At 46.3% G+C, this 144179-nt stretch overlaps 2 protein-coding genes and 1 pseudogene across 2 annotated transcripts; 2 read left to right on the top strand and 1 right to left on the bottom strand.

Annotated features, from left to right (window-relative positions):
• The first annotated feature begins 27688 nt into the window (after positions 1–27688).
• Positions 27689–32227, top strand: LOC103627103 (probable protein phosphatase 2C 26). Its single transcript, XM_020538141.1, is given in 5 exon segments — positions 27689–27723; positions 28121–28346; positions 28550–28945; positions 28947–29585; positions 29937–32227. Coding segments are annotated over 5 exon segments (1425 nt in total). The 3' UTR covers positions 30066–32227.
• A 13638-nt stretch (positions 32228–45865) lies between these two features.
• Positions 45866–47319, top strand: LOC109939805 (3-ketoacyl-CoA thiolase 1, peroxisomal-like; annotated as a pseudogene).
• A 3905-nt stretch (positions 47320–51224) lies between these two features.
• Positions 51225–102953, bottom strand: LOC103628598 (serine/arginine-rich splicing factor SR30). Its single transcript, XM_008648769.2, has 9 exons — positions 102826–102953; positions 91042–91123; positions 90728–90829; positions 90556–90661; positions 90429–90475; positions 90308–90365; positions 52614–52681; positions 51432–51472; positions 51225–51351 (listed from the first exon to the last, which is right to left on the bottom strand). Exons 1-9 carry the CDS (start codon positions 102951–102953, stop codon positions 51225–51227), a joined length of 759 nt encoding a protein of 252 aa, XP_008646991.2.
• Positions 102954–144179: the final 41226 nt, after the last annotated feature.

Below are 144179 nucleotides of genomic sequence, written 5' to 3'. Positions count from 1 at the left end.
AGGAGAAGCGCAGAGTGATTGGCGAAGAGATCCACAAGCTAATGGCAGCAGGGTTCATCAAAGAGGTATTCCATCCCGAATGGCTTGCCAACCCTGTGCTTGTGAGGAAGAAAGGGGGGAAATGGCGGATGTGTGTAGACTACACTGGTCTCAACAAAGCATGTCCGAAGGTTCCCTACCCTCTGCCTCGCATCGATCAAATCGTGGATTCCACCGCTGGGTGCGAAACCCTGTCCTTCCTCGATGCCTACTCAGGGTATCACCAGATCCAGATGAAGGAGTCCGACCAGCTTGCGACTTCCTTCATCACGCCGTTCGGCATGTACTGCTACGTCACCATGCCGTTCGGTTTGAGGAATGCGGGCGCGACGTACTAGCGGTGCATGAACCATGTGTTCGGCGAACACATCGGTCGCACAGTCGAGGCCTACGTCGATGACATCGTAGTCAAGACAAGGAAGGCTTCCGACCTCCTCTCCGACCTTGAAGTGACATTCCGATGTCTCAAGGCGAAAGGAGTCAAGCTCAATCCTGAGAAGTGTGTCTTCGGGGTGCCCCGAGGCATGCTCCTAGGGTTCATCGTCTCCGAGCGAGGCATCGAAGCCAACCCGGAGAAGATCGCGGCCATCACCAGCATGGGACCCATCAAGGACTTAAAAGGTGTACAGAGGGTCATGGGATGCCTCGCGGCCCTGAGCCGCTTCATCTCGCGCCTCGGCGAAAGAGGTCTGCCTCTGTACCGCCTCTTAAGGAAGGCCAAGTGTTTCGCTTGGACCCCTGAGGCTGAGGAAGCCCTCGGCAACCTGAAGGCGCTCCTTACAAAGGCGCCTGTCTTGGTGCCCCCGGCGGATGGAGAAGCCCTCTTGGTCTACGTCGCCGCGACCACTCAGGTGGTTAGCGCCGCGATCGTGGTCGAGAGGCAAGAGGAAGGGCATGCATTGCCCGTTCAGAGGCCGGTTTACTTCGTCAGCGACCCCCCACTTTTGCCCAGACCAACGGGCGGAAGGGGCGGGCAGCCATGCAGGCGGCATGCAACCGCGCCAGGTGGATACGCTTCTCCGACTTCTGACACGCCAGCTTGGAAGCCCAGGCCCACGCGTCAAGCAATCGGCGCGCCAGTTGCTGCATGCAAGCAACCGCACCGCCACTCGTGCCACCGTCGCGCCTCTTCGGTTGCGGAGCCTATGCCGCGACTCGAGGCGACCCAGCAGCGCCAGCCTGGCGCGTCGGTCAAAGCGACCGAAAGTGGGCCGGCAGTAATGGCGGTGGCAGGCGGGCGGGCGCAGCAGTCACGTCGTCAGCCAGGCTCACGTCTCATCCTGGGACAACAAGAGAGCCTCCTCTCACGGCGTGAAGACGGTGCACCCGTGACCCGTTCCTCGAACGGATCGCGCACGCGCAACGGCCGCCCCGCCAACTACACGCCCCGTCGCATTAACTCTGCGGCGGGACACGCGGCGCCTCTGGCGGGAGAAGCGCGCGACGCTTCGCCTTCGCCGTAATAACCGCGTCAAAAAGAGGTACGCCACGTCGTTCGATTTCGTATCCTTTTCCTTTTTCCTCTTTCTCTATCTCTTGCAACAGGGACCGGGAAAGGGGGATACCCCGAAAAGGACCCTTCTCCGCGAAGGAACCGGGCTCCGAGCCCCCCCCTACTGATCAGGGGTTCGAAGACTGGCCCTCCGAAGGGTTCAACAGTCGCCTCAGATCGCGTGGGCCCGACACCCACTACTGGTCAGGGGTTCGAAGGCCAGCCCCCCGAAGGGTTCCATGGCCGCCTCAGGCTACTCGGGCTCCGCGCCCATTACTGATCAGGGGTTCGAAGGCTGGCCCCTGAAGGGTTCACAGTCGCCTCAGACACCGAGCGAGGGATGACCAGGGGTACGTTCGATACACAACCGAGGCTCGGGCTGCGCTCCCGAGGTACCCTAGGACATTTCCGAGACCAGCGGGAACGATCTTGTAACGGAATCCCATCGGAGGGAGGCATCGAGCCCTCGGACCCCGTCGCCAGGGGACCGGGTCCGGCAAATCACCCGTAGGTACTTTTGGGCGTGCCTCTGGGCCCCTAGCCGACCCCCAACGAACGGGGCACGGACGTCCACTCGGATTACCCGCTTGCAGCTCACCGGAGACACCATGTTCGGTGCCCATCGAGGGTAACATGGCGCACTCCCCCCCTCCTCCTTGCGGAAAGGCGACGTAGGGGCGTATGTAAAGAGCCGAGTCTGTCCCTGATCGTCCTCTCGCCCTGTGCAGAGGCTCGGGGGCTGCTCTCGCAAAAACCGGCTCCGGCCGAACCGTTGACAGCGTCAACATACCAGCCCGAGTGCTTGGGCCCCGACCGTGCACCCGGGCTACGGCCAGTTCGCATGAGGGAACGACCAGACCAGCCGAAGCGTTACGCAAGGTATTAAGACCTCGAAGGAGTGTAACCACTCCTCCGAGGCCTCGGGGGCTACACCCGGCGGGTGCGCTCGCGCGCACCCACCGGAACGAAATGCAACCGAGAAAGGCTGGTCCCCTTGCAAAAAAGTGCGACGAAAGCCTCCAAGCGAGTGCTAACACTCCCTTCGAGGCTCGGGGGCTACTGTCGGGGACCATAATTAGGGGTACCCTCAAGACGCCTAATTCTCAGCTGGTAACCCCCATCAGCATAAAGCTGCAAAGGCCTGATGGGTACGATTAAGTCAGGGATCGGTCCACACGAGTGACTCGATCACGCTTCACCCGAGCCTAGCCTCGGCCAAGGGCAGCCGACCTCGAGAGACTTCCGTCTTGCCCGAGGCCCCCCTTTTTACGGCGGACACATCACCGGCTCGCCCGAGGCCTTGGCTTCGCTCAGAAGTAACCCTGACTAAATCGCCACACCGACTGACCAAGTTGCAGGAGCATTTAACGCAAAGGTGGCCTGACACCTTTATCCTGACACGCCCCCCCCGGCAGAGCCGAAGTGACCGCCGTCACTCCACCGCTCCACTGACCAGTCTGACAGAAGGACAGCGCCGCCTGCGCCACTCCGACTGCAGTGCCACTCGACAGAGTGAGTCTGACAGGCAGTCGGGCCCTGCCAAAGGCGCCATGGGAAACTCCGCTCCGCCCGACCCCAGGGCTCGGACTCGGGCTAAGACCCGGAAGACGGCGAACTCCGCTCCGCCCGACCCCAGGGCTCGGACTCGGGCTAAGACCCGGAAGACGGCGAACTCCGCTCCGCCCGACCCCAGGGCTCAGACTCGGGCTAAAACCCGGAAGACGGCGAACTCCGCTCCGCCCGACCCCAGGGCTCGGACTCGGGCTAAGACCCGGAAGACGGCGAACTCCGCTCCGCCCGACCCCAGGGCTCGGACTCGGGCTAAGACCCGGAAGACGGCGAACTCCGCTCCGCCCGACCCCAGGGCTCGGACTCGGGCTAAGACCCGGAAGACGGCGAATCTCCGCCTCGCCCGACCCCAGGGCTCGGACTCCGCCCTGGCCTCGGCCAAACGATCTCCGCCTCGCCCGACCCGGGGGCTCGGGCTCGGCCTCGGCAACGGAAGGCAAACTCGACCTCGACTTCGGAGGAGCCCCCACGTCGCCCTGCTTAGGGCACAGGTCCGCCACGTCAACAGGAAGCGCCATCACCAACCTACCCCGAGCCGACTTGGGACACGAAGGACAAGACCGGCGTCCCATCTGGCCAGCTCCGCCGGATGGGCAATGATGGCGCCCCCCAAGCTCTATGACGACGGCGGCTCTTAGCTCTCTTACGGCAGCAGAGCGACGTCAGCAAGGACTCGACCGCTCCAACAGCTGTCCCTCCGCCAGGCTCCGTCGCTCCTCCGACAGCCACGACATCACGCCAGCAAGGTGCCAAGACCTCTCCGGCTGCCACATTGGCATGTACCCAGGGCGCTAGCTCTCTCTCTCTCCGCTAGACATGTAGCACTCTGCTACCCCCCATTGTACACCTGGATCCTCTCCTTACGACTATAAAAGGAAGGACCAGGGCCTTCTTAGAGAAGGTTGGCCGCGCGGGACCGAGGACGGGACAGGCGCTCTCTTGGGGCCGCTCGCTTCCCTCACCCGCGTGGACGCTTGTAACCCCCCTACTGCAAGCGCACCTGACCTGGGCGCGGGACGAACACGAAGTCCGTGGGACTTCCACCTCTCTCACGCTCGACTCCGGCCACCTCGCCTCTCCCCCCTTCGCGCTCGCCCACGCGCTCGACCCATCTGGGCTGGGGCACGCAGCACACTCACTCGTCGGCTTAGGGACCCCCTGTCTCGAAACGCCGACAAATAGGCCTCGCCTAGGGGTAGACCTTCAGTTTGTGCTCGGCCAGTTCTCTCGGGACTCCTGGCATATCCGCAGGTTGCCATGCGAATACGTCTCGGTTATCTTGCAGAAACTGGATGAGCGCGCTTTCCTATTTGTTGTCCAGGCTGGAGCTGATGATGGCGGTCTTGTGTTCATCAGCGAACCCGAGGTTGATCCTTTTAGTTTCTTCAGTCGGCCGCATAGAAGTCACGGCTTGAGCTTCATTCGCAGGCACTGCGAGGTCTTCCTCAGGCTTAGAGTTTGCCTGCACAGAAGAAGTCACCGATGGTTTGGTGGTGAGGGCCGCCTGGATGGCCACTCGGAAACATTCTGTGGCGCCTTGGAAGTCAGCGCGCACAGTTATGATCCCTTGCGGTCCTGGCATCTTCAATATCATGTATGTGTAATGTGGAATGACCATGAACTTCGCCAATCTAGGCCTCCCGATGATGGCGTTGTACCTGCAGTCGAAGTTTGCCACTTTGTCGGCGTTTCGAACCCGGGGGGTCCCTGGACCGACGAGTAAATTATCGCCGCGTGCCCCAGCCAAGATGGGTCGGCGCGAGACGGAGCACGAAGGGGGAAGAAGCCGGAGGGAGACGGGCGTGAGAGGTGGAATCCCGCGGCCTTCGTGTTTGTCCCGCGTCCTGGTCGGGTGCGCTTGCAGTAGGGGGTTACAAGCGTCCACGCGGGAGGGAGCGAGCGGCCTCACGCGAGCGCCGTCCCGTCCTTCTCCGCGCGGCCAACCTTCTATAAGAGGGCCCTAGTCCTTCCTTTTATAGGCGTAAGGAAAGGATCCAGATGTACAATGGGGGGTGTAGCAGTGTGCTAACGTGTCTAGCGGAGGAGAGCTAGCGCCCTAAGTACATGCCATCGTGGCAGCCGGAGAGGTTTTGGCACCCAGTTCGTGTGGTGTCGTGGCCGTCGGAGGAGCGCTGGAGCCTGACGGAAGGACAACTGTCGGGGCTGTCGAGTCCTTGCTGACGTCCTCTTGCTTCCATAAGGGGGCTGAGAGCCGCCGTCGTCATAGAGCATGCGAGGCGCCATCATTGCTCGTATAGTGGAGCGAGCCAGATGGGACGCCGGTCTTGTTCCCCGTAGCCTGAGTCAGCTTGGGGCAGGGTAATGATGGTGCCTCCTGTTGACGTGGTCGGTCCGTGCCCTGGGTTGGGCGAGGTGGAGGCTCCTCCGAGGTCGAGGTCGAGTCTGTCTTCCAAGGCCGAGGTCGAGTCCGAGCCCCTGGGTCGGGCGAGGTGGAGACCGTCGGCTGATACTAGGGCTGAGTCCGAGCCCTGGGGTCGGGCGAAGCGGAGTTCGTCGTCCTTCGGGGCTGAGCCCGAGTCCGAGCCCTGGGGTCGGGCGAAGCGGAGTTCGTCGTCTTCCGGGTTGAGCCCGAGTCCGAGCCCTGGGGTCGGGCGGAGCGGAGTTCGTCGTCTTCCAGGGCTGAGCCCGAGTCCGAGCCCTGGGGTCGGGCAGAGCGGAGTTCGTCGTCTTCCGGGGCTGAGCCCGAGTCCGAGCCCTGGGGTCAGGCGAAGCGGAGTTCGTCGTCTTCCGGGGCTGAGCCCGAGTCCGAGCCCTGGGGTCGGGCGAAGCGGAGTTCGTCGTCTTCCGGGGCTGAGCCCGAGTCTGAGCCCTGGGGTCGAGCGAAGCGGAGTTCGTTGTCTTCTGGGGCTGAGCCCGAGTCCGAGCCCTGGGGTCGGGCGAAGCGGAGTTCGTCGTCTTCCAGGGCTGAGCCCGAGTCTGAGCCCTGGGGTCGGGCGAAGCGGAGTTTCCCATAGCGCCTGGGGCCGGGCTTGGCTGCCGTCAGCCTCACTCTGTCGTGTGGCACAGCAGTCGGAGCGGCGCAGGCGGCGCTGTCCTCTTGTCAGACTGGTCAGTGGAGCGGCGAAGTGACTACGGTCACTTCGGCTCTGTCAACTGGAGGACGCGCGTCAAGATAAAGGTGTCAGGCCACCTTTGCATTAAATGCCCCTACGATTCGGTCGGTTGGCGTGGCGATTTGGCCAAGGTTGCTTCTTGGTGAAGACTGGGCCTCGGGCGAGCCGAAGGTGTGTCCGTTGCTGGAGGGGGTCCTCGGGCGAGACGTAGATCCTCCAGGGTCGGCTGCCCTTGCCCGAGGCTGGGCTCGGGCGAGGCGTGATCGCGTCCCTCGAATGGACCGATCCTTGACTTAATCGCACTCATCAGGCCTTTGCAGCTTTGTGCTGATGGGGGTTACCAGCTGAGATTTAGGAGCCTTGAGGGTACCCCTAATTATGGTCCCCGACAGTAGCCCCCGAGCCTCAAAGGGAGTGTTAATACTCGCTTGGAGGCTTTTGTCGCACTTTTTTGCAAGGGGACCAGCCTTTCCTGGTTGCATTTTGTTCCGGTGGGTGCGCGCGAGCGCACCCGCCGGGTGTAGCCCCCGAGGCCTCGGAGGAGTGGTTTGACTCCTTCGAGGTCTTAGTGCGTTTCGCAACACTTCGGCTGGTCTGGTTGTTCCCTCATGCGAGCTGGCCGTAGCCCGGGTGTACGGTCGGGTCCCAAGTTCTCGAGCTGGTATGTTGACGCTGTCAACGGTTTGGCCGGAGCCGGGTTTGCGAGGGCAGCCCCCGAGCCTCTGCACAGGGCGAGAGGACGGTCAAGGACAGACTCGACTTTTTTACATATGCCCCTGCGTCGCCTTTCCGCAAGGAGGAGGGGGGGAAAGCGCCATGTTGCCCTTGGAGGGCGCCGAACATGGTGTCTCCAGCGAGCTGTTGACGGGTAATCTGAGTGGACGCCCGTGCCCCATTTGTTAGGGGTCGGCTAGAGGCCCGGAGGCGCGCTCCAAAAGTACCTGCGGGTGATCTGCCGGACCCGGTCCCCTTTTGACGGGGTCCGAGGGCTCGATGCCTCCCTCTGATGGGATTCCGTTACAAGATCGTTCTCGCTGGTCTCGGAAATGTCCTAGGGTACCTCGGGAGCGTAGCCCGAGCCTTGGTTATGTATCGAACGTACCCAGGGTCATCCCTCGCTCTGTGTCTGAGGCGGCTGTGAACCCTTCGAGGGCCAGCCTACGAACCCCTGATCAGTAGTGGGCACGGAGCCCGAGTGGCCTGAGGCGGCCGTTGAACCCTTCCGAGGGGCCGGCCTTCGAACCTCTGACCAGTAGTGGGTGCAGAGCCCAAGCGCTCTGAGGCGGCTGTTGAACCCCTCCGAGGGGCCAGCCTTCGAACCTCTGATCAGTAGGGAGGCTCGGGGCCTGTTTCCTTCACAGAGAAGGATCCTTTTCGGGGTATCCCCTTTCCCGGTCCCTATTGTAAGAGAGAGAAAGAGGAAAAGGATACGAAATCGAATGACGTGGCGTACCTTTTTTGACGCGGTCATTATGGCGAAGGCGAAGCGTCGCTCGCTTCTCCTGCCAGAGGTGCCGCCTGTCCCGCCGCGGAGTTAATGCGACGGGGCGGGTGGTTCGCGGGGCAGCCGTTGCGCGTGCGCGAGCCATTCGAGGAACGGAACACGGGCGCGTCGTCTTCACGCCATGAGAGAGGGTTCTCCTGCTGTCCCACGAGGTGACGTGAGCTTGGCTGACGACGTGACCGCCGCTTCTGCCCGCCTGCCACCGCCATTACTGCCGGCCCATTTTTGGCCGCATCGATCGTCGCGCCTTCTCCCATGGCCGACTGGCCCATGATCGATGCGCCTGGCTGGCACTGTCGTGTCACGCGCAGGGTTGCCTCGAGTCGCGGTACTGGTTCCGCAGTCGAGGAGGCACGGTAGTGGTGCGAGTGGCGGTGCAGTTGCTCGCACGTAGCAACCGGCGCGCCGGTTGCATGACGTGTGGGCCTGGGCCTCCATGCTGGGCGCGTTGGAGTCGAAGGGGTGCGCCCACCTGGCGCGGTTGCCTGCCGACTGCATGGTTGTCCGCCCTTTCACCCGCCGGTCTGGGCGAAAGTGGAGGATGCTCGTAACCGCTGGGCAGTTGCATGCACCGCGCGCGGCGGTTTGGCTTCTTCTGCCCTGGGCCAGCTTGCCTGACGCGTGGGACCCAGCCCCCGCGCCATAGGGGGAGGACCTTGGAGCGTGTTGGAGAAGACTCAGCCCACGACGGCTGGGGACGCAAGTAGGGAGAGTTGCCTTTAAAAGGAGGGTGACCCCCTTGAAAGGCGACCATGTCTTCGCGCTCCCTTATGCATCGTGCCTTTCCACCTTCCGAGCCCCCGGATGGGGAACTCCCGCAATCCTTCCGCCTTGTCGTTGGAGGAACGCAACTTCGTGGAAGTTGGTACCTTTCAGCCATCGTTCGGCTTCAAGGATTTTCATCACGCGGCCCGGCCGCATCCCCTCGCCGGTGGTCACCCAAGACGGTGACCACCAGCCCCTAGATGGGGAGAAGCAAGCCGGGCTGCGGCCCCCGCCCCTCCCTTAGTTTCAAGGATGTTTATCATCCTTGCTGGGGCGGAGAGCGAGGCGAGCCGGGGCTCTACCTCCCGCATGGGTCGGCTGGCCACCTCCCCTTCCAGCTTCTGGGGGTGGAAACCATCCTCCAGCTCTGTGGAGGAGGCGTCCTCCAGCTATGCCGGGGAAGGCGAACTATTGCTGCCTAGCTAGGATGCAACATTCCATCCTCTTCCTCGCTTTCGTGGCGAGGACGGGAGCGAGAACCTGCCGGTGCGCTTTGGAGCGGCCCACGTTCGCCGGTGCGGCGTTGGTGAAGAGGCGGACGCCGCACGGCTCTTTGGCTTTGATGTCTGGTTTGTGTCCCTTGAGCGGGGACGCGAACGAGAGCCTTCCGGTGGCCGCGTCCGTCCTGGGACCATAGCTGCTGCTGCAGAGGTCGCTGGCGAGTCGCCCGGAACTTGTCGCCCCGCAGGCTCCCTGGTGTGGAGGTTGTTCATACCCGTGGGGACGGAACCGGAGTTCCGTTTGTGATGGCACCTTGAATGTCAGTCTCTTGTTCATTGTGGCCGTCGAGGCCTGAACATGTATGTATTTTTGGCGCAGAGCCGTGTTTTTTCCTCATTTCGAGCACTAAGACTCGCCTGTCGGCTATCTGAACCACTTCACCAAGCGTGAGTTGCCTCGTGCAAAGGTGACGAGTGAGGTATCCGTATCCCGGAGGCGTAGGAGTCCCTCGGCTCGGTCGACCTTGCTGTCCGAGGCTTCTCTTGCTTAGTCAAATGAACCCTCGGCTGCTCTTCGATGAGTCGAAGCCGAAGGTAGCGGTCTGAACGCGGACAGAGGCTGAGTTGGCTTGAAAAGAAGACTTGGTCGGCCAGAGCCTGGTCGGGTCGTCCACTGGCGGGACCGACGCCGGAGTTGAATTGCCGAGGCCACAAACCGAGCCGATGTCCTCGGGGGACAGCTGGCTGAGGCTTTGAGGTGACCGGCCGAGCTGTCTGCTCGAGCCGGATTCCTGGAGAAGACCCTGGCGGCGATGGCCCGGGCATGGTGCTGATGTCGTCCTTCGGGGTGGAGATCCTCCGACCGCGTCGCCGTCCGAGGCTAGGTCGGACCTCGCCGAAGGTGTAGTTAACGCCGAGGGTGCTGCTGCTCCCTTCAATTGTCAAGATCCGAGCCTGCAGGATCGGATTATCTTGTAGTGTGTGTTTTCTGCGGCCGCTGAGGCCCAAACACACCATCGTCGTGTTGTAAAGTTGCGTTTCTTTTCCCCTTGTTTCGAGTATCTGGACTTATTTGTCGGTAACAGAATTGTTTGTGCGAGCGAGAGTTACTTTTCACAGAAGGTGATGAGTGAGGTATCCGTATCCCGGAGGCGTAGGAATCCCTCGGCTCGGTCGGCCTTGCCGCTTACGAGCACTCTTACTCGTCCATAGGGTTCTGTCACCGACGTAGTCGAGAAGGCCCGAAGAATCGTTTCGGCAGAGGAGCTTTCGAGCGTGAAGACTTGTTCGGTCCGCGGAATCACCTATCCAAGCGCGAGTTACTTATCGCAGAAGGTGATGAGTGAGGTATCCGTATCCCGGAGGCGTAGGAGTCCCTCGGCTCGGTTAGCCTTGGCTGCTTACGTGTACTCCGTCGTTTTCAGGATCCACTTTCGAAATAGTCGGAAAGCACGAAAGACACTCTGGCAGAAAAGATCTTTTTCCGAGGAAAATTTTGACGCAGAGGGGGTTCCCCCCTTTTAGCCCCCGAGGGAGGGTCGGGCTTTGCCGAGGCAAGGCTGACCCTTCCTTGATGACTAAATTTTGCGTGTAAATGAGGCGTATGAACGACTTGAAAGCATCTTAAGGGTAGAAGCGACGTAGCTGTTGGATGTTCCAAGCGTTGCTGTAGACCTTGCCTTGACTGTTGGCCAGCTTGTACGTTCCGGGCTTCAGAACTTTGGCGATGACGAACGACCCTTCCCAGGGAGGCGTGAGCTTGTGCCGCCCTCGGGCGTCCTGTCGCAGCCGAAGCACCAGGTCGCCCACCTGGAGGTCTCGGGACCGAAGCCCTCGGGCGTGGTAGCGTCGCAGGGACTGCTGGTACCGCGCCGAGTGTAGTAAGGCCATGTCTCGAGCCTCTTCCAGCTGGTCCAGTGAGTCTTCTCGATTAGCTTGATTGCTTTGGTCGGCGTAGGCCCTCGTCCTCGGGGAACCATATTCTAAGTCTGTGGGCAAGACGGCCTCGGCCCCATAGACTAGAAAAAACAGTGTGAAGCCCGTGGCTCGGCTCGGCGTTGTCCTCAGACTCCATACCACCGAGGGGAGTTCCTTCATCCATCGCTTGTTGAACTTGTTGAGGTCGTTGTAGATCCGAGGCTTGAGTCCTTGCAGAATCATGCTGTTGGCACGTTCTACCTGCCCATTCGTCATGGGATGAGCCACGGCGGCCCAGTCCACCCGGATGTGGTGATCCTCGCAGAAGTCCAGGAACTTTCTGCCGGTGAACTGGGTGCCATTGTCGGTGATGATGGAGTTCGGGACCCCAAAGCGATGGATGATGTTGGTGAAGAATGCCACCGCCTGTTCGGACCTGATGCTGTTTAGGGGTCGGACCTCGATCCACTTGGAGAATTTGTCGATGGCGACCAACAGGTGCGTGTAGCCCCCGGGTGCCTTCTGCAAGGGGCCGACTAGGTCCAGACCCCACACAGCAAACGACCATGTGATGGGTATGGTCTGCAGGGCCTGAGCGGGCAGGTGGGTCTGCCTTGCGTAGAATTGACACCCTTCGCAGGTGCGGACAATTCTAGTGGCGTCGGCCACCGCCGTCGGCCAGTAGAAACCTTATCGGAAGGCGTTTCCAACAAGGGCTTGAGGTGCTGCGTGATGGCCGCAAGCCCCCGAGTGTATCTTGTAGGAGCTCCTGACCTTCGGCGATGGAAATGCATCGCTGGAGGATGCTCGAGGGGCTGCGGTGGTAGAGTTCCTTCCCATCTCCCAGCAAGACGAACGACTTGGCGCGCCGCGCCAACCGCCGAGCTTCGGCTTGGTCGAGGGGTAGCTCTCCTCGGCGGAGATATTGCAGGTACAGGGTCTGTCAGTTTCGATCAGGCGTGACCCCGCTCCGCTCCTCCTCGATGCGCAGTGCCTCACCTTCGGGGGCCGAGGGTACCTTGGGCCGAGCCGAGGGTGCCTCGGGTTGAGCCGAGGGTGCCTCGGGCCGAGCCGAGGGTGCCTCGGACTGAGCTGAGGGTGCCTCGGGCTGGACCGAGGCCTTCTCAGGCTCGGGCGAGTCGTCGGTCTTGACGGAGGGTTGGTGCAGGTCTCGGGAGAAGACGTCTGGGGGAACCATTGTTCGCCCCGAGGCTATTTTAGCCAGTTCGTCCACAGTCTCGTTGTAGCGTCGGGCGATGTGGTTGAGCTCGAGCCCGTAGAACTTGTCTTCCAGGCGCCGAACCTCATCGCAGTAGGCTTCCATCTTCGGGTCGCGACAGTGGGAGTTCTTCATGACTTGGTCGATGACGAGTTGCGAGTCACCGCGAGCGTCGAGGCGTCGGACCCCTAGCTCGATGGCGATGCGCAACCCGTTGACCAGAGCCTCATACTCGGCCACATTGTTGGATGCCAGGAAATGGAGGCGTAGCACATAGCGTAGGTGCTTCCCGAGGGGTGAGATGAAGAGCAGGCCTGCGCCTGCTCCTGTCTTCGTCAGCGACCCGTCGAAGAACATGGTCCAGAGTTCCGGTTGGATCGGAGCTGTTGGGAGCTGGGTGTCGACCCATTCAGCAACGAAGTCCGCCAAGACCTGGGACTTGATGGCCTTCCGAGGGGCGAACGAGATCGTTTCGCCCATGATTTCCACCGCCCACTTTGCAATTCTACCCGAGGCCTCTCGGCACTGGATGATCTCCCCCAGGGGGAAGGATGACACCACAGTTACCGGATGAGACTCGAAGTAGTGTCGCAACTTCCGCCGCGTTAGGATCACCGCGTACAACAGCTTCTGAATTTGTGGGTAGCGGATCTTGGTCTCGGACAGTACCTCACTGATGAAGTAGACTGGCCTTTGGACGGGCAATGCATGCCCCTCTTCTCGTCTCTCGACCACAATCGCGGCGCTAACCACCTGAGTGGTCGCGGTGACGTAGATCAAGAGGGCTTCTCCGGCAGCGGAGGGCACCAAGATGGGCGCGTTCGTGAGGAGCGCCTTCAGGTTCCCGAGGGCTTCCTCGGCCTCAGAGGTCCAAGTGAAGCACTCGGCCTTCCTTAAGAGGCGGTACAGAGGCAGGCCTCTTTCGCCGAGGCGTGAGATGAAACGGCTCAGAGCCGCGAGACATCCCGTGACTCTCTGTACGCCTTTCAAGTCCTTGATGGGCCCCATGCTGGTGATGGCCGCGATCTTCTCCGGGTTGGCCTCGATGCCCCGCTCGGAGACGATGAACCCCAAGAGCGTGCCTCGGGGAACCCCGAAGACACACTTCTCGGGATTGAGCTTCACGCCTTTCGCCTTGAGACATCGGAATGTCACTTCAAGGTCGGAAAGGAGGTCGGAGGCTTTCCTCGTCTTGACTACGATGTCATCGACATAGGCCTCGACCGTTCGGCCAATGTGTTCGCCGAACACATGGTTCATGCACCGTTGGTACGTAGCACCCGCATTCCTCAAACCGAACGGCATGGTGACATAGCAGTACATGCCGAAGGGTGTGATGAAAGAAGTCGCGAGCTGGTCGGACCCTTTCATCCTTATTTGGTGATACCCCGAGTAGGCATCGAGGAAAGACAGGGTTTCGCACCCAGCAGTGGAATCCACGATTTGATCGATGCGAGGCAGAGGGTAGGGAACTTTCGGACATGCTTTGTTTAGACCAGTGTAGTCTACACACATCCACCATTTCCCTCCTTTCTTTCTCACAAGCACAGGGTTGGCAAGCCATTCAGGATGGAATACCTCTTTGATGAACCCTGCCGCCATTAGCTTGTGGATCTCCTCGCCTATGGCTCTGCGCTTTTCTTCGTCGAATCGGCGCAGAGGCTGCTTCACGGGTCGGGCTCCAGCTCGGATATCCAGCGAGTGCTCAGCGACATCCCTCGGTATGTCGGGCATGTCCGAGGGACTCCACGCGAAAACGTCGGTGTTCGCATGGAGAAAGTCGACGAGCACTGCTTCCTATTTGGGATCGAGCTCGGAGCCGATCCGGATTTGCTTGGAGGCGTCGTTGCTGGGGTCGAGAGGGACAGATTTAACCGTCTCTGCTGGCTCGAAGTTGCCGGCGTGGCGCTTCACGTCTGGCACCTCCTTAGAGAGGCTCTCTAGGTCGGCGATGAGGGCCTCGGATTCGGCGAGGGCCTCAGCGTACTCCACGCACTCCACGTCGCATTCGTACGCGTGTCGGTACGTGGGGCCGACGGTGATGACCCCGTTGGGGCCCGACATCTTGAGCTTGAGGTAGGTGTAGTTGGGGACGGCCATGAACTTTGCGTAGCATGGCCTCCCCAGTACTGCGTGGTAGGTTCCTCGGAACCCGACCACCTCGAACGTGAGGGTCTCCCTTCGGAAGTTGGAGGGCGTCCCAAAGCAGACGGGAAGATCGAGTTGTCCGAGGGGCTGGACGCGCTTCCCGGGGATGATCCCGTGGAAAGGCGCAGCGCCTGCCTGGACCGAGGACAGATCAACACGCAGGAGCCCGAGGGTCTCGGCGTAGATGATGTTGAGGCTGCTGCCTCCGTCCATGAGGACCTTGGTGAGCCTGACGTCGCCGATGACGGGGTCGACAACGAGCGGGTATTTTCCCGGGCTCGGCACGCGGTCGGGGTGGTCGGCTTGGTCGAAGGTGATGGGCTTGTCGGACCAGTCTAGGTAAACTGGCACCGCCACCTTTACCGAACAGACCTCCCGGCGCTCTTTCTTGCGGTGCCGAGCTGAGGCGTTCGCCACTTGCCCACCGTAGATCATGAAGCAGTCGCGGACCTCGGGGAACTCTCCTGCCTGGTGATCTTCCTTCTTATCGTCGTCGCGAGCCCTGCCACCCTCTGCGGCGGCCCGGCCCTGTGAAACTGGCGCCGAAGCATGGCGCACTCCTCAAGGGTGTGCTTGACGGGCCCCTGATGATAGGGGCACGGCTCCTTGAGCATCTTGTCGAAGAGGTTGGCACCTCCGAGAGGTTTCTGAGGGTTCTTGTACTAGGCGGCGGTGACAAGGTCCGCGTCGGCGGCGTCGCATTTCGCTTGCGACTTCTTCTTGCCTTTCTTCTTGGCGCCGCGCTGAGTTGACGCCTCGAGGACATCTTCCGGTGGGCGGCCCTGGGGCTGCTTGTCCTTCCGGAAGATAGCCTCAACCGCCTCCTGGCCAGAGGCGAGCTTGGTGGCGATGTCCATCAGCTCGCTCGCCCTGGTGGGGGTCTTGCGACCTAGCTTACTCACCAGGTCGCGGCAGGTGGTGCCGGCGAGGAACGCGCCGATGACATCCGAATCGGTGATGTTGGGCAGCTCGGTGCGCTGCTTCGAGAATCGCCGGATGTAGTCCCGGAGAGACTCTCCCGGCTGCTGGCGGCAACTTCGGAGATCCCAGGAGTTTCCAGGGTGCACATACGTGCCCTGGAAATTGTCGGCGAAGGCTTGGACCAGGTCGTCCCAGTTGGAGATCTGCCCCTGAGGCAGGTGCTCCAACCAAGCCCAAGCGGTATCGGAGAGGAACAGGGGGAGGTTGCGGATGATGAGGTTGTCATCGTCCGTTCCACCCAGTTGGCAGGCCAGCCGGTAGTCCGCGAGCCACAGTTCCGGTCTCATCTCCCCCGAGTACTTTGTGATAGTAGTCGGGGTTTAGAACCGGGTCGGGAACGGCGCCCGTCGTATGGCGCGGCTGAAAGCCTGCGAACCGGGTGGTTCAGGCGAGGGGCCCCGATCCTCCCCGCTGTCGTAGCGTCCCCCACACCTGGGGTGGTAGCCTCGGCGCACCCTCTCGTCGAGGTGGGCCCGACGGTTGCGGCGATGGTGCTCGTTGCCGAGGCGACTCGGGGCCGCATGCGCTGTGTTGCGCGTGCGCCCGGTGTGGACCGAGGCTTCCCGCATGAATCGGGAAGTCACAGCGCGATGTTCCGAGGGGTACCCCTGCCTTCGGGAGGCGGAGCTTTCGGCCCGTCGGACCGCGGCGTCCTCCAGGAGATTCTTGAGCTCTCCCTGGATACGCCGCCCCTCGGTGGTTGATGGCTCCGGCATCGCGCGGAGAAGCATTGCCGCTGCAGCCAGGTTCTGGCCGACCCCACTTAAAACCGGGGGCAGCCTTGCCCTGACATCGTCGGTGATGCGGTGCTGGATACCCTGGGGTAGATGACACAGTTCTCCGGTCGGAGGTTGGCCCGCCCATTCCTGCCCGATGTCCCGGCGGATCGGCTCAAGTGTTCCTGCTCCCTCGTCGAGCCTGGCCTGCATCTCGCGGATTTGCTCGAGCTGTGGGTCATGACCCCCCGCCGGGACGGGGACCACAGTTAGCTCCCGAAGGATGTCAACGTGAGGCACAGGCCTAGGGAGATCTCCATTCTCCGGCATACCAAGATGGTTGCCTTCGTTGGGACCCCCTAGATCGACGTGGAAACATTCACGACTTGGGCCGCAGTCCTCGTCGCCGAGGCTGCGGCTACTGTCGGAACAGTCGGAAAGGCAGTAGTCGCACGCGGTCATAAAGTCCCGCATGGCACGAGGGTTACCAAGTCCGGAGAAATCCCAACAGAAGTCGGGCTCGTCTTCTTCCTCGGACCCCGAGGGCCCGTAGGTCGAGGCGGCCGTCAGCCGGTCCCAGGGTGACCGCATACGATACCCCAGAGGGTTTGGACTCGCCTCTACGAGAGCGTCCACCAAAGCGAAGTCGCTTGGTGGGTCGAGGCTGAATCCAAAAGGCGTGAAATGGGAATCGGTTGGTACCTCTTGGTCGACAGGCGGTGACGAAGTCACGTCAGGAGCTGACTGCACCGTCATCTCAGGTACGAGGGTGACGCCCAGCAAGTCCTTCGCGAGCGTGCTGGCGTCGTCCGTTTGCTTGGGGTTGGCGTGTTGCGGGGGGACGGCGCTCGTCTTCGTCTCAGACGCGAGGTCGATGCCCGACGTGCCCCCCGTTGGGGCGCCGGCGCCGTCGACTTGCTCGACAGCCGACGAGGTGCCGCCTCCTGCTTGGCCTTGGTTGCCCCGCCTCCTCCTCCGTCGGCGGGGGAGGGGATGGGGCGAACTCGAATGTTGTTCTTCCACCACGCGGGGAAGACGTCGTCGATTCCGCCGCCGGCGGGCGGGTTGTCGGCCGCCATTGTCGCTGTCGCGCGGCGGGGGAAGGAGTATCATGTCGTAGCTGCCGTCAAGGGACATGAACTCAAGACTCCCGAAACGGAGCACCATCCCAGGCTGGAAAGGTTGCTGGAGACTGCCCATCTGGAGCTTGACGAGAAGCTATTCGTCAACACGCAGCAGGCCCCTACCTGGCGCGCCAACTGTCGGCGTTTCGAACCCGGGGGGTCCCTGGACCGACGAGTAAATTATCGCCGCGTGCCCCAGCCCAGATGGGTCGGCGCGAGACGGAGCGCGAAGGGGGGAAGAAGCCGGAGGGAGACGGGCGTGAGAGGTGGAATCCTGCGGCCTTCGTGTTTGTCCCACGCCCTGGTCGGGTGCGCTTGCAGTAGGGGGTTACAAGAGTCCACGCGGGAGGGAGCGAGCGGCCTCACGCGAGCGCCATCCCGTCCTTCTCCGCGCGGCCAACCTTCTGTAAGAGGGCCCTGGTCCTTCCTTTTATAGGCGTAAGGAAAGGATCCAGGTGTACAATGGGGGTGTAGCAGTGTGCTAACGTGTCTAGCGGAGGAGAGCTAGCGCCCTAAGTACATGCCATCGTGGCAGCCAGAGAGGTTTTGGCACCCGGTTCGTGTGGTGTCGTGGCCGTCGGAGGAGCGCTGGAGCCTGACGGAAGGACAACTGTCGGGGCTGTCGAGTCCTTGCTGACGTCCTCTTGCTTCCGTAAGGGGGCTGAGAGCCGCCGTCGTCATAGAGCGTGCGGGGCGCCATCATTGCTCGTATAGTGGAGCGAGCCAGATGGGACGCCGGTCTTGTTCCCCGTAGCCTGAGTCAGCTTGGGGCAGGGTAATGATGGCGCCTCCTGTTGATGTGGTCGATCCGTGCCCTGGGTTGGGCGAGTTGGAGGCTCCTCTGAGGTCGAGGTCGAGTCTGTCTTCCAAGGCCGAGGTCGAGTCCGAGCCCCTGGGTCGGGCGAGGTGGAGACCGTCGGCTGATACCAGGGCTGAGTCCGAGCCCTGGGGTCGGGCGAAGCGGAGTTCGTCGTCCTTCGGGGCTGAGCCCGAGTCCGAGCCTTGGGGTCGGGCGGAGCGGAGTTCGTTGTCTTTCGGGGCTGAGCCCGAGTCCGAGCCCTGGGGTCGGGCGGAGCGGAGTTCGTCGTCTTCAGGGGCTGAGCCCGAGTCCGAGCCCTGGGGTCGGGCGGAGCGGAGTTCGTCGTCTTCCGGGGCTGAGCCCGAGTCGGAGCCCTGGGGTCGGGCGAAGCGGAGTTCGTCGTCTTCCGGGGCTGAGCCCGAGTCCGAGCCCTGGGGTCGGGCGAAGCGGAGTTCGTCGTCTTCCAGGGCTGAGCCCGAGTCCGAGCCCTGGGGTCGGGCGAAGTGGAGTTCGTCGTCTTCCGGGGCTGAGCCCGAGTCCGAGCCCTGGGGTCGGGCGAAGCGGAGTTTCCCATAGCGCCTGGGGCCGGGCTTGGCTGCCGTCAGCCTCACTCTATCGTGTGGCACAGCAGTCGGAGCGGCGCTGTCCTCTTGTCAGACTGGTCAATGGAGCGGCGAAGTGACTACGGTCACTTCGGCTCTGTCAACTGGAGGACGCGCATCAGGATAAATGTGTCAGGCCACCTTTGCATTAAATGCCCCTGCGATTTGGTCGGTTGGCGTGTCAATTTGGCCAAGGTTGCTTCTTGGTGAAGACTGGGCCTCGGGCGAGCTGAAGGTGTGTCCGTTGCTGGAGGGGGTCCTCGGTCGAGACGTAGATCCTCCGGGGTCGGCTGCGCTTGCCCGAGGCTGGGCTCGGGCGAGGCGTGATCGCGTCCCTCGAATGGACTGATCCTTGACTTAATCGCACCCATCAGGCCTTTGCAGCTTTGTGCTGAGGGGGGTTACCAGCTGAGATTTAGGAGCCTTGAGGGTACCCCTAATTATGGTCCCCGACACACTTCGAACCTTAGGAACTCGGTTCTGTAGTTCTCTGGGGTTCTGAAGGTGACCGGCATGTAGATGTGGCCCAGCAGGTATTCTCCTTCAGTCGGCACGATGCCGAAGAAGGGAGTATCTGTCTCGTGGAGCTCTTTGAGGTGAACTCCCAAGCCTTGGAGTGTCCGGGGGAAGGTGACGTTGATGCTGCTCCCCCCGTCCACTAATACCTTCTTCACCCTGCTCTCTCGGATCACCGGATCGACGAGGAGCGGGTATTTGCCTGGGTGGTCGAAGTTGAGCCACTGATCTGCCCGGGTGAAGGTGATCGGGTGCTCCGACCATCGGTACCGAGCGGGAGGACCGGTGGTCGCCACCAGTATTTAGCGATCGTTGAGCTTTTGTTGTCTTCTGTTCTCCTGCGATCTGTGTCCGCCGAAGATGACGTTGACCTCTCTGTCGACGCGCGGGAAGGCTCCACCTCCTCCCTCCTCCTGTTGATGGGGTTGTCACGGTTCTCCTGGTCCTCCCCGATATTCTCGGAGGTTGTTGGAGGAGACTTCCTCCTTGGCGGATCTGCGATGCGATGTACAGTTCCTTCCTCATCCGCTACAGATGAGATAGTTCCGAAGCAGAACACGGATCCAGGGCGGAGGATGATCTTGTGATGGAAGGTGACGGCCATTGAGCTAGCTTAGATTGGCGACACACCCCCTACCTGGCGCGCCAGCTGTCGGTGTTTTGGGTCCGACCGCACACCCGGGGTTGCCCCTCAAGGTGTTTTTTAGGAGTAGGACGATGTCACCGACTGTAGCTCGATGATTCGTGCAGGGCGCACGAGAAACTGTGAACAATGATGTACAGGTTCGGGCCGTTTAGAGATGCGTAACACCCTACGTCCTGGCGGGAATGTTTTATGTGGCAGATTACAAGGGAACTCTCTAGTGTAATGAACGTAGAGAGTTGAGGTGGATGGCTGAGTAGTGAGATCGATCGTTTGAAGGGGTGCCCCCTAGGCCTTATATATTCGACCGTGGGGCATTACATGCGGATATGATAATAGTATGCGCCTAAATGATAGTGAACCAATTGAGCCTATCTCCCTATAGTTCCGCCGACCCATCCTCGCGTGGTTCCGTCGCACAGGGTTCCAGCGCGAGAAGATCGGGTCACTGTTGTGATTACTTGCTCGAAGTCATCGGGCCGTCTGGGCTCGCACTGATCCGGCCTTACGTCAATCTGCTTCACTGGTCGTTCCTCCCCAGGCCCACGAAGGGATGACCTTACGATTTATTGGGCCCTTGGCCTTTCGTGAGGTCTTTTATCCTTCCAGTGGACCCGAGGGATATCTGTCCCCCACAACATTTTTCTAATTAAATTCGTTTAAGTTCTCAAATATGCATTTTATCCTAGCCAGATAGCTATATGACCCTTGAATACTTGCCGCGGCAACCTCGCTGCAACTAGCTATATGACCCTTGAATCCTTGCCGCGGCAACCTCGCTGCAACTTCCATTGCAAGGTCTGGTGCGACTTTCCAATTCTCTGACGTCCCGTTTGTATCATTAAAATTGAACATTCTAACAATAATAATTTAGCATATATCAATTAAGCTAATTCGGTTTTATGCAAAATATATTTATATACTATTATTAGTAAGATATCAGAGATATTTATGTGCTATATTTTTACTATAGTGAGTAGTGTCATATAAGTTACATAGTAGAAACACATTTTACTAATACATAAAATTATTTTTATCTCTCATCCCATGAATTTAAGATAAACTTATATCTAAATTTTGAAAGTGTTGGAATATCAAATTCCAAACTAAATATGTTATTTTATTAAGTGAATTCTAATTTCTCTAAAATGAAAGGATCCAAACGCCTCGTGAGACAAAATATATACATTACACTCAACATCCTCAAGAAATTCATTAACCTCACTCGGTTGCTTCACAACCGTTGCATACCAAGCTGTGAAAGCATAGCCCCATTGGAGTGGCACATTTTTCTCAAAAATTCATCCGTTTGGTTCATATATTTGTAGCGTAATGGATAAGTGATAACGTTAAACTATATTCGTTTAAATCTAATCGTAATCAGATATCACACTAGTAATTGATACCGGTCTATTTAAACTTATTATCGTTGGTACTCGAGTATAAATCATTACTGTTGTACGTTACATTTCTTCGTAAACCAACCGTTACCCAAGTTGACTTGCCCTTCAACTGCTTCCATGAGAATGCAAGGAAAGAGTACTTCCTTCCTACCACACAAGTGGAATCCCTTTGTCATGCATAACTGTTCATACGTGCCTTTAAACTGTTGTCTTGTGCCCGAACAATTTTGACACTGAGTTTTGCACTATCGGTACCACATCCACATGGAAGTTCGATGCACTCAAGTTCAGGAGCTGCATACCTTCATCCATAGAAGTTATCCTCGCAAGAACCGGTCTGCCAGTCGAAGATAGTGACGAATAACGCGGTTCGAGCGCTCCACTTGTGGTGGCATACAGTATCTTGCCTTGCTCCTGATGCTAAGATGTAGTAGTTTGGGATTCTTCCCAATCCTGTCCTGCGCATTTTTTTAGCCTCCAGCATACATCAAACACTTCAGAACATTCTTGTAACAATTCTGTCAATCCAACCACATTCACATGCTCCTCTTCTCTCTTGAGCAAACAGATGAAGTTGGGCATGAGCTCATTCATTACTATTGCTCCCTTGTGCACCAGACTAGGCATTTAAAAAATTCTTAAGCATGGCAGAGCAAAACATTGAGGAATCCAAATAACCTGTCTTAAAACGTACTCAAAGAATAAGCTACAGGTTCCATTCATAGATGTCATACATGACCATTTTCATGTTCGTACATCAAACAAAAGTTCTCGCACTGGTAAGGCAACAACTAACAAGTCAAATGGGGGCAACCACGGCACATAGACCGCTGTGTATATAAAGATGACAGTTCTCAACCCCGGTTTTTCCCCAGCAATCTCAGCTTGTTGGCTCTCTCTTCTTCCTCCTCCATTTTCTTTCTGCGCAACGCTTCCTCTCTTTGCCTTTGTATCCTTTCCAGCTCCAAATATCGTTCCAACTCTTTCTGCTGCTGCTCAAGAGCTTCCTTTCTTTGTGCTTCCTCCACTTTACGCCTGTTCTCTTCGAGCATTCTATCCAACTCCTCCCTCTCTCTTCTTTCTTGCTCCTGTGAAGTTTGATTCAAATACATTTGATTTGAGTGGAGCCATTGAATACTTGCATGATTCTTTGAATAAGATATGTGTTTACAGTTCCTAAACACACGACAAAATGAAAGGATAAAATCACCTTCAAAGCTAAAACTCTAAGGGGCAACCACTATATATATATACACATTAACGCATTGAAAACTACACCCTTGTGTTGAAGCAGAAAACATGTCAAGTTGACGACCCTGAATCACTAACAGTTTGATTATAACTAGTAAAACAACCTGTTGCGCCAAGCAAAAAAAACGTTCCTCAGACTCCAGAGTACCTTCTATCGGTTAGGACCAAGGTTAATATATCAAAGCTAGATATTCCATTATCAACACCTTACTAGTAGCTCTCTCCATTGAAAAAAACTAATACTGTTCTTATGAACAATAATCAGCTACAGGAAGCATACGGATACATAGAACTTACTGCTTTCTGCCTGGCCTCATAAAGGGCCACTGCTTTCTCTTTTTGTAGCTGAGCGTCAACCTCATCAAATAACTTTCTAATACCCTCCTCAATTCGGTGTTCTATGTCACGTTTCACCTCTTCAGATTTCAGACGTTCCTCGACATTTTTTCTTATAGCTTCTTCGACCCTTCTAGCAAGCTCCTCTTCCAGTAACTTAAATTCAGCTTCCTTTTGACGCCTGAAATTCAATACCAAATTATACAGTGGGGCTTAAATACAAAGGGACTGATTGGTACCTAGTAAAGTAAATATCGCCATTTGCATACACCAACAGCATAATGCTACTACATGAACTGACTTCATATAGCATTGCGCCAACCAAGCAATTCCAAAACAAATGTGAAACGATATTGCTAACTGAAACAAGCAAATGTACTATTTGATGCTGGATAAGTAGATCTATTAAACTGGTCACGATATGTGGAGAGACTATTTGTGAACCAAGTTCTCAAGACGTGGCCGCCATAAGGAGGCCTCTTTTTTGATGTACTGGTCCGCTAGGACCTCTCTGTTTTTCTTCTTAACATAATGACATGCAGTTCTCCTGCGTTTTCGAGAGAAAAAAAGGTTGGATGGCGATAACATGATGGAAAACGGTCATATGTGTGGTTGCGGGTTTTAGGGTTTAGGATTCTCCTGTGTTTTAAAAATGCACAATCTAATCAGTTCAACTACTTAATCAGTCAGTTGGACTCTAAAGAAGTGTAGGCCCAACAACAGCAGGGAGAGGCTTGCGTTATAACAATACTAATTATTATTACAATTTTTTTCTAGAACGCTTAAGACTGCGTTATAACGGGTACGTATAAGATTAGAGATCTTAGGAATCAAGTAAGCCTCTCTATATAAGGAGAGATGTAAGGATCAAGTAAAGAATTGTCGCAGCTGCCACCTCTTCTTGATTGGCAAGATCACACTGCATGGATTAGGACATCTAGATCAAGGTTTGTGACACGGCCTGTGAAGGAAACTAACATTTCACCATACGACAAAAGGGCAAGATAGTAAATGACATTGGTCGCAGTTAGACCTTAGTAAACAACTCTCTAGCGAGCAACAAGGCTCTCCAGCCAAGTTGGGAGAAACAACATACAAAACATAACGATTATAATGTTCCCAAATCATCCAGAATCCAAGGATGATGATGTAGTAAGCCCATTTTTTTGCCTGACCATAAAATCTTGCTTCTACTCTTGCCACCCAATTGTCAAAACAGACATCCTCTTGCTACAGAGAAAGAGCTTGAAGACCAAATTTCTGTTGCAGGTTAAACAAGAAATCCTGAGCAAAGACACAAGACGTAAGCAAGTGCTTGATATTCTCCATTCCTGATCACAGTGAGAGCAGTGTTAGGATGTGGGAGGCCACACCATGGTTTTAAAGTCGGCTAGTCGACTGACCACCGATAAGGTGACTAATCGCGATTAGTCGTCAATTTACTCGATTAGTCGACTCCTAGTCGTCCACCTATAACAGGACCCTATGTATATATATATATAATATATAATATAGCTGTAGCACGACAGCAGTACACTATAGCTGTCTAGCAGGACAGCAGTACAAGCAATCAAAATCAAGGATGTTTCCACTAAAAGTAAAAGGTAAAGATCACTTACCTTGGATTATACAGCAAAGCAGCAGTGCAGCACATTGATTTCAAGTTTTGAACTCCAGGAATTATTAGAACTGATAAGATTAAAATGATAACTGATAAAATGCAGGTCATAAGATGATAACTGATAAGATTAAAATAAGATAAATTGCAATATTGTTTTGCAGGACAGCAAGACACTAGAACTAGATTAAATAAATGCTAAACTGCTAATCAAGCATTTCATCAGCTAGTTCAAAGCCTGTTCCATCTTCAGTTGGATCTTCAGTGGATGCAACAGCAAGTTCTTCTCCTTGTTCTTGCATTTCTTCATCAGAATCAGATTCACCAAACTGTGGAGGACAAGCAACACGCTTCCTTGTTCTAGTGTATGTTTTGTTAACAGCTGCTTTGAAATTTGCCCCATTGTCTGTAACAACTTGCACGACATTTTCCTTGCCAACCTGATTTATGTGCTGCTCCAACAGATCTGCCAGCATGTTTGCATTTGCTACCTCACTTGAAGCGTCCACTGAATCAAGGAAAAAGGTCCCCGCTGGACTATTAGCAAGGAAATTGATGATATGACGATGGTTTGTAGAGGTCCACCCATCAGACATGATTGAGCAACCATACTCCTTCCAAGAATCTTCATGTTTCTTCCTGAGTTCAGCTGTCCTTCCAACAGCCCTATCAAGCAATTTGCCCCTGCAATCATGGTATGTTGGTGACCTATAACCAGGACCGTACTGACCAATAGACTCAAGCATGATTTCCCAACTTCTTGAATTAATGACATTGAATGGTATCCCATTCTCAATTAAGAAGTCAGCCACATGATCATCAACAATCTGTTTTGACTCCTTGTCCTTCTTTGTGAGATGATCAAGAGTAGTTTGAGAACACTTAGAGTTGTTCCTTTCTGCAACAACTTCCTCCGGTGTCTTACACAACATGGAACTAACTGACTTGCATTGCTTTTGGGTTTGTGGTTTAACTGGACCAGAAACCATGAAGGACTTAATAGCAGATTGAGCTAATTTCCCCTTCACTTGTTTTCCTATTGTGCCAGAACTTGGTACTTCTCTTGCATCACCATCTTCCTGATGTTCCTCACCCCCTTCTACATCTTCCTCTTCATTATCTAAAAAAACCATCTTATTTCTTGCATTCTTCTTCAAGTAGGCTGCCATCTCCTTCCTAACCATGGTTGGACCGTTTATTGACTCAGTGTGGCCCATGGTTTTAAAGTCGTCCGACTAATTGCGACTAGTCGTGATTAGTCGGCCTTATCGCCTGGTAGAGCACGATTAGCATGGACGACTCGATTAGGGCGACTAGGTGACGACTAATCGTCCTAGTCGGCGACTAATCGCGATTAGTCGGACGACTAGGTGCCATGTTCGACTAGCTTGTGCCAAGTTTGGGCCTGTAAAAAAAGTGTCCTCTGTTATATCATTATATGGGTTGGCGGCCCACTGTCTCCACTCTCCAGTCCACAGTAGAAACAAGCTCTACTATGTTGTCTGCCACTGTGCCGCCGCACAGTAAAACCCTAAGCCGCCGCACAGTAGAAAGTAGAAACCCTAAGCCGCCGCCTCTGCCCCCTCTGCTCCATTGCTGCCCTGCGGCCCTGCCCTCAGCTCCGGTGGTCCTCAGCTCCGGTGGCACTGCCCTCTGTTGCGCTCGCCATCTGCCCTCTGATGTCTGCTCAGCTCCGGTGGCCCTACCCTCTGCTGCGCTCGCCTCTGCTCAGCTCTGGTGGCCTCTGCTCAGCTCACTGCTCTGCTCCGGCAACCGTCTGCACCAATCAGCTCCAGCGCCCTCTGCTCACTGCTCAGCTCCAGCGCCCTCTGCTCACTTCAGTGCACAACTGCACACTTCACTAGTATGTTCTGACTTCTGAACTTAACCGAAATGAGCACCTCTACAGATGGTAATCTCTGTGTTCTTTTGGTTCTTCAATTGTTCATTTGGTGATGCACCTCTTGAGTTGTTATTCACAATTTCACACTACAGATGAGACTAGGAGGCGGCGTAATAATGTTCAAGTTATCTTCCCAGAATCTGTGTTGCCCGAAGCCCAGAACGATGGCAGTGGCACCGGCACGGTTCAAGCCACGCGTGAATCAGTTGCATCGGCTTCATCTGATGTTGCAGTCGGTTCTTCTATAAAGGATAAAGCAATTGCTGCGCTGCCCACGGAATTGGCTGAGATGGCTAAGGATACTAAGAGAAAGGCTCGATCTTCGGACCCAGGGTGGAAATATGGATTTTGGCCAGACATTGCAAAGGAGATGGTCCAGTGTATTTTTTGCCAAAAAGTTGTACCAGCAGGAATCAAAAGGTTCAAGCAACATATTGGTGGCGGGTTTGGTGATGTAGGGAAGTGCCCAAGAGCGCCTGAAGTGGTTAGGAAGGAGATGGCAGCCTACTTGAAGAAGAATGCAAGAAATAAGATGGTTTTTTTAGATACTGAAGAGGAGGATGTAGAAGGGGGTGAGGAACATCAGGAAGATGGTGATGCAAGAGAAATACCAAGTTCTGGCACAATAGGAAAACAAGTGAAGAGGAAATTAGCTCAATCTGCTATTAAGTCCTTCATGGTTTCTGGTCCAGTTAAACCACAAACCCAAAAGCAATGCAAGTCAGTTAGTTCCATGTTGTGTAAGACACCGGAGGAAGTTGTTGCAGAAAGGAACAACTCTAAGTGTTCTCAAACTACTCTTGATCATCTCACAAAGAAGGACAAGGAGTCAAAACAGATTGTTGATGATCATGTGGCTGACTTCTTAATTGAGAATGGGATACCATTCAATGTCATTAATTCAAGAAGTTGGGAAATCATGCTTGAGTCTATTGGTCAGTACGGTCCTGGTTATAGGTCACCAACATACCATGATTGCAGGGGCAAATTGCTTGATAGGGCTGTTGGAAGGACAGCTGAACTCAGGAAGAAACATGAAGATTCTTGGAAGGAGTATGGTTGCTCAATCATGTCTGATGGGTGGACCTCTACAAACCATCGTCATATCATCAATTTCCTTGCTAATAGTCCAGCGGGGACCTTTTTCCTTGGTTCAGTGGACGCTTCAAGTGAGGTAGCAAATGCAAACATGCTGGCAGATCTGTTGGAGCAGCACATAAATCAGGTTGGCAAGGAAAATGTCGTGCAAGTTGTTACAGACAATGGGGCAAATTTCAAAGCAGCTGTTAACAAAACATACACTAGAACAAGGAAGCGTGTTGCTCGTCCTCCACAGTTTGGTGAATCTGATTCTGATGAAGAAATGCAAGAACAAGGAGAAGAACTTGCTGTTGCATCCACTGAAGATCCAACTGAAGATGGAACAGGCTTTGAACTAGCTGATGAAATGCTTGATTAGCAGTTTAGCATTTATTTAATCTAGTTCTAGTGTCTTGCTGTCCTGCAAAACAATATTGCAATTTATCTTATTTTAATCTTATCAGTTATCATCTTATGACATGCATTTTATCAGTTATCATTTTAATCTTATCAGTTCTAATAATTCCTGGAGTTCAAAACTTGAAATCAATGTGCTGCACTGCTGCTTTGCTGTATAATCCAAGGTAAGTGATCTTTACCTTTTACTTTTAGTGGAAACATCCTTGATTTTGATTGCCTGTACTGCTGTCCTGCTAGACAGCTATAGTGTACTGCTGTCGTGCTACAGCTATATTATATATATATATATATATATATATATATATATATATATATATATATATATATATATATATATATATATACTACTCTATAAGCACGGTGTGTAAGCGTCCACACCGTGCACCATGTTCTGCCTCCCTCTCCCGTCAACCAAGCGAGTCCCCGCCGTGAATGTCGCCCACCTCCCTCCGACTCCGAACGCGGGGCTTCACCAGACCAAGAACGCACCAAGCCCGACACTCCCAGGACCACACCGTCAAAGCCCTCGAGCGAATCCGCGATGCGCAAGTCGTGACGCAGCCTCACGCCCGCCCTGCTCGCCGCCGCACTGGCGATCACGGTGGCCGCGCTTCGGCCGGCGACGGAGCACGCGGACGCCAAGGGGCGGCCGCCGCTGTGGTTCGGGCTAGGAGCGTTCAAAGTGGCCCTGTTCGCGGACCTGCAGATGCGTGGACGGACTGGGGCCCCGCGCAGGATGTCGCGTCCGACCGCGTCATGGCCGCCGTCCTCGACGCCGAGAACCCAGGTGCGTGCCTGCGCACGCTCTCCTTTTACTTCCCCTGACCCTTTCCCTTTTCCTCCGAAAGAATCAAAGAACTGAAACGAAACTCCCTCTCTACCTCACGGTCTTTGCGGCAGCGGAATCCGATCCACGCATCTTCGCTCAGACTTGGTGGTGTACCTCGGTGACCTGGTGACGGCTAACAACCTCCCAGTCCCGAACGCGAGCCCGAGGCCGGGGCGTGCCGTGGGCGACGGTGTTCGGCAACCACGACGACATGGCCTTCGAGAGGCCGCCCGAGTGGTTCTCCCCCGACGGCGTCCCGCCGCTGCGCTGGCTGCCGGGTCCAGGATCAGGGTGCGGCTTACGAGGGACTCCCCGGACGGACCTCGTGGCGGCGGAGACCGACGCGAATCGGCTGCTGTCCTAGTCGTCCAGCGGGCCCAGGGAGTTGTGGCCCTGCGCGGAGCATCTCAGAGAAGAACCGACCATGCGTCGTGCCGCTCCGCCGGGAGGACGGCGTTCAGTGGGCGCACGACCGCGCCGGGGAGGACAGGGTCCACGTGGTTGTCACCGAGGATCAGCGCTGGCTTTTCGTCGGCATCTATGACGGCTTCAACGGCCCCCGAGGCCCCGGACTTCCTGGTCGCTAATCTCTACCGCTTCCTGCTGCGCGAGCTCCGTGGGATCTTCTACAAAGAGGCCGATCCGGAATCCAAGCAGCTGTGGCAGTTCCTGGCGGATGGCGAGGACGAGGATAGCGAACTCGACTTCTCGGGCTCCGGCCGGTTCGCTCTATCGCTTGCCAGGCTCAAGGAACAGAGGCATCCCTTGTGGGCCCATGCGGCCGCCGTTGGCGATGGTCAAAGCGGCAGGGAGTGGGGAGTTAAGAGGTTGACGGTTGCGCCGGCGGTGAGGGATCACAGGGCGGTACTGAGCGCACTGGCCCGGGCGCTAGCTACGACGGAGTCGACGTACCTGGACAAGACCAGTCAGTCAATGGGATCCCGCCTAGAGTTGGCAGTGACCGGAGCTTGCCTGGTCGTGGTCCTGTTGAGGGATGACGACGTGTATGTAATGAACCTTGGGGATAGCCGTGCCATTGTGGCACAGCGATGGGACGACGAAGATTGCTTGATTGGAAGCATGCAGGTGGAGGACATTGGTGTGAGCTTGGAGACCGAGACAAGGATCCCTGGGTATTCGGCAATTGGGCTCGAGGCATTGCAGCTGTCGACTGATCATAGCACGAGCATTGAAGAGGTAACCTTTTTGCAGACATATCTGAATTGATGCATAGTACTAAATTGCTAATGCATTTGTGCATCTACTGGGTTTACTGAAAAGATGAGCTTGCATCATATAAAAAAATATTCAAACACATTTTTTGTTATCCTGGTTGAACATGCCCTATGGTGGCTTCTGTGAATACATGTGCAGTATGTGGATTGGCCTGTTCAACAGCATGGCTTTACAATCGGCAGACCATTTTTCTTTTGGAGTTATGAATTTATATGTCGTGGGATAGTATGAGTGGATGGGAAGCATCATAAGTGTTTTAGCCTATGAATTCTTTATGCATGTGAACTCATGTTCTTTTGTGTTGATGTGCAGGAAGTGCAGAGGATCAGACACGAACATCCAGATGATGATCAGTGTGTTGTTAATGATAGAGTGAAAGGTCGTCTAACAGTTACCCGTGCATTTGGTGCTGGGTATCTCAAACAGGTAAAGAAACTGTAGGTTGATTGTTATGAAAGGTCCATGTAGGGGAAACAAGTAAAATTTAATGAGAAGTCTGTCTGATTTACCGGCAAGGTTCAATGATGGGTTTCTAGAGATGTTTCGCAATGAGTATATAGGTGATACACCATATATATATTATGCACACCTACTCTTTGCCATAATAAGCTCTCCATCAGGGATCAGTTTCTTGTTCTTTCGTCTGATGGCTTATATCAGTACCTAAACAATGAGGAGGTAGTGCCGCATGTTGAGAATTTTATGGAGCGGTTTCCTGAGGGTGATCCTGCACAGAGTTTAATTGAGGAGCTACTCTCCCGTGCTGCAAAGAAAGCTGGTAAGCTTATTGTGTGGTCTTCTTCTTCCAAGCCCGACGCTCCCAGGACCACACCGTCCAAGCCCTCGAGCGAATCCGCGATACGCAAGTGGTGGCGCAGCCTCACGCCTGCCCTGCTCGCCGCCGCACTAGCGATCACAGTGGCCGCGCTGCGGCCGACGATGGAGCACGCGGACGCCAAGGGGCGGACGCCGCTGTGGCTCACCTGTTCGGCTGCTCGGCTGGCAGCTTTTCTAGCCTCGCGTTGTCGTGATCAGGGTGGAACGACCATCGGGCACGAAGGGTTCTGTCTACGCGGGTCGACTCGGCAATTAGATAAGGATATATGCTTTGTCAATATTGTTTGAGACTTTGTCAATATTAGAAGACAATACACGAATTAAACAGAACCATTGTTTTGGTTATTATGATCTGAACAACTCATTTTATATATGGAGCTCGTGGCAATGGCAGCCCCGCAAAAGGATGATGGAACTCATGGCGTTGAGTGGTGGCGTGATTGGGCTCATGATCCTCTGCAACGAGGCACTGTTTCCCACGAGCGTTCCCATCACCATTGCAGTCACGCCACACGTCGCTAGAGCTTGAGCGGTTGGAGGCTCGTCAATTTGTCTTCCGTCGCAACGCACGGGTACATGCCTAGTATATATATATATATACATAGGGTCCTGTTATAGGTGGACGACTATAGGACGACTAGGAGTCGACTAGGCTCGACTAATCGAGTAAATCGACGACTAATCGCGATTAGTCACCTTATCGGTGGTCAGGCGACTAGAGTCGACTAGCCGACTTTAAAACCTTGGGTCCAACACTTGTCATGAGCCATTAACCACATAAAAGAATTACAATTCTCTGGAGCCCATGAATTTCCATATTCTTTCCCAAGGTCCATATGTCATTGCACCCTAAAATAAGCTCCTTTAAACAGACTTCGTTGTGTGCTGGCCAGATATTGAAAAACAGCATATATGAGTCTTCTACCCCAGGTTGCAAAGCCACCTCAAAGAGAATGTCCTAGAGCTCAAGGTACTTGGCAATAACATCAACAGATAGAGCACCTTGGATATTTGCAGTCTAATTGTGATAAGACCCATCTCCCAACAGGCCAACACTGTGTGCTTGCTTGATCTTCCTTAGGCAACCAAAGGAAATAGCTGGGGCACCAGATCACAAATCCGTTGCCCATGAAACCAACAATGAGTCCAAAATAATGTATGAGCAACATCACCAACTTCTAAAATCACAGCCACAGAAAAGAAGGCACCAGGCGCATTGGTGGATCTGTATAGGAAAAGCCACCCAAGGGCGAGATCTGGCTCCGTTTTTTGTAACCACAGCCATCTCATTAATAGTGCCAACAAAGATTTTGAAGGTTAGAAATTCCCTGTCGACCAAGCTCCAGACAGAGACAGGTTTTGGTCCAAGTGTTGTGGACTCATTCTTCTACAGGAACACCTATGGGCGCAGGCACAAGAAGGGAACCTCCACCAATAAGGCAACCGAGCTAGAAGAGCTGGAAGAATAGGAAAGGAAGCAAGCAATCAGGCAGCCGAATTGGAAGCAAGGGAAGAGGATCAGGCGAGTCCTATCTCCAGTATATCAATCAGTAGTTTCCTATTTCTGCTATAGCAGACAGTAGAGTTTCCTATTTCCATTATAGAAAGTAATAAGTTGATTGGGTGTGTTCCCTGCCGCCTATACTATAAAGGCTGGCTGCTAGTTTGTAAGAGGGCATCGAAGAATAATACAGTTACCTCCTAGAGGTGGGCTGTTCTTCGACGGTGGCGCCTTCAGCCGCCGGCGACGACAGACCTCCTCGCTACGTTCTGCGTTCTTGTTCTCAAGCCACTCTCCTCCTCCACTCTCCCCTGCATACCCCTCGCCTACCACCACGCAGCAGCCACAACACCAAGCCACAAGAAATGGCCCATGGATATTCTCATCCTCACCAGAGGAAACCCCTTCCAATCCTATAAATCGTCTTAATGGTCCCATCTGAAATCACAGCCACAGAAAAGAAGGCACCAGGCGCATTGGTGGACCAGTATAGGAAAAGCCAGCCAAGGGCGAGATCTGGCTCCGTTTTTTGTAACCACAGCCATCTCATTAATAGTGCCAAGAAATATTTTGAAGGTTAGAAATTCCCTGTCAACCAAGCTCCAGACAGAGACAAGTTTTGGTCCAAGCCACAAGAAATGGCCCATGGATATTCTCATCCTCACCAAAGAAAACCCCTTCCAATCCTATCAATCGTCTTAATGGTCCCATGACAGGAGTTCCATAGCCATTGTCAAATACACTATCATCAATGTGAGCACGGACCAGATGAAGATCCTTGGGCCAGCGCACGCTAAAAGATCAGTTTTTCAGCCAGAAAGGCAGTCAGCTACCTTATCAATCATGTGAGACAGTCAATTTCTTCAAAGAGAGGTGAATTCCCAAATATTTTCCAAATAAAATACTGCAGTTCACATGGTAGCTGTTCTTGTGTATTTGTAAAGTCTGTCTTGGTGCATTAGATGGGGAAAACATTACTCTTGTGCACCCCTGATGCATCTCCAAAGAGGTTTAAAATATGAAGGGTTAGACCAATATCATTAGCAGATGGACCGAGGAAGATGATGATATCATCCGCATAAGAGAAAATCTGGTCTGACAAAGCACAAAAGGCTAATGGCTACACCGATCCTTCATACCAAGCCATATAAACCATATGACTAAGAATGTCTATTATGAGGACGAACAATGTCTACGGGCACTCCATTAAGAAGCACCAGTGTTGAGGAAGAGAGGAGCAGCCCGTTAATATTATCACACCAAACCATGTAAAACCCCAACTTTTTCATGACCATAGGAGGAAGGGCCTTGTGATCTCAAGCTTAAGGATGATTATAGAATTTAAGCCGTTTGTTGAACAAGCATCAAATTGTCTTCTATGAATCTCCCATTTATGAATGCAATTCAATTGATAGAAACCCTTTGGTTTAACCGAATAGCTGAACTGTTAGCTTGAATTTCAGTGACCAATTTAGCAAAGCTATGCACAAGACTTGGAAGCCAGAAGTTTTGTAATGGCAACTTTTTCTTGAGAGGAAAATAGGAAATATGTTGATTTTTTTGTTGCTGATCAAAATCAATTCAAATTATGTGGGATAGTACAGCTAAGTTATCAAGTAGACCGTAAAGAGGCTAATGCTTGAAAGTTGAAACACCATTGCATGTGCAAAACAGAAGAATCACTCCTAATATCTCAACAGTGTTTTGTCTCTATGGATTGCATCTTTTGAAAGTTGAAACAGACGGCTTTAATCCGAAGCTTCTACTGCTTCTACAGTGTTTTTGTCCCTATGGGCTACAGCTGCAACAGTCTAAACAACTGGCTTTAATTCGAAGCGAACAGCCCTGACTATAAGAATTTAAGAGGGAACAAAAGGTGGACTTGCAAAGATAGCAATGTGTGTACCTAGAAGACAATAAAGGACATGGGTACCTTTTCTTTTCTTCTTCCAGCCTTTGTTTTACAGAGGAATTTATTTTCTCTGATGCGTGACTTGGACTGGATGGGTTATTCTCTAATGAACTTGTAGTGCTCCGACTTCTCTGTCTTCTGTGTCTCCTTGGAGATAGTGGGCTTCTATGCCTTCTTGGACTTGGTGAGTTGCTCCTATCCCATAGTGGAGAAGGAGAACGAGTTTTTCGCCTAATGAAAAGGTTGACCTTTAAAACAGGAAAATGCAACAGCAGGAAAAAAAAAGCTTATAATGTTAACTAATTATAATTAACTACAAGTAGTAGAGTGGACATGTCCATATACTCTCCAACAGGAAAAAGAGTGTTGGGAGAGGCTTGCCCATTTTCAGGCCATGTGATTTAGTATCGATATGTTGGTAGTACTATCTGATTTCAGATGCTTTTTCTTTGAAATCAGATTGGACGCTCATGTTCTGTTTGTTTTATTTGTCCCAGATTCACATTGATATTTGATAACATTTCATGGGAGAAAAGAAACATTATCATTCAAAAATCCTGGACAAAATTCGCGAGGCCTTGCAAGCAAGCAAGCCCACCTGATGTCCGCCGAAAACTACTGTAAGATGGAAGGGTAATCATCAATAAGTGATTCATGTTTGTACAACAGGACCTAGCCGGGCTAATACATCGACATCGAAGCATAAAACAGAAAGAATTGAATCCAAGCTCTGACAAAAAGAAACCTAGAGATAAAAACAGAGAAAATGGGTAGGGGGTAGGGGACGAGTACCGAGAGGCGTAAGGGGAGCGGCTCCGATCTCGTCTGTTTCTCCGGCTAGCGTACCGCAAAGGAGGGGAGCCTCGCCGGCGGAATGGCGGAGGCGACCGGGAAATCTCTCTAGGCATCCGACCTTGTGCCTCTACTCCGCACTCGCCTTGACTTGTTGGCCTCGGTTGAGTAGGCGCGCCCGTGTCTGCGAGGAATTTCTCACGAACGGGAAACAGGGTGCCTTTTGTTTAGAGAGAGAGTTTCTAAGATCTAGTGTAAGGGTCATGTTTACAAATTATTGTTTTACATTATGCTTAAGAGTACAGTTTAAAGTTTAAAATAAAAAGTGTGATATGGCTAGAATAGAATCTGGTGGAGATAATGGTACATGTTCGCTTCGTATTAAAGCCAAATATTTTAACTGCTGCAGCTGTAATCCATAATGACAAAACACTATAGAAGCAGTAGAAACTGGTACAGATTAAAGTCAAGCGAACAGACTAGCTCAACATCTCTAATAGAGCCTCGTACAATTATATCTCTACTACTCCTTAAGACGCTATTGTAGGCGTCCACAGTCTACGGTGGTGCACGGTTCTGCCTTAGTTCCCCGCCATCAACGCCCGCGGATCACCCTGTTGATTTCTTCATTTCTTGTCGCGGATGGAAGGTGCTGCGGATCCTCCCACCCTTTCTTGCCGCGGATCCCCCACCATCCTCCCCACCGCCCGTCATGGAAGGCGTCGCGGATCCACCGTGCCCTCGCCCTGGCGCCTCCGGCCTCCACCCGCGCGTCCGCGCCCCTATGCCACCTCCACCTCCTCTCCCCCTCACTGCGCCGCCACCTCCTCCTCGCTCGCCGTCAATGGAAGGTCCGCGTCCGCCGATTTTTTGGAAGGTTCGCCGCTATCTACGTGGATCCGCCGCCTCCTCATCGGCCGCCGTCAATGGAAGGTCCGCGTCTGCCGATTTTTTGGAAGGTTCGCCGCTATCTACGTGGATCCGCCGCCTCCTCATCGGCCGCCGTCAATGGAAGGTTCGCGTCCGCCGATTTTATGGAAGGTTCACCGCTCTCTACGCGGATCCGCCACCTCCTCCGCCGCCGAATAGCAGGTACGTGAGCGCCATCTGCTGCGAGGCGCTGGGGACCCAGCCGGAGCCCGACACCGACGCCCACCGTGTTGTGGCCGGGTTGCACACGAGGTAGCACGCCGGCGGGTGGAGGTCGGGGGGCTTGTGCCCCCGGGCGCGGGCCAGGAGGACGAGACCGTCGTGGGCGTCCAAGATCACGTCGTGCAGCCCCTCGGCGTCGGGAGGCGGCAGGAAGGACAGGGAGGCGTCGGGGTGCGGCTCCGCCATCCCGAAGACGTTGACGAACCGTCGGGTGGTCTCCTTCCGCTCTGGGACCGTGGCGTTGGGGCGCGTGAGCTGCGAGCTCTCGGTGCCGCCGTCGCCGTCCACGCGACAGAGGAACCCCGTCAGGGTCTACGCGAACCGCTGGCAGTGGAGCGGGTCCGTGACGAGGCCGCACCAGGCCTTGGAGACGCACTTGAAGCGGTGGAGGGAATTGGCGGGGAGGAGGCCGAACATCTCGACGAGCGCGTCGTCGAGGATGCAGGGGTCGGGCGCCGCCGCCGCAGCGCGCAGCTTGGGGCCTGAACCCCCGCTATCGACCCCATCCCCTCCGGTCATCCCGCCTCCCCCACGTCGCACACACCCCACCATCCGCTCTCCTGCCCCACCCCCACAACAACGGAGGCATCCACACCGAGCCCCCCCCCCGCCGCCTGCGCGTGCACGCTCGCCCTCATTTCCCTCCCCCGACTGTGTGGCACCACTCCCATAGGTACGCCATACCCCAGCCACGTCCCCTGGTTCGTGTTCGTGTTGCTCGCCCTCATTTCCCTCCCCCGACCGTGTGGCACCACTCCCCTGGTCGCATTCGCTCAACGCCCCTACGCCGGAGACGCCACCTAGCTGGTGCCTGCTTCGGTCCAGCCCGAGCTCTGCAACTCCCTGGGCACCCTCGCCCTTCCACTCCGACCGCCACCGTGCTCGACCGTTCGCACCCGGCACCCCCTTGAAAGGGAAATGTGCCCTTGGGCAATTTCAATAATGTTTTGGTGATTAAGTGCCCAACAAGGTTAAATAAGTTCTTATGTGCCAAGTAAAGTGAGAAGTGTAAATCAAATAAAAAGGTATGTTTCTAGACTTAGTACATTGTTTTGAGTACTAATGTATTTTGTCTAAGTGCTAGAAACAGTGAGAGAAGAAAAGGAAAAGACTTGGCTCTGTGCAGCCAACTCCAGCTCGGCTTGGCACACCGGACTGTCCGGTGGTGCACCGGACAGTGTCCGGTGCGCCAGGCTTGTCTCCGGTGAAATGGCTGCTCTCGGGAATCGACTGCGGCGTACGGCTAAAATTCACCGGATTGTCCGGTGGTGCACCGGACTGTTCGATACGCCAACGGTCGCCTGCGCCAACGGTCGACCACGCAATCTTCGCGCGACACATGGTCGCGCCAACGGTCGGCAGGGGGCACCGGTCTGATCGGTGTGCACCGGACAGTGTCCGGTGCGCCAACGGGCCCGAAGCTGCAACGGTCGACTGTGCCCGATTTGGAAGGATTTCGTGCACCAGACAGGCTACAGTAGCTGTCCGGTGGCGCACCAGACTATCCGGTGCGCCAATCGACAGAAGGCAAGGATGGCCTTCCAAGTTTGTCTCCAATGGCTCCTAGCTGCCTTGGGGCTATAAAAGGGACCCCTAGGCGCATGGAGGAGGCACCCAAGCATTCTCTAAGTATTCTCAAGCATCCAGACTCCACTCTCACGCATTCGCTTCATTGTGTTAGTGATTTGGGCTCCATTCGAGTTGTGTACTCCCTAAGTTGTCATTTGAGCTCAAGTCTTGACTTGTGTGCATGGTTGTGCTGCGTATTTGGGTCTTGTGTGTGTTGCTCTTCCCAACCTTACTCTGTTCTTTCTTTGTGATCTCAATTGTAAGGGTGAGAGACTCCAAATTGTGGAGATCCTCACAAATGGGAAAAAGACTATAAGGAAGAAAGCTGTGGTATTCAAGTTGATCATTAGATTGCTTGAAAGGGGTTGGGTGCAACCCTCATCCATTGGGACGCCACAACGTGGAAGTAGGCAAGTGTTACTTGGCTGAACCACGGGATAAAAATCACGTGTCTCTTGTGTTGCCTTCTCTGTGATTGTTTTATCCACAAGAACTCGCTTCGAAACTACTTAGTTGTGCTAACACTTTAATAACTAAGTTTTGTGGCTATTTAGTGTTTGATTTTACAGGATCACCTATTCACCCCCCTCTAGGTGCTCTCAATTGGTATCGGAGTCATACTCTTCATCTAATGGACTAACCGCCCGAAGAGATGGATCCTAAGGGAAAGGGGATGGTGGTCAACGACAAGGAAAAGGAGTCCGTCTTCAACGAGCCAAGAGATGACAAGCCTACCGACTCAGGCTCGAGTCACAAGAAAAGAGACGGGAAGAAGAAGAGGCACATCAAGAAGATCATCTACTATGACAACGATGCCTCGTCCTCTTCACCACACGACGACGATGACTCCTCATCAAAGAAGAAAACGGTTAATCAAAACTACTCTTTTGACTATTCTCGCATGCCATACAATTTGAATGCATATTTACTTTCTATTCCTCTAGGAAAACCTCCACACTTTGATGGAGAGGACTACTCATTTTGGAGTCATAAAATGTGTAGTCATCTATTTTCTCTCCATCCTAGCATTTGGGAAATAGTGGAAAATGGAATGCATTTCGATAGTACGGATAACCCTATGATTATTAATGAGCAAATTCATAAGAATGCACAAGCTACTACTGTGTTGTTAGCATCTCTTTGCAGGGACGAGTATAATAAAGTAAGTGGCTTGGACAACGCCAAGCAAATCTGGGACACCCTCAAGATCTCGCATGAGGGAAATGATGCTACAATGGTTACCGAAATGGAACTGGTGGAAGGCAAGCTAGGGAGATTCGCCATGATCAGGGGAGAAGAGCCAACACAAACCTACAACAGGCTCAAGACCCTGGTCAACAAGATTAAAAGCTATGGAAGCACAAGATGGACGGACCACGACGTCGTCCGACTCATGCTCAGGTCCTTTACAGTTATTCACCCCCATCTTGTGAATCTTATCCGTGAAAATCCCAGGTACACAAAAATGACACCCAAGGAGATACTCAGAAAATTTGTAAGCGGGCGCATGATGGTTAAGGAGGCAAGGTATGTAGATGACGCCTTAAACGGCCCTCTGCCCGTCTACGAGCCGCAACCCGTTGCGCTCAAGGCAACTAGCAGCAAGGATGCACTACCAAGCAAGGTAGCTCAGTGGAGGCTGTCGGCCTCAACGAAGATGAGATGGTGCTTATCATCAAGCGCTTCAAGACCGCACTTAAAGGACGCAAGGAGCACCCCAACAAGAACAAAACAAAGGGAAAGTGATCCTGCTTCAAATGCGGTAAGACTGGTCACTTTATTGCAAATTGTCCCGATAATGATAGTTACCAAGGACAAGAAAAGAGCGGGAAGAAGGAGAAAAAGAAGAGCTACAGGAAGGCAAAGGGCGAGGCGCACCTTAGAAAGGAATGGGACTCAGACTGCTCCTCTTCCGACTCCGACGACGAAGGACTCGCTGCCTCGGCCTTCAACAAGTCTTCTCTCTTCCCCAATGAACGCCATACATGTCTTATGGCCAAGGAAAAGAAGGTACATGTTCGAGATACCCCTAAGTACACTACTTCTAGCTATGATGATTCTTCTGATGATGAAGTAGATTACTCTAGTTTATTTAAAGGTTTAGATAGAGCTAAAATAGAAAAAATAATGAATTAATTGATGCTCTAAATGAAAAGGATAGATTGTTAGAAAAACAAGAGGATATTTTATATGAGGAACATGACAAATTTGTTAGTGTGCAAAAATCCCTTGCCTTAGAAATTAAGAGAAATGAAATGTTATCTTCTGAATTGTTTGTTTGCCATGAATCGGTCTCTAGTTTAAAAAGCTTAAATGATGAACTAAATGCTAAGCTAGAGAAAGCGAATGAAACTAGTTCATGTGTAGAGCATGTCATTATTTGTAATAGATGCAAGGACTTTGATGTTGATGTCTGTGATGAACATATTGCCTCTATTACTAAATTAAATGATGAGGTGGCAAGTCTTAATGCTCAACTTAAGACTTGCAAAATTGATTTTGATAAATTAAAATTTGCAAAGGATGCCTACACTATTGGTAGACACCCCTCTATTAAGGATGGACTTGGTTTTCGAAAGGAAACCAAGAACTTAACAAGCCAAAAGGCTCCCGCTCTCAACAAGGAGAAAGGGAAGGCCCCTATGGCTAGTAGTTCTCAAAAGTGTCATGCCTACATTTATGATAGAAAATTTTCTAGGTGCTCTCAATTTTCTAGGAATACTTATAATGATAGAGACTATGATCATGTTATGATTGCTTCCAGCTCTACTTATGATTGTAGTAGAAATAGGACTAGGCGCAATAATGTTGTATCTCATGTGCCTAGGAAAATGTGCAATGAACCCACTACTGTTTTTCATGCTTACAACACTTCTTTTATTCTTTCATGTAAGAATGCAAAAGTAGTGGCTAGGAAGTTGGGATCCAAACGCAAGGGAGACAAAACTTGCATATGGGTTCCAAAAACTATTTTGACTAACCTTGTAGGACCCAACAAGAGTTGGGTACCTAAAACCCAAGCTTAAATTCCTTGCAGGTTTATGCATCTGGGGGCTCAAGCTGGATAATCGACAGCGGATGCACGAACCACATGATGGGGGAGAAGAAGATGTTCACCTCCTACGTCAAGAACAAGGATTCCCAGGATACGATCATATTTGGAGATGGGAACCAAGGCAAGGTCAAAGGCTTGGGCAAGATAGCCATCACCAACGAGCACTCCATATCGAATGTATTTCTAGTAGAGTCACTTGGTTACAACCTTCTGTCTGTAAGTCAATTGTGTCACATGGGTTACAATTGTATTTTTACAAATGCTGATGTATCTGTCTTTAGAAGGAGTGATGGTTCATTAGCTTTTAAGGGTGTATTAGACGACAAACTCTACTTAGTTGATTTTTTGAAAGAGGAGGCCGATCTAGATGCATGCTTAATAGCTAAGACTAGTATGGGCTGGCTGTGGCATCACCGTCTAGCACATGTTGGGATGAAGAACCTTCATAAACTTCTAAAGGGAGAACATGTGTTAGGACTAACCAATGTTTGTTTCAAGAAAGACAGACCTTGTGCAGCTTGTCAGGCAGGGAAACAGGTGGGAAGCACTCATCACAGCAAGAATGTGATGACAACAACAAGACCACTGGAGCTTCTTCACATGGACCTCTTCGGACCCGCTGCCTACCTTAGCATCGGGGGAAGTAAGTATGGTCTTGTAATTGTTGATGATTTTCCCCGCTTCACTTGGGTGTTCTTTTACAGGATAAATCAGAAACCCAAGGGACCCTAAAGCGCTTTCTAAGGATGGCTCAAAACAAATTTGAGCTAAAGGTGAAAAAGATAAGGAGCGACAACGGGTCTGAGTTCAAGAATCTGCAAGTTGAGGGGTATCTTGAGGAAGAAGGCGTCAAGCACGAGTTCTCCGCTCCCTACACACCACAACAAAACGGTGTGGTAGAGAGGAAGAACAGGATGCTTATCGACATGGCAAGAACGATGCTTGGAGAATTCAAGATGCCCGAGCGGTTTTGGTTGGAAGCTGTGAACACAGCTTGCCACGCCATAAACCGACTCTACCTACATCGCCTTCTCAAGAAGACCTCGTATGAACTCCTTACCGGTAACAAACCCAACGTTTCTTACTTTCGTGTATTTGGGAGCAAATGTTACATTCTGGTGAAGAAAGGTAGACATTCTAAATTTGCTCCCAAGGCGGTAGAAGGGTTTTTACTAGGGTATGACTCAAATACAAAGGCGTATAGAGTCTTCAACAAATCATCGGGTTTGGTTGAAGTCTCTAGCGACGTTGTATTTGATGAGACTAATGGCTCTTCAAGAGAGCAAGTTGATCTTGATGACATAGATGAAGATGATGTTTCGACGGCCGCAATGCGCACGATGGCGATAGGTGATGTCCGACCACAGGAACAATAAGAGCAAGATCAGCCATCTTCCTCCATTATGGTGCATCCTCCAACTCAAGATGGTGAACAGGTACCTCAAGAAGAGGGACTGGATCAAGGGGGAGCATAGGAAAAACAAGTGATGGAGGAAGAAGCACCACAGGTCCCTCCAACTCAAGTCCGAGCGACGATCCAAAGAAATCACCCCGTCGATCAGATTCTAGGTGACATAAGCAAGGGAGTAACAACTCGCTCACGTTTAGCTAATTTTTGTGAGCACTACTTGTTTGTCTCTTCTATTGAGCCTTTCAGGGTAGAAGAGGCCTTGCAGGATCCGGACTGGGTGTAGGCCATGCAGGAAGAGCTCAACAACTTCAAGAGGAATGAAGTTTGGAGCCTGGTGCCACGTCCAAAGCAAAATGTTGTGGGAACCAAATGGGTGTTCCGCAACAAGCAAGACGAGCACGGGGTGGTGACAAGAAACAAGGCTCGACTTGTGGCAAAAGGTTATGCCCAAGTCACAGGTTTGGATTTCGAGGAGACTTTTGCTCCTGTGGCTAGGCTAGAGTCTATTCGAATTTTATTAGCCTATGTCGCGCACCACTCTTTCAGGTTGTTTCAAATGGACGTAAAGAGCGCTTTCCTCAACGGGCCAATCAAGGAGGAGGTATACGTGGAACAACCCCATGGCTTTGAGGATGACAGGTACCCCGACCATGTGTTCAAGCTCTCTAAGGTGCTCTATGGACTTAAGCAAGCCCCAAGAGCATGGTATGAATGCCTTAGAGATTTCTTAATTGCTAATGCTTTCAAGGTTGGGAAAGCCGATCCCACTATTTTTACTAAGACTTGTGATGGTGATCTTTTTGTGTGCCAAATTTATGTCGATGACATAATATTTGGTTCTACTAATCAAAAGTCTTGTGAGGAGTTTAGCAAGGTGATGACACAAAAGTTCAAGATGTTGATGATGGGCGAGTTGACATACTTCCTTGGGTTCCAAGTGAAGCAACTCAAGGACGACACCTTCCTCTCCCAAACGAAGTACACTCAAGATCTTCTCAAGAGGTTTGGGATGAAGGACGCCAAGCCCGCGAAGACACCGATGGGGACCGACGGGCATGTCGACCTCAACAAAGGAGGTAAGTCCGTTGATCAAAAGGCATACCGGTCTATGATAGGATCATTGCTTTATTTATGTGCTAGTAGACCGGACATTATGCTAAGTGTATGCATGTGTGCTAGATATCAATCCGACCCCAAGGAATGTCACCGTGTGGCCGTTAAGCGAATTCTTAGATAATTAGTTTCTACGCCTTGCTTCGGGATCTAGTATCCAAAGGGATCTACCTTTGACTTGATTGGATACTCAGACTCCGATTATGCCGGGTGCAAGGTTGATAGGAAGAGCACATCGGGGACATGCCAATTTCTAAGAAGGTCCCTGGTGTCCTGGAGTTCAAAGAAACAAACATCCATTGCCCTATCCACCGCTGAGGCCGAGTATGTTGCCGCAGGACAGTGTTGCGCGCAACTACTTTGGATGAGGCAAACCCTCCGGGACTCTGGCTACAATATGAGCAAAGTCCCACTCCTATGTGACAATGAGAGTGCAATCCGCATGGTGGATAATCCTGTTGAACACAACTGCATTAAGCACATAGACATCCGGCATCACTTCCTGAGAGACCACCAGCAAAAGGGAGATATCGAGGTGTACCGTATTAGCACCGAGAACCAGCTAGCCGATATCTTTACCAAGTGGTTGGATGAGAAAACTTTTTGCAGGTTGCGTAGTGAGCTAAATGTCTTAGATTCGCGTAACTTGGATTAATCTATAGCATACATGTGTTTTATGCCTTTGATCATGTTATTTTGAAGCATTTACATTACTCGTCGTATATTTGTGGTGCTCAAGTTGTACATGACATCCCCGGACCTCACAAGTCCATATTCAAGTGATGCACATATTTAGGGGGAGATGTGATACAACTTGACCTTTTGAGACTAACCTGGTTGTTTGAGTATACTTGATGTAGTCTAAAAGGTGCATTGAAAGAGAAATGTGGACTTGGACAATGCAAAGACTTCCACTGCATTCCGGTAATAGTGTAATTACTTCCAAGTTCATTCTTATGCTCTCATTGCCTTTTTGCTCTAAATTGACATTTTTGGTGAGGCAATGGGGTTAAAGGGCCAAAAATGATCCCGTTTTGGTGCTTAATGCCAAAGGGGGAGAAATTAAGGCCAAAGCAAATGGATCAGCCAACCACTTGTGAATTTTGAAAATACTAGAGTTAGAATTTTTGATTTGTCCAAAATATTCTTATTGCAAAATTTGGTCTCTTGTGGGGGAGAATTTTGATTATGGGAAAAGGGGGAGTTTTTGGTACTTGATCAATCCTTCTCTTGGAATATCTCTCGATTTGCCCAAACAAGTGTGTTTGACTTAGAGATAGGAAAATGAATTTGATTTGTAAAAACAAACCAAGTGGTGGCAAAGAATGATCCAAATATGTCAAATCTTGTGCAAAAACAATTTGGTTCTCAATTGCATTGATGTTGCACTTCTTTTGGTTGCTTTTGGATGTGTTGGCATAAATCACCAAAAAGGGGGAGATTGAAAGGGAAATGTGCCCTTGGGCAATTTCAATAATGTTTTGGTGATTAAGTGCCCAACACGGTTAAATAAGTTCTTATGTGCCAAGTAAAGTGAGAAGTGTAAATCAAAGAAAAAGGTACGTTTCTAGACTTAGTACATTGTTTTGAGTACTAATGTGTTTTGTCTAAGTGCTAGAAACAGTGAGAGAAGAAAAGGAAAAGACTTGGCTCTGTGTCGCCAACTCCAGCTCGGCTTGGCACACCGGACTGTCCGGTGGTGCACCGGACAGTGTCCGGTGCGCCAGGCTTGTCTCCGGTGAAATGGCTGCTATCGGGAATCGACGGCGGCGTATGGCTAAAATTCACCGGAATGTCCGGTGGTGCACTGGACTGTCCGATGCGCCAACGGTCGGCCGCGCAATCTTCGCGCGACACGTGGTCACGCCAACGATCGGCAGGGGGCACCGGTCTGTCCGGTGCGCCAACGGGCCCGAAGATGCAACGGTCGACTGTGCCCGATTTGGAAGGAAATCGCGCACCGGACATGCTACAGTAGTTGTCTGGTGGCGCACCGGACTGTCCGGTGCGCCACTCGACAGAAGGCAAGGATGGCCTTCCAAGTTTGTCTCCAACGGCTCCTAGTTGCCTTAGGGCTATAAAAGGGACCCCTAGGCGCATGGAGGAGGCACCCAAGCATTCTCTAAGTATTCTCAAGCATCCAGACTCCACTCTCACGCATTCGCTTCATTGTGTTAGTGATTTGGGCTCCATTCGAGTTGTGTACTCCCTGAGTTGTCATTTAAGCTCAAGTCTTGACTTGTGTGCGTGGTTGTGCTGCGTATTTGAGTCTTGTGTGTGTTGCTCTTCCCAACCTTACTCTATGCTTTCTTTGTGATCTCAATTGTAAGGGCGAGAGACTCCAAATTGTGGAGATTCCTCGCAAACAGGAAAAAGACTATAAGGAAGAAAGCAGTGGTATTCAAGTTGATCATTGGATCGCTTGAAAGGGGTTGAGTGCAACCCTCGTCCATTGGGACTCCACAACGTGGAAGTAGGCAAGTGTTACTTGGCCGAACCACGGGATAAAAATCGCGTGTCTCTTGTGTTGCCTTCTCTGTGATTGTTTTATCCACAAGAACTCGCTTCGAAACTACTTAGTTGCGCTAACACTTTAATAACTAAGTTTTGTGGCTATTTAGTGTTTGATTTTACAGGATCACCTATTCACCCCCCTCTAGGTGCTCTCACCCCTGCCAGCGCACAGCCAACCCCCTGCGACCACCTTTGGCCAGCCCGCCACCGTCGCGCCCGACCATCCCCACCCCATACCCACACTCGACCAAGTCGTCGGTCCTATTGAGTCATTTTGCCTGCGTCTCCTTCCCCAAGGTCATTGGTCCAGCTGTCTCAAGTTGACCTTCTTCTTCTACTGAGACATTATCTGATAAACCAATCAAACCGTGTAGGTAATTCCAGTCAAATGAGTGATGGTGCTGGAGCTGTTCTCATGAAAAGATATGTGGCTCTGAAGAAAGGTTTGTCTATTCTTGGTGTTTTTAGGTGCCTGATCTGCCCGTTCTTGATTAGTTCACGTTGTGTTTGTTGTCGTTGTCATTCAGACATATATTTCGCTCATTTTATGGTTACATTCAACATTTCTTGACCTCGTCTATTAGGAGCTTTGCCATTGTTGGAGTGGATCTAGCTGTTATGGGCGTTGGTCCTGCTGTGGCCATTCCTGCTGCAGTGAAGTCTACCATACTTGAGGTTGGAAACATCGATCTATTTGAACTGAATGAGGTACGCGTTTATTGCCTTGATCACCTTCTTCTCTCACCTATTTATATGCCATACGTAATCACTGAATCATCCATGCTTAGGTCTTCGCCTCTCAGTTTGTCTACTACTGCAGTAAGTTGGGTTGGATCGTTCCAAAGTAAATGTAAATGGAGGCGTGATTGCCATAGGACACCCTCTGGGTGCAACAGGTAATGGAACGTCTACTTTAATGCAAGACTATGTGAGTGCCCGTGCATTGCAACGAAAACATATAATACCAGATAACTTATGTACAAATGAGTGTTATACTATTATAGGTGAGTGTCGTGAGTTGCAACGAAAACATATAATACCACGATAACTTATCTACAAATATGTATTATATTGTTGTGAGAAAAAGGTTTTGTAATCCATTTGTGATCCTAGCCATACATAAAGTTTGCTTGATCACCTCCTTGACCTTGCTCACTGAAGTTTCATGTTCATACGATTAAAACTTGTTAAAATATTTAATTAGAAAAATACAATGCTCACCACTTCTTTCTGGACACGTGGTCCCTAAGGATCCTCTTATTATCATAGTTCCATATGATGGTAAGCAGTGCCTAGAATATGCAGCGCGCTTTGTGCGCCGTGCTAAATTTCAATACTCTTTAACGCTTCTCTCAGCTTCTCAAAGATTACAAGGAAGTTCTATAAATGATGCCTCTATAGAAGATATCTATTGGAGAGGTACGATATGCACATACAAATTGCAATACTAAAACACTACTACTTTGCTTACTGTATCTATTTTACAATGTTATATAAGTGAAAATATGTCCCTCCTTTCTAAGTCCTTGTTTCAGATGGTCAACCATCTCATCAGGTTTCAAACGGTGCATATCCTGCATTGCAAGCACATAATAAAAAAATATCCATGTTCCGAGGGAAAAATATGTGTGGCAAGTTGCTTACTAGAGCCATAGACAGGTGCAATCAACTGTTTGCCTAGCAATCAAGTAAGCCATATTGATAATACAGTTTTTATCTACTGGTCTGGTTTGAATGATGCTAAAAAAATAACAATGGCTTAATAGTAGCTAAGGTAAAAAATGATAGTATCCCACTTCAAATAATGTGATGTTGCACCATGCAGCTCCGAACCAGTAGATTCAATTAGCAAAAGACCATTTCATCAACATATCATTAAGGTATTCCATTTTCCATCAAAATATGTGCTATGCCTTGAAAATAGACAGAAGCGAAACGTGCGTCAAAATCTATAAATAATCAGTGAATCTATTCAAAATATATGCTATGCCTTGTATGGTAGGCTGGTGTTGTAAAAGCTAGAAAAGCTATGTTTTCATACTTATACTAGGTATATGCCCGTGCGTTGCAACGGTATACAAAATATTTGATAAAATGTCAGTGCACAACGATTATATAAATCAAATATCATATATACTATCGACCTCAAAATCTTACAAATTCTTTGGCAACAACCAATACAAAACTAAACTAAATCATGAAAATTAATAAATGAACTAAATACATGAAATGACTAAACCCAAATCTAGTCTCTCTGAAGTTTATACACATGCAATAGAAAGAGTATCTACAAAGAGGCAATCACCAGGCATCTCTACTCTACACCGTCAGAACTCAAAAGATGATAAAGGGTACATCAAAGGAGTGCCCATTAGGAGCAACCTAGAGAACTGGTTTGTCGCACATCTGACGACTCCACACATTATAGAAGAATGGGAATACGTTATCTAAATCTGTATAATCATACATGAGACCACCACGGTTATAAAACCAAATGCGTAAAAAATAATAAAGGGTAATCATGTTTCAAATGAATTGTAGCTCATAAAAATTATTTTTACTATAATATGTAACAGTTAGTTCCTTGCGGCTGGTAAAAATTAAATTAAGTTTGCCTATGTCATTAAGAACATGTATGAATGCCAACTTTAAACTTCTAGCTTTCTAATATCATGTCACAAATTGGTAACTTTCTCCATGGGTTCTAGAAGCTCTCAAGGAGCAACAATTCAGAAGTGAACTGGACGAAAATGCATGGGCTAAGTATAAAAGAAACTAAGAAAATTATTTTAAGCTCATAAAATTGTTTGATTATAAAGACCCATCACTTATAAGTTTCTTCTCCTAGCGGTGTCGATGAGCGCCATCTCTTCGTTCCTGACGATGTCCATGAGGAACTCCGCCTATGAAATCATGCCATAACTTTAGTTCCTTAATTTCTTTCTCTATCTACAACAAACAAGTGAAATTTTACATCATGTCATTGAAGTCGTCATATTTTCATAGTGAAGACAACCGACATGCTAAATGACGTATGCAACATGTGCAGTTAGTTCACTATGGTTACTATGTTTCTTCATGTACAAAGATGTTGGGATGAATACACATGAAAAAGTCACAAGTAGCATATACCTTCTGGATTTGATTGTCCTTTTCTTCCACTAATGCTTCAAGACCAGAATACGAAGCTGGGCATCACAATTCACTCTCCAATCTTGCATCAGGCTACATAAACTTTAATAAAGAAGAAACCGTCTATCTGATATAGTATCAATACACGATTCAAAGTTATTTTGATCCTAAGGGAGAAACGGAACTTGTTGTTAACTGAAAACAGTAAAGTAAAAGCACCTTAAATGCATGTTTGGGGTGGTTATCCAATGCATGCTGTAAAAACACCTTAAATAACCAATATATATAAATAGGGAACCAAATGGAAGGAAAAAGCTGCCATGGTGAGGGCTAGTTTGAGAATGCTAGAACGACAAAGAGACTACGAGACCCCATAGTGAAGTTTCCTCAGGAACCCCCTAGTACAGTCTTTCCTCTCCTAGGATATCCCTCACCTCGCCTGCATGAGAACATACATGCAGCTTTGCTATCTAAATTGGCTACATGCAAAATAATCAATATAACATGCATGCACACTATTTGATCTCGCTGCCCATACAAAGATCAAAATTGGATGCAGATGTAGGGAGTATCTTATTCACCTGGATACATGAAACAAATTGTACATGAAACAAAATTGGATACAAGAAAAGTGGAGGCAAAGAGAAGGGCCTAGTTGTATTCACCTTGATTGCTTCTTTCCAGGTGCTTATACTTCTAGACATGATAATATTTGAAACTTCTTTGGATGGATTAAATAATTTATACGAACTCATACCAGTTATGATTCTCATTTTTGAATCCTTTGAACTTGAAAATGCCTCTACCTTGTACATGCTGACAATTTTTGAGTTATAAGGTCAATGACTATTTTGAACCTTGTATCTCCCAAAACGCCGCATGAAGTCACTGTTACTTTGGTTAGATTAAATGGTACTGTTCCAAACTGTTATCAAACTTAAGATTAATTGAAATGGAAACATGAACTGTTGTATAAAATGGCTCCTTGTAGCCCTTGCCCACCTCACTAAAATTTATGTTCATTGAACCCATAGGTTTATGGTATATCTTCATCAGCTACCAATTAATATCATCCTTAGTCTCAATAGTTACCAGACAATATCATTCTTGGTGACTTGGTCTCAGTTTGATTAGTGTAGTTGCTTATGATCCATGGATAAATTGTTGTGGTACAACTGCTAGAATATATACTGCATTACTGCTAGGTTGAATTTTTTTAGGACTGCAAAGGTCAGCCTCATGAAATATGCCAGTGTGAATTTGGTCTGACTATCTGTTCAACTGATTCTCTTGCAGAAGGAAGAAGTGGGTTTTGAGCATCAGGCTGCAATCATGCCTGATGTTCCTCCGCCAGAACAGGCAAGGATTTTTCTCTCTTTCCTTTGATATCTGTGGATGAAAAATAGATATCTAATAAGCAATCAAATGCAGCTCTCTTTCCTTTGATGTATCTCCTGCTATAGATCGGCTTTGATTTGTGCAACCAAAAAAAGGTAGACAGACAGAGAGCTCGTTCTGCACTTTCTAAAAATTTCTTGCATTCTGTTTCTTCCAGATCTCCAAGATGGTAAAAGGGGTGAACCCATTTAAACACCCTTGACAGTTCCATTCCATATCTATGCTACTTCCTTGAAATTAGAGGACAATTAAGAGCATATATAGTTGGTTAGGAAGAAGAACATTTGCTGCAGATCACTTATGCACGGTGAACTAATACCAAGGAAGTAGCATAGAAAACAACTGGAGCAGAAAATAAAAATAAAACTTGCACTACATCCATTTAACTATAGAAGCACTTTGAGCCAAAGATGATGATAGGCTACCAAGAATGACATCATGCACATACCTGTCTTTGGCTAGACTGGTTTCGTGGGGGTGATCCACCAAGCGACGGGGGATGAGAGGAGCCTTCACTATAATTTGTTGTCCGCTTCTTCTCATTTAAAAAAACAAAGTGAGAAGCTAAACCAAATCCTGTTGTACCAATATATGAATGATTATATGATTATACAAATTAAATCTAAGAGAAAAGAAAAATATTATGTGATTGCTAACAATGACATAAGCGATTCAAAGTGCAGGATACATGAATTGATATATTCTGAAGAAACTCTTATATACAAAGCAGGGATAATAATTGGATCACACAAGCTGTTAAACATCGCAAAACACCACTATTGCATCAAAATAATAGATATTCGTACATTTATGCAGTATCAAAATTGAATCAAAACAAAAATAACAAAGGTTTAAAAGTAAAGATTCCATTGCTTTTGCATTATGTCAAAAACAAGCAAAGGCAGTCTGTCATGTTTCTTTGGCATTGTTCTAAAAGAAAAAGATAACACTAAATTGAGAAGAGCAGACTGAGAGCCCCCGGATTTGAGAAGAGCTCCCAGACCCAGCCCCATGTCGTCACACCGGGAGATCCACCACGGCTCAAAGCAACCTAGCAGCCGGAAACATAGACGTGGAGGTTAGATGGCCACGCACAGCCACAGGGCATAACATGGCCACACTTTGCAAGTTATAGGGAATAAACTCAATTATTGCTTGAACAGTGTAGTTTAGATTAATTAAACCAATAGAACACTTGCTTTTTTTGTTTAACTCTAGAATAATAGCAGTTTGACAATATGCGTGTCTAGGCGCCGCGGGTGATCGATCCAAGCAGTGATCGCCGATGTACCAGTGTTGTGCGTGTTCATGACAATGAACTGAAAGCGGGACTCAGAGTTCCTGGACCAATCAAGCACATTTTTGACAGAACCAGACCGCATAGGAGTGCAAGCCAAAAAAAACCCAACACAAACCCTCACCTCCTGACAACAAACAGCGACCCCTCGACGTCCTTCCAGCTCTGCACGAAACAAACCAATAACCAAAGAATCTGCCATGAGATGATGCTGGATCGGATAATGGTCCAGTAAATGGAGCATGAGGAAGGAAGAATCTATGGCTCACTTGACGTGCGCGGTAGTGTCCACCATGAGATCTTGTTGGATCAGATCGGGGGAAGGGAGAATCTGTTGCTCACCCACTGGTTGAGGTCGGTAGGAGCAGAGGATCATGTCACACGGGGGTCCGGTGCTCCAAGGCCAGATGGTGGTCGGCGGAGAGCATTACAACGGGGAGCGAGGCAGTGAGGCGGATGGTTCATCAGGTTGGCGCTGGTGGTCATCGGAGCCCCCTCGCCTCCCGATATGATGTCGCGTGCCTGCACGCGCGGGGCCGCCGCCAGGAGGGTTCGTGGCTAGGGCGGGGGTGGGGGTGGTTGGGCGAGAGGGAGACACGGGTGTCGCGGCGGGGACCGGTGCTCCAAGGCCAGATGGTGGTCGGCGGAGAGCACCACGACAGGGAGTGAGGCGGATGGTTAGGCCGCCGCCAGGAGGGTTCGAGGCTAGGGCGAGGGCGGGGGTGGTTGGGCGAGAGGGAGACACGGGTGTCGCGGCGGGGGCATCACGAGCGAGCTGTACTGATTCGCTATCTGGGCCGCACCAAACATCGCTGGAATATGGGCCACATGACGATTTTAGCCCACGACACCAGCATTGTTTGTGGTGCTTTCTTTACTATTGTGGTTAGTGCCATACCGGCTAGTGAAACAGGTAGAGAACGACTTATAAGCGTTGGTGCAGCCCCAAATGTCAACTTGTTTGTGACTCAATGGCGTTAGTAGAGAACAATTTAGATAATGTAGATATTTGTTTTGCTTGGCGAGGAAATGGGCCTGCTGGGTTGCATGCGTTGGGACGGCGCGAGAGGGAAGGCAGGGCGCGAGAGGGAAGGCAGGGCACGAGAGGGAGCAGAGCTGCGCCTTGGTGGGGCCCGCGGCGTGGGAGGCAGAACCGTGCACCATCCTGGGTGTGTACGTCTACACTATCGTCTTATATAGTAGTAGAGATTTTAAAACACATAGAAAGCAATATCTGATAGTGTTTTTAGTCGCTCGTCTTATCTGCAGGTTCGCGAAATCAGCCACTCGTCATACCATCTTAAACCGCAGCTCGAACAACTTCTACTTTTTCGTCATCTACTAAAGCAAGAGCAAGAAGGCTACTTTGCATGCCTGCATCAAGAGATAATGGTAAGACAACAAAGCATATTAGAAAGAACATATCCTCATGTAATAGGAGAGGATTTCACCTGTCTCAAAAGATATTGTCCTTTGTAGTGCCTTTACATCATCTGACTTAAGAAACCAAGTACCAACAAGATGATAACCAGCTACGAAAGATGAGGTGTGGAATGAAAAAGGAGCAACAGTATGGTTAATCCAAAAGCAACAAAACAACCTTGATATTTATTGTCAATGGTGATCCAACACACAGAGCAGTGACAAACACCGACATCGAAGGGAGAAATGGCTGAACAGCTGCATAGAGCCTTGGAAGGGGAATTTGCAAAATATAAAGAAGCATGAATTTAGACCTTTAAAACATAAGTTGATCATAGTGTGAGACAAAGATCAGAAACATAAGGGAACTGTCCAATCTAACAGCTCCCTCCATACTTCAGTTCAAAGCAATGAAGGGAATACCATAAATTATATGGATCATTGATCCCACGAATTTATTCCATGCTAACAGATTGATAAGTGTTGGGTCTATGCTTCGTCGCCGAAGGTCTTCAAGGGAGAAGCGGCTTAAAATGTGTGAGCAGGTATCTTCGGACTCGTATCAGAAAGGGAAAAGCTACAAAGGTTGACACAGCGCCGAAGCTGTGAAGCAGGAAAGCTTCGACATGTTCGCAGAAAAGGGAACCGACTTAAAGATGAAAAGGCCATTTAGACCTCGATAGAGTGCTATAGAATTATCACCAAATGTAAAGGGCATGTATGTAATTTTGTATGGGTTGTACCCCGTGCCTATAAATAGGTGAACAGTACCCCCATACTGTTCACGTTAATTTGGCGTTTGCTTTTGCGTCACACTTGTATTCTCATCTCCTTCCAAGCCGAAGGTACATTTATAATTCGATATTGTCTCTATTTCTCTATGATGATATAATAAAGTTAAATGAATGATGTTATATGATTATTTGTGCTATCTTTTATGTTTCATATGCTTCATCTTTCATTAGTGTATACTGTGATCATGAAGGTTCGTCCTTCATGACCTTCGTCCGGAGATCGTTATATCCTAAGGGAAATAATGCCTCAAAGGACGAAGGACTTTATCGTTTAACATTTTCTGTGTTGCCTTGTTCTTAACTCATAGCATTTGAGAACAAGTCCCCAACATTGGCGCCCACCTCCGGTGAACTCACTTCCACTTTTTGAGCTGATGGCTTCGTTCAACGACCAAGCTGGAGCTGCTTCGGACCCGAAGCTGGTGCTCCCGATCACAGGTGGCTCGTCCTCAGAGCCAGCTAACAAGAAACAGAAGAAGGAAGCACAGAGAAGGGTACAACATGTTGGGGTGCAAGGACCCTTCATCAAGTCAAGATGGTCTCACATTCCTATTACCTTCTCCCAAGAGGACCTTCAGCTCAAAGATTACCCACACAACGATGCCATGGTTATCTCTTGTGTTATCAAAGGATTTCTGGTCCATAATGTCTTGGTTGACACAGGCAGTGCAGCTGACATCATATTTGCTAAGGCCTTCAGACAAATGCAAGAGCCAGAAGATAAGATTCATGATGCTACACATCCTCTCTGTGGCTTCGGAGGAAGACAGATTGTAGCATTGGGCAAGATCACCATGTCAGTGACCTTCGGGTTCATCAACAACACTAGAACTGAGCAAGTTGTGTTTGACATTGTCGACATGGAATACCCTTACAATGCAATTATTGGTCGTGGTACTCTCAATGCCTTCGAAGCAATCCTTCATCCTGCCTATCTTTGCATGAAGATACCTTCGGATCAGGGACCCATCGCTATTCATGGAAGTCAGGAAGCTGCAAGAAGGGCCGAAGGTAATTGGACTGACTTAAAAGCAATCCATAACATCGATGGAGCTGAAGCTTGTGAACAGTACAAATTCAGAAGGGAGAAAGCAGCTTCAGCAGACCAGCCGAAGCCTATGCTCTTATGTGAGGACATAGCAGAGCAGAAGGTGCTGTTAGGCTCTCAGTTATCCGAAGAGCAGGAGAAAACCTTGATAAGGTTTTTGTTCAATAACAAGGATGTTTTTGCATGGTCAGCCAATGATCTCTGCGGAGTTAATAGAGATGTTATCGAGCACTCACTCAATGTCGATCCATCCTTCAGACCCAGAAAGCAAAGGCTTCGGAAAATGTCAGATGATAAGGCCGAAGGTGCTCGCAACGAAGTCGAAAGACTCCTCAGTGCAGGAGTTATCAGAGAAGTGAAGTACCCAGAATGGCTGGCTAACACTGTTATGGTAAAAAAGGCCAATGGCAAGTGGCGAATGTGCATCGATTTTACAGATCTTAACAAAGCTTGCCCGAAGGATGAATTCCCACTATCAAGGATAGATTCTTTAGTTGATGCAGCAGCTTCTTCAGAGCTCATGAGTCTGTTAGACTGTTATTCAGGCTATCACCAAATTTGGATGAAGCAGGAAGATGAGCCGAAGACTAGCTTCATAACTCCAAGTGGCACATATTGCTATCTTCGGATGCCTGAGGGGCTCAAAAATGCTGGAGGAAGTTTCAGCCGAATGACTGCGAAGGTTCTCCAATCTCAAATAGGCAGAAACGTGCTAACTTATGTTGATGACATCATTGTCAAAAGCACGAAGCAGGAGAATCATATTGCTGATCTGCAGGAGACCTTCGCCAGTTTCAGGCAAGCTGGCTTAAAGTTAAATCCAGAAAAATGCGTCTTCGGAGTGAAGAAGGGGAAATTTCTTGGATGCTTGGTTTCAACAAAGGGGATTGAAGCTAATCCAAGTAAAATTGAAGCTATACTTCGGATGGAGCCACCAACTACAAAGAAGGGGCTCAAAGATTGACAGGAAGATTGGCATCTCTCAATAGATTCATATCCAGATCAGCAGAGAGAAACTTACCATTCTTCGAAGTACTGAAGTCAGCCGAAGTCTTTCAATGGGGACCAATCCAACAGAAGGCCTTTGAAGAGCTAAAACAGTATCTAATAGATCTAACAACATTGACTCCACCAATGCCAGGGGCTCCTTTGTTATTATATGTGGCAGCTTCGCACTCAGCGGTAAGTGCAGCGCTTGTCCAGGAGAAGCTTGATGGTCAGGTCAAGAGGCAGGCCCCAATATATTTTGTATCCGAGGTTCTTAGTTTGTCAAAGAAAAATTATACAGAGCTGGAGAAGGTATTGTATGCTGTCTTGATGGCCTCCAGGAAGCTTCGGCACTATTTCCAAGCTTACAACATAATTGTTCCTTCATCACAACCTCTGAAGGATATTATGAGGAATCGAGAAGCTACTGGAAGGATTGGAAAATGGGCTGCAGAGCTCAATGAATTTTGTATTGAATATGTTCATAGATCTTCGATTCAGTCACAGGCGCTGGCAGACTTTATTGCTGATTGGACGCCAGGGACTCAGGAGGAGGAAACGAATAAAGACAACGAAGCCTGGACAGTGTTTTGTGATGGATCTTGGGGAACCTTCGGAGCAGGAGCGGCTGCTGTGTTGGTTTCACCTTCCAAAGTCAAAATTTGTTATGCGGCAAAGCTTGATTTTAATTGCACAAATAACATTGCTGAGTACGAAGCATTGGTTCTAGGTCTTCGGAAGTTAAAAGCAATGGGAATCAGAAGGGCCATACTTAAAACTGATTCCCAGGTTGTTTCGGGTCATATTGACAAAAGTTGTAAGGCTAAGGATCCGAAGCTTGAAAAATATCTGGATATGGTTCGAAGAGTCGAAGCTTCCTTCGAAGGGTTTTCTGTCAAGAATATCCCTCGAGGACAAAATGAGCATGCTGATCTGCTAGCTAAGTCAGCAGCACAGGGGCTGCCTTTACCTTCGGATGTGTTCTTCGAAACAATAAAAGCACCTTCGGTGGAACTTCTTGAAAGAGCAGTTCTTAATATATCTCCTGTTTTTAGCGAAGATTGGAGAACCGAGATCATCTCTTACCTTCAGGGTAAATTTCTTTCAGATGACGAAGCTTATAACAAGAGGATAGAGGCAAGAGCTCGTCCATATGTCATGATAGAAGGGGAGTTGTACAAACATGGAGTTTGTGCTCCGCTGCTCAAATGTTTATCCAGAACCGAAGGTATAGAGTTAATGAAAGAAATACATGCAGGCCTGTGTGGATCTCACATCGGATCTAGGCCGTTACTTGGAAAAGTTTTCCGTCAAGGGTTTTACTGGCCGAAGGCAGCTTCGGATGCAGCAGAATTGGTTCAAAAGTGCGAAGGTTGTCAGAAATGTGCAAGAGATCAAAAACAACCTTCGTCCTTAATACAGCTCATACAACCCACTTGGCCATTGCAAAGGTGGGGCCTTGACTTGTTAGGTCCGTTACCACCGGCCCAAGGGAACCTGAGGTATGTTGTAGTAGCTGTGGAATATTTTTCTAAATGGATTGAGGCGAAGCCTTTAGCCACAATAACTTCGGCTACCGTCCAAAAGTTTTTCTGGCAAAATATTGTTTGTCGTTTCGGGGTGCCAAAGGCTATCACTGTGGACAATGGAACACAGTTTGACTCCGAAGCTTTCAGGGATTTCTGTGACCAAATTGGTACGAAGATCCATTTTGCATCAGTTAGGCACCCGGAGTCAAATGGACTTGTTGAAAGAGCCAACGGCATTATAATGACAGGAATAATGAAGTTAATCTTCAATCAACCCAGAGGAAAATGGCCAGATCAGTTAATCAAAGTGGTGTGGAGCCACAACACGACAACATCAAGGTCTACAGGCTTCACTCCATTCAAGTTGTTATTCGGTGACGAAGCAATAACTCCAGAAGAAGCTAAAACTGGATCAATAAGGATAGTAGCTTCGGCAGAATCAGATTCCGAAGCTGCTTATTCTATAGAAAAAGATGCTTTAGAAGGGATCAGACTGCAAGCCGTGGAGAATATCAATAAATATCAAGCTGAAACAGTTAAATGGCGGGATAGAAAGGTTCGGCTAAAAAATATTGGGCCAGGGCACTTGGTGCTTCGGAGGGTGGCCAACTCGGAAACAGTGGGCAAATTGCAGTTGAAATGGGACGGGCCTTTCTTAGTAGCATCTTCGTCAAGACCCGGTTCATACAGATTGAAAGATATGGACGGCAATGACATTCCTAGATCTTGGAATGCGGATGAGCTTCGGCGATATTATGTATAATTCGATGTAATTTATCATATTTTTTATTTTTTAGTTCTTCTTTCATGGCACCCTTTTCCTTTCCGAAGGGGGAGAAAGGTTTTTAATGGGGCCATCACGTGTAATTTTCTTTTTTAGTTCTATAAGAGCAAAATCCCCCAAAGAATGTAAATGTAAAAGCTGAGAATGCACCATCGAGTGCCAAAAAGAAAAAAAAGAAGCTCCAAAGACGTTCCTAAGGGAATGCAGAGCTTACAGCGAAAAGTCAACGCTGATTCCGCCAAAAGTAAAGGCGAAGAAGCTCCAAAGACGTTCCTAAGGGAATGCAGAGCTTACAGCGAAAAGTCAACGCTGATTCCGCCAAAATTAAAGGCGAAGAAGCTCCAAAGACGTTCCTAAGGGAATGCAGAGCTTACAGCGAAAAGTCAACGCTGATTCCGCCAAAAGTAAAGGCGAAGAAGCTCCAAAGTCGTTCCTAAGGGAATGCAGAGCTGAGGTGTGATTGTTTTTAAGAAAATAATGGCTATGAATATGGCTTCGGATACGTGTTTGGCCATTCATTTGCACCACATTACATCATAGCATTTGCATTCATAAACATTCATCTAGGCATATGTAGGATAATCATCTTCATCGCATAAAATGGTTGCTTCGGCAAGAAGAGAAAAAAGAAAGGGAAAAATTTCTATGAAGGAGAGCTTCGGAGAAAAGGAAAATGTTGTTTTCTATGAAGGAGAGCTTCGGAGAAAAGGAAAATGTTGTTTTCTATGAAGGAGAGCTTCGGAAAAAAGGAAAATGTTGTTTTCTATGCTTCGTTGCGTACGAAAAGAAGGGAAGGTGTTTTTTCGCCTTCGGCTCAAAAAAGGAAATTTCGTCCACATCAAAGCATTTCTCATACATCAGTGAAAGGTTAAGGATATATTACAAGGTATGAACAACATACATTAAAAACAAGTTTTTGTTTACATTTACAAAAGTTATCTCAAAAGTTTTTCAAGTACTGTCTGCAGTCTACTATCTAAATCTCCAAGGAGCTTCGGCTTCGGCGTTATTTTTGATCATCAGCTTCGGCTTCGTCATCCTACATGAATAAGGTCATTGGAAGTCAGAATCAAGTTTACAGGAAAAGGTAAGCACAAGGTATGAATTCTTACTGGATCAAGGTGGCTACGAGCTTCGTCTCCAGCTTTCTCTCGACCACCTTTTGTCCATATCATTTTTACAAATCGATTCGAGATGCTTCGGGCGAGATCAGGGATGTCATCCAGGATTGATGGTGACAAAGTAAAATTTGGCCTATTGACAATTTTCCCATGATCACAGCCAGCCTTCATGAAGGCTGCAGCAGTCCCTCGAGAAGCCACCCAGGCACAGAAGTCACCATGCCCAGCTATGACTTCGTCGAGCTCGCCAATCTCCCCCTCAATGTGTTCGAAGGTTTTTGGTAGATCTTCAGCTGAGGGGGTAAATTTTTCGCTGCTAGCTCCAACCGAGTAAAAAATCTTTCTTAGTCGTTGAATGCACTTGTTGCTAAATTCCAGGCATTTTTCTTGAAGATTTGTCAGTAGTTTTCTCAAATCCGAATTTTGCTGAGCTTCGGCTTCAAGTTTTGCATTGAGATCTTGTTTTTCTCGTTCGAACTGCTCAGACTGGCGGAGAAGCTTCGAGTTCAGTTCTGATATTTTTGCTTCAGCTTCCGCCAGTAAGCCTTCGGCTGCCTGGAGCTCAAAGTTCTTTTTCTCAAAAGCATCTGATTGCTCCTTTATTTTGTTTTCCAAATTTCCGATTATAATTTCATGCTTTTTATCTTCAAGATCTTGTTGCATTTGCAAGGCTTTGCTCAATAACATACTCTACACAAACACAACCTTCGTCAGACATGTTTTTATTAGAAGCAATAAAGGTTAAGGGACAATTCATTCACCTTGAAGTTGGAGTAAAATAAACTACCAACGACATGTTGTCGTCGGTAGCGGCTGATGTCTGTTTCTAGCTTCGGGAATCCAATACTCTTGGACAGAGTACTGATAACTTTGGCCCCTGTTTGGTCCCGAATACACTCTAATTTCTCGTCATCAACGCCTCCGAAGAGGAGTGCCCCAGGTTTGTATCCACAGGATTGGGCGTACTCTTTAAGCTCTTCTATTTCAGCTTTTGTTAGATGTTCTCCAACTAAGTTTTGGAACGCGAAGGCTTCGTTTTCTGAAGCTTCATCAGCAATTTCTTTTCCTTTCTTTGACGCTGCGGTCACAGTCTCTTCGGCAGCAGTGGCAGCTTCTTCTGCAGCCATGTCTAGCAGCATTTGGTCAATATGTTCAATTGTGCTCTCTAAATTCAAATCTTCAGCTGAGGTAACTTCGGCGGCTGCGGCCTCCGAAGGTGCAATTTCAATATCTGCCCCCTCTAAAGCTGCTCGTGTTTTTTGGGCCGAAGCTCTTGGCGGCGTTTTGTCAATTACCTCTGTCACGGTAATGATTCTTTGTTTCCTTGCCTTGATTGTTTTCTTCGATTTCTCGGGCTCCTTGTCCTTCTGAAAAAACTTTGTCAGTTGACGACCCAGTGGACTTAGCTTCGCAGGTAAGGATTCAGTCATTACCTTCAGAATTTCCTCAACAACAGCAGCAGAAGGTGATGCGGGAGTTTCTTCTGCTTCAGATATTTGTTGCTTCGGAGAAGAAGCTTTCCTTTTCTTCGGAATTTTCTTCGTTACTGGCTCTTTTTCACCTTCATCTAAGGCTTCAGTTACCCTTTTCCTTTTTTGGCCTCCGGCACCTTTGTTCAGATTTTCGTAGTCTGGGTATTCGAAACCCAAGGCGTCCAACACTCGATTTAGCCTTCGTTTCGGACGAGTGCCGAAGGCTGCGGTCATCAATTGATCTTCTTTTTTGGAATAATTGCCAAGTATTTCATTACACATTGCTTCAATCGTATCTAGCCACTCTTGGCAAGGTGCTTTAAAGTACTTTTTAAACTTGAAATAGTAAGGTAAACGTACGAGTTCACCTTCTTTCTTTTCCCCCTGTAGCTTCGGCATTTCCCATTCTCTCAAACTGGGAAAAACTTTGAATGCTAAAAACTCTTGAACCAGGTCCCTTGTGCTGATATGCTCTGCAATAATTCTGAATTCACTCATTGCTTGTTGTGTTGGACCTTCGGGTGTCATATTGCAGCGAGGTCGGGTTTCTCCGAAGATTAATTCCAGCGGGCTTTGAACAAGCTTTTCCTTGTCGTCATCAACCTTGGCATAGAACCACTCTGATTTCCAGCCTGCTGCCCACTTGCTTCGGTAGCTAATTACAGGGAACTTTGTAGTTTTCCGATAGGCAAAGTTATAGCAACCAAAATTATCGTGTAATCCATCTTTTCTAGCCTTTGTTTGATAATGTAGCTCGTGAACCCGGCAGAAGCTGTCTGCAAATGGTTCCACTGCTTGGCTTCGGAGTGCCCAGATATAAACAATAAGCCTAACGATAGCGTTAGGGGTCAGCTGATGAAAATAGATACCGAACCTCTTCAGTACCTCTCCAATAATCCCATGTAGGGGGAACCTTAATCCAGCCTTTAGAAAACTTTTAAAAATAACAATCTCATCCTTCTCTGGCTTCGGGGTAGTCTCTTCTCCACCGAAGCGCAACAACTTCTTCTGATTTTCAGTAAAAAAGCCCGCTTTTACCATCTTGGACAAATCAGCCTTCGAAACAGTAGATTTCCCGAAGTCCAAGTGGCTCGGCTTGCTTGGCATGGCGATGCGGTAATCATCTTCGGAATCAGTTTCCTCAATATCTTCTTCCTCTGCTTCAGCGATTGCTTGTTCTGCTTGTTTTGCATCATCATGAGGGATCTTTTCTGAAGTCACTAGACCCGATCGTTGCATGGCTTCGGAGATGGGAAGAGTCTCCGAAGCTTCAGTTTCCTCCCCCTCGCGCTCAACCCTGGCGGTAGAGCGGACTCTGGCCATTCAATTATGAACTTGTGAAACTTTAAAATTTCCTTCCTCTGAAGCAGGTTTCAAACTGGAGCTTCGTTCGTTTCTAACAGACAAGCTTCGGCGATGGTTAAAAATTTTGGCAGGAAAACAGTGCAAATAGCAATGAATGCTATGGTAACTTCACACCTACTCGTCTGTTTATATAGTGCTGCAGGTAAGAAGGCGAAGCGCCAGAGTTTTTACACCAGGCGCACACCCGCTTGCGCTCGCTGCGCGGTGGACCGCAGGGACAAACAGTAAACTCTGCAAGGTGGGACCGCTGCGTGCTGGGAAATTAAATCGTTTCTCGGCAACGAGCTCAGGGAAGGTGTTTTTTGGACCTTCGGCTCCCCGAAGCTTAAGAGACTTTTTTCACGGATCAAGCTCGTTACGAAAAATGATCTAGCACCGCGAAAGGGGCTACTGTTGGGTCTATGCTTCGTCGCCGAAGGTCTTCAAGGGAGAAGCGGCTTAAAATGTGTGAGCAGGTATCTTCGGACTCGTATCAGAAAGGGAAAAGCTACAAAGGTTGACACAGCGCCGAAGCTGTGAAGCAGGAAAGCTTCGGCATGTTCGCAGAAAAGGGAACCGACTTAAAGATGAAAAGGCCATTTAGACCTCGATAGAGTGCTATAGAATTATCACCAAATGTAAAGGGCATGTATGTAATTTTGTATGGGTTGTACCCCGTGCCTATAAATAGGTGAACAGTACCCCCGTACTGTTCACGTTAACTTGGCGTTTGCTTTTGCGTCACACTTGTATTCTCATCTCCTTCCAAGCCGAAGGTACATTTATAATTCGATATTGTCTCTATTTCTCTATGATGATATAATAAAGTTAAATGAATGATGTTATATGATTATTCGTGCTATCTTTTATGTTTCATATGCTTCATCTTTCATTAGTGTATACTGTGATCATGAAGGTTCGTCCTTCATGACCTTCGTCCGGAGATCGTTATATCCTAAGGGAAATAATGCCTCAAAGGACGAAGGACTTTATCGTTTAACATTTTCTCTGTTGCCTTGTTCTTAACTCATAGCATTTGAGAACAAGTCCCCAACAATAAGTGAATTGGACTAATAGAGAGGAAAAACTTGCATGACATATCTGGTAGTGAACCATGTAAATGCAGGTACTCGTAAAACACATAGAAAGCAGTATCCAATACTACGACGCATGAACCAACTGTAACGTCATAAAATTTTGGTGGTTTTTTGGGTACTCATTTTTCTTGATTAAAAAATAGCACAATATGACAGGTTGAGAAGAGACTTTAGTTCCTTAAGTGTAATAAATAGGTTTTTAAGCTTCAAGGAAGCGTACTTAAATATATCCACCATTGCAGAAGGGTTGTGGAATTTTCAGAAACTACGAGCCAATTCTCATGTCACATTATCGGGGCAGCAGTGCTTAAATGTCTTTGGTTGCCCAAGAGATGAATTTCAACCATGTTAGAAGTTCCATTCTCCTACTCCTCTAAGGTGTTGGTGTTGGATACACTAATGCAGCACCCGCTGAATTCACAAGAGAACAAAAAATGAGATTATTAGGCATCATATCATGGGTATTACAATAGTAAGTATTAATCATCAATGGACAAAAATAGATAAGAGTCGATAGTCAGCTACAAGATTAACATTATAGGCTAACAAGAAGATAATTGAATTATCTAAATGGTGATCAGATTATGTGAAGCACTAAATTTGTGAACTAAATATAAAACCCCCAAATTCCAAGAAAAAGGATACTACAAACAGCAACTATTCAAAAATCAACTGCAAAAATTCTCTGAACATCAGGGCTATGGAAAACAACATGCAACTTGCATTTCTTGTTGTCAGTTTGACACTATGCTCTAGTAAAAAATGTATCATGCATATATATTTTTTTACTAATCCCTTTGCATAACAAATTCAGAACTACAGAACCAAACCACAACTATGAGCTATTTTTTACTAATCCCTTCTCCAATTTAGACATCTAGAAGAGAGCTTGTTTTTGGTCTGGCTTTAGAGTAGAGACCAGGGTAGTGGGACAAACTGGCAAATCACAGTACCTTGCTAAATAGAAGGAAAAAAGTCTGCATCGTTATCAAACATTAACTAACATAGAGAAATATCTCGTGCATCAGCCTTAGCTACATCGTTGGGAACACGAGCATCCCCTGAATCTTCACCTTGGACGAGTTGACAAGCGGGACAAGGCATTGCGTCCACTTTGGGGACAACTTCCCAATCTACAACCACATCATAGAGAATGAGACAGAGCAAATTTGAACAAAGAATTTGTTGGGGACTTGCTCTCAATTGCTACGAATTAAGAACAAAGCAACACAAAATGTTAAAGGTTAAGGCCCTTCGTCCTTCGAAGCATTATTTCCCTTAGAACATAATGATCTTCAGACGAAGGTCATGAAGGACATACCTTCATGATTGCAGTATACATTAATGAAAGAAGAAGCATGTAAGATATAGAAAACAACGTGAATAATTATATAACATTATTGATTCAACTTTGTTATATTATGGATGAATAAATACAATATGGAATTAGATTCATACCTTCGACTTGATAGAAGGAAATTGTACAAGCGTAATGCACGAGCTAGTACAAATTAGCGTGAACAGTATGGGGTACTGTTCATCTATTTATAGGCACAGGGCGCAGCCTGTGTGGATTTACATGTGTGTCCTTTACAACCGGTTACAATCATAACACAAATTATCATGGGCCAATTGGTCTTTTCATCTTTAAATCGGTGCCACCCTTCGTCTCAAGGCGTGTCACTATGCCGAAGCTCCTTGGATGGTAGCTTCGGCTTTGCTTCTGTGTTGATCTTCCGAAGGTGTTTCTTCTTATAGGACCTTCGGTGATGAAGCAGACCCCCAACAGTAGCCCCTTCATGGTGCCAGATCATTTTTCGTAATGAGCTCGACCCGTAAAAAATTTTCTTAGGCTTCGGAATGCCAAAGGTCCGAAAAACACCTTCCCTGAGCTCGTTGTCGAGAAACGATTTAAATATTCCGAGTGCAAGGTGGTCCCACCATACAACGGGTACGCGCGATCTGGTGATTCACCTTCTCGCGCACTATGGTCCACTGTTCAATGGGTGCGGGCGACTGTTCAATGGGTGCGAGCGGCTTGACGATTTACCTTCCCACCTGCAGCACTATATAAACAGACGGGTAGATGTGAAGTTACCACAACATTTTTTACTATTGCACTGTTGTGCTGCCGAAAAATTTGACCATAGCCGAAGCTTATTCATCGTATTCTCAATCAGAGCATCGTCTTGTTTTAGCTTCGTCATAAGAGGGAGCTTCGGCAAAATTGCAAAAAGTCGTCAACTTCATCAAAACTGCAAGAAATTAAGTATCAAATGGCCAGAGTGCGCTCAACAGCTAGAGTTACGTGCGACGGAGAGGAGGCAGAAACTGCTGAGACTGCCCCAATCTCTGAAGTGATGAGGCAGTCAGGACTGGTTGTGACGGAGGGTGCCTCTGACGAAGGTGCACCTGCTGCCGAAGCTGAACAGGCTAATATTGAAGAGGGTGATGCTGGTGAAGAAGAGATAGATTATGACACCATTATGCCATCCAAACCCAGCCACTTGCACTTTGGAAAGTCGACTGTCTCCGAAGCTGATATGCCTATGATGATAAAGCTAGGCTACTTCGGGGAGACCGAGAAGAAGCTGATTCATTTTGACGGAGAAGAAACTACTCTGAAGCTAGGAAATGATGAGGTGGTAGTTTACAAAAGTTTCTTCAAAGCAGGATTGAGGTTTCCTTTGCATGAAATGATTGGGGATGTTTTGAAATATTTCGAAATTTATCTTCATTAGCTGACTCCTAACGCCATCGTTAGGCTCAGCGTCTTTATCTGGGCTCTTCGAAGCCAAGAAGTGGAGCCACTTGCCGAAGCTTTCTGCCGGGTGCACGAGCTTCACTATCAGACGAAGGCTAGAGAAGATGGGCTGCACGAGAATTTCGGCTGCTACAACTTTGCTTACCGCAAAGACATGAAGACTCCAGTGATCAACTATCGCACCAAATGGCCAACCGGCTGGAAGAATGAGTGGTTTTATGTTAAGGTTGATGAGGGGAAGGAGAAGATAGTTTAGAGCCCACTGGATCTAACCTTCGGGTTAACTAGGCCCCTGTGCGACATGCTGCAAGGGTCACCATGCCGAACAGCTGTGGGCGAATTTCGAGTTGTGTCTGAGCATATTGGTACTAGAGATTTGGTGCAGGAATACTTAGCCAATAGAGTATTTCCGATGTTAAAGGAATGGAATATGCCGAAGCTTAAAGGAGAAAAGAAAAAGAATGAACTTGTCCGACTACCCTATCACTTCAAGTTCAAGAAACATTTCAAAGAGCCTTGCCAAGAATGGTTGGAAATGATTGAAGCTATGTGCAATGAAATTTTGGGCAACTACACTAAGAAAGAAGATCAATTGATGAAAGCGGCATTCGGCACCTGACCGAAACGAAGGCTGAACCGAGTAATGGATGCCCTAAAATTTGAGTACCCTGACTATGAACGGTTAAGAAAGGGTGCCGAAGGGCCAAAGCGAAAAAGAGTTGTCAGTGTTATGAAGAGGCAAGCTGTTAGAATGATAGAAGAAGATGAGAAAGCTTTGAAAAAGAAGAAGTCCAGCCCCGAGCCGAAGGTGGCTGAACCGAAGAAAAGAAAAGCTTTGGCTGCGAAGCCAAAAGCAACTGATATAGAGGAAGAAATTCCTTCAACGCCTCCTGCTGCTGACGTGGAGGAAATTTTAAAGGTAATGACCGAATCTTTACCTCTCAAGCTAAGTCCACTAGGGCCACAACTGATGAAGCTTTTACAGAAGAAGGAGGAGCCTGCGGCAATCAAGAAGCCCGCTGAAAAAAGGCGAAGGATCATTACTGTTATTGATGCTATTGAAGAAACGCCACCGCCGACCTCGGCGTCAAAAACACCGGCTGCCGAAGATACTGCAGCTACCGAGGCTGCCCCCGCCGAAGCTGAGACGGCCGAAGATACAAATCTAGAGGGCACTTTTTCTGATATTGACAAGATGATTTTGAACATGGCCGCGGAAGAAGCTGCTACAGCTGCCAAAGAGACCCTGGCCCCAGTGCCCGGGAAAGAGAAGGAGATTGCCGAAGACACTTCGGAGGAAAAGGATTTTAATTTTCAAGACATACTTGGCCAAAAGTTGTCTAAGGCTGAGAAGGAAGAACTGAGGGATTATGCAATCTCATGCGAGTACCAACTAGGAGCATTGCTCTTCAGTGGCGTTGCCGAAGAGAGTTTAGGATGCCTCCGGGACCGGATTGGGGCGAAGGTTGTCAGCACTCTATCAAAGAGTGTTGGCTTTCCGAAGCTTGAGGCCAACCTCAGTAGATACCGGCGACAACATATCGTCGGCAACTTGTTTTATTCTAACTTTAAGGTAAAGTTCTTACCTTAATTTTTTGTTGTTTTCGAGATGAAGGTTACTTCTGATGAAGGTTATTTTTTAGAGTCTACTACTAAGTAAAACCTTGAGGATGCAACAAGATCTCGAGGACAGGAAAAATGAGATTATAATTGAGGGCTTAGAGGGCAAAATTAAAGATCACGAAGCTGCTCTGGAGAAGAAAGATTTTGTGATTCAAATAATGGAGGGTTCGCTGGCAGAAGCCCAAGCCGAGATTGCTAGATTAAACAACGAACTCTCCACAAAATCAGAAAACTTTGAACAAGAGAAGAAGGATTTTGATGCAAAGCTTGAAGCTGAAGTTACAAAGAGTTCAAACTTGCAAAAGGCATTGAAGGAACTTCAAGATAAATGTCTGAACTTCGGCAACAGTTGCGTGCAACGACTGAAGCAGGTCTTCAACTCTGTTGGAGCTAGTTCTGAAAAGTTTAAACCTTCAGCTGAAAACCTGCCAGGCATCTTTGATCATATTGAAGGCAAAGTTGATGCTCTTGATGAAGTCATAGCTGGGCATGGTGACTTCTGCGCTCTGCTAACTTCTCGTGGCACGGCTGTTGCTTTTATGAAGGCTGGTTGCACACACGAGAATATTGTAAACAGGCCGAATTTCAGCTTATCACCAGCGGACTTGAATGACATCCCCGGCCTGGCCCGAAGCATTGGGAACAGATTCATAACTCAAATTTGGGCAAAGGGTGGACGAAGCTTGGCTGGTGACGAAGCTCGAAGTCACCTTAAACCAGTAATAAACTCATACCTTGTGCTTACCTTTTCCTTGAAACTTGATTTTTCCTTATAATGCTTTGTTATGTACAGGATGACAAAGCTGAGAAGCAATGAGCCGAAGCTTGACGGATGATCCGAAGCTTAGCGGATGGTGATGAAGCCGAAGACATTTCTGTGAAAAAAACTCTAGAGAAACTTTTGAATTATCCTTGTAAAGAATATTGTAATTTAAGAATCAGATACTACTCTGTAAATTTGTCCATACCTTGTAATATATTTTTACCTTTCTGTCCATGTATGAACTGCTTTGATGTGGACGAAACTTGTATTTTTTGAGCCGAAGGCGAAAAACACCTTCCCTTCTTTTCGTACACAACGAAGCATAAATCTACTTCATTTCCTTTCGCCGAAGCCTTATCCTTAGAGCCGAAGAAACTGTCTGTATCTGTATGATATGATGATGATGATCCTATGTATGTCTAAATGAATGTATATGAATGCAATGGATGATGTGATGTATTGTGCAAATGAATGTCCAGACACACGCTTACGAAGCCACATCAAAACTCTTCATTCCCTTAGGAATGACTGAAATCTCTTTGCCGCTTATTTTTCGGCTGCACCGCTTATTTTTCGGTGTAAGTTCTGCATCCCCTTAGGAACGTCTTTTGAACTTCTTCACCTTCTATTTCGGCGGTATCACCGTTGACTTTTCGGTGTAAGTTCTGCATTCCCTTAGGAACGTCTTTTGAACTTCTTCGCCTTATATGTCGGCGGTATTTGGCTCTGCATTCCCTTAGGAACGACTTTTGAGCATAAAACTTACGCTGCGCTCCATTAGGAACGACTTTTTGTAGCTTCGTCGTGCTCTGCATCCCCTTAGGGACGACTTTCAAGCTTCTCTCTGTTTTTTTTCTTTGCACTCGATGGTGCATGCTCAGATTTTACATGTTACATATTTTTGGGGGATTTTGCTCTCGTAGAGCTGGATAAGAAAGAAAAAATTACAAACTATGGCCCCATTAAAAACCTTTCTCCCCCTTTGGAAAGGAAAAGGGTGCCATAGGAAAAATGAAAAAGATTACATCAAGTTACACATAATATCGTCGAAGCTCATCCGCATTCCAAGATCTAGGAATGTCGTTGCCGTCCATATCCTTCAATCTGTAAGAACCGGGTCTAGACGAAGATACCACCAGAAAGGGTCCTTCCCACTTCAGCTGTAGCTTGCCTACTGTGTCTGGATTGGCCACTCTCCGAAGTACCAAATGCCCTGGCTTAATGTTTTTCAGCCGTACTTTTCTGTCACGCTATTTTATTGTTTCAGCTTGATATTTATTGATATTCTCCACAGCCTGAAGTCTGGTCCCTTCTATAGCATCTTTTGCCATAGAATAATCAGCTTCGTCCTCTACCGAAGCTACTATTCTAATTGACCCTGCCTTAGCTTCTTCTGGGGTTATAGCTTCGTCACCAAACAATAACTTGAATGGTGTAAAACCTGTTGACCTTGATATAGTTGTATTGTGGCTCCACACCACTTTAATCAACTCTTCTGGCCACTTTCCTCTGGGTTGATTGAAGATTAACTTCATTATTCCCGTCATTATAATACCATTTGCTCTTTCGACCAGCCCGTTTGACTCTGGGTGCCTGACTGATGCAAAATGAATCTTTGTGCCAATCTGGTCATAGAAATCTTTGAAAGTTTCGGCATCAAACTGTGTTCCATTGTCCACAGTTATATCCTTCGGCACATCGAAGCGACAGACGATATTTTGCAAGAAGAATTTCTGGACTGTAACCGAAGTTATTGTAGCCAAAGGCTTTGCTTCAATCCACTTAGAAAAATATTCCACCACCACCACGACATATTTCAAATTACCTTGTGCTGGTGGAAGTGGGCCTAACAAGTCCAGGCCACATCTTTGCAATGGCCAAGTTGGTTGTATTAAATGAGTTAATGACGACGCTTGTTTTTGGTCCCTTGCACATTTTTGACAATTTTCGCACTTTTGGACCAGATCTGCTGCATCCGAAGCTGCCTTTGGCCAGTAAAATCCCTGTCTAAAAACCTTTCCCAGCAAAGGTCTAGACCCAATATGAGATCCACACAATCCTGCATGTATCTCCTTCATTAGCTCCATACCTTCGGTTCTGGATAAACACTTGAGAATAGGGGAGCAAACTCCATGTTTGTATAATTCCCCTTCTATTATGATATACGGTCTTTTTCTTGCTTCCATTCTTTTATTATAAACTTCATCGTCCGAGAGGCAGTTACCCTGTAGGAAAGATATGATTTCAGTCCTCCAATCTTCACTATGTACTGGAGAAATGGCTAGCACTGCTCTCACCATGAGTTCAACCGAAGGTGCCTTTATTGTTTCAAAAAATACTATCAAAGGTAGAGGGAGCCCCTGAGCCACTGATTTGGCTAATAGATCTGCATGCTCATTTTTGCCTCTTGGAATGTTTTTGACAGAGAAACCTTCGAAAGAAGCCTCCAACCTTCGAGCTGTATCCAGATATTTTTCAAGTTTCGGATCTCTTGCCTTGCTACTTTTATCTACATGGCCAGAAATGACTTGAGAATCAGTTTTTAGAATAGCCCTTCTTATTGAGAGCACCTAGAGGGGGGGGGTGAAAAGGTGATCCTGTAAAAACTTGAAACTTAATGCCACAAAACTTGATTAGGAGTTAGCAAAATAAAGCCAAGTGGCTAGAGAGGAGTTCTTGCAAAACACAATAACCACAAGATGATCAACACAGATAGGCACAGTGGTTTATCCCGTAGTTCAGCCAAGTCCAACACTTGCCTACTCCACGTTGTGGCGTCCCAACGGACGAGGGTTGCACTCAACCCCTCTCAAGCGGTCCAAAGACCCACTTGAATACCACGGTGTTTTGCTTTGTTTCACTATATCCCGCTTGCGAGGAATCTCCACAACTTGGAGCCTCTCGCCCTTACAATTTGATGTTCACTAAGAAGCACGAAAGTAAGGATGGGATGAGCAACGCACACAAGACACAAAATCAGAGCACAAACGCACACAAGTCACAACTCGAGCTCACAACACAACCCGAAGAGTTCTCTACTCAAATGGAGCTCTAGTTGCTATCACAAAGAATCAAATGCGCGAAATTGGAGTCCTGGTGCTTAGGAATGCTTAGAGAATGCTTGGTGTGCTCCTCCATGCGCCTAGGGGTCCCTTTTATAGCCCCAAGGCAGCTAGGAGCCGTTGAGAGCATTCCAGGAAGGCAATTCTTGCCTTCTGTCGACTGGCGCATCGGACAGTCCGGTGCACCACCGGACACTGTCCGGTGCGGATTTCTTTCCTGTTCTGGCGCAGCCGACCGTTGAAGGTTTGGAGCCGTTGGCGCACCGGACACTGTCCGGTGCACACCGGACAGTCCTGTGCCCCCTTCAGACCGTTGGCCCGTCCACGCGTCACGCGCGGATTGCGCGGCCGACCGTTGGCTCGGCCGGACAGTCCGGTGCACCACCGGACAGTCCGGTGATTTATAGCCGTACGCCGCCGACGAAACCCGAGAGCAGCCAGTTCGCCAGAGCCAGCCTGGCGCACCGGACACTGTCCGGTGCACCACCGGACACTGTCTGGTGCTCCCAGACTGAACTGTCTTTGGCTGAACAAAGCCATCTCTTTTCCAAATTGATTTCTCCTGTTTCCAGTACTTAAACACAATACATTAGTCCATAAAACAAAGTACTAAGTCTTAGAAACATACCTTTATGTTGATTTTCACTTTGTCCATCATTTGGCATAGATTAACACATGACCACTTGTGTTGGCACTCAATCACCAAAATACTTAGAAATGGCCCAAGGGCACATTTCCCTTTCAATCTCCCCCTTTTTGGTGATTTATGCCAACACAACAAAAGCAATACAAAGATGTGCAACATCAATGCAAATAAGAACACATATTTGTTTTGAATCAAATTTGGCATATTTGGATCATTCTTTGCCACCACTTGGTTTTGTTTTTGCAAATCAACCTCAATTTCCTATCTCTAAGTCAAACACACTTGTTGAGACATAAAGAGAGTTGTTCCAAGAGAAATTGATCAAAGATTTCAAAAACTCCCCCTTTTCCCCATAATCAACCATTCTCCCCACAAGAGGCCAACTTTTGACAAGAGAGACAATAAGAGAGTTTTGTCAAACCAAAAGCTTTATTCTACTATTTTCAAAATTCTCAAGTGGTAGAGCTGATCCATTTATTGCTTTGGCCTTAATTTCTCCCCCTTTGGCATCAAGCACCAAAACGAGATCATTTTTGGCCCTGGAACCCCATTGCCTCACCAAAATCTTCAATTAAGAGTAAAAAGGCAATAAGAGCATGGAGATGAACTTGGAATAAGTTACCCTCTCATCGGAGTGCAGTGGAAGTCTTGCATGGTCCAAGTCCACCTTTTCCCTTTCAAACCTCCTTTGAGACTAAATTAAGAAAACTCAAGCACATGGTTAGTCTCAAAGGGTCAAGTTGTAGCACATCTCCCCCTAAATATGTGCATCACTCACACATGGACTTTTGAGGTCCGGGGAGTGTTTGTACAACTTGAACACCATAAATAAACAACAATATGCATAAAGGAACATGATCAAAGGCATAAAACTCATGTATGCTACAAATCAATCCAAGTTCTGTGAATCTAAGACATTTAGCTCACTACGCAGCCTGCAAAAGGTCTTCTCATCTAGAGGCTTGGTAAAGATATCGGCTAGCTGGTTCTCGGTGCTAACATAAAACACTTCGATATCTCCCTTTTGCTGGTGGTCTCTCAAAAAGTGATGCCAGATGTCTATGTGCTTTGTGCGGCTATGTTCAACAGGATTATCCGCCTTGCGGATAGCACTCTCATTTACACATAAGAGTGGGACTTTGCTCAGATTGTAGCCAAAGTCCCGGAGGGTTTGCCTCATCCAAAGTAGTTGCGCGCAACACTGTCCTGCGGCAACATACTCGGCCTCAACGGTGGATAGGGCAACAGAAGTTTGTTTCTTAGAACTCCAAGACACCAGGGACCTTCCTAAGAATTGGCACGTCCCTGATGTACTCTTCCTATCGACCTTGCATCCAGCATAATCGGAGTCTGAGTATCCAATTAAGTCAAAGGTAGACCCCTTTGGATACCAGATCCCGAAGCAAGGCGTAGCAACTAAATATCTAAGAATTCGCTTAACGGCCACTAAGTGGCACCCCCTTGGATCGGATTGAAATCTAGCACACATGCATACGCTTAGCATTATATCCGGTCTACTAGCACATAAATAAAGTAAAGACCCTATCATAGACCGGTATGCTTTTTGATCAATGGACTTACCTTTTTTGTTGAGGTCGACATGTTCGTCGGTTCCCATTGGAGTCTTTGCGGGCTTGGCGTCCTTCATCCCAAACCGCTTGATCAAGTCTTGCGTGTACTTCGTTTGGGAGATGAAGGTGCCGTCCTTGAGTTGCTTCACTTGGAACCCGAGGAAGTAGTTCAACTCGCCCATAATTGACATCTCGAATTTCTGAGTCATCACCCTGCTAAACTCTTCACAAGACTTTTGGTTAGTAGAACCAAATATTATGTCATCGACATAAATTTGGCACACGAAAAGATCGCCATCACAAGTCTTAGTGAATAAAGTTGGATCGGCTTTCCCAACCTTGAAAGCATTAGCAATTAAAAAGTCTCTAAGGCATTCATACCATGCTCTTGGGCTTGCTTAAGTCCATAGAGCGCCTTAGAGAGCTTACATACGTGGTCGGGGTACCGTTCTTCCTCGAAGCCAGGGGGTTGCTCCACATACACCTCCTCCTTGATTGCCCCGTTGAGGAAAGTGCTCTTCACATCCATTTGGAACAACCTAAAAGAATGGTGAGCAGCATAGGCTAACAATATGCGAATTGACTCTAGCCTAGCCATAGGAGCAAAAGTCTCCTCAAAGTCCAAACCCGCGACTTGGGCATAACCTTTTGCCACAAGTCGTGCCTTGTTCCTTGTCACCACCCCATGCTCGTCTTGTTTGTTGCGGAACACCCACTTGGTTCCCACAATGTTTTGCTTGGGACGAGGCACCCGTGTCCAAACTTCATTTCTCTTGAAGTTGTTGAGCTCTTCCTGCATGGGCAACACCCAGTCCGGATCTAGCAAGGCCTCTTCTACCCTGAAAGGCTCAATAGAAGAGACAAAAGTGTAATGCTCACAAAAATTAACTTATCTAGAGCGAGTAGTTACTCCCTTGCTTATATCACCCAATATCTGATCCACGGGATGATTCCTTTGAATCGTCGCTCGAACTTGAGTCGGAGGGGCTTGAGGTGCTTCTTCCTCCATTACATGATCATTTTGTGCTCCCCCTTGATCACACACATCCTCTTGATGAACTTGTTCATCGTTTTGAGTTGGGGGATGCACCATTGTTGAGGAAGAAGGTTGATCTTGCTCCTTTTGTTCCTGTGGCCGCACATCTCCGATCGCCATGGTGCGTATTGCGGTCGTTGGAATGTCTTCTTCATCTACATCATCAAGATCAACAACTTGCTCTCTTGGAGAGCCATTAGTCTCATCAAATACAACGTCGCTAGAGACTTCAACCAAACCCGATGATTTGTTGAAGACCCTATACGCCTTTGTATTTGAGCCATAACCTAACAAAAACCCTTCTACAGCTTTGGGAGCAAACTTAGAATTCCTACCTTTCTTCACTAGAATGTAGCATTTACTCCCAAATACACAAAAGTATGAAACATTGGGTTTGTTACCGGTTAGAAGCTCATACGAAGTCTTCTTGAGGAGGTGATGAAGGTAGACCCAGTTTATGGTGTGGCAAGCCGTGTTCACGGCTTCCGACAAAAACCGCTCGGGCATCTTGAATTCTCCAAGCATTGTCCTCTCCATGTCTATGAGCGTCCTGTTCTTCCTCTCTACCACACCGTTTTGCTGTGGTGTGTAGGGAGCGGAGAATTCGTGCTTGATTCCTTCCTCCTCAAGGTACCCCTCCACTTGAAGGTTCTTGAACTCGGACCCGTTGCTGCTCCTTATCTTCTTCACCTTGAGCTCAAACTCATTTTGAGCTCTCCTTAGGAAGCGCTTGAGGGTCCCTTGGGTTTCAGATTTATCCTGCAAAAAGAATACCCAAGTGAAGCGGGAAAAATCATCAACTATAACAAGACCATACTTACTTCCTCCTATGCTTAGATAGGCGACGGGTCCGAAGAGGTCCATATGAAGCAACTCCAAAGGTCTTGATGTGGTCATCACATTTTTGGTATGATGAGAGCTTCCCACCTGTTTACCTGCTTGACAAGCTGCACAAGGTCTATCTTTTTCGAAGGTTACGTTTGTTAGACCTATCACGTGTTCTCCCTTTAGAAGTTTGTGAAGGTTCTTCATCCCCACATGTGCTAAACGGCGATGCCACAACCAGCCCATGCTAGTCTTAGCAATTAAGCATGCATCTAGACCGGCCTCCTCTTTTGCAAAATCAACTAAATAGAGTTTGTCGTTTAATACACCCTTAAAAGCTAATGAACCATCACTCCTTCTAAAGACAGACACATCTACATTTGTGAATAAGCAATTATATCCCATATTACATAATTGACTAACGGACAACAAATTATACCCGAGCGATTCAACTAAAAACACATTAGAGATAGAATGCTCAGAAGAAATAGCTATTTTTCCTAGTCCTTTAACCTTGCCTTGGTTCCCATCACCGAATATGATTGAATCTTGGGAATCTTTGTTCTTGACGTAGGAGGTGAACATCTTCTTCTCCCCCGTCATGTGGTTTGTGCATCTGCTGTCGATAATCCAGTTTGAGCCCCCGGATGCATAAACCTGCAAGGCAATTTAGGCTTGGGTCTTAGGTACCCAACTCTTGTTGGGTCCTACAAGGTTAGTAACAATGGTCTTAGGGACCCAAATGCAAGTTTTATCTCCCTTGCATTTTGCCCCTAATTTCCTAGCAATCACCTTCCTATCCTTTCTACAAATTTCAAAGGAAGCATTGCAAGCATAATAAATTGTAGAAGGTTCATTTACTATTTTTCTAGGAACATGTGCAATATTTCTCCTAGGCATGTGATGAATGACATTTCTCCTAGGCATATCTCTACCATGCACATAGGAAGAACTTGAAACAAACATTGCATTTGAATCATAAGCATTATAACTCCTATCATGATGAACATTTCTAGAAAATTTCTTATCATAAATAAATGCATGATTCTTTTGAGCACTATTAGCCATAGGGGCCTTCCCTTTCTCCTTGGTGGAGATGGGAGCCTTATGACTTGTTAAGTTCTTGGCTTCCCTCTTGAAGCCAAGCCCATCCTTAATTGAGGGGTGTCTACCAATCGTGTAGGCATCCCTTGCAAATTTTAATTTATCAAATTCATTTTTGCTAGTCTTAAGTTGGGCATTAAGACTAGTCACTTCATCATTTAACTTTGCAATAGAAATTAGGTGTTCACTACAAGCATCAACATTAAAATCTTTACACCTATTGCAAATCACAACATGTTCTACACAAGGGTTAGATCTATTTGCTACTTCTAGTTTAGCATTTAAATCATCATTAACATTTTTTACTCTCGAAATGGTCTCATGGCAAGTAGATAGTTCACAAGAAAGCATTTCATTCCTTTTAACTTCTAAGGCAAGATAATTTTGTGCATCTACAACTTTATCATGTTCTTCATACAAAAGATCTTCTTGCTTTTCTAATAATCTATTCTTATCATTCAAAGCATCAATTAATTCATTAATCTTATCAATCTTAGTTCTATCTAAGCCCTTGAACAAACTAGCGTAGTCTATTTCATCATCGCTAGATTCATCATCACTAGAAGAAGCATAAGTAGACTTTCGAGACTTTACCTTCTTCTCCTTTGCCATGAGGCAGGTGTGATGCTCGTTGGCGAAGAGGGACGATTTGTTGAAGGTCGAGGCGACGAGTCCTTCGTTGTCAGAGTCGGACGACGAACAATCCGAGTCCCACTCCTTTCCAAGGTGTGCCTCGCCCTTAGCCTTCTTGTAAGCCTTCTTCTTTTCCCTCTTCTTCTCTTGTTCCTGGTCACTATCATTATCGGGACAATTAGCGATAAAATGACCAATCTTACCGCACTTGAAGCAGGAGCGCTTTCCCTTCGTCTTACTTTTGTTGGGATGCTCCTTGCGACCTTTGAGTGCCGTCTTGAATCGCTTGATGATGAGGGCCATTTCTTCTTCGTTAAGCCCGGCCGCCTCAACTTGCGCCACCTTGCTAGGTAGCGCCTCCTTGCTCCTCGTTGCTTTGAGAGCAACGGTTTGAGGCTCGTGGAGTGGGCCATTCAACGCATCATCAACGTATCTTGCCTCCTTGATCATCATCCGCCCGCTTACGAATTTTCCAAGTATTTCTTCGGGCGACATCTTGGTGTACCTAGGATTCTCACGAATATTGTTTACCAGATGTCGATCAAGGACAGTGAAAGACCTTAGCATTAGGCGGACGACGTCGTGGTCCGTCCATCGTGTGCTTCCATAGCTCCTTATTTTGTTGACGAGGGTCTTGAGCCAGTTGTACGTTTGGGTTGGCTCCTCGCCCCTGATCATTGCGAATCTCCCAAGTTCGCCCTCCACCAACTCCATCTTGGTGAGCATGGTGACGTCGTTCCCCTCATGCGAGATCTTGAGGGTGCCCCAGATCTGCTTGGCGTTATCCAAGCCGCTCACCTTATGGTATTCATCCCTGCACAATGATGCTAGAAGAACAATAGTAGCTTGTGCATTTTTGTGAATTTGCTCATTGATAAATATGGGACTATCAGTACTATCAAATTGCATTCCACTCTCTACTATCTCCCATATGCTTGGATGGAGAGAGAACAAGTGACTACGCATTTTGTGACTCCAAAATCCGTAGTCCTCTCCATCAAAGTGAGGAGGTTTACCAAGTGGAATGGAGAGTAAATGTGCATTTGAACTATGCGGCATACGAGAGTAATCAAAAGAAAAGTTTGAGTTAACCGTCTTCTTTTTCTCGTAGTCGTTGTCGTCGTTGTCCTTTTGGGAAGAAGAGGACTCATCACCGTCGTCGTAGTAGACGATCTTCTTGATGCGCCTCTTCTTCTTCCCTTCCTTCTTCTTTTGACTCGAGCCAGAGTCAGTAGCTTTGTCGTCCCTCGGCTCGTTGAAGATGGTCTCCTTCTCCTTATCATTGACCACCATCCCCTTTCCCTTAGGATCCATCTCTTCAGGCGATTAGTCCCTTTGTGAAGAGAACGGCTCTGATACCAATTGAGAGCACCTAGAGGGGGGGTGAATAGGTGATCCTGTAAAAACTTGAAACTTAATGCCACAAAACTTGATTAGGAGTTAGCAAAATAAAGCCAAGTGGCTAGAGAGGAGTTCTTGCAAAACACAATAACCACAAGATGATCAACACAGATAGGCACAGTGGTTTATCCCGTGGTTCGGCCAAGTCCAACACTTGCCTACTCGACGTTGTGGCGTCCCAACGGACGAGGGTTGCACTCAACCCCTCTCAAGCGGTCCAAAGACCCACTTGAATACCACGGTGTTTTGCTTTGTTTCACTATATCCCGCTTGCGAGGAATCTCCACAACTTGGAGCCTCTCGCCCTTACAATTTGATGTTCACTAAGAAGCACGGAAGTAAGGATGGGATGAGCAATGGACACAAGACACAAAATCAGAGCACAAACGCACACAAGTCACAACTCGAGCTCACAACACAACCCGAAGAGTTCTCTACTCAAATGGAGCTCTAGTTGCTATCACAAAGAATCAAATGCGCGGAATTGGAGTCTTGGTGCTTAGGAATGCTTAAAGAATGCTTGGTGTGCTCCTCCATGCGCCTAGGGGTCCCTTTTATAGCCCCAAGGCAGCTAGGAGCCGTTGAGAGCATTCCAGGAAGGCAATTCTTGCCTTCTGTCGACTGGCGCACCGGACAGTCCGGTGCACTACCGGACACTGTCCGGTGCGGATTTCTTTCCTGTTCTGGCGCAGCCGACCGTTGAAGGTTTGGAGCCGTTGGCGCACCGGACACTGTCCGGTGCACACCGGACAGTCCGGTGCCCCATTCAGACCGTTGGCCCGTCCACGCGTCACACGCGGATTGCGCGACCGACCATTGGCTCACCGGACAGTCCGGTGCACCACCGGACAGTCCGGTGATTTATAGCCGTACGCCGCCGACGAAACCTGAGAGCAGCCAGTGGTCCCAGTCCGGACACTGTCCGGTGCACCACCGGACAGTCCGGTGCTCCCAGACTGAACTGTCTTTGGCTGAACAAAGCCATCTCTTTTCCAAATTGATTTCTCCTGTTTCCAGTACTTAAACACAATACATTAGTCCATAAAACAAAGTACTAAGTCTTAGAAACATACCTTTATGTTGATTTTCACTTTGTCCATCATTTGGCATAAATTAACACATGACCACTTGTGTTGGCACTCAATCACCAAAATACTTAGAAATGGCCCAAGGGCACATTTCCCTTTCACTTATTCCCATTGCCCTTAACTTCCGAAGCCCCAACAAGAGTGCTTCGTATTCAGCAATATTATTTGTACAACTAAAATCTAGCTTGGCTGCATAACATGTTTTGACTTTCGAAAGTGCTACTAGAACAGCAGCTGCTCCTGCACCGAAGGTTCCCCAAGAACCATCGCAGAACACTGTCCAAGCTTCGGCATCTTTATTTATCTCTTCTTCCTGAGCCCCTGGCGTCCAATCAGCGATGAAGTCTGCTAACGCCTGGGACTGAATTGAAGATCTATGCACATAATCAATGGTGAATTCATTAAGCTCTGCAAGCCATTTTCCAATTCTTCCAGTAGCCTCTCTGTTCCTCATGATGTCCTTTAGAGGTTGTGACGAAGGAACAATTATGTGGTATGCTTGAAAATAATGCCGAAGCTTTCTAGAAGCCATTAACACAACATATAATACCTTCTCCAATTCTGTGTAATTTTTCTTTGATGGACATAAAACTTCAGAGATGAAGTATACTGGTGCTTGCTTTTTAGCCTAACCATCTAGCTTCTCCTGTACCAGTGCCACACTCACTGCAGAATGCGAAGCTGCCACATATAAGAGCAATGGAGCCTCTGGCGCAGGTGGAGTTAATCTTGTTAAATCAATCAAATATTGTTTGAACTCTTCAAAAGCTTTTTGTTGTGTCGGGCCCTGTTGGGGACTTGTTCTCAAATGTTATGAGTCAAGAACAAGGCAACACAGAGATTGTTAAACGTTAAAGTCCTTCGTCCTTCGAAGCATTATTTCCCTTTGAGAGATAATGATTTTCAGACGAAGGTTGCGAAGGACGTACCTTCGTCAAAGCAACATATAAACGAGGAAAGAAACATATGGAATATAAAAGACAATGCCAACAGTTATTTATTACCATCAACTCATTTCTATTTTATTATTAAGGAAAAATAGAAATAATAACAAGTTACAAAAGTACCTTCAGCTTGAAAGAAGGTAAAAGTATAATCGTGACGCAAAAGCAAAATGCCTAGTCAGCGTGAACAGTACGGGAGCACTGTTCATCTATTTATAGGCACGGGACGCAGCCCATGTAAAATTACACCCATGCCCTTTACATTTGCTAATAACTCTATAATAATCCATCGGGGTCTAAATAGCCTTTTCCCCTTTAAGTCGGTTCCCTTTTCTGTTATCACACCGAAGCTCCCCTGCGCATAGCTTCGGCTCTACGCCATCCTTCGTATTCTTTGTGCTTCTTCACACTGTAGTTTTGACCTAAGTTCGAAGGTACCTGTTCATGTATCATACTCCAGAAACATTGTTAAATCATATTTTTGAGTACCTTCAGAAGCCGAAGGCCCCCAACAGTAGCCCCTCGCAATGTTAATTTGTTAGAATGATAAATTCAGATTGCGATATGGACGAAGGCCTTAAGCCGAAGGTCCGAAAAAACACCTTCCCTTTGCTAGAATAGCATCAGTCAATGACAAGCGGGGCCCTCCGACTTGCAACACACTGGCGTATAAATAAGAGCACACCGCGAGCACATCTGGCACGCTTTCTTGCCATCTGCTCTTGCTTACTCAACTTTTAGCTCTTTTGCGCACCAACACTTGCTTGGCTTTTTAGGTTTTTTAAGCTTCGGCTTTGAGAGCAGTTTTTTAGCATTTCCGAAGATGTCTGAAGATAAAAAAGCTGTTGCTGAAACGAAGCTGAGCCTTTCTGAGGAGAAGAACCTTGGCTTTCTTGAGTCAATAGCAAAGACGAATACAGAGAAGATTACAAGGGAGATTTTAGAAGGTTTATCTGGAGATACTGGTGATAGTGACAGTTATGATGTGAAAAGCGGCGGGGAAGACTCCGAAGATCGACCCTGGCGACCAAGCTATGCAATTTTTTGGAAAATCAACTATTAAACAGAGCCATCTTGACAATATGAGGGGGAGATATTTTCGGGATATGTCTATTGTGAGAGCTGACAACGGAGACAAGACTTGTCCTACTCCCGAAGAAAATGAAGTCGTGATCTTCCGAAGCTTTTTGAAGGCTGGGCTTCGGTTCCCTCTAAGTAGTTTCGTGGTTGAGGTTTTGAAGATATTCCAGATTTTTCTTCACCAGATTACTCCCGAAGCCATTATAAGGATGGGAGTCTTCGTGTGGGCTGTAAGAAGTCAGGGCTTGGAGCCAAATGTTAAAAGTTTCTGTAGCATGCACAAACTTTTGTATGAGACAAAGCCCTGGGGTAAAGAGCAGTATCACAACAACTTTTGCTGCTATGGCTTCGTTGCCCGCTCTGGGTCAAGCTGCCCTGTGCCGACCTTCCGGAAGCGATGGCTCGGGGATTGGATGATGGAATGGTTCTATGTGAAAAATGATTTAAAGGCACGAGAGGATATTAAGGAGATTATCATGCGCCCTATCTGGCAACGCTTCGGCCTTCGGAAGCCGAAGGTGGAAATTGACGAAGCAGCCGAAGAATGCCGAAAGGCCTTCAACATAGTTTGCTCCTTCATCGGGACAAGGGACTTAGTTCAAGAGCATGTGGCCTACAGGATATGGCCACTGGTAGCAAACTGGGATATGCCAAAGGAAACTATCAACAACCCCCACGAAGGTGATTTGGTTCGATTAAAATACACCTTCATATTTGGAGACCAGTTTGACGAGCCAGACGATGATTGGCTGAAGAGTGTCGAAGCTACAAGTGATGAACTGCTTGGGCCGTACTCCAAAACAGAAGATAATGCACTATCAGCGGCCTTCGGAAGCCGAAAAAAGAAGAGACTCAACATAGTTTTCGATGCTATTGGGTTCATGTATCCTGACTATCGCTACCCGTTACGGGGGCAAAAAAGAAAAGGTGCAACTTCCGGAAAAGATGATGCTTCAGCTGCTCCAAGCGAGCCTGCGCCGAAGAGGAAAAAGGTGAAGGTCCTTACTCACCGACTGCGCTTTATTGAACCGGCCACAGTGCCCGAGTTTGTCAGTGAGACCACTTCGGCTACTGAAGCCAAAGAACTTGCGCTTGCGCAGAAAACTGAAGAGCTGACTGCAACGCCAAAGGTTGAAAAAATTGAAGAGCCGAGAGCTGAAGGGACAAGAACATCAGAAATTTTAAGTCCTTCGGCAGGAGTTGAAGTGCCAAAAACCCAGAAAGGTCTAGCAATGGCCCCCAAAAGAAAAAGGATGGTTAATGTTCTAGATGTACTGGAGACAATAAAGTCTTCAAGCTCTACTCCGAGGAAAATTGCCCAAGCTCCAAAAACGCAAATTGGGACAACAGCCTCTGAAGCAAAAGCTGCACAGCGCCAGGCTGAGACCGAAGCTGGGCCTTCAGAGCCCATCATGGAGAAATCCTTGGAAACCAGAGAAAAAGAAACAGAAGCGGCAGAGCAAATTTTGGCTAAAAAACTGTCATTGCCACCCCCGAAGCATTTTCCGAAGCTCTCAATTATATTTTACGACATGCTTCGTGGAAAAAGTTGACTGAAAAAGAAAAGCGAGAAGCTCAGTTCTATGCCCAAAAATTGAAATATCCGAAGGGGCATTGATTTTCAACGGCAGCGGAGAAGAAGACTTCTTGTATTGTCTCCCAGACAGCAAGGAGATTTCTGTCTGCCGGGAGATGAGCAAAAGCTTCGGATTCCCGACACTAGAGGACGGGCTCTCGGTGCTGTCAAAAGATGAATTAGCCGACAACTTATCATACAATAGCTTAAAGGTGAGAAAATGAATTTTACTGAAAAGCAAAAATTTTCCATTTGCTTATACTTAATATCGTATTCCTTTTTAGGGCCTTATTCTTAGCAACGCTCGTAGGGCGCAAAAAGCGCTGAAGACGAGGGATGTACCATGGCCTTGAACAACCTTCGTTCCGAAGTAATCGAACTAAGGAACGAAGGTCTTGAGAAAGATTAAATATTAAACTCATTGCTAAATAAAATAAAAGAAGACGAAGCTACTTCCAAAGCCCAAGCTGACGCCCAGAAGTGCGAAATTGAAGATCTTCAGAAACACCTGGCTGAAGCGAAGTTAAAGTGTGCAATTGCCGAAGCTGACCGAGACGCCAGTAACTATTGGAAAAATTATTGGGAGAAGACAGTTGTAGAACTTTGGTCTTCAAAAGAGAAATGTTACGAAAAATCCATTGAATGTGTGCAAAAAATAAAATCTAGCTTCGCCAATGTTGGCGCATTCTCTAGTGAGGACAACTTCGTAAGGGGCGATCCTGAAGGCCCAATTGATTGGATCATCAACGAAGTTGAAGCCTTTGAAGAAGTTTTGAGTGGTCGCGGGGATGTCTGCGCCTTCTCAGGTGCCAGGGGAATCATGGCTATTTTGGAGAAACTAGGCTGTGACCATGTGAAAGCTTTGGCCCAAACCGAAGCTACCTTATCTATTGAAGATACAAAAGACCCCTCGGCCGAAGCAAGCTTAGTTGGCGGGAAATTCTTCACTGACATCTGGGAAAATGGCGGCCGAGAGATGGCGCACGAGATAATAAAAAAGAGTGAAAAAGATTCTCATGATGCAAAAGAAGCAACGAAGGCAGCTGAGAAAGCTGCGGAACTCGAAAGGTGGATATGTATTGCTTAATTGCTTTTGACTTTGTGTTTTATTTCTGTGACTTCGAACTTATTTATGTTTTGTATCGCAGCTGAACTATCTCCTCCCCCGGAGCCCTTCGAGCCAACGGCCGACCCAGAAGCAAAGAGAGAGGAAGAAATCACTAAAATGGCCGAAGCTATTTTGGATGAAGCTATTTCTCAACTGTTAAACGAAGCTGCTGAAGTAGTTTTAAAAGAAGAATAGCTGTTATTGTAAAAACATTTGGAATGTGATATTTGCTGAACAAAGTGTGTAGTATTTTTATAATTTTGAATGTAATATATAAGCTGCTTGTAACTCAATTCTTTACGATGCATGAAACTTTACATACATACCGTTTTTGAGCCTTCGGCGAAAAAACGCCTTCCCTTCTTTTCATGCTTCGTGAAGGATATCCATATTTCGTAAAAACATCCAATCTTCGTAAAAACATTATGCTTCGTAAGTAATAGATCTCCTTTTCATATTAGAGTTGACGAAGCGGTACTTCTTCAGAACTTATTTTGTGCCTTGGCACTGCTTCTTCAGAACAATCTCCGAAGATCAACATTGTATCCCCTTCTTGTGCCATTGATGCAATATGATGTATGATGTTATGCCATGCAAATGATGTGATGATGTTATGCTAAGCAAAATGATATTTGTGCCGAAGATACACACACATTCCCACAGTAGAGCACACAATCTTTTTGCTGTTTATTTTTCGGCTTCACCGCTTATTTTTCGGTGTATCAGCGCTGACTTTTCGCTGTAAGCCTCCCTTAGGAGCTTCTTCGCCTTTTACTTCGGCGGTATTCGCGTTGACTTTTCGCGCTTCGCCTTACACTTCGGCGGAATCAGCGTTTATTTTTCGCTGTAAGCTCTGCATTCCCTTTGGAACGAATTTTGAGCAGAAAACTTACGCTGCGCTCCCTTAGGAACGACTTTTTGTAACTTCAACAAACTTACGCTGCGTTCCGTAGAACGACTTTTTTGTAGCTTCAGAGATACTTTCTGTAGCCACGAGCTCTTAAGAACAAGTTTTTATGCTTCGGCAACTTTTTGGATTCCGTAAGTCTGTGTATAAGATATATTTTCACTATGGCAAAAACAAAGCTGTTACAAGAAATTGAAAACAACAAGAAAAACTTAGGCTTTCAATGATTGTTCCTTATTAAAAAGAAAAATGATAACGAATGCAAGAACTATTTCAGCAGCAGGATATCTTCTAGTAGATGTGCTTCGACTCTGGTACAGTACTGTTGACTGTGCGAGCTTCGGACTCCTCTCTGAAGTCTCGTTGCTGATGAGTGTGCTGGCTCCCTTCTAGCTGCTGGCCTCGTTGTATTGGTGGTGGAGGTGGAAGCTGTTGCCAAGATGCCTGAGATTGACTTGCCGAAGCAACAGAAGCTGCAGGATGGTTACCCACATACTCTGGAATGTACGGTGAGTGGTACGAAGCAGTATGCATAACTTGCTTCGGCTGGCTCTGTTGGGCTCCAGCTTCTGCTATCTCTTTTTGTTTCTGGATGGTGACATGGCACATTCTGGTAGTATGGCCCTTGTCCTCACCGCAGAATAGGCAATAAATTTTCTTGGGCTGATCCCCAAATCTTCCTCCGAAGCCCCTGGTGCCTCTGCCCCTTAGAGCTGGGGGCCGAGGATAGCTCTGTTGCTGCCCCGAAGCCTGGGAGGAATACTGTGGCCTCTGTTGCTGACTTCCCCTGTCGTCACTCTGAGTGGAATGAATTGATCTGATGTGCCTAGGGTGGAGTCTCCCTCCGAAGCCCCTGGTCATTTCGGAGAACCTGTAAGCTTCCTCCCTTCTTTGACGAAAGTCATTATCGGCGCGGATGTATTCATCCATCTTCTGAAGCAATTTTTCCAAGGTCTGAGGGGGTTTCCTGGCGAAGTATTGGACCGAAGGTCCTGGCCGAAGCCCCTTTATCATGGCCTCAATGACAATCTCATTGGGCACTGTTGGCGCTTGTGCCCTCAAACGCAAGAACCTTCGAACATACGCCTGAAGGTATTCCTCGTGATCCTGTGTGCACTGGAACAAAGCTTGAGCAGTAACCGGCTTCGTCTGAAACCCTTGGAAACTAGTGATCAGCATGTCCTTCAGCTTCTGCCATGATGTAATTGTTCCTGGCCGAAGAGAGGAGTACCAGGTTTGTGCAACATTTTTGACCACCATGACGAAGGATTTCGCCATGACTGCGGTGTTGCCACCATATGAAGATATGGTTGCTTCGTAGCTCATTAGAAATTGCTTCGGATCTGAGTGTCCATCATACATGGGGAGCTGAGGTGGTTTGTAAGACGGGGGCCAAGGTGTAGCCTGCACTTATGCTGACAGAGGAGAAGCATCATCAAAGGCAAAATTTCCATGATGGAAATCCTCATACCAGTCATCTTCGTTGACGAAGCCCTCTTGGTGAAGCTCTCTATGCTGGGGCCTTTGGTTTTGCTCATCTTGAGCAAGATGACGAACTTCTTCAGAGGCTTCGTCTATCTTCCTTTGCAGGTCAGCTAGCCGAGCCATCTTTTCCTTCTTCCTTTGCACTTGCTGATGAAGCATCTCCATATTCCTGATCTCTTGGTCCAAGTCGTCCTCCTGAGGCGTTGGACTGGTGGCTTTCTTCTTCTGGCTTCGGGCCTCCCGAAGAGAAAGGGTCTCCTGGTTCGGGTCCAGCGGCTGCAGAGCGGCAGCCCCTGTTGCTGAAGCTTTCTTTGGCAGCATGACGAAGGTCGATGCTTGCCGAAAGTGGTCGAAAAGGGTTCACCGGAGGTGGGCGCCAATGTTGGAGACTTGTTCTGAAATGCTATGAGTCAAGAACAAGGCAACACAAAGATTGTTAAACGTTAAAGTCCTTCGTCCTTCGAAGCATTATTTCCCTTTGAGAGATAATGATTTTCGGACGAAGGTTGCGAAGGACATACCTTCGTCAAAGCAACATATAAACGAGGAAAGAAACATATGGAATATAAAAGACAATGCCAACAGTTATTTATTACCATCAACTCATTTCTATTTTATTATTAAGGAAAAATAGAAATAATAACAATTTACAAAAGTACCTTCAGCTTGAAAGAAGGTAAAAGTATAAGCGTGACGCAAAAGCAAAATGCCAAGTCAGCGTGAACAGTACGGGAGCACTGTTCATCTATTTATAGGCACGGGACACAACCCATGTAAAATTACACCCATGCCCTTTACATTTGCTAATAACTCTATAATAATCCATCGGGGTCTAAATAGCCTTTTCTCCTTTAAGTCGGTTCCCTTTTCTGTTATCACGCCGAAGCTCCCCTGCGCATAGCTTCGGCTCTGCGCCATCCTTCGTATTCTTTGTGCTTCTTCACACTGTAGTTTTGACCTAAGTCCGAAGGTACCTGTTCATGTATCATACTCCAGAAACATTGTTAAATCATATTTTTGAGGACCTTCGGAAGCCGAAGGCCCCCAACAGGCCCCATTGAAAGACTTCGGCTGATTTCAATATTTCAAAAAATGGCAGATTTATTTCCGCTGATCGGGATATGAACATATTTAATGATGCTAATCTTCCTGCCAGCCGTTGAGCCCCTTTCTTCGTGCTTGGTGGCTCCATCCGAAGGATAGCTTCGATCTTACTTGGGTTAGCTTCAATTCCTTTCGTTGATACCAGACAGCCAAGGAACTTGCCTTTCTTCACTCCAAAAACACATTTTTTGGATTTAGTTTTAGGCCAGCTTGTCTGAAATTGGCAAATGTTTCTTGCAAATCAGCAATGTGATTTTCTTGCTTCGTGCTTTTCACTATAATATCATCAACATAAGTCAACACATTTCTGCCTATCTGAGAGTGAAGGACCTTGGCTGTCATTTTGCTGAAGCTTCCTCCAGCATTCTTGAGCCCCTCAGGCATCCGAAGATAGCAATAGGTGCCACTGGGAGTTATGAAGCTAGTCTTTGGCTCATCTTCCTTCTTCATCCAGATTTGATGATAGCCTTATTAACAATCCAATAAACTCATGAGCTCTGAAGAAGCTGCTGCATCTACAAGAGAGTCTATTCTTGGTAGCAGGAATTCGTCTTTTGGGTATGCCTTGTTAAGATCTGTGAAGTCAATGCACATTCTCCATTTGCCATTGGCTTTGTTCACCATGACAGTATTGGCTAACCACTCTGGGTATTTTACCTCTCTGATAACACCGGCACTGAGAAGTCTTTTGACTTCATTCCGAGCAACTTCGACTTTATCATCAGACATTTTCTAAAGCCTCTGCTTTCTTGGCCTGAAGGATGGGTCCACATTGAGTGAATGTTCAATGACATCTCGGTTGACACCGCAGAGATCATTGGCTGACCAAGAAAAGACATCTTTGTTGTGAAATAAAAATCTTATCAAAGTTTTCTCTTTCTCTTCAGATAACTGAGACCCCAGCAGTACTTTTTGCTCTACTATGTCTTCACATAAAAGCATGGGCTTCGACTGATCCGCCGAAGCAGCCTTCTCTCTTTTGTATTTATACTGTTCACAGACTTCGGCTCCATCTATATTGTGAATTGCTTTTGAGTCTGTCCAATTTCCTTCGGCTTTTCTGGCAGCTTCCTGACTCCCATGAACATCAATGGGCCCTTGTTCCGAAGGTATCTTCATGCATAGGTATGCTGGATGAAGTATTGCTTCAAAGTCATTCAGTGTCCCTCGACCAATGATTGCATTATAAGGGTACTCAATGTCAACAATGTCAAAGACAACTTGTTCAGTCCTTTTATTATGGACGAAGCCGAAGGTCACTGGCATCGAGATTTTGTCGAGTGCTACAATCTGCCTTCCTCCGAAGCCACAAAGAGGGTGTGTAGCATCATGAATCTTGTCTTCTGGCTCTTGCATCTGTCTGAAGGCCTTAGCAAATATGATATCTGCTGCACTGCTTGTATCAACCAGAACATTATGGACCAGAAATCCCTTGATGACACAAGATATGACCATAGCATCATTGTGAGGGTAATCTTTGAGCTGAAGGTCCTCCTGGGAGAAGGTGATTGGGATGTGGGACCATTTTGACTTGATGAAGGGTCCCTGCACCCCAACATGCTGCACCCTTCTCTGTGCTTCCTTCTTCTGCTTCTTGTTAGTCGGCTCTGAACTTGAGCCACCTATTATCGGGAACACCAGCTTTGTAGCCGAAGGTGCTACGACTTGGTTGTTGAACGAAGCCATCAGCTCAAGAGTGGAAGTGAGTTCACCGGAGGTGGGCGCCAATGTTGGGGACTTGCTCTCAATTGCTACGAATTAAGAACAAGGCAACACAAAATGTTAAAGGTTAAGGCCCTTCGTCCTTCGAAGCATTATTTCCCTTAGGACATAATGATCTTCAGACGAAGGTCATGAAGGACATACCTTCATGATTGCAGTATACATTGATGAAAGAAGAAGCATGTAAGATATAGAAAACAACATGAATAATTATATAACATTATTGATTCAACTTTGTTATATTATGGATGAATAAATACAATATGGAATTACATTCATACCTTTGACTTGACAGAAGGAAATTGTACAAGCGTAATGCACGAGCTAGTACAAATCAGCGTGAACAGTACGAGAGTACTATTCATCTATTTATAGGCACAAGGCGCAACCTGTGTGGATTTACATTTGTGTCCTTTACAACCGGTTACAATCATAACACAAATTATCATGGGCCAATTGGTCTTTTCATCTTTAAGTCGGTGCCACCCTTCGTCTCAAGGCGTGTCACTATGCCGAAGCTCCTCGGATGGTAGCTTCGGCTTTGCTTCTGTGTTGATCTTCCAAAGGTGTTTCTTCTTATAGGACCTTCGGTGACGAAGCAGACCCCCAACAGAATTCATTCAAACAATATTCAAGAGTAAACGTGCATCATAAGATGATTTGAGTAAAACCTCTCTGGCTCGTTTGGTGGAGAAGCGAACAATTTGTGCTAGAGCCAGCGCCTACTTGGCAGTCATCTTTAACCCGCCATAGATCTTCTCTTACGAAGGGAAGGCGAAATGGACAATCTCCCTGGCGTCCAACCTCCTCCACAATTGGTGGATAGCCTGGGCACATAGGACTTTGATGCCCACATCCATTCTATTAGGAAACAATGATTACAAGTTTGGGGATTATGTTTAACACCATATGTTGTAATGAAATAGCAGGAAACGTGTCCTGGAGTTCTTAACAACTAACCTCCAGCCTCACGGTATACATCAGAGAAACATACATCACCAGCGCGCCGCATGTGGTCCTGAAATGTAGTAATGAGTTCTTTCCAGCAGGTCCTAGAATAAGTGAATTATAAACAAATTACCTTCAGATCTTGCCATGATGCCGATGAGGGTAAACCAGTGACCATAACTGCATGATTCAAGAAATGAAACTTGAGAGTCTCTGTAAGGAACTATAAGCAAACTTTCTCATATGACAGAAGTACCAACCACGGAAATTAGAGCGCCTAGAAACACCTCCACGGCATGCACTGCTATAGCTGCTTGAACGATCATAAGAATAAGACTGGCCTCTGTCACCATGAGCTAATTCAACCTGAGTAGAAAATGCATTTTCAGCAAATGCAAGAAAACACAAATAAATCCTCTCTTCTAGGAGAACCATTAAATGAAAGCATGATATACATATCCGCAACCTGTAGCCATCAAAGTTATACCCATCACGGCCATAAATTGCATCATCAGCATCATGTGGATCCTCAAACTATAAAAGCATCATTTTTTGTTAGCACCAAATGTTTGGTGACATCAAAAGAAATTAATTATATCAGTCAGTTTGATTTGAAAGGTTAAAGCATGATCAAAATATGTTTTAAACGTGAACACAGTAATGGAGCAGTTGCATGTGTTTAAAAGCAGGCCCCATAAAAGAATGTATCATTATTACAGAATTAGACAATAGCAAAATAGCCTCACCTCAACGAATGCATATCCAGGAGGTCTTGGAGGTATTTTCAAGTCAATATCCAAAATTCGGCCATACTGCACTGAAAGTAGCCTAGATGGGGGGTGAATAGGCTACACCTGAAATTTTCCACTAAAAACTTCGAGATAGTGTCAAATTCAAGTTGCATTGGTGCAAACCGGTTCAGTTGATTTTGTTTACAACTGAACAAGTTTGAACCTACTCAACTTAGATTAGATAAACAATTAAACAAATGTGACGAAGTAGTGAGAGATTTTGCTAAAGGCTTGCCCTAGAGAAAATCCACTCGAATAGATGACAAATCGGTATGTCACACGATTTGCACACAATATAATCGAATATGAACTAACCAACAAATTAAAGCACTTATCAAGAACACACAAGAACACACGATTTAACCCGAGGTTCGGCAACCACCACAAGGGTGTCCTACTCCTCGTTGAGGAGCCCACAAAGGGCTGGGTCTTTTCCAACCCTAATCCTCCACAAGCCGACCACCAAGGTCAAGGCAATCTCTTCTCAAATTTGCTCAAAGAGCGGGTGATACAAACTTCTTGGGGTCATCCACAAATTTGGAGACTCCCAAGCAACCTCTATCCGTCAAGGAACGCAAGGTTCCAAGAGTAACAAATCCGCACAAGGTTAAGTTTGCAATGAGCTCAAGAATGAAGAGAATAGGAGAATCAAGATGAAATCAACAGTGTTAGATCGACTTCACCTCACACCAAGGATCCTTCAAACGATTGAAGGGGATGCGATTTTCGGTGTGAGAGGTGAATTGAATGCCCTTGTTTGGAGGTTGGTCAGCCAAGAAATCGTGGAGAGAGCAGAAGTGAATGAAGAGAGAGAGTGTGGGGGTATTTAAAGGATCCCCCAAAAGCTGGCAGCCGTTGCAGAAGTGGACCAAAAACCGATTTCCACCAGGGAGTTCTCGGTTCACTGAGGTACTCAGCCGGAGACTCGACCGACCACAAATTCGGTTGAGCCGGACTCAAATCCGGTTGAACCGGTTTTTGAAAAACTCTGCACACGACTTTTTTGACAGCTTTTGACTGGCAGACTGGCAGGTCAGAGGTGACAGAAGGAACAGTGCAGAAACCGGTTGAACCGGTTTTAGGTCCGGTTGAACCGGTTTTTGAAACTGAAGGACAAGTTTTGAGAAAACTGAGGTGAACCAAGGTGAAACTTTAGTGGGGAGTAAAATTGGTTTTTTAAAGGGCATTCATGATCTAGAAAAATATTCTCTAAGGGAATTTGAAGGGGTTTGGACTGAGCTCATCGCAAAACTTACTTAACTTATTGCGGATCCCTCTTAATTGGACGACAATTTCTATAACTCAAGAATTATAAAATGCAAACTACCGTTGTTCCCAAGCACTTGGAGCACGCTATATGATGTAGAATTTTAATCCGCTGTGCTTTTACATTTGCATACTCATAAGATCTGTGCTTCTCCTGTCTGTAGAATAACTGTATACATGCTAGGAGCAAACTTGTTAGAATCTCTGTTTGTTTTATCATTTAATCACCAAAACCCTCAATTAGGGTTGATTGCACTTACAATCTCCCCCTTTTTGGTGATTGATGCCAAAACAAACTAGAGTAGAGATAAAAATTAAAAAATAAAAGCACTGGCGAGATATAAATACTTGTGTATGTGTGGCTCCCCCTAAATATGTGCATGAGTTTTGTGATCTTCATATTGACTTGATATGTCAATTTGCAACATATTTGGAGAAAGTGAAAAACCAACACATTTCACAAACACTGAGGGATGCAATAGAATTATATAAGATGTGATGATATAAAAATAGCATTACTCTATTGTTGGGGGCCTTCGGCTTACGAAGGTCCTCAAAAACAGGATTTAACAGTATTTCTGGAGTTTAATGTGTGAACAGGTATCTTCGGACTCAAGTCGGTATCACAGCAGACCAGAATAATACGAAGGTTGATACAGCGCCGAAGGTGTGGACAGGAAAGCTTCGGCATGATAGCAACAAAATGAAACCGACTTAAAGATGAAAAGGCTATTCAGACCTCGATAGATTACAATAGAATTATTATCAAATGTAAAGGGCATAAATGTAATTTTGCATAGGCTGTGACCTGTGCCTATAAATAGGTGAACAATACCCACGTACTGTTCACGCTGATTTGGCATTCACTTTTGCGTTACGCTTGTACTTTCATCTCCTTCAACTTGAAGGTACATTTGTAATTCGATGTTATTTCTGTTTATATATGATAATGATATATAATATTTAATTATCTATGTTATTCTTTATATTTCTTACAGTTCATTCTTCGTCATTGTATAATGTATTTATGAAGGTACGCCCTTCATAACCTTCGTCCGGAAACCATTATATCCTAAGGGGAATAATGCTTTGGAGGACGAAGGACTTTGCCGATTAACATTTTCTATGTTGCCTTGTTCTTGACTTTTAGCATTTGAGAACAAGTCCCCAACATTGGCGCCCACCTCCGGTGAACTCACTTCCACTCTTTGAGTTTTTTGAACACCTTCGGCGATCATAAACCTTCGTTATGGCGCCGAAGAAGGCTTCAGCGACTGGGGCTGCAGCTCTGCAACCGCTGGACCATAATCAGGAGACAGTCTCCCTTCGGGAGGCCCGAAGCCAGAAAAGGAAGGCTGTCAGCCCGACACCACCAGAAGACGAGATAGATCAAGAAATCAGAGATATGGAGATGCTTCATCAACAGGTGCAAAGGAAGAAAGAAAAGATGGCCAGGCTAGCTGAACTACAGAGGCAGATAGATGAAGCCTCTGAAGAAGTTCGTCATCTTGCCCAGGATGAGCAACACCGAAGGCCTCAGCACCAAGACCTTCATCAGGAGGGTTTTCCCAACGAAGATGACTGGTATGACAATTTCCATCATGGGAATTTTGTTTTTGATGATGCTTCTCCTCTGTCCGCTGAGCTGCAGGCTACACCTTGGCCTCCGTCCTACAAGCCACCTCAGCTCCCCGTATTCGATGGCCACTCAGACCCGAAGCAGTTTTTGATGAGCTACGAAGCAACAGTATCTTCGTATGGTGGCAATGCTGCAGTCATGGCCAAATCTTTTGTTATGGCTGTCAGAAGTGTTGCTCAAACCTGGTATTCCTCCCTTCGGCCAGGAACGATCACTTCATGGCAGAAGCTGAAGGACTTGTTGTTAACTAGCTTCCAAGGGTTTCAGACGAAGCCGGTTACTGCTCAAGCTCTGTTCCAGTGCACCCAGGATCACGAAGAATACCTTCAGGCGTATGTCCGAAGGTTCTTGCATTTGAGGGCACAGGCACCAACGGTGCCCAATGAAATTGTCATTGAGGCCATGATCAAGGGGCTTCGGCCAGGACCGTCAGCTCAGTACTTCGCTAGGAAGCCTCCTCAAACTTTGGAGAAGCTGCTCCAGAAGATGGACGAGTACATTCGGGCTGATAATGATTTTCGCCAAAGAAGGGAGGAGGCTTTCAGGTTTTCTGAAATGACCAGGGGCTTCGGAGGGAGGTTCTACCCGAGGCATGTTAGATCAATTCATAACTCTACACAAAATGACGATAGAGGGAGCCAACAGCAAAGGCCACAATGTTCCTCACAGGCTTCGGGGCAACAGCAAGGCTCCTTCAGACCACCAGCTCCAAGAGGCAGAGGCGCTAGGGGCTTCGGAGGAAGATTTGGCGATCAACCAAGAAGAATCTTTTGCTTATTCTGTGGTGAGAACAAAGGTCATACCACCAGGATGTGCCATGTTACCATCCAGAAGCAAAAAGAAATAGCCGAAGCGGCAGCACAACAGGCTCAGCCGAAGCAGGTCATGCACACTGCTTCGTATCATTCGCCTTACATCCCAGAGTATGTAGGCAATCACCCTGCAGTTTCTGTTGCTTCGGCGAGTCAACCTCAGGCTTCCTGGCAACAACCTCCGCCTCCACCACCGCTGCAACAAGGTCAGCAGCCAGAAGGGAGCCAATATGCTCCACATCAAAGGGACTTCAGAGAACAGTCCGAAGCTCGCACAGTCAACAGCACTGTGCCAGAGTCAAAGCACATCTATTGACAAATATCCTACCTTAATAGCAATCTTTTTCATTCAGTTTTATTTTCTGTAATAAAGGACATTGTTCAGGTTTCATGTAAATAGTTTCGTTGATTCCCACAAGGAAAATATATTTTCTTCACAGGTTCAAATTGTTGAAAGACTTGTGATAACAAAGAGGACCTTCGAACTATCGAAAATTCTTCGAAGCAACAAAAAGTCGTTCTAAAGAACGCAGAGTAAGTTTGCCGAAGTCACAAAAGTCGTTCCAAAGTGAGCGCAGTGTAAGTTTTCTGCTCCAAAGTCGTTCCAAAGGGAATGCAGAGCATACAACGAAAAGTCAACGCTGATACCGCCTAAGTAAAAGGCGAAGCGCGAAAAGTCAACGCGAATACCGCTGAAAGTAAAAGGCGAAGAAGCTCCTAAGGGAGGCTTACAGCGAAAAATAAACGCTGATTCCGCCGAAGTAAAAGGCGAAGAAGCTCCTAAGGGAGGCTTATAGTAAAAAGACAATGCTGATTCAAAAGATTGTGTTTTGTCGCAGGAATGTGTGTATCTTCGGAATAAACACCATCTTACACAGCATAACATCATCGCATCATTTCGCATAACATAAGCATCATACATCATGTTGCATATGGCACAAGAGATGGACATCGTATTAAACTACAGAAGAACGTTTTGAAAAAAGGGAAAAATCATAATGTCACAAGGAGATACATTATTGATCTTCGGAAGTATAGCTTCGGAAAGTATCTTCACGAAGCCTGGATATTATTCATCAGAACACTGGATATTGTTGTAACAAAGAAAAATTCCTCTTCACGAAGCATGAAAAGAAGGGAAGGTGTTTTTTCGTCAAAGACTCAAAAAGCGGTATGTGTAAAGTTTCATGCATCGTAAAGAATTGAGCAATAAAAACGGGTATATTACATTCAGGATTACAAAATGTTGCAATATATTACATTTCAGAAGTTTTAATTTACAATAGCATTTAATCTTCTCTCAGAACAACTTGTGCAGCCTCATTCAGGAGCCGATTGACGACTTCGTCCATAATGGCTTCAGCCATCTTTTTAATTTCGTCGTCTCCTTTCGGCTGAGGGCCCGGAGACGCTTTAGCAGGATCTGAAGAAGGACAGGATACGGCTACATTGCTATTACAAATGGCAAACGAAGCTTAAAACCAAAAATTACAACACAATAAAAACTATTAGCTAATACCTAATTGACCTTCGAGCTCTGCGCTCTTTTCAGCAGCCTCAGCCACTTCTCTAGCATCGTGAATGCCCTTTTCACTTTTTTGAATAATTTCTCCGGCCATTTCTCGGCCACCATTATCCCAGATATCGGTGAAAAATTTTCCACCGATCATGCTAGCTTCGGCCGAAGGATCTCTTGCATCTTCAAAGGACAAAGCAGCTTCGGATTGTGCTAAAATTTTTACATGTTCGCAGCCCTTCTTCTCTAAAATGGTGGCAATTCCTCTGGCACCAGAGAAAGCACATATATCTCCACGGCTATTTAAAATTTCTTCGAAGGCCTCAGCTTCGTGGTCGATCCATTCGATGGGACCTTCGGGATTGCCCCTCGTAAAGTTTTCTTCGCTTGAGAAGGCGCCGACCCTGGCGAAGCTAGCTTTTAACTTCTTAACACACTCTATAGATTTGTTATAGCATCTCTTCTTGGCCGACCGAAGCTCTTCGACAGTTCCTTCTAGGTGATCTGCCCATTGGTCGCTGAGTTCTCGCCTTGTTTCTTCAAGTATGCGTTCTTCCTTGGCTCTGGCCAGTTGTTTCCGAAGATCGTCAATTTCGCGCTTTTGAGCTTCAGCTTGACCCTTAAAAGCAGCTTCGTTTTCCTTTATTTTATTTATCAATGAGTGTAATATTTTATCTTTTTCGAGGCCTTCGTTCCTCAGTTCAATTACTTCGGAACGAAGGTTGCTCAGGGCTATAGCACACCCTTCGTCTTCAGCATCTTTCTGTGCCCTGAGGGCATTGCTAAGTATCAAACCCTGCAAAGAGAAATATGTGTGTCAATAAATTTAAACAAACGAAAAATTCTGGTCTCAACAAAAAATACAAGGATCCCATTTGTCGCACCTTTAAGCTATTATAGGCCAGGCTGTCGGCCAGATCGTTCTTCGATAGTACCGAGAGCCCATCTTCCAAAGTTGGGAATCCGAAGCTCTTGCTCATCTCCCGGCAGACAGAAATCTCCTTGCTGTCAGGGAGACAATACAAAAAGTCTTCTTCTCCACTACCATTGAATATTAACGCCCCCTTTGGATACTTCAGTTTTTGGGCGTAGCGCTGGGCCTCTTGCTCTTCTTTTTCTGATAGTTTTTTCCTCGAAGCATGACGAACAATATAATCACGAATTTTAGAGGATGCTTCGGGGGCAACGACACCGATTTCTTCAACAAAAGTTGGCTTTGTTATTTTTTCTTCCTCAGTTTCCAAGGATTTTATCTTTTCGGCCTCTGAGGACCCAGCTTCGGCTTCAGTTTCTTGTTCTGAAGCTTTTGTATCAGAAATTTCAGTTGTTGTTTCAGGAGTGGCAGCAGCCTTCTTCGGAGGTGTGCTTGAAGATTTGATTGTTTCCAGTACATCTAGCACATTAGCCATTCTCTTTCTTTTCGGAGTCACTGCTGGCACTTTTTGATTTCTTACTGTCTCAACATTTGCTGCAGGACTCACAACTTCTGATGCTTTTTCTTCAGATGGTTTTTTCACTTCTTCCATTTTTCTGTGGATGGCGCTTCGGCCATTTTTTCGGTTTCTGGTAGCAAAATCTTCGGTTCTTCTAATTCTATCCTTTTTGCCGCTTCGGCCATTTCTGCAACTACTGGCAGCAAGGTTGGTTTGGTTGGCTTTTTAGCTTCGGTAGCCGAAGAAGTTTCCCCGGTAAACTCAGGCACCGAAGCTGGTTCAATATAGCGCGGCCGATGTGTGAGGACCTTTATCTTTTTTCTTTTCGGTTCTGGCTCGCTAGGAGCAGTTATGGCTTCTTCTTTTGCAGAGGTTGTGTTTTTTCTCTTCTGCCTTCGAATGGGATAGCAATAGTCAGGGTAGACAAACCCAATGGCATCAAATACCCGATTCAGCCTCTTCTTTTTTCGGCCTCCGAAGGCTGCTGACATCGCAGTATCTTCGGCCTTCGAATAAGCCCCAAGTAGCTCATCGCTTAAATTTTCAATGCTTTTAACCAGTCATCATCTGGCTCAACAAATTTATCTCCGAACTTGAAGGTGTACTTCAGTCTGACAAGTCCACCTTCGTCGGCCTCTTTTATGGTTTCTTGCGGCATTTCCCATTTTTCCGCGAGCGGCCACACCCGGAAGGCAATATGCTCTTGTACTAAATCTCTCGTTCCAATAAAAGAACAGATAACGCCGAAGGCCCTCTGGCATTCTTCGGCAGCTTCATTCATTTCAACCTTCGGCCTCCGAAGGCCGAAGCTTTGCCAAATAGGACGCATAATTATACCTTTGATATCTTCTCGTACTGACAGGTCATTCTTCACATAAAACCATTCTGTCATCCAGTCGCCGGGCCATCTCTTCCGAAAGGTTGGCACGGGACAGCTTGACCCAGACCGAGAAACAAAACTGTAGCAGCCAAAATTATTATGATACTGTTCCTTACCCCAAGGTTTTGTTTCGTATGATAATTCGTGTATATTGCAGAAGCTTTTTGCATCAGGCTTCAGACCTTGGCTTCTCACAGCCCACACGAAGATATTCAGCCTTATAATTGCCTCGGGGGTAAGTTGGTGAAGATAGACTTCGAAGATTTTCAACACCTCCACGACGAAGCTGCTCAAGGGAAATCGCAGACCAGCTTTCAAAAAACTTCGGTACACTACGACTTCATTCTCTTCAGGGTGTGGACAAGTCTTCTCCCCTTCGTCGGCCCTCACAATGGACAAATCCCGGAAATACCTTCCTCTCATGTTGACAAGATGATTCTCTTTGATAGTTGATTTACCATAAACTGAATGGCTTGGCCGCCAGGGACGATCTTCGGAGTCTTCACCACCGCTGTCCACATCATAACTGTCGCTGTCACCAGTATCCTCAGACAAACCTTCTAGAATCTCCTTAGTGATTTTTTCCGTGTTGGTCTTCGACATCGCTATAAGAAACCCCAAGTTTTTCTCTTCGTCAAGACTCAGCTTCGTCTCAGCAGCAGCCTTCTTATCTCCAGACATCTTCGGAAACACTAAAAAACTGTTTTCAAAGCCGAAGATTCAAAACTAAAAGCTCAGAAAATCTTAGTGCACAAAAGCCAAAAATCGAGTGAGCGAGAGCAGATGACAAGAGAGTGTGCCAAATAAGTTTGCGGTATGACCATATTTATACGCCCAGTGCGTTGAAAATTGAAAGACCCCGCTTGTCAGTGAATGTTGCTATTCTAGCAAAGGGAAGGTGTTTTTTCAGACCTTCGGCGCAAAGCCTTCGTCCATATCGCAATCTAAATTTATTGTTTTAAAACAAATTAATATTGCGAGGGGCTACTGTTGGGGGCCTTCGGCTTACGAAGGTCCTCAAAAACAGGATTTAACAGTATTTTTGGAGTTTAATGTGTGAACAGGTATCTTCGGACTCAAGTCGGTATCACAGCAGACCAGAATAATACGAAGGTTGATACAGCGCCGAAGGTGTGGACAGGAAAGCTTCGACATGATAGCAACAAAATGAAACCGACTTAAAGATGAAAAGGCTATTCAGACCTCGATAGATTACAATAGAATTATTATCAAATGTAAAGGGCATAAATGTAATTTTGCATAGGCTGTGACCTGTGCCTATAAATAGGTGAACAATACCCCCGTACTGTTCACGCTGATTTGGCATTCACTTTTGCGTTACGCTTGTACTTTCATCTCCTTCAACTTGAAGGTACATTTGTAATTCGATGTTATTTCTGTTTATATATGATAATGATATATAATATTTAATTATCTATGTTATTCTTTATATTTCTTACAGTTCATTCTTCGTCATTGTATAATGTATTTATGAAGGTACACCCTTCATAACCTTCGTCCGGAAACCATTATATCCTAAGGAGAATAATGCTTCGGAGGACGAAGGACTTTGCCGATTAACATTTTCTATGTTGCCTTGTTCTTGACTTTTAGCATTTGAGAACAAGACCCCAACATCTATCAAATCCATCATTGTATAGCATAAGGTCTGAGATAGTACTGGCTATTACAATAGAGGGTATCACATCATTAAATTGTTTATGGCTCTAGGCCATCATCACATGCATCACAACAAGCAATAAAGTTATGACAGGCCCAGTGTTCATTACAAAAATAAAAGCCCCTGAGGGCTACCAAGCCAAGCTGTCAATCCTTCTCCCCCTTTTTGGCAACTAGCACCAAAAATGGAGAGAAACATCAACCACAAATTACCACGAAGGAGTTGGATCAAAGAACTGAGACGCCAAGTTAGCTGCAAAGTTTTCTTCCCCAGGCTGAGCTGGGGGGGGGATAGCTGCCCGATGGATCCTGGGGAGGAGGATATGGAGAAGATTGACCCGGATCCCCTTGATGGGGAGGCGGGACATACTGCTCACGACCATCAAAATATTCTTCCTCTTCTCCTTCTTCATCTTCTACTGACATGAAGGGCACCCCATAGGCTTGCTGGTGCCATTCATTTATCTCTGGCGGAGGAGGATGAAGGGGCACATCAGGCGAGCGAGGAGCAAAAGGCATACCCATGGAAGAGGCCTGACGACGAAGGTTGTCGTCAGTCTCCCGCTGTGTCACACCCGGATTTTAGGGGCACCAAGACCCGGGCGCGAACATAATCACCAGGTGTGCTGGGACCAAGTCTCACACATATGATGAATCATGGCACAGGATCGAACGTCACATCTTTACTATATAATAGGAGTTCTATACAAAATAAATAAATACATTATAAGGAGACAACGGTCCAGCAACCCAAAGTTGACTGGGAGACGACGGCCTAGACCACTCACGAACTCATCACAGCATCCTCCATGCGCCTCATCCTGTGGTACCTGATCTTGACCTGTGGGGGGGTGTGAGACAGCAAGAGTGAGCTCACATACGTTCATCGCTCAACAAGTTGTGGGGAATAATGTGCATGAACTCGCCAAAGATGGGAGCTCATGTGAAGTGTAAGGCTTACCAAAGAGGATGGTTAGAGCTGAGCATTGCTTTTAAAGTTGGTCAAAATTTTATTAGCAGTTACTAAGTACAAGTAAATACCAACCCAATTAAATAGTAGAACAAAAGTAACAACATCACCTGCGATGCAATGCATATGACAAATTGAATTTAGTTCCATAATTTAATCATGTGAGGGTCCGAGCTGCTCATGACCGTGAGCACGGCTAGTATACCAGTTTTACACTCTGCAGAGGTTGCACATCTTTACCCACAAGTCATGTTACCCATCTGCCAAGGGATCGCGACTTCCCATACACCTCTACCGAGGAGGCGAGGCAGGGTAACACTACGAGGCCTTTACAAAGTTCCACTAGCTTCAGAAAACCCGCTACAGTTTATAGGAAGCTCCAATGCAGGGTTCTTGCCTGACCGCCATCGCAGCAAAATCAACCAAGGACCTCCCTACACTGACCACTCCCCTACTGCCCTTGCCCCTTTCGGGTAAGGTAGTCCTCCACTAGCTTTCCTAATTAATCAGCCAAGGGCGTCCATAAACCCTTGTGGTAGCACTGTTTTCCCGGGTGGTCGCTCCATGTTCCAATTAACATAATGATCTTAACATGAACAGTGATAATAAACAGATAACAAAAGTGTGATCATGAATAATGTATCTTCATACCCAAAACCACATAAAACACTAGCAAGTACTACCCAAAAAGTTCAGTGGTAAACAAGGTATAAAGATAATCAAACTAGGGTAACCTATTGGGTCCCATCAAAATTAACCTATGCAGATCATTATGATTAATTAGAACATGGCTGGGTAAAAAGAAGTGATCAAGGGCACAACTTGCCTGGGACTTGAGATTCCAGGTACCAACTTGCTTTTCAGGTGATTCGTAACCTCACGCTAGTCGTAGCAATACAAACAAGCATGATATAGGCAAAATTAACATCACACCAAACATAAGAATAAACTGCGTAATAATAATCTACGCGTTGCTACAAGATCGTGGGATCGAGAACTAGTAAAATCGGAGTTACGATTAAAGAATTATGATTTATGGGAGATCTATGTGATTTCGATATTAAACAATATTATAAATTGATTAGCATACATGATACGAGAGAATATTTTATAAATAATGGACTCAACCTAAATCTTAATTATAACTTGACTAGAGATCATATTTTAATCAAATTATAATTATGGAGAGGTTAACTTTGATTTAGAAAAGTTAATCTAGTAGGCAATAAATAACTAATTATACAAGTATGCGACATGGTATAATTTATGCTATTACTGTGTAGGGAATATTTTTATGAAGCTAACGTAACTTGAACAGACCAAATCGAAGTTAAAATAAATTAAATATGATATATACAAATTCTAGATTTATTTTAACATAAAAACAACATTTTCTACTTTAAATTCTCTAGTTTCTAATTTCCTCAGACTGCACGCAAAATAACCAAAAGCTCAAGGGCTACTCCGTAAAAGTTCCTAGACTCAAAACGCCCTGCGCTGGACAATGGGTTAAATAAGAATAAGCATAGGGGCTATCACCCACCTCCCGATGGCGCAACAGCCGATGGAGCACTGCTCCGCGGCGGCGAGATACCCGAGGTCGGCGAGGAGTACCACCACCGCGTTTCCTGAGGGCACCAGCGTGGGGAGGACGGCCGCGACAACCTCCATTCTCCGTCACGGCAGAGATCATGCGGTGGTCCGGTGGGCGTCGGCGGTGGAAGCCTAGCGGCATAGTGACGGCCGGAGGCCGACGTTTGTTGCCTTGCTGGAGGGCGGCAACAGCCAGACCAGGCAAGTGAAGTCTTGCTGGACGGCTGGAGGCAGCACGTCAAGCAGGCGACGCCGCGACGGTAGGGCCCAGGGCCAGCGGCATGCTGGCGGCCGTGTGGAGGAGGGGTGCTGTGGATCTAGGGGGAGATTCAGGATCAGGATCAGGATCGTGATCGGGATGAGACGGAGATCTTGATTTGGCTCAAGGGGGTGGGTTTGGGGTTGTATTATATACACACGGCTGGAGATTGGATCAAATCAAATCCCAACAAACGGCTGGAGATTAGATCAAATCAAATCCCAACAAACTTCATAGCGGATAGCTCGTTCAACACGCAGAAGTCGGATGTCAGAGTCCGTGATGCGAAATACGACTGACGAATAGGACCCGTGAGCCAGCGACCGACTAAAACAGACGCGCGGAGCAATTAGCTTGCTGACATTATCTAAGCATCATGCTGATGCAAGCGCGCGGCAAGGGAATAAAAAACAATAAGGGCTTGTTTGGGTAATCTTGGATTGGAGTGTATTGAGGTGGTATAAGGTGTATTGAAGTGTAATATGAACTAATTTCCCTTTCAATCCCTAAAATACACTTCAATCCACTTCAATCCCTCTTTATCCAAACAAGGCCTAAAATGGATGGGGACGTGTGTTGTTTAGGAGATTAGATGGGTCGACTGGGCCAAAGCGAGCAGGTAAGTGCGTTCTTTTTTTTTCTATTTTCTATTTCTATTTTTTTGTTATATATAATATAAATTGAAATAAAGTTTTGAACTGCAAATTAAATGCACAACTAAAAATCCAACATGATACAGGTATAAGTTTGTTTATGTATTATTCAATTATTTTATTCACAAATAATATTCATAAAAGGAGTAAGTCCTTTATTTATAATATCCATTTAGGAAAATGTTTTTAAATATATAATTCATACACAAAAACTATATACCTTAACAAAATATCATTTCGAGTGTATGGTCCAATTAAGAGTGGCACCAATATTTAAGATTCTTTATTTATAAAAAATCATTTTGGAAACCTATATATTATGATATTGTTTTACTTTTTTTGATTTTTTTCTAAGATGCCAAGAATAGGATTTTGGAGTGTTACACGCTGTCGCCTTGCCAGCTCATGAACCTCGGAAGATATGTTCCTACACATAGAAAAGAAAGCTGCAATACCATGAGCCAGTCGAGCTCCCATCCCGCGACCACGACCTCAACCACGACCACGTGGTGTGGGAGATCCGCGACCAGGAGAGGGATGCGAGGTACCGGGAGCAGCTTGTCCACGAGAGCTGGAAGGGGCTTTCCTCAGTCGCCCTGCTGGATTGTTTGGATCAATCCAGAAGGTGGTGTAAGAGAGATGTCTTGTTCCTTTTTCAAAACGAAACTGAGTCACCACTTCAATCATCTTCATGATGAAGGGTGCGTGAAGACATCCCTTGAGAGGGAAGCAGACATCATGGATGATTTCTTGCCAAATCATATCAAATACATTTAGACTTTCAGAACTGTTTGGCTTCATGAATGAGAGCAAGACTTTGCTCTCTCCCAGGATATTCATCTGATTGCCCCCTTTGGGGATGAGAGTCATTCTGCAAAGAGAATTGATGTATATGTAGTATTTATGCAGATTGGTAGACTTCCAATACTCATCAGACTCAGAAATATGAAGACCCTTGGCTTCATCCTTGGTGGGAGGACAAAAGTCATGAATCTTGATTTTGTCTCCTGAAATATCTCCATCAGTAAATCCCAGGATGTGAGTAAACCTCCTGTAGCTCACCTTATACCAGCTGCCTTCAATAAAGAAATTGAGATAAGGAAAGTTATAGGGACTTTCCTCATCAGCATTCTTAATCCAGAGGGTAGAATAAAATTGTGCTATAACTTCATCATTCCAATCGTATTGGAATGTCATTATGGTCTTCATACTTTTTCTCTCACAGGTCCTCAATGCCTGTGTCATCTCGGGATCACCAATGGCTTCGCAACCATCCCAGTTAATATAACACTGATGCAGGATGGGTTGGTGCTTCTTCGGAAGAATGACTGAGTTATAAAAATCAACATGGAGAAGGGTCCAGAAGCGATTACCATCAATCCTTACATCACGAACTCGGAATGTAGGATTTTGGAAGCGCATGTCCTGAAGAAGGGCAGACCCTCCGCTGGCAGTGAAATCAATGACTTGCTCATTGGCATAGCGACGGGCCTATGCTCTGTGAACCACTAACCCCTGGATAATGGGTGCATTGGTAGAAGGGAGATCAACGTCATCATCTTTTCCTCCCTCATCATCGCTGGTTGCCTCCCAGGCTTATGGATTTGCCGCGGGTCGAGACTGACCGGAGGGATTCCAGGTCGTTTGACCGCGAGCCCCATGAGACCCTGAGGCCTCACCACCTGGCAGCACATTGCCAGATCCGCGCCCGCGCTTGGATCTGGATCGTGGAGGAGTTTCTTCACGAATCTCTAGAGCGTCGTCATCTGAGTCGGAATCAACTACAGACGGATTTCTACGACGCACCATCCTTAAGATTAAACAAAGAAGAACATATGGTGAGAGAGGTAATCGATGGTCAAGGATTTTAACGAACCCATTCGAGGAAAGACATGTATGATATTGAGCATGCACTTCAACCATTCATGTGAGCAGTTTAACTACAATGAACAATACCAACCTACTTAACTCAAACAATGTTCGAGACAATGAAAACAGTTTAAGTGTGCCAAGCACCTAAACTACACAATATCCTTGAAAAGATACATAAGATAATCAAGAATGGTGTTGGATCGAGTCAAAAATGGGAAAATGAGACAATACCTCGATCTATCGAATCGACCACGAAAATCCCAACAAAGAGTGAAGAGATGATGGAGAAGTCTGAGGGGATCAAGTCTCCAACAAACTCCACAAAGATTTGATGGCTTGGGAGGGATTTGGAGTGTGGGTTGACAGAGAGGGAGAGAAAAGGGTGAAGGCGTCAGCGGCTGTAACAAATGAAAGAGTAAAGAGAGAAAGAGGGGAGGAGAGGAGAGAAAAGGGGAGGCGACGGCTGGTCAAACGGACCAAAACCGGTTCAACCGGTTCAAAAACCGGTTCAACCAGTTTTGCTGCAGTGCGCACAGTAAATGCGCAGAAAATGATGTTTGACTACACAGAAAACCTGGCGCACTGACAACACAGTCTGCGAGACTGACGGCGCAGACTGCGGAGCTGACAGACTGCACAGATTCAGAGGAGACCAAAACTGGTTCAACCGGTTTTTATACCGGTTCAATCGATTTTTAAACCGGTTCAACCGATTCTCACCAAAGAGAATCCGGTTGAGTGGCCTACTCAGCCAGTTTACTCAACCAGTATACAGAATAAGCCCGATAAGGCTTAGAATGCAAGCAATACTTATGACATGATAATTTGGGCAATAAAAACAAGATTTCACATGTCAAATTGTTCACAAAACAACTTTATTTCAATCAATCATGATTCAAATTTTAGTTCTTAAGACACGTTTCGAGAATCCAAGATATTTAGTTCACTCCTTAGAAAACAAAACCTAGTATCATCAAGGGGTTTGGTGAAGATATCGGCTAGTTGATTTTCAGTGCTCACATGAAATAATTCGATATCTCCTTTGGCTTCATGGTCTCTCAAGAAATGATGTCTAATATCAATATGTTTGGTTCTAGAGTGTTGCACAGGATTGTTTGCAAGTTTAATGGCACTCTCATTGTCACACAGCAGTGGAATTTTATTAAACTCACAACCAAAGTCTCTAAGGGTTTGCTTCATCCATAGCAACTGTGCACAACATGCACCAGTTGCTATGTACTCAGCTTCTGCAGTGGAAAGTGCAACACAATTTTGTTTCTTAGAACTCCATGACACTAAGGACCACCCAAGGAATTGGCAAGTCCCAGTAGTGTGTTTTCGATCTACTTTGCAACCGGCATAGTCTGAGTCAGAATAGCCAAGTAAATCAAAAAGGGAGCCTTTAGGATACCATAATCCTAGGTTTTGGATGTGGACTAAGTATCTTAAGATTCTCTTAACGGCAACAAGATGACAATATTTTGGATTAGCTTGAAAACATGCACACATGCAAACACTTAACATGATATCAGGTCTAGATGCACAGAAGTAAAGCAATGACCCTATCATTGATCTATATAATTTTTGTCTACCGGTTTACCTTCTTCATTAAGGTCGAGATGCCCATTTGATGACATTGGTGTCTTGGCGTGCTTTGCCTTTTCCATGCCAAACGTCTTGAGCATGTCTTGTGCATACTTGGTTTGGCATAGAAAGGTACATTCCTTGAGTTGTTTTACTTGAAATACCAGGAAGTATTTGAGCTCGCCCATCATAGACATCTCAAACATGTTCGTCATCACCTTGATAAATTCTTCACAAAATTTCTCATTAGTACTACCAAATATAATGTCATCGACATATATTTGGCACACAAATAACTCATTATCAACTTTACGAGTGAATAAAGTAGAGTCAGCTTTTCCTATTGTAAATCCATTTTTAATTAGAAAATCTTTAAGACAATCATACCAAGCTCTAGGGGCTTGTTTAAGCCCGTAGAGCGCTTTGTGAAGTAGATAAACATGGTTTGGCTTTCTTGGATCTTCAAATCCCGGTGGTTGCTCCACATAGACTCGCTCTTGTAGTGGTCCATTTAGAAATGTGCTCTTGACATCCATTTGGTACAACTTGAAATCATGGTTAGTAGCGTAGGCAATTAATATTCTAATTGACTCTAACCTTGCTACCGGCGCATATGTTTCACCAAAGTCAAGTCCCTCCACTTGAGTGAAGCCTTGGGCAACCAACCGTGCTTTGTTTCTTGTAACGACGCCATGTTCATCTTGTTTGTTCCTAAAGACCCATTTTGTTCCAATCACATTTTGCTTAGGTCTTTGAACTAAGGACCAGACTTCATTCCGGGTGAAGTTGTTCAACTCCTCTTGCATTGCAATTATCCAATCTGGATCACCCAGCGCTTCTTCAACCTTAAGTGGCTCAAGAGAGGAAACAAACAAGTAAAATTCACAAAAATTTGCCAAACGAGATCTAGTTGTTACCCCTCTTTTGATACTCCCAAGAATGTTGTCCACTGGATGATCTCTTTGGATGGTATGGTGGACTCGAGGATGGGGATCTGATGGTTGTCTTTGAATTTTCTCCTCCTCATCATCCACTTGATCAAGAGGCACTTCATCATCAACACTTTCAGGTTCATCTTCCACAATGGTTGGCATCTTTTGGGGTTGATGAACTTCTTCAAGACTTGGATGACTTGAGGTTGATGGGTTTGCTTGGGTGGAGGATTTATCACCCACCACCTTTGCGCTCACATCAAAAACCTCATTAGTCATCCACAAGGTTCCTTCTTCATCATCCTTTTCTTGAGGTCTCACTTCACCTATTGCAAGCTTCTTTATGGCCTCACAAGGTGGTTCTTCATTTCCTGCAATGTCATTAGAAACATGCCCTTGCGAGCCATTAGACTCATCAAATGTCACGTCTATCGCTATTTCAACAAGACCGGTGGTATTGTTGAAAACACGATATCCATGCGCATTTGATGCATAACCAAGCAAGAAGCCCTCGTCCACTCTAGGAGCAAACTTCGAGCTCTTGACTTTCTTATTAAGAATAAAACATTTACAACCAAATACTCTAAAGTAATCAACTTTAGGTTTGTTACTAGTGAGAAGCTCATAAGCAGTCTTCTTATAGACCTTATGAAGATATAGCCGGTTGATTGCATGACAAGCGGTGTTGATCGCTTCAGCCCAGAAGTTGTCAGGTGTCTTGTATTCATGTAACATGGTTCTTGCGGCTTGAATTAGTGTTCTATTTTTCCTTTCCACTACACCATTTTGTTGTGGAGTGTAGGGGACCGAGAACTCATGTTTGATTCCTTCTTCGCCCAAGAATTCTTCAACACTCACTTTCTTGATTTTAAGCTCAAACTCATTTTGAGCTCTTCTCATGAATTTCTTCAAGGTCTCTTGGGTTTCACCTTTGTCACTTAAAAAGAAAACCCAGGTGAAGCAAGAAAAATCATCTACAATAACTAAAACATACTTACTACCACCAATACTAATGTAGGCCACAGGTTCGAAGAGGTCCATATGAAGAAGCTCCAAAGGCCTCTTTATTGTGACCACATTCTTTGATTGATGTGGGACTCCATGTTGCTTTCCTGCTTGGCATGCGCCACAAACCCTATCTTTCTCAAACACAACATTTGTTAGTCCAATGATGTGACTATCCTTTTGAAGTTTGGCCAAATTCCTCATGCCGACATGAGCTAGCCAGCGATGCCATAGCCAGCCCTTGTCGGATTTTGCCACTAAACAAGTCTCAGGCGTCACCTTACTTGTTGTGAATTCAACAAGATAAAGTTGCCCTTCAAACGACCTGTAAAGGCAACTGAGGAATCCTCCCTTCTAAGGATCTTCACATCCACATCAGAAAATAGACAATTATATCCTATTCCACAAAGTTGTGAAACAGACATCAAATTGTAGCTTAGAGAATCAACTAGTAAAACATTTGAAAGTGATTGTTGGTCAGAGATAGGAATTTTACCAATACCAATCACTTTACTCTTGCCACTATCTCCAAACACAATTTCTTGTGCTTCTTGAGTTAGTTGCAAGGAGTGAAACATGTCTTTCTCCCCGGTCATGTGATTTGTGCATCCACTGTCAAGCACCCAGCTTGACCCACCAGAGGAGTAGACCTGCAAAACAAATTTAGGCTATGCTTTTAGGTACCCAAATTGAATTGGGTCCTACAGTGTTAGTTATAGCCTTAGGTACCCACACACTTCTTTTCATGACTTTTCTCTTAGTGTAGGCACCCACATATTTAACAACCAATTTTCCTGAATCCCAAGTCAACATATAATCACAAAGATAAGAATGAGAAATGGGAGCTTTAAATTTTTCTCCATTTGTGGAACCCGCTTCCTTCATCTTATTCTTTGTGGAACTCAAGTTTACCTTTACTTGAGTTGACTTGTCATTTGAGGAGTGAATCCTCCCCAAAGCATCATATAGGGTGGTTCCCTCTATGAACTTGGGGGATCTCCACCCCTTATGCAGTATGCTAGGGTTTTCCTTATATGAGTTGTACCCAAGCCCCTTTCTCGCATTGTTGGGATTCAAGGACTTGTACTTGGGTTCAATTTTCTTTAACCCACCATTGCTAGAGCATCTCTTCAATATTTCTTTGACCTTAACCTGTGGGATTTTCTCCCTTGCATGGTTAGTCAAACAACAAGAAGCATGATATTTTACACAATGTTTACAAGCGGTATTATTTGAGGAGCTAGACTTAGATTCAATCAATAAAGATGAAGCATTGAGGTTCTTGCAATTTTCAAGTTGCACTTGAAGTTCTTGATTTTGGACAGTCAAGCTTAACTTGCTTGATTCAAGTGCATCCTTTTCATTTGCAAGATTAACTATAGAGGTTTTCATATTTGTTATTTCTTTCTCCTTATCCTCTATAGTTATCTTGACTAAAGATACTTCCTTAGTCAAGGCTTCTAGCATTTCATCTTTATTGAATAGCAATTCTTGAAGCTCTAGGTTTCTCTCCTTTTGAAGGATGAGCAAGTCTTCTTGAGCGTCAAGAGTTGCTTTTCTTTTATCTAGCTTCCCCATTAATTTAGTGACAACATTATATCCATTTAAACCAAATTCTTTAATCATTTTGTTTTTCATGGCAATTTGTTCATCATCATCATTTGTGAAATCATCACTAAATAAAGTTACCTTATCTCCTTTTGCCATGAGGCAAGTTGGAGTGTAGGAGTCATCGTGGAGGTTGGTGAAGAGTTGCGAGCTTGAAGTAGATTGGATGGCGACGTTTGCCACCACTTCCACTTCTTCGGAGCTAGAACTTTCTTCATCGGAGTTCCATTCTTCACCAATGTGGGCTTGACCATATTTCTTCTTCTTGAAATATCCCTTGTTCTTGCCCCCTTTTTGAACTTATCCTTTTTGTATTCCTTCTTGGCTTCTTGTTCCTTTTTGTTAGGACAATCCACTATGAAATGACCGGTTTGGCCACATTCATAACATGCCCTCTTCTTTCCTTTCCTTTGAAACTTATCATTTTTCCTCACAAACTTCTTGAAGGTTTTGATGAACATAGCTGTGTCTTCATCACTTGAACTATCTTCATCGCTTGATGTTTCGACCACTTTCTTTGCCTTGTGGTCTTTGTTCTTCTTGGGGGAATCTTGTTCATTTGAGATCAAGGCATGAGTGTCTCTTGTCTTGATTGGGGCTTCTTCAGATTCATGTTGTTGAATCTTTGCAAATAGTTGGTGAGGTGTCATTTCCTCATAGTCATCACGGTCCCTTATCATCCTTGCTAGACTCTTGTCCTTTTCTTTGTATGCTCTCATAAATAGTCTAGTAACCTCGGAGTCACTCCAATCTTCACTTCCAAGCACCCTTATTTTGTTGACCAACACCATTAGCCGATCAAAGAGTGATTGAAGTGACTCACCCTTAGTCCAATCATATCGAGCAAGCTCACTCTCCAAAGCTTCAATTCTATGTCTCTTAACTTTGGGGGTCTCCTTCATGTGACATTTTGAGAATGTTCCAAATGTCACGAGCATCCTCTCTTCCTTGGACTTTCTGGTACTCTTTCGACAAAGGCTTCCTTTTATTATGCTCACCGCTTGAGCATTGCGGTGTACTTCTTGCATCATTTCCGGAGTCATCTCTTCTCCTTGGGCGGGCTTATACATACCTATATTGACAATCTCCCAAAGACTAGGATGTACATCGATTAAATGCGACTTCATCTAATCAGCCCACTCGTCATAGTTCAACTCACTAAGAGTTGGTAACTTTCCAAGTGGGGCGGAAGAGAAGTTGGGAATAAAATTTCTAGAATAATCAAATTGAACTTTGTTGAACTCGTTACCTTTACTTTTGGTAGATGATCCTTCAGCGTTGAGACTTACCTTGCTCATCACCCTTGACACCAAAAGTTCCACTAAGTCATCATTGTATTCAATTTTTCCCATTCCTTTGTCTTCTTCGGCCTTTCTTCTTGATTCTTCTTCTTCTTCCTTTTTCTTAGCATCTTCCTCTTTCATTTTGAGGAACATCTTATCGGCAATCTTCATGGCGAGGTCAAGGACCTTGGGGTCTATTTCCTCATCGGAAGATGTGATGGGGATTTCCTCAAGGAGAGGATCCACATGGTCCCTTTGAGTAGACATGATCGTTTCCTCACACGGTTAAGCGTAAAATGAGGTACGTAGCTCCGATACCAATTGAAAGTAGCCTAGAGGGGGGTGAATAGGCTACACCTGAAATTTTCCACTAAAAACTTCGAGATAGTGTCAAATTCAAGTTGCACTGGTGCAAACCGGTTCAGTTGATTTTGTTTACAACTGAACAAGTTTGAACCTGCTCAACTTAGATTAGATAAACAATTAAACAAATGTGACGAAGTAGTGAGAGATTTTGCTAAAGACTTGCCCTAGAGAAAAATCCACTCGAATAGATGACAAATCGGTATGAATTGTTTTCACACGATTTGCACACAATATAATCAAATATGAACTAACCAACAAATTAAAGCACTTATCAAGAACACACATAAACACACGATTTAACCCGAGGTTTGGCAACCACCACAAAGGTGTCCTACTCCTCGTTGAGGAGCCCACAAAGGGCTGGGTCTTTTCCAACCCTAATCCTCCACAAGCCGACCACCAAGGTCAAGGCAATCTCTTCTCAAATTTGCTCAAAGAGCGGGTGATACAAACTTCTTGGGGTCATCCACAAATTTGGAGGCTCCCAAGCAACCTCTATCCGTCAAGGAACGCAAGGTTCCAAGAGTAACAAATCCGCACAAGGTTAAGTTTGCAATGAGCTCAAGAATGAAGAGAATAGGAGAACCAAGATGAAATCAATAGTGTGTAGATTGACTTCACCTCATACCAAGTATCCTTCAAACGATTGAAGGGGATGCGATTTTGGGTGTGAGAGGTGAATTGAATGCCCTTGTTTGGAGGTTGGTCAGCCAAGAAATCATGGAGAGAGCAGAAGTGAATGAAGAGATAGAGTGTGGGGGGTATTTAAAGGATCCCCCAAAAGCTGACAGCCGTTGGGAGAAGTGGACCAAAAACCGGTTGAACCGGTTCTTAAACCGGTTGAACCAGTTTCCACCAGAGAGTTCTCGGTTCACTGAGGTACGCAGCCGGAGACTCGACCGGTCGCAAATTCGGTTGAGCCGGACTCAAATCCGGTTGAACCGGTTTTTGAAATAACTCTGCACATGACTTTTTCTGACAGCTTTTGACTGGCAGACTGGCAGGTCAGAGGTGACAGAAGGAACAGTGCAGAAACCGGTTGAACCGGTTTTAGGTCCGGTTGAACCGGTTTTTGAAACTGAAGGACAAGTTTTGAGAAAACTGAGGTGAACCAAGGTGAAACTTTAGTGGGTAGTAAAAGTGGTTTTTCAAAGGGCATTCATGATCTAGAAAAATATTCTCTAAGGGGATTTGAAGGGGTTTGGACTGAGCTCATCGCAAAACTTACTTAACTTATTGCGGATCCCTCTTAATTGAACGGCGATTTCTATAACTCAAGAATTATAAAATGCAAACTGTTGTTGTTCCCAAGCACTTGGAGCATGTTATATGATGTAGAATTTTAATCCGCTGTGCTTTTACATTTGCATACTCATAAGATCTGTGCTTCTCCTGTCTGTAGAATAACTGTATACATGCTAGGAGCAAACTTGTTAGAATCTCTGTTTGTTTTGTCATTTAATCACCAAAACCCTCAATTAGGGTTGATTGCACTTACAATCTCCCCCTTTTTGGTGATTGATGCCAAAACAAACTAGAGTAGAGATAAAAATTAAAAAATAAAAGCACTGGCGAGATATAAATACTTGTGTATGTGTGGCTCCCCCTAAATATGTGCATGAGTTTTGTGATCTTCATATTGACTTGATATGTCAATTTGCAACATATTTGGAGAAAGTGAAAAACCAACACATTACACAAACACCGAGGGATGCAACAGAATTATATAAGATGTGATGATATAAAAATAGCATTACTCTAACAAATCCATCATTGTATAGCATAAGATGTGAGATAGTACTGGCTATTACAATAGAGGGCATCACATCATTAAATTGTTTCTGGCTCTAGGCCATCATCACATGCATCACAACAAGCAATAAAGTTATTACAGACCCAGTGTTCATTACAAAAATAAAAGCCTCTGAGGGCTACCAAGCCAATCTGTCAATCCTTCTCCCCCTTTTTGGCAACTAGCACCAAAAATGGAGAGAAACATCAACCACAAATTACGACGGAGGAGTTGGATCAAAGAACTGAGACGCCAAGTTAGCTGCAAAGTTTTCTTCCCCAGGCTGAGCTGGGGGGGATAGCTGCCCGATGGATCCTGGGAAGGAGGATATGAAGAAGATTGACCCGGATCCCCTTGATGGGGAGGCAGGACATACTGCTCACGATCATCAAAATATTCTTCCTCTTCTCCTTCTTCATCTTCTGCTGACATGAAGGGCACCCCATAGGCTTGCTGGTGCCATTCATTTATCTCTAGCGGAGGAGGATGAAGGGGCACATCAGGCGAGCGAGGAGCAAAAGGCATACCCATGGAAGAGGCTTGACGACGAAGGTTGTCGTCAGTCTCCCGTTGTCGCCTTGCCAGCTCATGAACATCGGAAGATATGTTCCTGCACATAGAAAAGAAAGCTGCAATACCATGAGCCAGTCAAGCTCCCATCCCACAACCACGACCACGACCACGTGGTGTGGGAGATCCGCGACCAGGAGAGGGACGCGAGGTACCGGGAGCAGCTTGTCCACGAGAGCTGGAAGGGGCTTTCCTCAGTCGCCCTGCTGGATTGTTTGGATCAATCCAGAAGGTGGTGTAAGAGAGATGTCTTGTTCCTTTTTCAAAACGAAACTGAGTCACCACTTCAATCATCTTCATGATGAAGGGTGCGTGAAGACATCCCTTGAGAGGGAAGCAGACAGCATGGATGATTTCTTGCCAAATCATATCAAATACATTTAGACTTTCAGAACTGTTTAACTTCATGAATGAGAGCAAGACTTTGCTCTCTCCCAGGATATTCATCTGATTACCCCCTTTTTTACTTGATGACAAAATGTCGTCATATTTTTTCTTGAATAACAATCGTCGTATGGATAAGACAAATCCTTTTTTGCTTGACACAGGTTGTAGAAAATAAAGTTTCTCCCCCTTTAATTGTCATTGCCCCAGCTGGTCATGTGGAGTCAGTTCGGAAATGTCTAGTAAAGAATGACTATTTTGGTTTTGACACTCAAAAGATACACAACATTGTCTGGCTATAGTCTTCATCCTATTTCCTTCCTCCTTTCTTCCTATAATGTTCTTCTAGAACCATTCATAAGTGTGGGTGCTGGAAGAGCTGGAGCTTCCAGTTGTCAGTATATGCTCGGAGGGAAACATAAAAAAAGTGCTGATGAAGTCTCCCTAGGAGATAATAAAAAAGCCAACAGGTTCTGGAGCAATCTTCAGCTTACTGTTATCAAACAAAATTTTGGAAACCCTCAATGAAATGGGTGTACAGTATACACAGGTACAATCATGTGCCAGTCGTCGCCCAACTTTCTTCTCATAATACATTCAATTGCATTGACTAATCCCTCCAAGATAAAACAAAGAAACAAGGATTAACTGCACTTACGGAGGGGTACGGAAAACAATGCCAAACACTTTATTCTCATCATCATTTGACACAGACATTACTTCAGCACCTGTCTTCTTTTGCTTGTAAAGAACATCAATTGATTTGCACTCATCTATAGTCTGTTCAGAGACCTTTTCATATCCGAGCTTTGTGGCATACTCATGTACGTCATCTGTATCTGATTATGTGAGAAGAAAGAGGTCACACATTTGATAAGCATATGACCTTGATTTTTTTTTTCAAATAGCAAAAGGATGCGGTTTGAATGATGGTTGCTTTTCAAATAGCATATTATCAGCTCCAGCATCCTCATGTCAACACTTTGAGCAAAAATCACAGAGAAAATGTGTGATTTATGAGCGAAAAAATATCAATCATGAGACCTAAAACAGTACACAAAAGGAAACCCCACCATATACTAACCATCATTTTCATTCCAAACCAGCTATGCAGTTCGAAGTGATTCAACACATTGCGTCCATTTGCTTCCGCAATCGCAAGTAAAATAGCACACTTCACAACCATTTCCGCTACAGATAGGTTCAAGAAGAAGCAGTTATGTTCTCACCATAGGGCACGAGAGAGGGCGAGGTAGATACAGCGGAGGCGGACAGCCTTCGCGCGAGCTGGGGCGCAGCATCCGGCAAGTACCGGCCAGAGTAGTGCAGCGGCACCGCAGCGACTAGGAATCGCGCGCCGCCGCGGGGCAGAGCCGAGTAGCTACGCGCCGGGAGTGAGAACCAGGACGCCCGGTGTGCCAAGGATGAGGCCGCGGCAGCGGGCACGACGACAGGCCTGCTCCTGTGGAGCTTGTAAAGTCTTTTAGGTGAGTTCAATGCTTCGAAAAACCTGAACCGACTCTTACCATCTCGTTGCAGATCTGCACCTCATCCAACAGACCAATCATCAGGCATCCTTTGCTCTTTGGGGTTGTCGCTTCCCGTGGGGCTAATGTTGGCATCCAGCTCTCCAAGACAGGTGAAACATTGGACGATTTCGACGTAATCCTTTCCATTGACTAGCAGAACAAGATGTGCCGAGATGTCACCCAGATCAGGTTCTCCGCTTGCCCCGAACAGAACGTGCACGTCGAGCATGTCGACGGGCAGTGGATCGCCGTCCAGACGGGCAGTGGGTCGCCGCATAGTAGGAGGGCTTACTTGGTGGTGCTCGTCGCCGGCAAAGGGGCCGAAGTAGCGCGGCAGCGACGGCCGGTGCAGTTGTCGGTGGGTGCTGGGTTGCGCGCACGCTTGCCGGCGGGGACCACGATTGGGGCGCGGTCATCTCGAGGGGTCTAGGGAGGCGACAAGGGGAAGAGAGGGGGTGTGGCCGTGCTGGTGTGGTGGAGTATGGAAGGGGGTGTGGATGACGAGCTCGGGGCGGCGACTGTGTCGAGCGGGGGGCGACAATCACGGCAAAGACTCGCTTGATTGACGGGCGAGGGAGGCAGAACCATGGCGCACGGTGTGGACGCCTACACACCGTGCTTATAGAGTAGTATGGATTATCCGCTATACTCCAGGAATACAGCCTTACCTCTTAGTGGCACAAGCGACACCGTCCGTCAGGTAACACAATAACATGGCAACCATTCTAGATATGTTGCCCTGCCTGTTTACCTAATTACAATTTTAGTAGGTCATTTTTATACTACAATATACTCCCTTCCTATTTATTCATCTGCCTTATTACTAGATGATTATCTTGTTCTATTATCTTGAGTTATCCATGAATTACCTCATCTTGCCAAATGAAACTGTTGTTGTCATCTTTGCATATCTTTGTGAGTTGCCTTCGTTGCAAATCCTTCCCATTCTTCTACTTCACTTTTTCCAAATGTTCCATAGGAAGTAGATTATAATGCTTTAGGTACATAGTTCGATAGACCGTTAGCAAGTACAACCTTGTACATATTCAAGATACCTTGATCCTGATTTACTAAAGCAACTCATCCCTTTCCTCTAATCTTTTAGTGTCACTGTCTACTGCTTCTTTGGACCTTTCATGTCCATTAATAAGCTTTAGTTGCTCTTAATGTGATAATTCATTAGACCAAATTAATAAACAATCATAAATTTCATGCAACAATAAAAAACAAAACAAAATAAAAATGGTAATGAGCTTCCTAACTTCAAGAATAAGACAATATCCCAATAGAATTTGTATTTGGGTCTAATTGGGTTGTAAAGTGTACGGTTGGTAGATGTGCTCCCTTCTTTGGTAATTGGAGTGTGAATTGTGCACATGAGGGGAAATTGTAGTTCTGGATGAACATAAATTGTTCTTTTCCCTATGTTCTTACCACGTAGTCAAGCGCACTGTCAAAAGTACATGGAAACAAAACAGCTCGAACGAGTCTCGCATAGGAGGTTTGAATTAGAAGTCCCCATTATGCATTTATGCTAGAGCTGCTCATTGTATATTTCCACCTGAGAGTGGGAAAACTGTTAGTTTTCGTCTAAATCATCTACCTTGAATAGCCCAACTACGAACTTTTTTATTGTTTCAAGAAATATACTTATGATATAATAACTGAAATCTAACTTTTTAGGCTTATGTTATGTTTAGCTATGGCATTTTCTTTCTACCCATTCTGTTTTGTAGTTTTTGAATATTCTTGTTTGACTTGAAAGTCTAAACTATGTTCTTGGAGGTGCTCGAGACGAGATCTTAGGTGCACGTAGCTTCCTAGGAAGAAGGCAAGCTCGCCTCAAAAAAGAAGAAGCCAGATAATAAAATAGTAGAAAGGAAACATAATGTGCCCTCCAAGAATGTTCTAAGATGGTACTGAACTTCTGTTGAAACTAGAGTTCTTTATTTTGCAATTAGGACCCCTCATTCACATGCTAAATGTGTCACCATTTTCTCCATGTCTCAAATGAGGATAAGATGTTCTATGGGCCTCTACAGAATCACCCATTATGTGAGGGTTAGCTTGAATTTAAGGAGTGGAAATACAAGTGCACTATGAAATACAATGAGTGGGCACGATGTACTTTTAGTACTAACGACCCTTCAAGGAGAAGTGGTCCTATAGAAGTTCCCGGTGACATAAAAGATGATTTTATCTGCAAGGTAATGAGATTACTGTTTGTATGTGCAAGTATTGAGCACTGCTTTGAGCATGGTTTAGTTAATAAATGCTCTTGTACTATATGCATTTATTTTGTTGTTTTGTAGTGGCTGAAGCAATAAGAAGGAAAGGAGTTCCCTAAATGTGATGTTGATGAAGAGGTCCATATCTTATCTGGCATGATGATTGCCTTGTCTGGACGGATGTCACGCTCACATGTAATGCCTTTGAACAACCTCATTTATTACGGTTAGACCTGTGCTACTAAGATTCTTTAAAAGGCTAGGCACCGTATTTAACTCCATTCCCTTGTCATATCTAGTCAAATTCCCAAGACTAGCAAATTTTCTTTAATCTCCAATGTTCCCTATTGTCCAACTGTTAGTTGCCTCTTGCACTCAACATGACATATTGTTGGGGACTTGTTCTCAAATGCTATGAGTTAAGAACAAGGCAACACAAGAAATGTTAAACGTTAAAGTCCTTCGTCCTTCGAAGCATTATTTCCCTTGGGATATAATGATTTTTGGACGAAGGTAATGAAGGGCATACCTTCATCAGCACAACATATACTAATAAAGAAGGAATCACATGAAGATATAAGAGATAACATGAACAATTATGTATTATTATCAACTCCTTTCTATTTAATTATTATGGAAAAATAGAAATGATATCAAGTTACAAATGTACCTTCGGCTTGAAAGAAGGTAAGAGTACAAGCGTGACGCAAAAGCAAATGCCAAGTCAGCGTGAACAGTACGGGAGCCCTGTTCATCTATTTATAGGCACGAGACGCAGCCCATGTAAAATTACACCCATGCCCTTTACATTTGCTAATGATTCTATAGTAACCCATCGAGGTCTGAATAGCCTTTTCCTTTTTAAGTCAGTTTCATTTCTGCCATCGTGCCGAAGCTTTCCTGCACATAGCTTCGGCTTTGCGCCAACCTTCGTATTCCTCGTGCTTCTTCACACCGTGGTTCTAATCCGAGTCCGAAGGTACCTGTTCATGTATTATACTCCAGAAACATTGTTAAATCATGTTTTTGAGGACCTTCGGAAGTCGAAGGCCCCCAACAGTAGCCCCTCGCAATATTAATTTGTTAGAATGATAAATTCATATTGCGGTATGGACGAAGTCCCTAAGCCGAAGGTCCGAAAAAACACCTTCCCTTTGCTAGAATAGCAACAGTCAATGACAAGCGTGGCCCTCCAACTTGCAACGCACTAGGCGTATAAATAAGAGCACACCACGAGCTCATTTGGCTCGCTTTTTGCCATCTGCTTTGCCTGCTCAATTTTTAGCTCTTGCCTACCAACGCTTGCCTGGCTTTTTAGATTTTCTAAGCTTCGGCTTTAAGAGCACATTTTCACCATTTCCGAAGAGATGTCTCAAGATAAGAAAGTTGTTGCTGAAACGAAGCTGAGCGAGCAGGAGAAGCTCCTTAAGGAAAAAACTGCTGGATTCAACGAGTCGATTGCAAAGACCAACAAAGAAAAGATTACAAAAGAAATTCTGGAAGGCTTATCTGAAGATACCGATGACAGCGACAGTTATGATGTGGAAAGTGGGGCGAAGACTCCAAAGATCAGCCGCGACGGCCAAGTCATGCAATTTTCGGAAAATCAACTATTAAACAGAGTCATCTCGATAATATGAGGGGAAGATATTTTCGAGATATGTCTATTGTGAGGGCTGACAATGGAGACAAGACTGCTCCTACTCCCGAAGAGAATGAAGTCGTGATCTTCCGAAGCATTTTCAAAGCTGGGCTTCGACTTCCCTTAAGCAGATTTGTGGTTGATGTTTTGAAGATATATCAGATTTTCCTTCACCAAATTACTCCCGAAGCAATCATAAGAATGGGAATCTTCGTCTGGGCCGTGATGAGTCAGGGCTTGGAGCCAAGTGCAAAAAGTTTCTGCAGTATGCACGAGCTTTTATATGAGACGAAGCCCTGAGGTAAGGAGCAATATCATAACAATTTTGGCTGCTACAGCTTCGTTGCTCGTTCAGGCTCAAGCTGCCCAGTGCCAACCTTTCGGAAGAGGTGGCCTGGAGACTGGATGAAGGAATGGTTCTACGTGAAAAATGACTTAAAGACAAGAGAAGATATTAAAGACATCATCATGCGCCCATCTGGCAGCGTTTCGGCCTCCGAAAACCGAAGGTAGAGATTGATGAGGCAGTCGAAGGATGTCGAAGGGCCTTCAGCACGGTTTGCTCTTTCATCGGGACAAGGGACCTAATCCAGGAGCACATAGCCTTCAAAATATGGCCACTTTTAGAGAAGTGGGAAATGCCGAAGGAGACTGTCACTAAAACTGGCGAAGGAGAGCTGGTTCGACTGAAATACAGCTTCAAATATGGAGATAAATTTGATGAGCCAAATGATGACTGGCTGAAATGTATCGAAGCTACAAGTGATGAACTGCTTGGGCCGTACTCCAAAGCAGAAGATAATGCGTTATCTGCGGCCTTCGGGAGCCGGAAAAAGAAGAGGCTAAATAGAGTTTTTGATGCCATCGGATTTATGTATCCTGACTACCGCTACCCGCCGAAGAGGCAAAAGAGAAAAAGTGCAACTGCTGGGAAGGATGTTGCTTCAGCTGCTCCGAGTGAGCCCGCACCGAAGAGGAGAAAAGTAAAGGTACTTACTCACCGACCGCGCTACATTGAACCGGCCACAGTGCCTGAATTCGGCGGTGAAATATCTTTGGCTACTAAAGCCGACAAACCTGCCCTCACGCAGAAGATTGAAGAACCGGCTACAATGCCGAAGATTAACAAAATTGAAGAACCTAGAATCGAAGAAACAAAAATATCAGAAGTTCTGAGCCCTTCGGCAGAAGTGACAGCGCCGAAGGCACAAAAAGATCTTATAGCGACCCCCAAGAGGAAAAGGATGGTCAATGTACTAGATGTACTGGAGACGATAAAGAGTTCAAGCTCTACTCCAGGGAAAACTGCCGAAGCTTCAAAAACGTAGGCTGAGACAAAGCTAACTGAAGCCGATGCTACAAAGAGCCAGGTCGGGACTGAAGCTGGGCCTTCAAAGCCTGCCAAGGAGAAATCCTTGGGAACCGGAGAAAAAGAAACGGAAAAAGAAGCTGCAAAACAAATTATGCCTGAAAGAACTGTCACTTCAACTCCCGAAGCATCTTCCGAAGTACCTGATTATATTGTACGACATGCTTCGGGAAAAAGGTTATCTGAAGAAGAAAAGCGAGAAGCTCAATATTACGCCCAGAAATTAAAATATCCAAAGGGGCATTGATATTCAACGGCAGCGGAGAAGAAGATTTCTTGTATTGTCTCCCAGACAGCAAGGAGATTTCTGTCTGCCGGGAAATGGGCAAAAGCTTCGGATTCCCGACACTAGAAGATGGCCTTTCGGTGCTATCGAAAGATGAACTGGCGGACAGCTTAGCATATAATAGTTTAAAGGTATGAGAATGAATTTTTTGTATATAAAAACAAAAAATTGTTTTATATGCTTATACTTAATATCACACTTCTTTTTGCAGGGCCTGATTCTTAGTAATGCCCTCAGGGCTCAGAAAAATGCTGAAGACGAAGGATGTACTATAGCTCTGAACAACCTTCGTTCCGAAGTAATTGAACTAAGGAACGAAGGTCTTGAAAAAGATAAAATCCTAAATTCATTAGTGAACAAAATAAAAGAAGACGAAGTTACTTTCAAAACTCGAGCTGAAGCTCAGAAATGCGAAATTGAAGATCTTCGGAAACAGCTGGCTGAAGCAAAATTGAAATGCAATATTGCTAAAGCTGACTGAGACGCCAGTGACTATTGGAAAAATTACTAGGAAAAAACAGTTGTAGAGCTTCGCTCTTCAAAAGAAAGATGCTATGAAAAATCTGTAGCATGTATAAAAAAGATAAAAACTAGCTTCGCCAATGTTGGCGCGTATTCAAATGAAGACAATTTCATACTGGGCGATCCCGAAGGTCCAATTGAATGGATCAGCGGCGAGGCTGACGCCTTTGAGGAGATTTTGAATGGTCGCGGGGACGTCTGTGCCTTTTCTGGTGCAAGAGGAGTCGCAGCTATTTTGGAGAAAGCGGGGTGCGAACATGTGAAAATTCTGGCCCAAGCCGAAGTTGCTTTCTCTATTGATGACACGAAGGATCCCTCGGCCGAAGCAAGCTTAGTTGGTGGAAAATTCTTTACTGACATATGGGAAAATGGCGGCCGAGGGACAGCTCACGAAATAATAAAGAAAAGCGAAAAAGACACTCACGATGCTAGGGAAGCAACGAAGGCAGCTGAAAAAGCTACAGAACTCGAAAGGCGGATAGGTATTGCTTAATAGCTTTTGACTTTATTTATTATTTTTGTAACTTTGAACTTATTTATGCTTTCTACCACAGCCGAATTATCTCCTCCCCCGAAGCCCTTGGAGCCACTGGCCGAAGCAGAGGCAAAAGAATCATCAGAGATTATTAGCATGGCTGAAACCATTATGGACGAAGTTGTTACACAACTACTGACCGAAGCTGCAGACAAGGTTTTGAGAGAAGAAGAATAGATATTGTAAAAATATTGCCAAAATACTAATGTAACATTTGCTGGACTACGCTTGTAATATTTGGTACTCATGAGTTCGTAATGTAATGTGTAAATGACTTTGTAATATATTTCTTTGCGATGCATGAAATTTTTATTGTACATACCGTTTTTGAGCCTTCGGCGAAAAAACACCTTCCCTTCTTTTCATGCTTCGTAAAGAAGAGTTTTTATGCTTCGAGAGAAATCCTCCAATCGTTGCAGAAACATTAATGCTTCGTTAGCAGTAGACTTTCTTCCTTGATATCAAAGTATTTTATAAAAATGCTCCAAGCGTCGCCGTAACACTGATACTTCGTCAATAAAAGACTTTCTCCTCCAGTTCAGAGCTGATAAAGTCGTATCTCTTCAATACTTATTTCGTGCCTTAACACGATTTCACTTTTTCGAAGCATTCTCCGAAGGTCAACATTATGTCCCCTTCTTGTGCCATTGATGCAATATGTTGTATGATGTTATGTTATGCAAAATGATGTGATGATGTTATGCTATGTGAAAATGATACTTTGTGACGAAGACACACACACATCCCCACAATGGAATACACAATCTCTTTGCCGTTTATTTTTCGGCTTCACCGCTTATTTTTCGGTGTATCAGCGTTGACTTTTCGTTGTAAGTTCTGCATTTCCTTAGGAACGTCTTTTGAACTTCTTCGCCTTCTATTTCGGCGGTATTCGCGTTGACTTTTCGCGCTTCGCCTTATATTTCGGCGATATTTGGCTCTGCATTCCCTTTGAAACGACTTTTGAGCAGAAAACTTACACTGCGCTCCCTTAGGAACGACTTTTTGTAGCTTCGACAAACTTACGCTGCGTTCCGTAGAACGGCTTTTTGTAGGTTCGAAGATATTTGTGCCTTAGAAACGGCTTTTTGTGCCTTGGTGACTTTTTGGACTACGTAAGTCTGTGGAGAGGATATATTTTCATTATGGCAAGAACGAAGCTATTACAAGGAATAAAAACGCCAAGAAAAATAAGTTTTCAACAACTGTTCTTTAGTAAGAAAGAGAATGACAATAAATGTAAAAACTGATTCAAGGGTAGGATATCTCTTAGTAGATATGCTTCGACTCTGGCACAGTACTGTTGACTGTGCGAGCTTCGGACTCCTCCCTGAAGTCTCTCTGCTGATGGATCTGTTGACTCCCTTCTGGCTGTTGGCCGCGCGAATATGCAGGTTGTAGTGGTGGCGGAGGTGGAGGCTGTGGCCAGGATGCCTGTGGCTGACTGGCCAAAGCAACAGACGATGTAGGATGGTTACCCACATACTCTGGTATGTAGGGCGAGTGATATGAAGCAGTATGCATGACCTGCTTCGGCTGGTTCTCCTGAGCTGCAGCTTCTGCTATTTCCTTCTATTTCTGAATGGTGACATGGCACATCCTTGTAGTATGGCCCTTGTCCTCACCACAGAATAAGCAATAAATTTTCCTGGGCTAATCCCCAAACCTTCCTCCGAAGCCCCTGGCACCTCTGCCTCTTGGAGCTGGCGGCCGAAGATAGCTTTGTTGCTGCCCCGAAGCTTGCGAGGAATACTGTGGCCTCTGTTGCTGATTTCCTCTATTGTCATTCTGGGAGGAGTGGATTGATCTGACGTGCCTTGGGTGGATTCTCCCTCCGAAGCCCCTGGTCATCTCAGAGAACCTGTAGGCTTCCTCCCTTCTTTGACGAAAGTCATTATCAGCGCGGATGTATTCATCCATCTTTTGAAGCAATTTCTCCAGGGTCTGAGGGGGTTTCCTGGCAAAGTATTGGGCCGTAGGTCCCGGCCGAAGCCCCTTGATCATGGCCTCAATAACAATTTCATTGGGCACCGTTGGCGCTTGTGCCCTCAGACGCAAGAACCTTCGGACATACGCCTGGAGGTATTCTTCGTGATCTTGCGTGCACTGGAACAAAGCTTGAGCGGTAACCGGCTTCGTCTAAAACCCTTCGAAACTGGTGATCAACATGTCCTTTAGCTTCTGCCATGATGTGATTGTTCCTGGCTGAAGAGAGGAGTACCAGGTTTGTGCAACATTCTTGACTGCCATGACGAAAGATTTCGCCATGACTGCGGTGTTGCCTCCATATGAAGATATGGTTGCTTCGTAGCTCATCAGAAACTGCTTTGGATCTGAGTGCCCGTCTGTAGCATCCCAAAAATTCAAATTCTAAAATATTCTCAAACTCGCTCTAAATTCAAAATGAATTTCAAATTTTTTTTCAAAATGTTTGTTTGCGAGTTGATATCAACAAATAAAATATAGTGGTCTATATTCTCTCCAAAATCCTCCTCAAATATCCTACAAATATTTCCCCAGTGATCACCCTCAAACTCTTTCAGAAATACTACCCAAATATTACACCGATATATCTCCAAGTATTTTCTTCCTGAGAAATACCTTCAGAATCATTTTTGAAGTCCCTACAAATATTTTCTTCATAACTTTCCTCATGCTCATACGTATACGTATGCCTCCGGTGTCATACGTTGAGCTCTACAAGCTAATTACACTCATATAAGACAAATCCATGCTAATCTCCCACTAATCCTCTCATCCTCCCACTAATCCTCTCATCCCTCCCCCTAATCCCCCCACCATGGCTATAAATAGAGGGGCAAGGGCCTCCTCTCATCCCACCCCAAGCCATTTCATGGCAACTCTCTTCCCGCCACACACACCCACTCCATGTTCCACACAAGCACACACTAGCACAAGGATCGTTCGGTCGTTCTTCGATCGTTCGTCCCCCTGTTCTTAGTTGTTCGTTCGTTCGTCCGATCGTTCGATCGTTTGTCCGATCGTTCATGGTTCGTTCGTCCGATCGTTCATGGTTCGTTCGTCCGTTCGTCCGATCGTTCGATCGTTCGTCCGTTCGTTCGTCCAAATAATCTTTTTCCTGCCGCTATGCTGCCAAAATTCCGATCGTTTGATCGTTCGTCCGATCGTTCATGGTTCGTTCGTCCGTTCGTCCAATCGTTCGATCGTTCGTCCGTTCGTTCGTCCAAATAATCTTTTTCCTGCCGTTATGCTGCCGAAATTCCGATCGTTCGTTCGTCCGATCGTTTGATCGTTCGTCCGATCGTTCATGGTTCGTTCGTCCGTTCGTCCGTTCGTCCGATCGTTCGATTGTTCGTCCGTTCGTTCGTCCAAATAATCCTTTTCCTGCCGTTATGCTGCCAAAATTCCGATCGTTCGTTCGTTCGATCATTCGATCGTTCATCGTTCGTTCAGAGTTCCTATTCGTCGTTCATCGTTCGTTCATACGAACTATTCACCATCACTATTTTACCGTTACTATTTACCGTCACTATTTTACCGTTACTATTTACCGTCACTATTTATTGTTACTATTTACCGTCACTATTTACCGTCACTATTTACCGTCACTATTTTACCGTTACTATTTACCGTTACTATTTACCGTTAATATTTACCGTCACTATTTTACCGTTACTATTTTACCGTTACTATTTTACCGTCACTATTTACCGTGACTATTTACCGTTACTATTCACCGTTACTATTCACCGTTACTATTCATCGATGATCCGATCACCCCAAATTTCAACTACTCATCCATCATGCTGTCCAGTCCACCTAAGACCAGCCAGACCCATATTCCAGTTATACAAACTCCGGTGACTCTGATTTTCCCTCCAGTGGGAACTTCCCATCTGGTCACCCATCCTAGGTTTCTCCAAGTTGAGCACGCTTAACTTGAGATTCCTTCGAACCAGGCTTCCAAACTCAGATTCCAATAATTCTCGTTTCTAAATTCTTATCAAACTATTCCCTATCCAACCATGTCATCCCTTAAGCATGGTTCATATTCTAGAAAACTCCCAAAATACTCTCGTCCCATATTCTGCCTATAACTCTCCTGTTCATAATAAGTCAGATGATTCATTCGTCACTATTCTCACCAATAGTGAACTTCACTGTGCTACACCACATACACCCAGCTATAAATACACCCAGCTACCCTCTCCCTCTCCACACACACTCAACACCCTCAGCCAAGGAAAACACCCCACCCACTCAGTTACTCCGCTCTGCCGGCTACACGCATAGTGTCGCTTCGCCTCCAGTCCACCCTCCTGTTATCGGAGCGTTCGTGTCGTCTCGTGGAGGCCAGATCTGCAAGTCTACGCCAGGCAGTGGAGCCAGAAGCCAGTTCCGCGAGCTCTCCTTCCGCCTTCGCCGGATAAGCACGACAAGCTCACTGGATCCCTTTGATGCATAAATTACCTATGATTTAAATTTGCCGAGCATGAAATTGAAAATGAAAATTTTAAATTTGCTCGTAGTATGCTTTATAGTGGGAGACGTTCTGGCATTAAGGATGGCATTGGCTTCCAACAGGGAGGCAATGTCAAAATTAATGCCCCTACTAAGAAATTGTCCAACTTTGTTAAGGGCAAGGCTCCCATGCCTCAAGATAACGAGGGATACATTTTGTACCCTGCCGGTTATCCTGAGAACAAAATTAGGAAAATTCATTCTAGGAAGTCTCACTCTGGCCCTAACCATGCTTTTATGTATAAGGGTGAGACATCTAGCTCTAGGCAACCAACACGTGCTAAGTTGCCTAAGAAGAAAACCCCTAGTGCATCAAATGATCATGACATTTCATTTAAGACTTTTGATGCATCATATGTGTTAACTAACAAATCCGGCAAGGTAGTTGCCAAATATGTTGGGGGCAAGCACAAGGGATCAAAGACTTGTGTTTGGGTACCTAAAGTTCTTGTGTCTAATGCCAAAGGACCCAAAACCATTTGGGTACCTAAAGTCAAGAACTAAACTTGTTTTATAGGTTTATGCATCCGGGGGCTCAAGTTGGATTATCGACAGCGGGTGCACAAACCACATGATAAAGGAGAAGAAGATGTTCTCCTCGTATGAGAAAAACCAAGATCCCCAACGAGCTATTATATTCGGGGATGGAAATCAAGGTTTGGTCAAAGGATTGGGTAAAATTGCTATATCTCCTGACCACTCTATTTCCAATGTTTTTCTTGTAGATTCATTAGATTACAATTTGCTTTCCGTATCTCAATTATGTCAAATGGGCTACAACTGTCTATTTACTGACGTAAGTGTCAGTCTTTAGAAGAAGTGATGATTCAGTAGCATTTAAGGGAGTGTTAGAGGGTCAGCTATACTTGGTAGATTTTGATAGAGCTGAACTCGACACTTGCTTAATTGCTAAGACTAACATGGGCTGGCTCTGGCATCGCCGACTAGCACATGTTGGGATGAAGAATCTTCATAAGCTTCTAAAGGGAGAGCACATTTTAGGATTAACAAATGTTCATTTTGAGAAAGACAGGATTTGTAGCGCATGCCAAGCAGGAAAGCAAGTTGGTGCTCACCATCCACACAAGAACATCATGACGACCGACGGGCCACTGGAGCTCCTACACATGGATCTATTCGGCCTGATAGCTTACATAAGCATCGGCAGGAGTAAGTACTGTCTAGTTATTGTGGATGATTATTCTCGCTTCACTTGGGTGTTCTTTTTGCAGGAAAAATCTTACACTCAAGAGACCTTAAAGGGATTCTTGAGACGGGCTCAAAACGAGTTTGGCTTAAGGATCAAGGAAATTAGAAGCGACAACGGGACGGAGTTCAAGAAGTCTCAAATTGAAGGCTTCCTTGAGGAGGAGGGCATAAAGCATGGGTTCTCTTCTCCCTACACGCCACAACAAAATGGTGTAGTGGAGAGGAAGAATAGAACTCTATTGGACATGGCAAGAACCATGCTTGATGAGTACAAGACATCGGATCGGTTTTGGGCCGAGGCGGTCAACAGCGCCTGCTACGCCATCAACCGATTGTATCTACACCGAATCCTCAAGAAGACATCATATGAACTCCTAACCGGTAAAAAGCCCAATATTTCATATTTTAGAGTCTTTGGTAGTAAATGCTTTATTCTTGTTAAAAGAGGTAGAAAATCTAAATTTGCTCCTAAGACTGTAGAAGGCTTTTTACTAGGATATGATTCAAACACAAGGGCATATAGAGTCTTTAACAAGTCCTCTGGACAAGTTGAAGTTTCTTGTGACGTTGTGTTTGATGAGACTAACGGCTCTCAAGTAGAGCAAGTTGATCTTGATGAGATAGGTGATGAAGAGGCTCCGTGCATCGCGCTAAGGAACATGTCCATTAGGGATGTGTGTCCTAAAGAATCCGAAGAGCCTCCAAATGCACAAGATCAACCATCCTCCTCCACGCAAGCATCCCCACCAACTCAAAATGAGGATGAGGCTCAAGTTGATGAAGGAGAAGATCAAGCAAATGAGCCACCTCAAGATGACGGCAATGATCAAGGGGGAGATGCAAATGATCAAGACAAGGAGGATGAGGAACCAAGGCCGCCACACCCAAGAGTCCACTAAGCAATCCAACGAGATCACCCCGTCGACACCATCCTCGGCGACATTCATAAGGGGGTAACCACTAGATCTTGTGTTGCACATTTTTGTGAGCATTACTCTTTTGTTTCCTCCATTGAGCCACACAGGGTAGAGGAAGCACTTCAAGATTCGGATTGGGTGGTGGCGATGCAAGAGGAGCTCAACAACTTCACTAGGAACGAGGTATGGCATTTAGTTCCATGTCCTAATCAAAATGTTGTAGGAACCAAATGGGTGTTCCGCAACAAGCAAGATGAGCATGGTGTGGTGACAAGGAACAAAGCCCGACTTGTGGCCAAGGGATACTCCCAAGTCGAAGGTTTGGATTTCGGTGAAACCTATGCACCCGTAGCTAGGCTTGAGTCAATTCATATATTATTGGCCTATGCTACTTACCATGGCTTCAAGCTTTACCAAATGGACGTGAAGAGTGCCTTCCTCAATGGACCAATCAAGGAAGAAGTCTATGTTGAGCAACCTCCCGGCTTTGAAGATAGTGAGTACCCTAACCATGTGTATAAACTCTCTAAGGCGCTTTATGGGCTCAAGCAAGCCCCAAGAGCATGGTATGAATGCCTTAGAGATTTTCTTATCACTAATGGATTCAAAGTCGGAAAAGCCGATCCTACACTCTTCACTAAAACTCTTGAAAATGACTTGTTTGTATGCCAAATTTATGTTGATGATATTTTATTTGGGTCTACTAACGAGTCTACATGTGAAGAATTTAGTAGGATCATGACACAGAAATTCGAGATGTCTATGATGGGGGAGTTGAAGTATTTCTTAGGATTTCAAGTGAAACAACTCCAAGAAGGCACCTTCCTAAGCCAAACAAAGTATACTCAAGATATCCTAAGCAAGTTTGGGATGAAGGATGCCAAACCCATCAAGACACCCATGGGAACCAATGGGCATCTCGACCTCGACGAGGGAGGTAAATCCGTCGATCAAAAGGTATACCGGTCGATGATAGGTTCATTACTCTATTTATGTGCATCCCGACCGGATATTATGCTTTCCGTATGCATGTGTGCAAGATTCCAAGCCGACCCTAAGGAAGCTCACCTTATGGCCGTAAAACGAATCTTGAGATATTTAGTTTATACTCCTAAGTTTGGGCTTTGGTATCCTAGGGGATCCACTTTTGATTTGATTGGTTATTCGGATGCCGATTGGGCGGGGTGTAAAATCAATAGAAAGAGCACATCGGGGACTTGCCAGTTCTTGGGAAGATCCTTGGTGTCTTGGGCTTCAAAGAAGCAAAATTCCGTAGCTCTTTCTACCGCCGAAGCCGAGTATATTGCCGTAGGCCATTGTTGCGCGCAATTGCTTTGGATGAGGCAAACCCTTAGGGACTACGGTTACAAACTAACCAAAGTTCCTCTTCTATGTGATAATGAGAGTGCAATCCGCATGGCGGATAATCCCGTTGAGCATAGCCGCACTAAACACATAGCCATTCGGTATCATTTTCTAAGGGATCACCAACAAAAGGGAGATATCGATATCTCATATATCAACACTAAAGATCAATTAGCCGATATCTTTACCAAGCCTCTTGATGAACAAACCTTTAACAAACTTAGGCATGAGCTAAATATTCTTGATTCTAGGAACTTCTTTTGTTGATTTGCACACATAGCTCATTCATATACCTTTGATCATGTTACTTTCATATGCTATGACTAATGTGCTTTCAAGTCTATTTCAAATCAAGTCATAGGTGTATTGAAAGGGAATTGGAGTCTTCGGCGAAGACAAAGGCTTCCACTCCGTAACTCATCCTTTGCCGTCGCTCCAAGCAACTCTCCATCTTTGGGAGAAAGAGCAAGAGAACTCTGTTTTTGGTATAATCTTCACTCATATTCTATTTACCAAAGGGGAGAAAGTAATTTCTAGGGCTCTAATGACTCTGTTTTTGGCGATTCATGCCAAAGGGGGAGAGAGTATTAGCCCAAAGCAAAAGGACCGCACCACCACCTAATTTTAAACTAAGGTTTTTCAATTGGTAAATTTCAAATTGGTATCCTATTATATTTCAAAGGGGGAGAAAGTAGTATTTCAAAATTGATATCTTAAAACCCTCTTGAACACTATGAGGAGGATTTCATCTAGGGGGAGTTTTGTTTAGTCAAAGGAAAAGCATTTGAAATAGGGGAGAAAATTTCAAATCTTGAAAATGCTTTACAAAATCTCATTCATCTACCTTTGACTATTTGCAAAAGGACTTTGAAAAGGATTTACAAAAAATTTTGCAAAAACAAAACATGTGGTGCAAGCTGTCGGTGTTTTGGGTCCGACCGCACACCCGGGGTTGCCCCTCGAGGTGTTTTTAGGAGTAGGACGGTGTCGACGACTGTAGCAAAATGGTTCGTGCCGATCACACGAGGGTCAGTGGACAAGATTTACAGGTTCGGGCCGCTTAGACATGCGTAACACCCTACGTCCTGGTGAGTATGTGAACGTGGTTACAGGAGGGCCCTCTGGATTGAAAACACAGAGAGCTGAGGTGGGTGGCTAAGTAAGATAGGGTCGATCGATCTGAAGGGGTGCCCCCTAGGCCTTATATACTCGACCGTGGGGCAGTACATGTGGGTATGATAACAACAAGTAGCTAAAAGATAGTGAACCTTCTGAGTTTATCCCTACGTAACCCTCGCCGACTTATCCTCGCATGGCTCCGTTGCATGGGGGCTTCGGCGCGGGAAAGTCGGGTCTCTGTTGCGATTTACTCGTTCGACGTTGTGGGCCATCCGGGTCTGCACCAATCCGGTCTTACGTCTTCTCTGCTTTGTTGGTTGTTTTTCCCCAGGCCCACGAAGGAATGACCTCATGATTTATTGGGCCTTGGGGCCTTTCGTGAGGTCTTTTACTCCTTTAGTGGACCCGGGGGATATCTATCCCCCATGTTGGAGACTTGCTCTCAAATGCTATAAATCAAGAGCAAGGCAACATAAAATGTTAAATAATAACGCCCTTCGTCCTTAAAACATTATTCCCTTCTGAATAATGAATCTTGGACGAAGGTTAATAAGAGCATGATTACGAAGTTGAACCTTCGTAATCATATTTCAATAAGCATTTATAAGATAATACGGAAAGGTATAATATGTGTAAATAAATCATATACTAATTATATTACATTTATTTACTATATTGAATCATCAAATACCATAATACCTATGCCTTGGCAAAGATTGAATTCCGAGAGATGCGATTGCAATCGTCAAAAAATGCGTGAACAGTAACGGAATACTGTTCACTATTTATAGGCACAGGACACAGCCTGTGAGGAATTACAAGTATGCCCCTTATAAAAACTTACAACATTGACTCAGACCTTTATGGACTAAAAGGTCATTCTATCTTTAAGTCGGTTTATAATGCCGAAGCTTCACGAAGAAGAACCTTCGGCTATCTTATACAAACAGCTTCAGCCGAGGACCACTTCTTCTTATAAGACCTTCGGCGACGAAGCATAAACCCAACAGTAGCCCCTTTCGCGGTGCTAGATCGTTTTTCGTAACGAGCTTGATCCGTGAAAAAAGTCTCTTAAGCTTCGGAGCGCCGAAGGTCTAAAAAACACCTTCCCTGAGCTCGTTGTCGAGAAACGATTCAATCTCCCAGCGTGTAACGGCCCCACCTTGCAGAGTTACTGTTCGGTCTCTGCGGTCCACCATGTAGCGAGTGCGAGCGGGTGTCCGCCTGGTGTAAAAATTCTGGCGCTTCGCCTTCTTACCTGCAGCACTATATAAACAGACGAGTAGGTGTGAAGTTACCACAGCATTCATTGCTATTTGTACTGTTTTGCTGCCAAAATTTTTAACCATCGCCGAAGCTTGTCCGTCGGAATCGAACGAAGCTCCAGCTTTGAAACCTGCTTCGGAGGAAGAAAGTATTAAAGTTTCGCAAGTTCATAGTTAAATGGCCAGAGTGCGTTCTACTGCCAGGGTTGAGCGTGAGGGAGGCGAAACTGAAGCTTCGGAGACTGTTCCCATCTCCGAAGCCATGCAACGATCCGGGCTGGTAGTTTCTGAAGATATTCCTGGTGAGGGTGCAGAACAAACACAACAAGCAGCTGTCGGAGTAGAAGAAGAAGTTATTGAGGAAACTGATCCTGAGGACGATTATCGTATTGCCATGCCAAGTAAGCCCAGCCACTTGGACTTTGGAAAATCCACCGTTTCGAAGGCTGATCTCTCCAAAATGGTAAAGTCAGGCTTTTTCAATGAGGATCAGAAGAAGCTACTACGCTTCGGGGGAGAAGAGACTACCCCGAAGCCGGAAAAGGATGAAATTGTCATTTTTAAGAGCTTTTTAAAGGCTGGATTAAGATTCCCCCTTCACGGGATTATTGCAGAGGTGCTGAAGAGGTTCGGTATCTATTTTCACCAGTTGACCCCTAACGCTATCGTTAGGCTCAGTGTTTATATCTGGGCACTCCGAAGCCAAGCAGTGGAGCCATTTGCGGACAGCTTCTGCCGGGTTCACGAACTGCATTATCAGACGAAGGCTAGAAAGGATGGCTTGCATGATAATTTTGGTTGCTACAACTTTGCTTATCGGAAGACTACGAAGTTTCCTGTAATCAGCTATCGGAGTAAATGGGCAGCAGGGTGGAAGTCTGAGTGGTTTTATGTTAAGGTTAATGATGACAAGGAGAAACTCGTGCAAAGTCCACTCGAACTAATCTTCGGAGAAACCCGGCCTCTCTGCAACATGTCAGTAGACGGTACCACACAAAAAGCAATGGATGAATTCAGAATTGTTGCAGAGCATATTAGTACAAGAGACCTGGTTCAGGAGTTCTTGGCTTTCCAAGTCTTTCCTAGTTTAAAAGAATGGGAAATGCCGAAGCTGAAGGGGAAAAAGAAAGAAGGTGAACTTGTGCGCTTGCCTTACTATTTTAAATTTAAGAAATACTTTAAAACACCTTGCCAAGAGTGGTTGGAAACAATTGAAGCAATGTGCAATGAAATACTTGGCAACTATTCCAAGAAAGAAGATCAATTGATGACCGCAGCCTTCGGAACCCGTCCGAAACGAAGGCTAAATCGAGTGTTGGATGCCTTGGGCTTTGATTACCCTGACTATGAAAACCTGAACAAAGGTGCTGGGGGTCAAAAAAGAAAAAGGATAACTGAGGCCGTGAATGAAGAAAAAGAACCATTGAAGAAGAAAATTCCGAAGAAGGGGAAAACGTCTCCGAAGCAACAAATATCCGAAGCAGAAGAAACCCCCGCATCACCTGTTGTTGCTGACGTTGAGGAAATTCTGAAGGTAATGACTGAATCCTTACCTGCGAAGCTAAGTCCACTGGGTCCTCAACTGACAAAGTTTTTTCAGAAGGACAAGGAGCCCGAGAAATCGAAGAAAACAATCAGGGCAAAGAAACAAAGAATTATCACTGTGACAGAGGTGATTGACAAGACGCCGCCAAGAGCTTCGGCCCAAAAAACACAAACGGCTGCAAAGGGGGCAGATATTGAAATTGCACCTTCGGAGGCCGCAGCTGCCGAAGCTGCCTCAGCTGAAGATTTGAATTTGGAGAGCACAATTGAACATATTGACCAAATACTGTTAGACATGGCTGCAGAAGAAGCTACCACTGCTGCCGAAGAGGTCGTGACCGCAGCGTCAAAGAAAGGAAAAGAAGTTGCTGATGAAGCTTCAGAAGACGAAGCCTTCGTGTTCCAAAACTTGGTTGGAGAACATCTATCCAAAGCTGAAATAGAAGAACTTAAAGAGTATGCCAAATCTTGCGGATACAAACCTGGGGCACTCCTCTTCGGAGGCGTTGATGATGAGAAATTAGAGTGTATTCGAGACCAAACAGGGGCCAAAGTTATCAGTACTCTGTCCAAGAATATTGGATTCCCGAAGCTAGAAGCAGACATCAGCCGCTACCGACGACAACATGTCGTTGGTAGTTTATTTTACTCCAACTTCAAGGTGAATAACTTGTCCCTTAACTTTTATTGCTTCTAATAAAAACATGTCTGACGAAGGTTGTGTTCGTGTAGAGTATGCTGTTGAGTAAAGCCTTGCAAATGCAGCAAGATCTTGAAGATAAAAAGCATGAAGTTATAATTGGAAATTTGGAAAACAAAATAAAGGAGCAATCAGATGCTTTCGAGAAAAAGAACTTTGAGCTCCAGGCAACCGAAGGTTTATTGGCGGAAGCTGAAGCAAAAATATCAGAACTGAACACAAAGCTTCTCCGTCAATCTGAGCAGTTCGAACAAGAAAAACAAGATCTTAATGCAAAACTTGAAGCCGAAGCTCAGCAAAATTCAGATTTGAGAAAACTACTGACAAGTCTTCAAGAAAAATGCTTGGAATTTAGCAACAAGTGCATTCAACGATTAAGAAAGATTTTTTACTCAGTTGGAGCCAGCAGTGAAAAATTCACCCCCTCAGCTGAAGATTTACCGAAGACCTTCGAACATATTGAGGGGGAAATTGACGAGCTCGACGAAGTCATAGCTGGGCATGGTGACTTCTGTGCCTGGGTGGCTTCTCGAGGGACTGCTGCAGCTTTCCTGAAGGCTGGCTGTGATCATGGGAAAATTGTCAACAGGCCAAATTTCACTTTATCACCATCAATCCTGGACGACATTCCCGATCTTGCCCGAAGTATATCGAACAGATTTGTAAAAATGATATGGACAAAAGGAGGGCGAGAGAAGGCTGGAGACGAAGCTCGTAGTCACCTTGAACCAGTAAGAAACCATACCTTGCGCTTACCTTTTCCTGTAAACTTGATTTTGACTTCCAACGACCTTATTCATGTAGGATGACGAAGCCGAAGCTGATGATTAAAAATAACGCCGAAGCCGAAGCTCCTTGGAGATTTAGATAGTAGACTGTAGACAGTACTTGAAAAACTTTTGAGATAACTTTTGTAAATGTAGCCAAAACTTGTCTTTAATGAATTCTGTTCATACCTTGGTATATACCCTTATCCTTCCATTGGTGTATGAGAAATTCTTTGATGTGGACAAAATTTTCTTTTGAGCCGAAGGCGAAAAAACACCTTCCCTTCTTTTCGTACGCAGCGAAGCATAGAAAACAACATTTTCCTTTCTTCTTTGTGCACGAAGCTCTTTTTTCCCTTTCTTTTTTCTCTTTTTGCCGAAGCAACCATTTATGCGATGAAGATGATTATCCTACATATGCCTAGATGAATGTTTATGAATGCAAATGCTATGATGTAATGTGATGTGCAAATGATTGGCCAAACACGTATCCGAAGCCATATTCATAGCCATTATTTTCTTAAAAACAATCACACCTCAGCTCTGCATTCCCTTAGGAACGACTTTGGAGCTTCTTCGCCTTTACTTTTGGCGGAATCAGCGTTGACTTTTCGCTGTAAGCTCTGCATTCCCTTAGGAACGACTTTGGAGCTTCTTCGCCTTTACTTTTGGCGGAATCAGCGTTGACTTTTCGCTGTAAGCTCTGCATTCCCTTAGGAACGACTTTGGAGCTTCTTCGCCTTTACTTTTTGGCACTCGATGGTGCGCTCTCAGCTTTTACATTTACATTCTTTGGGGGATTTTGCTCTTATAGAACTAAAAAAGAAAATCACATATGCTGGCCCCATTAAAAACCTTTCTCCCCCTTTGGAAAGGAAAAGGGTGCCATGAAAGAAAAAATAAAAAATATGAAAAATTACATCGAATTATACATAATATCGCCGAAGCTCATCCGCATTCCAAGACCTAGGAATGTCGTTGCCGTCCATATCCTTCAATCTGTATGAACCGGGTCTTGACGAAGATGCTACTAAGAAAGGTCCGTCCCATTTCAACTGCAATTTGCCCACTGTTTCTGGGTTGGCCACTCTCCGAAGCACCAAGTGCCCTGGCTCAATATTTTTTAGCCGAACCTTTCTATCCCGCCATTTGACTGTTTCGGCTTGATATTTATTGATATTCTCCACGGCTTGCAGTCTGATCCCTTCTAAAGCATCTTTTTCTATAGCATAAGCAGCTTCGGAATCTGATTCTGCCGAAGCTACTATCCTTATTGATCCGGTTTTAGCTTCCTCTGGAGTTATTGCTTCGTCACCGAATAACAACTTGAATGGAGTGAAGCCTGTAGACCTTGATGTTGTCGTGTTGTGGCTCCACACCACTTTGGTTAACTGATCTGGCCATTTTCCTCTGGGTTGATTGAAGATTAACTTCATTATTCCTGTCATTATAATGCCGTTGGCTCTTTCAACGAGTCCATTTGACTCCGGGTGCCTGACTGATGCAAAATGGATCTTCGTACCAATTTGGTCACAGAAATCCCTGAATGCTTCGGAGTCAAACTGTGTTCCATTGTCCACAGTGATAGCCTTTGGCACCCCGAAACGACAAACAATATTCTGCCAGAAAAACTTTTGGACGGTGGCCGAAGTTATTGTGGCTAAGGGCTTCGCCTCAATCCATTTAGAAAAATATTGCACAGCTACTACAACATATCTCAGGTTCCCTTGGGCCGGTGGTAACGGACCTAACAAGTCAAGACCCCACCTTTGCAATGGCCAAGTGGGTTGTATGAGCTGTGTTAAGGACGAAGGTTGTTTTTGATCTCTTGCACATTTCTGACAACCTTCGCACTTTTGAACCAATTCTGCTGCATTCGAAGCTGCCTTCGGCCAATAAAACCCTTGACGGAAAATTTTTCCAAGCAACGGCCTAGATCCGATGTGAGATCCACATAGGCCTGCATGTATTTCTTTCATTAACTCTATACCTTCGGTTCTGGATAAACATTTGAGCAGCGGAGCACAAACTCCATGTTTGTACAGCTCCCCTTCTATCATGACATATGGACGAGCTCTTGCCTCTATCCTCTTGTTATAAGCTTCGTCATCTGAAAGGAATTTACCCTGAAGATAAGAGATGATCTCGGTTCTCCAATCTTCGCTAAAAACAGGAGATATGTTAAGGACTGCTCTTTCAAGAAGTTCCACCGAAGGTGCTTTTATTGTTTCGAAGAACACATCCGAAGGTAAAGGCAGCCTCTGTGCTGCTGACTTAGCCAGCAAATCGGCGTGCTCATTTTGTCCTCGAGGGATATTTTTGACAGAAAATCCTTCGAAGGAAGCTTCAACTCTTCGAACCATATCCAGATATTTTTCAAGCTTCGGATCCTTAGCCTTGCAACTCTTGTCAATATGACCCGAAACAACCTGGGAATCAGTTTTAAGTATGGCCCTTCTGATTCCCATTGCTTTTAACTTCCGAAGACCTAGAATCAATGCTTCGTACTCGGCAATGTTATTTGTGCAATTAAAATCAAGTTTTGCCGCATAACAAGTTTTGACTTTGGAAGGTGAAACCAACACAGCAGCCGCTCCTGCTCCGAAGGTTCCCCAAGATCCATCACAAAACACTGTCCAGGCTTCATTGTCTTTATTCGTTTCCTCATCCTGAGCCCCTGGCGTCCAATCAGCAATAAAGTCTGCCAGCGCCTGTGACTGAATCGAAGATCTATGAACATATTCAATACAAAATTCATTGAGCTCTGCAGCCCATTTTCCAATCCTTCCAGTAGCTTCTCGGTTCCTCATAATATCCTTCAGAGGTTGTGATGAAGGAACAATTATGTTGTAAGCTTGGAAATAGTGCCGAAGCTTCCTGGAGGCCATCAAGACAGCATACAGTACCTTCTCCAACTCTGTATAATTTTTCTTTGATAAACTAAGAACCTCGGAAACAAAATATATTGGGGCCTGCCTTTTGACTTGACCATCAAGCTTCTCCTGGACAAGCGCTGCACTTACCGCTGAGTGCGAAGCTGCCACATATAATAATAAAGGAGCCCCTGGCATTGGTGGAGTCAATGTGGTTAGATCTATTAAATACTGTTTCAGCTCTTCGAAGGCCTTCTGCTGGAGTGGTCCCCATTGAAAGACTTCGGCCGACTTCAGCACTTCGAAGAATGGTAAGTTTCTCTCTGCTGATCTGGATATGAATCTATTGAGAGATGCCAATCTTCCTGTCAATCTTTGAGCCCCCTTCTTTGTAGTTGGTGGTTCCATCCGAAGTATAGCTTCAATTTTACTTGGATTAGCTTCAATTCCCTTTGTTGAAACCAAGCATCCAAGAAATTTTCCCTTCTTTACTCCGAAGACGCATTTTTCTGGATTTAACTTTAAGCCGGCTTGCCTGAAACTGGCGAAGGTCTCCTGGAGATCAGCAATATGATTCTCCTGCTTCGTGCTTTTTACAATGATGTCATCAACATAAGTTAGCACATTTCGGCCTATTTGAGATTGGAGAACCTTTGCAGTCATTCGGCTAAAACTTCCTCCAGCGTTCTTGAGCCCCTCAGGCATCCGAAGATAGCAATATGTGCCACTTGGAGTTATGAAGCTAGTCTTCGGCTCATCTTCCTTCTTCATCCAAATTTGGTGATAGCCTGAATAACAGTCTAACAGACTCATGAGCTCTGAAGAAGCTGCTGCATCAACTAAAGAATCTATCCTTGGTAGTGGGAATTCATCCTTCGGACAAGCCTTGTTAAGATCTGTAAAATCGATGCACATTCGCCACTTGCCATTGGCCTTTTTTACCATAACAGTGTTAGCTAGCCATTCTGGGTACTTCACTTCTCTGATAACTCCTGCACTGAGGAGTCTTTTGACTTCGTTGCGAGCACCTTCGGCCTTATCATCTGACATTTTCCGAAGCCTTTGCTTTCTGGGTCTGAAGGATGGATCGACATTGAGCGAGTGCTCAATAACATCTCTATTGACTCCGCAGAGATCATTGGCCGACCATGCAAAAACATCTTTGTTATTGAACAAAAACCTTATCAAAGTTTTCTCCTGTTCTTCGGATAATTGAGAGCCTAACAGCACCCTCTGCTCTGCTATGTCCTCACATAAGAGCATAGGCTTCGGCTGATCTGCTGAAGCTGCTTTCTCCCTTCTGAATTTGTACTGTTCACAAGCTTCAGCTCCATCTATGTTATGGATTGCTTTTGAGTCAGTCCAATTGCCTTCGGCCCTTCTTGCAGCTTCCTGACTTCCATGGATAGCAATGGGTCCCTGATCCGAAGGTATCTTCATGCAAAGATAGGCAGGATGAAGGATTGCTTCGAAGGCATTGAGGGTACCGCGACCAATAATTGCATTGTAAGGGTATTCCATATCGACAATGTCAAACACAACTTGCTCAGTTCTAGTGTTGTTGATGAACCCGAAGGTCACTGACATGGTAATCTTTCCCAGTGCTACAATCTGTCTTCCTCCGAAGCCACAGAGAGGATGTGTAGCATCATGAATCTTATCTTCTGGCTCTTGCATCTGTCTGAAGGCCTTAGCAAATATGATGTCAGCTGCACTGCCTGTATCAACCAAAACATTGTGGACCAGAAATCCTTTAATAACACAAGAGATAACCATGGCATCGTTGTGTGGGTAATCTTTGAGCTGAAGGTCCTCTTGGGAGAAGGTAATAGGAATGTGAGACCATCTTGACTTGATGAAGGGTCCTTGCACCCCAACATGCTGTACTCTTCTCTGTGCCTCCTTCTTCTGTTTCTTGTTAGCTGGCTCTGAGGACGAGCCACCTGTGATCAGGAGCACCAGCTTCGGGTCCGAAGCAGCTCCAGCTTGGTTGTTGAACGAAGCCATCAACTCAAAAAGTAGAAGTGAGTTCACCCACGGTGGGCGCCAATGTTGGAGACTTGCTCTCAAATGCTATAAATCAAGAGCAAGGCAACATAAAATGTTAAATAATAACGCCCTTCGTCCTTAAAACATTATTCCCTTCTGAATAATGAATCTTGGACGAAGGTTAATAAGAGCATGATTACGAAGTTGAACCTTCGTAATCATATTTCAATAAGCATTTATAAGATAATACGGAAAGGTATAATATGTGTAAATAAATCATATACTAATTATATTACATTTATTTACTATATTGAATCATCAAATACCATAATACCTATGCCTTGGCAAAGATTGAATTCCGAGAGATGCGATTGCAATCGTCAAAAAATGCATGAACAGTAACGGAATACTGTTCACTATTTATAGGCACAGGACACAGCCTGTGAGGAATTACAAGTATGCCCCTTATAAAAACTTACAACATTGACTCAGACCTTTATGGACTAAAAGGTCATTCTATCTTTAAGTCGGTTTATAATGCCGAAGCTTCACGAAGAAGAACCTTCGGCTATCTTATACAAACAGCTTCAGCCGAGGACCACTTCTTCTTATAAGACCTTCGGCGACGAAGCATAAACCCAACACCCCACAAGCCCCCGATCTTTGGGTTAATTTAGAAGTAATTAGCCCAAAGATCCCAGGTCCAATTTGCGGGTGTTTTGAAGAAGAACGTCTTCCTGCTGTCTTCTCTTGCTCCGATCACTCATTTGACCGAGGCTTGGTTTCATGCTTGTGCCTTAGAGGTCGGCATTTCAATTTGTAGGATTCTGAACTTCATTGGGTGCACCGGCGGTGCACCAATGGGTGTAGCCCCCGACCTTTGAGTAGATTTTAGAAAACAATCTACTCGAAGGTCTTTCCTGGAAATTATCTCCATTCGTGCTCCTGCATCTTGGTTGAGGGTTGGTCTTTTAATCTTGTCCCTCGCCTTAGAAGTCGGCACTATCTCGGCTTGGAATGATAATCCATGGGGTGCACCGGAGGTGCACCCAATGGGTGTAGCCCCCGACCTTCAAATGGATTTTTTAAGGATAATCTATTCGAAGGTCTTCCTTTCGTTTGTAAAAATTGGCATGAAGCTATTCGCATTATGCTTTGGAGGTCAGCATTATGTCATCAATATTTTGCTGCAGAGGTCAGCACATATTTTGTCTTTAGTAGCCGAGTTTGCAATCCATCCATATCTTGCTAGGTAGTGCAATTTATTTACTTCTGTGACTGATTGGACGTTTGATGGACGTTCTCTGTCTAGTCTTCACGTCGCTTCTGTCGGCCATATCTTGTACTTTGCTGGCTATATTTGGCTTTCCTCTGATCCTTACTGATATCTCATTTTTGTCTTGAGGTATTCACTGCGTGCCCTGCACGGATGTGACCGTTTTGAAAAATATACTGATAATTCCTGAGCGTCCCCCCAATGGGTGTGGGCAAGGGACGACTTGGTACGCTGAGTGTTTTAACCGGCTGCTTCTGAGTAGTAATGCGATGGGACGGCGAGTGTAATCATATCCTTTGCTGTTGACTGGAGTCCCAATGGGTGTAGTGTTGCATGAAACGGCGTCAGCCATCTGACGTGTCTTCAGACGGGTGGAAGTGCTTATTGAATGCCTTGCGACTGTTCAGTGACCACGGTTGGAGGTGAGCGGTTGCCTTTCCCTTCTATAAATAACGCAGTTGCTCCTCTGTTTTTTTCACATCTCTTCACTGTTCTTTACTGCATCCTTCTCTTCCCTTCCGTCTGCTTCCGCCATGGGCAAGAGTAACAAATGCAAGCGTGAGCCGACTCCTCCGTCGGAGGACTTCGGCGACTCGGAATACTCGGAGGAGGAGTTCTCCTCCGAGTCCGAGGGGTCTCCGGCTCCCGTCTCTCCCCCGGCGTCGTCTGATGATTCAGACGACTCCCAGGGGATTGCCGCGGAAGTCTGGACGTACATCCGGGCCGTCGAGCGCTCCGGGCTCGAGGGCTCGGATGAGGAGGACTCGGACGGCGGCGAGGACGAGGATGACGACGACGACGACGGCGACGACGACGACGGTGGCGACGGCGATGGTGACGGCAGCGGCAGCGGCGGCGGCGACGGGAGCAAGGGCAGCACCAGAGGCGGCAGCAGCACGGGCAGCACCAGAGGCGGCAGCAGCAAGGGCAGCACCAGGGGCGGCGGCGGTGGCTGTAGCAGCAAGGCCAGTGGCTAAACGCCACTGGTCTTTAGATATTAGTATAGTGTAGTTAGAATAATGTAGTAGTAATGTAGAGTAGTATAGTGTAGTATAGTAGTAGTAGTAATGTAGAGTAGTATAGTGTAGTATAGTAGTAGTAGTAATGTAATGTAGTATTAGTAGGGAAGCATCAACTCGCAAAGAGTTGATTTGTAAGCTCATTGCCTTCCCTTAATGAAAGAATGACGTTGGCCTCCTCTTGATGACTCGTTTTCCTTGATTATAGAACTGATTACTTTGAGACAATAGATGAATAACTTGTGCATCAAACTGACACTTCCATAAGTGGCTGCCGAGTAATCTTGTAGTCGGTATCGGCGTTTTAGAAGCAACACCGAGCGATTGAAGGTCGACAT

This window comes from Zea mays, chromosome 5 (assembly GCF_902167145.1).
Source record: "Zea mays cultivar B73 chromosome 5, Zm-B73-REFERENCE-NAM-5.0, whole genome shotgun sequence".
Classification (NCBI taxonomy): Eukaryota; Viridiplantae; Streptophyta; class Magnoliopsida; order Poales; family Poaceae; genus Zea; species Zea mays.
This window is presented reverse-complemented; position numbering and strand designations above follow the sequence as displayed.

Coding starts and splice junctions, on each gene's coding strand:
- LOC103628598 (XM_008648769.2), bottom strand. CDS start 102,953: ATGGAGGTTGTCGCGGCCGTCCTCCCCACGCTGGTGCCCTCAGGAAAC. Junction 90,662..90,727: donor TATCATGCTTTCATTTAATG/GTTCTCCTAGAA, acceptor TTTTCTACTCAG/GTTGAATTAGCTCATGGTGA. Junction 90,366..90,428: donor CATCATGGCAAGATCTGAAG/GTAATTTGTTTA, acceptor ACTACATTTCAG/GACCACATGCGGCGCGCTGG.